Source organism: Pteronotus mesoamericanus, unplaced genomic scaffold, assembly GCF_021234165.1.
Source record: "Pteronotus mesoamericanus isolate MK-2021 breed Mesoamerican mustached bat unplaced genomic scaffold, CSHL_Meso_final scaffold_165, whole genome shotgun sequence".
Taxonomy (NCBI): domain Eukaryota; kingdom Metazoa; phylum Chordata; class Mammalia; order Chiroptera; family Mormoopidae; genus Pteronotus; species Pteronotus mesoamericanus.
In genome coordinates, this window is record NW_026555307.1 from 6,381,825 (window position 1) to 6,523,548 (window position 141,724).

The 141,724-nt window shown below is 45.5% G+C and overlaps 5 protein-coding genes across 11 annotated transcripts; 4 read left to right on the plus strand and 1 right to left on the minus strand.

Moving 5' to 3' along the window:
* Positions 1-35,918: 35,918 nt before the first annotated feature.
* On the plus strand, positions 35,919-41,716 carry FXYD3 (FXYD domain containing ion transport regulator 3). The gene is made up of 8 exons (XM_054589019.1): positions 35,919-35,970; positions 38,634-38,687; positions 39,800-39,832; positions 39,956-39,979; positions 40,832-40,906; positions 40,988-41,024; positions 41,343-41,377; positions 41,502-41,716. Exons 2-8 carry the CDS (start codon positions 38,648-38,650, stop codon positions 41,519-41,521), a joined length of 264 nt encoding a protein of 87 aa, XP_054444994.1. The 5' UTR covers positions 35,919-35,970; positions 38,634-38,647; the 3' UTR covers positions 41,522-41,716.
* A 343-nt stretch (positions 41,717-42,059) lies between these two features.
* On the minus strand, positions 42,060-50,357 carry LGI4 (leucine rich repeat LGI family member 4). Its single transcript, XM_054589017.1, has 9 exons — positions 50,179-50,357; positions 49,694-49,765; positions 49,368-49,439; positions 47,836-47,907; positions 47,636-47,707; positions 47,243-47,412; positions 44,919-45,083; positions 44,313-44,818; positions 42,060-43,456 (listed from the first exon to the last, which is right to left on the minus strand). The coding sequence occupies exons 1-9, from the start codon at positions 50,355-50,357 to the stop codon at positions 43,142-43,144; spliced, it is 1,623 nt and encodes a 540-aa protein (XP_054444992.1). The 3' UTR covers positions 42,060-43,141.
* Positions 50,358-54,551: 4,194 nt separating this feature from the next.
* FXYD1 (FXYD domain containing ion transport regulator 1) lies at positions 54,552-58,647 on the plus strand. 3 transcript variants are annotated; one of them, XM_054588847.1, is made up of 7 exons: positions 54,552-54,664; positions 55,776-55,840; positions 56,296-56,328; positions 56,825-56,899; positions 57,228-57,264; positions 58,124-58,173; positions 58,361-58,647. In XM_054588847.1, the coding sequence occupies exons 2-7, from the start codon at positions 55,780-55,782 to the stop codon at positions 58,381-58,383; spliced, it is 279 nt and encodes a 92-aa protein (XP_054444822.1). In that variant the 5' UTR covers positions 54,552-54,664; positions 55,776-55,779; the 3' UTR covers positions 58,384-58,647. The 3 variants fall into 3 exon arrangements, with proteins under 3 accessions (XP_054444822.1, XP_054444820.1, XP_054444823.1); XM_054588845.1 differs by lacking the exon at positions 54,552-54,664 and adding an exon at positions 54,993-55,134; XM_054588848.1 differs by lacking the exon at positions 54,552-54,664 and adding an exon at positions 55,236-55,386.
* A 209-nt stretch (positions 58,648-58,856) lies between these two features.
* Positions 58,857-67,274, plus strand: FXYD7 (FXYD domain containing ion transport regulator 7). 2 transcript variants are annotated; one of them, XM_054588849.1, is made up of 6 exons: positions 58,857-58,961; positions 63,191-63,220; positions 64,848-64,922; positions 65,061-65,103; positions 65,239-65,279; positions 66,880-67,274. In XM_054588849.1, the coding sequence occupies exons 1-6, from the start codon at positions 58,931-58,933 to the stop codon at positions 66,900-66,902; spliced, it is 243 nt and encodes an 80-aa protein (XP_054444824.1). In that variant the 5' UTR covers positions 58,857-58,930; the 3' UTR covers positions 66,903-67,274. The 2 variants fall into 2 exon arrangements, with proteins under 2 accessions (XP_054444824.1, XP_054444825.1); XM_054588850.1 differs by having other exon boundaries at positions 65,061-65,094.
* A 457-nt stretch (positions 67,275-67,731) lies between these two features.
* On the plus strand, positions 67,732-78,936 carry FXYD5 (FXYD domain containing ion transport regulator 5). Of its 4 annotated transcripts, none has more exons than XM_054588851.1 (10): positions 67,732-67,825; positions 68,542-68,602; positions 70,369-70,449; positions 71,210-71,254; positions 72,525-72,611; positions 75,157-75,249; positions 76,310-76,339; positions 76,418-76,492; positions 78,625-78,670; positions 78,766-78,936. In XM_054588851.1, exons 2-10 carry the CDS (start codon positions 68,542-68,544, stop codon positions 78,872-78,874), a joined length of 627 nt encoding a protein of 208 aa, XP_054444826.1. In that variant the 5' UTR covers positions 67,732-67,825; the 3' UTR covers positions 78,875-78,936. The 4 variants fall into 4 exon arrangements, with proteins under 4 accessions (XP_054444826.1, XP_054444828.1, XP_054444829.1 ...); XM_054588852.1 differs by lacking the exon at positions 67,732-67,825 and adding an exon at positions 68,193-68,258; XM_054588853.1 differs by lacking the exon at positions 72,525-72,611.
* Positions 78,937-141,724: the final 62,788 nt, after the last annotated feature.

Here is a 141,724-nt window from a genome sequence, read left to right on the forward strand (position 1 = left end):
AATGTTTAGCCCATCAGCTAAAAGCTCCGAAACCATTTCCTAAAACATAGACACAGGAAAGCACTTTTGAATAAGTTACTGTCTCAGAAAATGCTCCAAGCATCACTCCCTGCACACCAAACTGTTAGTATGGTTGATCCTTACCACTGCGTTGTCCAACCGGAGCACCCCAGTCCCAGGCCTCGCTGCAGGGCTCCGCACAGTTTTTCCAAATGTCTGCATGTGGTTGTGCTGTCCTACTCATCCTGTTAGAGATGTAATTGGAGACTTGACTCACATGGCTTTCTTAGAAACGTATTGAGTTACAGGGCTGTGAGTATAAATTTTCCTTTGTAACTGTCCGCTGAAAAGTGCACTGTACATGGGTTTTATGAAGTTCTGGGACTCAGAGAACATGGCCCACCTGCAGGGTTCTGAGCAGACAAGATCATGTCTTGGCAGAGTACGGGGCAGCTGGTCTAAGAAGAGGAGCTGCTGCTTTGTGGGGATCTGAGGGGTGCAGCCCCATTCCACGGTATCTATCTGAAGTTTGGGCATTAAAAATCAATAGGCAACCTACTGGGAAGACGTCAACCAGAGGGCGCCTGTGGGTTCTGCTGGCATCATTGCTGCCTTGGAGGGGAAAGGAGTAAGGAGGTTGCAATTCACTCAATGGTCATTCACCAATTTCCTCTGTGTGCAAGGGGTTAGTGAGCCTCATTTCTCTTCCTGTTCCCACTAGCCTTGCCACCCACCCCAGAGAAACCTCGCAGAGATTAGAAAAATGATAATAACAATTGCAGGATTGCTATGAAGTACTCCTGGAACTTTGGTCTCAGAAAAACTGAATACCAGAACTCTTACCTCTACGTCATTGCTGTGCATCCCTAGCCAGAAGTACTTGGCTGGTCTTATCTAACGTGACCACATCAGAAACAGCGCAAGGCTCTGCATTCATAGATAGGTTATAGCCAAATATTCACTTTCACATACAGAAAATCCTCCTGACTGTAATTTGGAATGGAAAGCTCTGTATGTGGTTTATAAGTTGCATTCTCCAGTCAAATTAAAGAAGAAATGTACAATTATTCTTTCAAAAACAGTTATTCTGCAAGTAAAATGGCACCATGATTAACAATGATTGCAATGGGCATTCATTTTATATTCAGAAATAATTATTGTGAACGTTCTAACAGTGGTGCAAGTAGGGAATGAATCTTAGTTTCTCCCAAAAAGTAATACTATTTAAATACTGCAGTTATTAAGTGAGCAGCTGTTCCAGTTCCATTACTTTATAACAAACCACCCCAATCTCAATGGTGTAAAATAGCAACCATTTATTAAGCTCATAGATTCTCTGGCTCAAAGTCAGACGGGACAGCTTGTCTCTGCTCTGTGATATTCAGGTCCTCAGCCAGGAGACCTAAAGGGTAGAGTGACTCAGTGATCAGAGACTGAGAGGGTGAGCTTCTTTACTCACAAGCCTGATGTCTGGGCTGGAACGGCTCAGAGACTGGGCACCTCTGAAGTTACCAGCTTGGTGTCTGTGCATGTGGCTTCAGTGTCCTGCCAGGATGGCTGCCTCAGGACATCTGGACTCAGGGCTCCAGACTCAGTGCTCCAGACACACTGCCTCTTACACCCAGCCTCCCTGCTGCTTTTTACTCTGTTGATTGAAGCAGTCACAAACCCACCCAGACCCAAGGAGAGGAGATAGAGACAGAAGCCAACCTTTGACCTGTCAAAAAAATTCTGGGCCATGTTTTAGAACTGCCACAGGAACTTATTTGCTATAAAAGCACTTAAGCAGCTGCAAGAGGAGAAATTATCCTCACGAAAGTGTTCAGCCTGATTTGCCTGCTATAATGCAGATAATAAAATTCTGACAGTAATACATGTCTAATACATTTTCTGATTTGTTTTTACGTCTCAGAAATTCATTCTTAGATCATGATATTCAGCTTTGGGTATATCTTTAACAATTAAAAAACTGTTCAATTACAGTTGACATTCAACGTTCAGGTGTACAGCACAGTACACGTAGATAACTTACAAAGTGATCCCCCTGATAAGTCCTGCACTCACCTGACACCATATGTAGTTATTACAATATTATTGACTACATTCCCCGTGCTGTACTTTACATCCCTGTGACCAGTTTGTAACTACCAACCTGTACTTCTCAATCCTTTCGCCTTCTTCACCCAGCTCCCCAACCCCCTACCATCCTGTAACCAGCAGTTTTTTCTCTGTATCTATGAACTTGTTTTGGCTCTGTTTGTTCATTTATTTTCTTTTTTTATATTCCACATATAAGTGAAATCATATAGCATTTGCCCTTTTCTGTATCACTTATTTCACTTACCATAATACCCTCTAGTTCATTCATGTGTTGCAAATGGTAAGATTTCATTCTCTTTTGTGGCTGAGTAATATTCCATTGTATGTAATTGCATATAACAGCTTCATTATCCAATCATGTTTTGATTGAGGCAGTGAATTTATTTACATTTAAAGTAATTATTGATAGGTATGTAGTTATTGCCACTTTATTGTTTTCTGATTGTTTTATAGTTCTCTGTTCCTTTCTTATTCTCTTACTCTCTTCTATTATGTGTTGATGACTTTCTGTAGCATGGTGTTTGGATTCCTTTCTCTTTATTTCTTGTACATCTCTTATAGATTTTTGTTTTGTCACTACCATGTGTTTCATACATATCAAGCTATGTTTAAGCAGTTCTGTTTTAAGTTGATGAATGCAGAAGTTTGTACACATTCTAAAATTGCTAATATTCTTATTCACACCCCCATGTCTGTTTTTGTCAGTTTTTACTTTTTTTAGTATGTGTGTGTGTTTACTTAGTTTACTGTTACATTACACATGATCTTCATACTTTTTTTACTCTTATATTATGCATGATTTTTGTACTTTTGCTTTTTAACCTTTGTGCTAGCTTTAGAGTTGGTTGATATACTGCTTTTATTATGTCTTTGCCTCTGTCAGTTAGCATTTTTTCTTTGCTATATTTTCTTATTCATATTTTTAATATTTTCCCCTTCTTTATAAAGAAATCCCTTTAACACTTCTTGTAATATTGGCTTGGTGGTGATAAACTCCTAAAGTTTTTTCTTGTCTGGGAAACTCTTTATCTCTGTCCTTCAATTCTAAATGATAGTCCTGCTGGGTAGAGTATACTTGTTTGTAGGCCATTTGAATATTTTGTGCCAATCTCTTCTACCCTGCTGCAAAATTTCTCTTGAAAAATCAGCTGATAGTGTTCTGAGAGCTCCCTTGTAGGTAACTAACAGCTTTTCTCTTGCTGGTTTTTAAATTATCTCTTTTTTGACCTTTATCTCATTTTAATTATGATGTGTCTTGGTGTGGGCCTCTTCAGGTTCACCTTGTTTGGAATTCTATGAACTTCCTAAATTTACATGTCTATTTTCTTCACCAGGTTAAGAAAGTTTTCAGCCATTATTTCTTCAAATAGGTTCTCAATCCCTAGCTCTCTCTTTACCTCCTGGTATCCCTATGATAGGGATGTTGGTACACTTGATGTTGTCCCAGAGGCCACTTAAACTATCCTCATTTAAAAAATTTTGTTCTTTCAGCCGTTCAGATTTGGTGTTTTCTACCAATTTCTCTTCCAAATTACTGACTTGTTCCTCTGCTTCATCTAATCGGTTGCTGATTCTATTTAATGCATTTTTCATTTTGGTTATTGTATTCTTTAATTCTGACTGGTTCTTTGTTATGTTTTCTATCTTCTTTTTTTAATGTTTCCTAGCTCTTTGTTGAAGTTCTCATTGAGATAATCTATTTTACACCTACGTTCATTGAGCATCCTTATAACCAGTGTTTTGAACTCTGCAACTGATAAATTGTTTGTCTCCATTTTGTGTAGCTCCTTTCCAAGAGTTTTGTCCTGTTCTTTCATTTGGGACATGTTTCCTCGTCTGCTCATTTTGGCTGCATCCCTATGTTTCTATATATTAGGTAGATCTGCTACGTCTCCCAGTCTTGGCAGGACGTCCTTATACAGTAGGTGTCCTGTGGAGCCCACTGGCACAGTCTTCCTGTTTACCTGAGCTGGGGTGTCCCCTCTGTGGGTTGTTTGTGCCCTCCTATTATAGTGGAGTTTTGATTGCTGTTGGCACACCAGTGAGTGGGACTGACCCCCAGGATGACTGGCTGTGACTACAGAGGACAAGCTGTTGTGCAGGGGCTGTCCCCACAGAGTGGAATTTGCTTCAGCAGGGCTCTGGTGCTTTCTGAGTCCACCCGTTGGGTTTGTTGCTTGTGGCACTAAATTGGGTGGTGCTCTGGAGTGGTCTGAAGCTGGACATCAGATGTGTTGGTTCAGGGGCCTCTTGGGAGGGCCTCTGGTACAGGCCAAGGTCAGCTGCTGCCAAATGTTCAATCTGGGGCCACCTGGTGGGAGCTACAAAGTGATCTGCAGTTGGTGGTAGCTGCCTGTGCTGGGCTTGAAGATGCCTGAGTGTGGTTATGTTGTCAGCCAAGGCTGGCTACACTAGTGTTAGGCTTGGGGCCACTTAGCAAGAGGTACTGGGTATGCCGAGGCCAGCCCTGCTTGTTTGGGATTTGTGAAACTTTGAGAGATTTTAGAAAAGTCCTCAGCCTGGGCCCAGGCTGGAAGCTTGTGTGGATTAGCCTCTGAAAGGTTTCAGGTAGGCACTTGAGTTGGGTGGAATGGATTTTCCCAGAAAATCACCAGGGTGGGGCAGGAGCAGTGTTAGCCAGATATGGAGAGTCAGGTTTTGGCACCTGCCTATGCCAGCAGGCTATGTTGGGGAAGGTTCTCCATGAAGGAACAATGGCACCTGACAGCACCTCTGTCCCAGAGAGAGCTGCTTCTCCAGCTCATAACCTGAAGCCAGACCATTCAGTTTCTCCCCATATGTCCCTGGAGCTTTTCCAGCTGCTGTTCCTTCTCTGGAGCTTAAGGGTGAGTGTGAGTGAGTGGGTCTGTGTTAGGACCCTTAAGAGGATATCTGGCTTTACAGCAGCCCTCCACCTCACCTGGACTGAGTCCCTGCTGATTTTCACAACCAGATGTTGTGGGGACTCCTTTTCTCAGTATGAAGCTAGCCCAGGGGTCAGCTGCTTGAGTTCAGAGGTGAGTGTGAGAGGGGAGCCTGCTGAAGTGGGGTTCGTCTGGTGAGTGGGAGGGAGAGCATGGGAGATGAGAGTGTAGGCCAGTAGGAATTACTGAGGGAGTCTGAAATCCAAGGAGTAAAGGCCTGGGGAAGAAGGAGGAGGGTTAGTAGGCCAGAAGGGTAAATGTCCAGTGAGGTCAACCAGTGCCTGGAGTTAGGGGACTCAGATGGGCACCAGAGACTGGGTTCAGCAACCAAGAAAGATAAGGAGGGTAAAGTGGAGGAGTGTGCCAAGGCCCTGGAGGGCTACACTGAGTGGCAAAGAGGCTTGTGGTGAGGACCAGGCCCAGGGAGGCTCCATTTCTCCAGTGACCATCTGTCTGCCTCAGGCGAGTCCACCACTCCATTTGCTTTCTGTCTACCATTTCCATCTGTTTACGTGAGTTCTGTCCTGCTGCCTCTTCTGTTCATTCAGTATCATTCTGTCTTCTTTCTTTTCCCACCAACCTGACACTCCCGGTCCCTCTGCCTGACCATTTTAGCTTTCTGCTCATTTGTGTGTCCATCTGCCTGATGTTCTGTCTTCTTAACCATCTCTCTGCCTGTCATTCTTTCCATCTGCCTGTTCATCTGCCATTTGATCCTCTGCCTGCCTGTCTCTGTGACAATCTCTGTAACAACCTGTTCACCTGATTGTGCCTGTCACTCCATTCCTGCTCCACCCTCTTGCTCAGCCCTCAGCCTCACTTACCAGCATGTGTTTTGTTGGGCCTTCGGATCACCAACTGCACTAGAGCCTCTGACATTGGGACTCCCCATCCCTGCTCTGCCTCCACACAGACGCCAAGAAGTAGGCCAGGACAAATTGGCAAGGCTGGAACCTCAGCTGCCATTCTGAGAGCCCAGCAGCAGGAGGGGCAGTGAGGAGACTGGCAGCAGAGGAAGGGGTATATACACATGCCCAGTGCTGACCCACATGACATCCCTCCAGCCAGGAGCATACCCGGCCTTCCTGCCCACAGTGGCACCAGTGGCTACAGGCACTGCTATTCTGGAAAGAGGCACTGAGGGTCAGGAAAAGGGCTGTAGAGAAAGTGGTGCTGAGCGGGGGTGCCTCAAGCTGGGGCACGGATCACTCGATCTGAGGATGGAATGGGTTGAGGGCCATGGTCCTGTAGGAGGAGAGGGCCGGAGCATTAGATTCCTCAACCCTGTGGGCATGGGTCTGGCAATGGGCAGGCCTGGGATAGGGCCCCAACTGCCACACTATTGTAGCCACAGACACTGGGAACCAACCACAAAGGTGTTGGTGTGGAAGGCCCAGTACCCCAAGACATCCATCTTGCCGGTGTCTGCTACACACAGGCTGTCAGAAGTCCTAGGGCCAGGGAGGGTGAAGCAGTTTTTGCTAGCCACTGTTGAAGCCTGCCTGGGGTGTGGTTGGGGACAGGGTCAGTCAGGCTATCTCCTCCCTCGCTGAGGACTTTTCAGCCTCTCCTGGTTCCCCACTTACCTGGGCCATGATGCCCCTACCAGGCCATCATGGGACTCCTGCCATTGGCCAAGCACATGGTCCACTGGATGTCCTTGTAGAGAAACAGTGCCCAGGAGGTGCCATTGGTCACCTGGAAGGCGTTTACCTGCAGTGGGGAGAGTGCAGTGGGAGCTGGTGCATCATGGGCTGGCCTAGGGGCACACCTCAACATAATAAAGGCCATATATGACAAACCCACAGATAACATCATACTCAGTGAGAAAAAGCTAAAAATATTTTCCTTAAGATCAGGAACAAGCAAGGATGTCTCTTTTCACCACTGTTATTTAACATAGTATTGGAAGTCCTAGCCATAGCAATCAGACAAGAAAGAGAAATAAAAATTCAAATAGAAAAGAAAAAAGTAAAATTGTTATTTGCAGATGACATGATACTATATATGGAAAACCCTAAAGATTCCAGCAAAGAACTATTAGAAATGGTAAATAAATTCAGTAAAGTAACAGGATACAAAATGTTCAGAAATTGATTGCATTTTTATATACCAATAAGAAATAATCAGGAAGAGAAATCAAGGAAACAATCCCATTTACAACTGCATTAAAAACATTAGGAATAAATTGAACCAGGGAGGTAAAACACCTGACAGAAAATTATAAGACATTGAAGAAAATAGAAGGAATATACCATGCTCATGGAAAGGAAGAAATATTATTGTTAAAATGTCCATACCCAAAGCAATCTATAAATTCAAGGCAATCCCTCTGAAAGTACCAATAGCATTTTTCACAGAACTAGAACAAATAATTCTAAAATTTATATGGAACCACAAAAGACCTCAAATAGCCACAGAAAACTCGAGAAAAAAAAAGAACAAAGTTATCACACTATACTACAAGGCTACAGTAATCAAAACAGCATGGAACTGACCTAAAAACAGATATGTAGATCAATGGAACAGAATAGAGATACCAGAAATAAACCCACACCTATGTGGTCAATTATCGATGACAAAAGAGGCAAGAGTATACAGTAGAGTAGAGATAGTCTCTTTAATAAACAGTGTTGTGAAAACTGAACAGATAGATGCAAAAATAAATAAAATTAGATCACTTTGTTATACCCTATACAAGAATAAACTAAAAATGGATTAAAGACTTAAATAGAGTACCCAAAACCATAAAACTCCTAGAAGAAAAATATCCAGCAAGTTCTTTAATATTGCTCTCAGTAATATTTTTTTAGTATATCTCTTCTTGGTCAAGGGAAACAAAAGAATAAAATAAACAAATGGGACTGCATCAAACTAAAAAACTTTTGCACAGCGAAGGAAACCATCAACAAAGTGAAAAGACAACCTACCAAATGGGAGAACATATTTGCAATGGTACAAAACTTATAAAGAACTCGTATATGCCCTAGCTGGTGTGGCTCAGTGGATTGACTGCTGGCCTGTGAACCAGAAGGTTGCCAGTTCAATTCCCAGTCAGGACACACGCTTGGGTTGCAGGCCAGGTCTCCAATCGGGGACATGTGATAGGCAACCACACATTGATGTTTCTCTTCCTCTCTTCCTCCCTCCCTTCCCCTCTCTCTAGAAATAAATAAATAAAATATTTTTAAAAAACGAACTCATACAACTTAACACAAAAACAAACAATCCAATTTAAAAATGGGCAGAGGCTCTGGATAGACATTTTTTCAAAGAGGATAAACAGATGGCCAACAGACATATGAAAAGATGTACAATGTCACTAACCATAAAGGGATGCAAATTAAAACCACAATGAGATATTGCCTCACACCTGTCTGAATGGTTATCATCAATAAATCAACATATAACAAGTGTTGGTGAAAATGTGGGGAAAAGGGAACTCTTGTGCACTGTTGGTGGGATTGCAAGTTGATGTAGCCACTACAGAAAACATATGGAGGTTTTTTTAAATAATTAGAAATAGAACCTTATGACCCAGCAATTCCTTTCCAGGTATTTACTGGATGAATACTAAAATACCAATTTGAAAAGATATATGCATCCCTATGTTCATTGCAGCATTATTTACAATATCCAAGATATGAAAGCAATCTAAATGCCCATCAATATCTGACTGGATAAAGAAGCAGTGGGACTACATACAATAGAATATTACTCGGCCATAAAAAGAATGAAATCTTACCATGCATGGACCTAGAACGTATTATGCTAAGTGAAATAAGTCAGATAGAGAAAGACCAGTACCATATGAATTCATAAGTAAATTTATGATTTACCATATAAATCATAAGATTTATAAGTGAAATCTAAAAAACAAAGTAAATAAACATATAAAGCAGATATAGACTCATAGATACATACAACAAACTGATAGTTGCCAGATGGGAAGTACGAACTGCCAATTACAAAGTAGTCACAAGGATGTAAAGTACAGCATAGGGAATATAGTCAATAACATTGTAATAACTATGTGTGGTGCCAGGTGGGTAGTAGACTGATGGGGGGATCACTGTGTAAGTTATATAAATGTCTAAACACTATGCTGTACACCTGAAACTAATAAAATAGTGAATGTCAACTGCAATTTAAAAAAATTAAAATTTAAAAAAGACAGAGTGCAGATAAATACATAGATTAGATAGTATGTAAGCAAAATGAGGCAGGACAAGGGCTGGGGAGTGCTGGGGAAGGGTCATCAGTATTAAATACTGGAGCCAAGGATGGCCCAGGGTGTCTGGGAGAAAAGCGAGAGAGTCACAATGATTTAGTGGGAGCATTCAAGGCAGTGGGAACCAAGAAAACGTCCCAGGAAGGGTGCAGTTACTTCTCCCTCCCCAGGACTTTGGGTGTCCAAATTAAGATGAACTTTCAGTTAAAAAACTCCCCTGTTCCACTCCAGGTTCCACTTCAGAGCATTTCTCCTTTCCTGACTTCCTTTATTAATTCTGAGACTGGGAGACACTCTCCCTCAATACACACACACACACACACACACACACACACACACACACACACACCCTTCTCAGTAATCTCTTCTCCATTATCTGTCCTTACCCTCATCTTTGAAACCCCCAAAGACTGGAGTGGGGTCTGTCTTCATGGATGGGGTCTGTCTTGACCAAGACACCACTGTGTTACCAGCAACCTGACATGAAGCCTTTAAAAGTATACATTCAATCTCATTGAAGCCCTGATTAAAACGACCAATTGTTCCCCACTGCTTTAGGAATGATAGTAGACCTTTGCACATCTTCCTAAGAGAACCTCACGTGCTACCTCTTCTTGCTCAACAGCTCCCCTCACTTCCTATATTCCCTTCCCCTCTAGCTCACTCGGCTCCAGCCACACTGACCTCTGCTGTTCCTGAACATGCCAGATCATTTGTACCTCAGGGTTTTTGCACTTGTGGTTCCCTCTCCTGGAATGCTCTTCCCCAGATGTCACATGGCTGGCTCTTTCCCATCATTCAGGTCTCAAGTTAGATGTCACCTCCGCAGAGAGGTCTTTCTGTCCACTGTACTCAAAACAGCCCTCAAGGTTTGGCCACTCAACGTTACACAATCCAGTTTCTCAATCTGAAATTCTCTTCTTTTATTTGTTATTAATTTCACTGTAAATCTGGGCCTTTTTTAGGCTTTCTGGGCCATACTTTTCCACAACTACTTGACTTTTCTGTAGTGCAAGAGCAGCCCTAAGCAATACATAAACAAATGAGCTGAGTTATATTAAAACAGTATTTTTGGACACTGAGATTTGAATTTTATACAGTTTTCATGCCTCCTAAACTGTTATTTTTGTTTTAATTTTTTTCCAATCATTTAAAAATGTAAAAAACCACTCTGCGGATTTTTTACTCACACTTTTGAAGCCAAACGTGTGGTGTCTTACCCCCAACACCAACCAGTTCTTCAACTCACCAGCACACTGGCTGGTGGCCTCCAGTTCAATTCAGTTCTGACATGACTGTCCAGAGTTACAGCATCAGACTCCACAAGTTAAAGCTCAGTCCCACAGGACAATCCTCATTTCAGATGCCAGTAACAAAGCCCACAGCCCCAAGGAAAAAGATTATTTTCTGTCCAATGTTTTCTCATTTTTACCACTATGCTATAATTATACTCACTTTTCTGTCTCTATTTGTCAGAATGCATGTTTAAAACAACAGAAATACCTCTCAAACCAGCTTAAGAAAAAAAGATATTTCTTGGTTTCCATAACAAAAAAAATCTACAGGCCACTTGGCTTCAGGCATAGCTAAATCCAAGTGCTCAAACGTGCCCAGAATTTGTCACCATTTCTGGGCTCTACTTTTCTCTGTGGTGGCTTCCTTCCCAGGCGCAGGTTGCCCCACACGGTGAAAACAAAGATGGCTGCCAACTTGGTAAATGACACTGGACAAAGAGGACCTCTTTCTGAAAAGTCTCAGGGCTGCCCCTCATTGGCCCAGCTTGAATCATTGACCATCTCTGAATTAGTCATGTGGACTAGCTGATTGGCTGGGCCTGGGTCATGTGCTGAAAGCTCCTGTGAACTACATGGCCAGAGACTGAAGGGGTGTTTTCCCAAGGAAATTCAAAGAAAGGAGCAAAGGATGCTAAACAGGATAAAACAAGAAATGTTCAGTTATAGTTCTGCCTTTGTTCCCTCATTTTAAAATATTTTACAAATATTTGAACACCTACTATGTGCTAAGCAACACTGAACCAAACCAACATGGTCCTGTTTTGAATCTTTGCTCATTAGGTAAATGAGACCACAACCCTCCTGCAAGCTCGAATGGCGCAGGCCTGTCCTGGACTGGAATGGCCCCTCCTCCAAGCTGCAGTCTGGCTTTGGCCTTTGGCTCAGTACAGAACTCACCTACAGCTTCATCCTCATCTTCCCTCAGCTTTATGAGGGTCACACTGACAGGCTCTGCGGCAATTTCAATGCAACAGTGACCCCAGGGATGATGCCGAGACCCGCATTACCTTGGAGAGGAAGAGCAAGGCTTCTGGGGATACCTGTGGGGCTGCCTGGCCAGTCTGTAGTTGGGAGGGGCAGACTGTGTCAGCCAGGAGGCAGTGCTGACTCCTGCAGGACCCCCCAGGGCCTTTGTCTCATGCCACAGGGAAAGAACCCAGACCCACATGTACCCAGCTGTGTCAAGGATTCTATCTGCTTCCTTCACTGAGTTATGCTAAGTACTTCAGAAAGTTCCTATATATAGCAGATGTATCATATATAGTTGAATGCGTGAACTTCACCCAAAATAATACCAATAACCTTGGTGGCCAGGTGTCAGTGACCTGTGTCTTGCTGGGCACAGTGACCACATCCTCTGCTTGGCCCCGCAGACATATGCCACAGTCTGCCAAGGTACATACGTCCCCAACAGGCACTAGCATAATTCTTCCTTCTGTGGGGAGTCAAGGGTAGAGCAGGATGGGAACTCATCTGCATGCTCCACAGATAAAAACACTTCTGCACTTCCGAGTGCCCTCAGTCACTTCCCACATGCCAAAGCCTGCTGTGGCAGAGACTTCCAGAATCTTCCCAGGCTTCAGCTGGATGCATGCTGATTGGTACAGAGCCTGTATTCTACAGATTGTTATATATTTTGTTACTACCCCTGTGCAGTTCCCTGCCTCCCTGTCAGGTGAACTGGGTGTCCTTTTCTGCTCTCAGAAAGCCTGATCTGAGAGGTTCAACTTTCTAATTCCCAGAGATGCTAAAATAATAATCCCAATGACTGCTAATACTTACTGAGCATTCTCACTGTCTCAGGCATGGGGCTGAAGACTCCATGCACTTGTTGCTGTTGCCTCAGAAACACTGTGTGAGTGAGAGACAAGAACTGTTTTTATCTCCATCTCACAGCTGGGAAAACTGAGGTTCTCATTTGTTCACAGCTAATAAAGGGCATTATTGAGACTTGAACCCAAGATTTCCTTTCTCCAGGGATGGAATAAGTTTTAATATGGCAACATCCTTCAATTCTTTCTTTCTTAATTTCTTTAATTCTATAATACAGAAATTTTCAAACATAAACAAAAGTAGAGAGAATGGTATAACAAATGTTCCTGTATCCATCAGGCAGCTCAACCATGGCCAAGTTGTGGCCAACCTTGTTTTACCCACCCATTTCTCACCTTATTTATTTACACTTTGTAAAGCAAATCCCAGTATCGTGTACACCTGTAAATACTTTAGCATGACTGTCTAATAAGTTAAGATCAAAAAAAGGCCATGATTTGTTCACACCTAACAAACTGAACAATTATTCCCTGATATCATGAAAAACCTAATCCATATTTGGGCCCTTCTGATTGTCCCCCAAATGTCCTGCTCTCCTTTCCTCAGCACAGTATTATTTTGGCTCCCTAGTGCTTGGAGATCAGAGGTTTGAACATTAGTGTTGCAATAGGGGCAAGGCACATTCTCTGGGGGAACACCACTCCTTTGCCCCACCAAAATGTACCAAAAGCCTCCAGGTGGCCATCCTGGCGATCAGGACACCTCTAAAACCATGCCCTGTCCTCATGATGTTAGGGCCAGTATGAATCTGACCCCCAGGCAGTAGGGAGCCCTCAAAAGCTTTGGAGTAGGGGAGTGGGGTGGGATAGTGTTCGCGGAGCTGGAAAGGTAGGCGGACTAGGGGCTGTTTCTGGAATAACAATAGGTCACGTTTAGCCTGGGTTCCTGTTGTGCCAAGCACTGTCACAACTAATTCTACTTGCTCACGTCTCAAAACAAATCTGAGGCCAGTATAAACACCCCATGTTCGAGCTGGGGGCGGGGCGCGGGGCGCGGTTCTTGCTGGGCCCTAGAGAGAGGTGAAGCAACAGGTCGGGAAGAGGGCCGGGATTTGAAGCACACGGACAGGGCGCAGGTACACCGGGCGCGCAAAATTTCGGCCTCCTTATCCCCTGAGTGTCCTTTACCCTGCTCAGTCTTGACGTACCCCTAACACAGCGGCTACTTGTTCTGCCGAACCCCGCTGTCCGTGTCTCTGCAACTGCGGCACCCGCCCAGCAGGTGCCCTGCTTGCCGGCGCCTGCGCGGTGGGCTGTGCCTGTGCCATAAATCTGTGGGTCCCAGTCGGGTGCGTGCCCGCGCAGCAGTTAGTCCTACCAAGTCAGCGGAGGGCCAGACCTTGCTCCTGTGAGGGGGCGAGGCATCTTGAGGATAAGGAACCCCCAAAATATGCCAGGGATAGGTCTCCAATCCAGGACACCCATATTCAACTGGTGTTGATGGTGGATTGGGGATTTTCAATGCACTACAATTTGCATCTATATTACTGGTGATTCCGATACTACTACTAATTTTTACTAAGCTCATTCCGTGTGCTCAGCACTGTGTGCTAAGTACTTGTTGTTGTAGTTGTTGTTAATACTGTTTTTTAGTAGCCATCATTTATTGGGTGGTAGGCCCCAGGGAACCAGCTGATAATAATAACAACAATAATAACAATAATAAAAAACAATAATCACAACAGGTAAATATTTAGCATTAATAGGTTCAAGACACTGTATGCTTTATTATTGTTGTTAGTGTTATTTTAGTGGCCAACATTTATGTCCTAACAATTTTTCAGGTCCTATACTACTATTCCTAATAATAATAAAAAGGTATTGGGTATTTACTGTGTGTCTATGCCTGGGCTTTCTGCTGAGGGAAACAAGTGTCACAATTTGCTGCCCTCTGAGCTCCACAGAGCACAAGTCATCCCCTGTTGTTGACTCTGAGCTTCACCTTCCTGCTTATCCTCACACTCAATGAGCTCATGGGCCTCTATTCTTTCCAGTCCAGCTGCCAGGCCCATACCTCTGCCTGACCCAACCTCTACCATGTGGCTAGATCGGGCCTCTGTCCTTTGGTGGGGGCCTGGTCCCAATGAACCGATGCCCCTGCTGCTACAGCTGTGACAGACCAGGCTGTCTGGGTTGCACAATAATGCAACTTGATGTGCTAGTCTTGTTCTGGCCCCAATAGCTCAGCCTGATGCGCTACAGGGGAGGTCTGTGGTGTGTAGGGTGACCAGCTGGGCTACCGGAGTCCTCCAGGCACTTGCATGGCCACTGAAAACACTCATTACTTTACCTTCAATGGGCCTATGGCTCACTTTCAAAGCACCTGCACCTACCACCTGGCCCATTCCCATCCTGGCCCATTGAACTAGTTCCCGTCACTGGAGGCTCCTTCAATAACATGGAGGCTTCTAACAGAAAATTTTACAGCCAACATGTGTCCTTCTTGTACCACTTGGAGGTGGAGCTCAGCACTGAAGACCCATGTGATTCTGGAAGGAGGGCAGCAAGTTCAGGTGAGAAGCAGAAGGATAAGCCCGACTCTCAGCCCTGTTCAGGCCAATCCCTCATCTTACATCCATCCATTTAAACCTGTGTTGCATGCATCCATCCACCCATCCATCAATTTCCACAACCATCCTTCCATTTAATTATTCATCTAACCCTCCATCCTTCAATACATTCACCCACTTTTCCATCCATTTATTGATCCATCCATTCTTCTACCCACTGTTCTTCTAATCCTCAATTGATCTACTTCTCCATCAACTCACCCCTTCATTGAAACTCCCTTGCATCAAATCATCTCCAACAGATAACATACCATTGATCCCTCCATCCTTTTATTAATTCCCCCATCTGCCCATTCATTCTTCTAACCCTTCTTCCATTCATCATCTATCCATCCATTTAGCAAAACTTTACTCAATATCAGTTTTGTGTCAGGCCTTGTTCTAGGCTCTGGGGATATAACAGAGATGAAAACATACAGGTCCCTTTTTTTCTGGAGCCCACAATGTAATAGTGGAAGAGAGACAGTAAAAAAAAAAGATACATATTAGATTATAACATGTCCCAGAAAGATAAAACATGGAAGATTGGAGGTGCATGTATGTATGGGGTGAGGTTATAATTTTAAGTGGGGCAAAGTTTCATCTGACTTTGTGTGAAAACAAACTGTTGGGGTCAAGGGGGGCAAGTAGATCGCTTCAATAGTAGTATGGGAGAAAAGTGTCAGTGGGGAATAAAGTAGTAGGGGAGAAAGAAGTAGGGGGTAGGGAAAAGTGGTGGGATTCTAAATATTTTGAAAGGATCATATATGTGGGGTGAGAGAGAGGGCAGGTTCCAGAATGACCTGGTTTTGGTCTCTACATGCTGAAAGACAGAGCTGCCTATGCCCAAGATGGAGAAGGTGGGGGGATGGGCCTCAGGCTAAGATGGGAACTTAGGTTTGGACATGTGGAGTTGTACATGCCCCTTAGTGTTCCCTTCCTCCCCACCCCCATACCTGTTGTGGAGGTCACAAAGGGATGTGTTGTGCAGATGGCATTGGACAGATGTCAGGAGGAGACAGACCCTGATCTCCTCCACCCCCAGGTGAATGGCCAGGTAGTTACCCTCTTGGTGCAGCTATGCACCGAAGCCCACATGTGGTGGGAGCAGAGCCTGGTGCTGCTGCAGGTGGGTGCCAGCTCGAGGTGTGATTCAATAGCCTCAACATGCTATTCCTGTGGGTGAGGCCTGAGTTCCTGGTCGCCTCTGTGGCTTCTGTGCAACTTCAGTGGTGACCCCAGCAATGACAACATGCTCCCCAGTGGGGCACCAGCCCCCAGTGATGGCAACTTTGGCACCCCAGGACAGCTGGCCTGGGTGAGTGGCCACACTGGGCCAGGGAGGCCTGGGTCTGGGGGAAGGCTCAGCTGGGGACACACAGCAGGCAGGCAGGCAGTGCCCAAAGGACAGACAGGCTTCAACGAACCACTAGTTGCAAACATATGGGGCTTCTTGGTACAGATGGGGAAATTGAGGTACAGAAAGATCAGTATTTGCCCCAGTTCCCACAATAGGAAATGTCAGAATGGGGGTTGGAACCCAGGCAGCCTGGCTCCAGAGCCCTTGATCTTAAACATTCCACTCTACGATCTCTCAAAGAGGAGGCAGGAAGTACTCCTCCATGACCAAAACGTAGTCTGGGGATGTTCAATGCAGCAGCCACTAACCTCATATGCTATTTAAACTTAAATTAAATATCTCATTCCTTAGTCACACTGGCTCCATTTCAAGAGCTCAGTAGCCATCAGCAGCTGGTGACTACAGTATTGGACAGCGCAGGTTTAGAGATTTGCCCAAGTAACAAAGGTAGGATTTGAAGCCAACGAGGCTGATTCCAAACCCATGCTCTAACAACTACTCTACTGAACAATAATGTGAAAGTCACTTGTTATTGTGGGTTGGTGTTTTCTTAAGTTTATAAAACAGTGCCTGGGGCTGTCAGGGGCTGGAAGGGAGAGGCTGGCCAGGAGGGGAGGCAGGATACGAGGCTTGGAGGTGGCCAGTATGAGTCCCCAGGATCCCCTGGCTGCCAGTAGGACCCCAGGGTCTCCCAGCCCTGCCAGGGCAAGCCCCTGCATCGAACAGCACCTCAGAGCTCCGTCAAACTGCTTCAGGCTCTTTGCTGAGTGCTATTGGCATGAGGTCCCCGTATGCTACACACAGGCCTGGGTCTTCGACCTCTGCCAGCATGACACAGGGGTGACGGCATGCTGTGTACCTCACTAGAGGCCTACGCCAAGCTCTGCACCTGCGCAGTGTCCACCTGCCGGAGTGACAAGCCAGCTTGGGATGCAGTAAGTGCCCATTTACCTTCTGATGAGAACTTCGCCCCTTGGCCAGCTAGGGTGCCACCTTTTCCAGCTGATTGGAACCCCGCATTCCCAGGGAGACCCTAAGCCCTGCTCTCTGAGATGGTGACCCAAACCTCACACCAGAACCAGGGCTTCTCTCAGTCCCTTGCTAATCGACCCCCACCTCCCTCCATTTGACCCAGAGTTGTTCTTATTGTTCATTATGTGCCACATTTTTTAAGTGCTCCATGGACATGATTTGATAATAACCCATATGGAGGGAAAGCATTAACCAGTCACAGTGGTGGTTTGGGAAGTTTCCTGTGGTCCATCCCTGAACTCTTCCTGCTCTGAGCCCATTCTAGGCTTTTTCTCTTTCTGACTGAGGGATCCAGGGTTTCAGGATGGTGGCACCTTCCAATCTGTTCCCTCCCCCAGGAGTGGCATGCCCAGCCAACAGCTATTAAGACTTCTGTAGACTACCTGCCCAGGTACCTGTGCCAGCCTTAACTCCTCAGCAAGCTGCACCTGCAAGTGCATGGCTGGCTGCTTCTGCCACAAGGGCTTTGCCTTGGCGGTAGGTGTCTGCATGCTGCACACTCACTGTGGCTGCTGCTGGCAGGGCCACTACAACTATCTGGGCACTAAGATGCTGCCTACAGCCACCCGTGACCAAATGTGTGGGTGCTGTGGACCTGAACACCTTTCTGAGTGCCACCCTTATGCCTTTGAGCCCAGAAAGCTGTGCTGCTAGATCAGGAGAGTTTGGGGTTGCCACCACATGTGCTAGGGGACACTGTGACTCTACAGAAACCCCCCATATGCACACTTTCAATGAAACAAACCACCAGTTTCAAGAGCCTGGCTGGGAGGTACTGGCCAGAACATGCTAGTCACTCCATACTCTCTTCATCAAATCTCATGGGCTGAGATTTGGTATCAGGAGTCCTGGGTGCCACATGGGCCCATCAGGTGTCATGAACATGGAAGTATGGTGACTCTCACGGCTGGCAGGACAGCTTGGAATGGTCCAAGTAGGAATCACCCAAGTCCAGCCCTGAGTTTCAGAGAACCCTGATGACTAATGAATAACAGAATGACTAAATGGTAGCCCAATGGTAACCCTTTGGAGAGGGAGAGGTGACCTTAGAACTTGGCAGATGATCTCTGTGCCAGCCTCTTACATCAGAGGACAGGCTCTGGCCTCCTCTGACTTGCCCCCTCCACAGGCTGCAGAGTCCAAGGACCCCTTGGGAAGTTCCTCCCAGAGCCTGCCTTCCCTCCCAACTCCCTTCTAGACCATGCTCCTAGAGCCAGAATTCCCTATATAAGAGGCTCTGAGCCCATTCCAAGGCTCTCACTGACCATCCTCATGAGATCAAACCATGTAGTCAGTGTGCACATGTCAAGGCTCCACTGCAGGAGGTGGGAGGGGCCACACTGGGCTGAGCAGCGCAGGCTGGGTGGTATGAGTACACAAGACCTCCTGCACTGTGGGCCAAAGCTAGTGCTGGGAAGAAAGGAGGCGGGTCTGGGGCAGCCTCTCCTTGGGCACCATATCCTGTCTAGGAACTGAGAAGTCAAAAACCCTAACTTCAGAGCTGGCTTCCAGGGCATTAGGAAGGTCATGTATCAATGCAGGAGTATAAAACATATGCCATTTAAGAGTTTGGCAGCTTGAAGATGTATGAGACATAAGTCTCCATTAATATTGTTCTGGCCCCAAGGTGGAGGGCAAATGGATGTGGGCCCACGAGGGTGTTAGTTAGTGCTCTAGCAGTCATTGCAGTGAAGCGTGTGGTGCTGGACCTGGAGGTGGGGGTCAAATCCACTGTGCCATTTGCTAATCATTGGCCTTGGCCTCATGTCTTTATATCTCTATGTTGTGGTTTCCCTGTCTGTAAATTGGGGGATAATGGTATTATTCTCTGCTCACACAGAATACTTCTGTGACTAGACGTGTAGGTTTTTTATACCAAACAATTCTCCAATTCTCTGTGATGCGGGCTAGGTGCCCTACAATTCAGTTCAATTCTGACTTATCTGGAGATAGCATCAGACTCTACAAGTTAAGGGCTCGGTCCCTTGAGACTGCTCCCAATTTCAGATACTAATCACAAGTAGTAGGTCCCCAAGTTACCCACACCTCTGTCTGACATGGCTACAAATTGGAGGTTCCCATGACCTCTTCAGTTTTAATAATTTGCTAAAATGGCTCACAGAACTGAGGGAAACACCTACATTTGCCAGTTTGTTATAAAGGCTGTTGCAATGGATACAGAAGGACAGCCAGATGGAGAGAAGATCCACAGGGTGAGGTTCAGAAGAGTCCCAAATGCAGGAGCTTCTGTCTCCATGGAGTTGGGCTATGTCACCCTCCCGGCACGTGGATGTGTTCACGAACCCTGAAGTGCTCCAAACCCCATACTTCAGGGTTTTTTACAGAGGCTTCATCACGTAGGCATGACCAATCATTAACTCAGTAATGCTCCTCAGCTCCCCTCCCCTCCCCAGAGGATGGGGGTGGAACTGAAAGGTCCAAGCTTCTAATCATCACTTAGTCTTTCTGGTGACCAGCCTCCATCCAGGACTCCACCAAACATTGCCTCGTTAGAACAAAAGACACTCCTATCACCCAGAAAATCCCAAGGGATTTTGTAGCTTTGCATCAGAAACTTGAGTCAAAGACCAAATAGAACAGAAGATGCTCAGAGCATCTATCACTCAGGAAATTACAAGTGTTTTAGGACCTGTGTCCCAGGAACTGAGGGCAGAGATAAAATATATACTAATTCTTAATATGTCACAGGTGCTTACTTATATGGAGATTAAGAGGTGTGAATTGCCTAGAACAAGGTATATAGTAAGGGCATAAAAGTACTTTGATAAATAAAGTGTATAACTGCAAAGTCAAACCAGTTTTCTAGCAGTGCCCCCATGGCAGGCAGAGTAAAGAGGCAACTTCTAAAACCCTAAATCTGTTCACGTAGCTTCTATCTCAAAGCCCTCCCATGGCCCCCTCTTATTCGGAGTAAAAGTATGGCATATGTGACCCCACAAAACTGGCCTCTGCCACTGTTCTGGCCTCATCTCCTCCCACTCTCCCCCTCACTCTCCAGCCACGATGACCTCTCTTGTTCCTCCAACACCACAGGCAGGCCCTCAGGTCAGGACCTTTGCAATGGCTGTTGCTTGTGCCTCTGTTCCTTGTGATGCTCACATAGCTGATGCACTTTCATCCTCGAAGTCTCATTTCAAATGTCACCTCCTCTGAGAAGCCCTCCCTGACCACCTTCAAGAAAGGAGTCACCCCTCCTAGTCTCTATTATAATCTCCCTCCCAGTCTCTACCTATTATAATCCCCCAATTTCTTTCCTTCAGAGTATTTGTCTATATGTTTTATCATCTTTTCTATTGATGTTCTTTATTTCTGGTCTGTCTTCCTCTTGACAGAATAAGAGTTCCCCAAGGGCAGGGATTTTGTTTATTTTATTGAAAAATAGACAAAAATCCTTGAGAAAGACAGTAACCAATACATGGTATTATAATTATTATAATGAGATTTAAATAAATAATAACTTGATAATAATAACATATATAACTTCTACTATGTTAGAAGCTAATACTGTTTGTTCTGGACAAAAATAAAGCAGGGAAGGAGGCAAGAGAGTGCAGTGGGGTGTTACACTTGAAGACAGGGCTGGCAGGGAATCACTGGTATGGATGAGAAAGGGCCATGTAGACACAGGAGGGAAGAGTCTCCAGGCAGATGGAACAGCCACTGTAAAGGCCCAGAAGTTGGAATGGTATCTGGCATATGGCTGGAGCAGAGTGAGCGAGGGAGAGCATGAGAGGAGAAGAGGACAGAGAGGTGACAGAGGCCAGTTTCGCCGGGCTGCACAGGCCACAGTTAGGGAGTTTGGATTTTACCTGTGCGTGCAAGAGAGCCATGGAAATGCTCTGAGCAAAGGAGGGATAGGATCTGATTTGTGATTTTAAAAGACTTATTAAATGCCATGTGGAGGGTGAATCACAGGGACAGAAGTAAGGGGTTTGAAGGGGCTGGTGTCTGGGCAGGGCTGCCCGTGTCCCAAGTGAATGGCAGCCAACTCCTGGCCCTGGCTGAAGGTGTGTTCTGGGCCTTCATGTCCTTGGCCATCACAGTCCAGGCAGCCTCTGGCCACTCTGCGGCCTTTCATGAATTCTGTAATCTCTGGTAACAGTGCCTGAGACCTTAGCTGGCACCCTGTGTGGCCTAGGCGGGGACTTTCACATGAACACTCAGGATGATTTCAGTGGCTCCAACAGCACGTAGCTCTCTGATGTTCACAGCTCAAACACAGGCCTAGGCCCTCTCTGCCCATTGGACAAGGCAGCCCTATACTGGGCCTTTTGCAGATTGCTGGGTGTCTGTGAAGGGCCCTACAGGGCCTGCAATGAGGACATGGAGCCTTGGGTCCATGTGGAGAACTGTCTATGACCTCTGTGGAACAGGGGCCTCAAGGGACACTTTGTGTGCCATGCTGGGGAGCTATGCCCAGGAATGCCAGTGACATGGTCTCCCCATGTGGCCCTGGAGGTACCTAGTGGCCTGCGGTGAGTGGGTGTTGCCAAGGGAGGGTCTTTCTCAGCCTGATATCATCAGCTGGCCCAATGACAGCTCCAGATATCCTCCTAGCCCAAAGCCACCAAAGTTGAGTCATTACACACCTTGCTGGATAACTGTCCCCCACTGTCCCCCACCCCCTGCCCTTGAGATCACCCTGCTTACAATGCTTCAGTAAGAGCCCTGGTCAGTGTGGCTCAGTTGGTTGGGCATGATTCCATAAATCAAAAGTTCACAGGTTCAATTCCCAGTCTGGGCACATGCCTGGATTGCAGGTTCGGTCCCTGGTTGGGGTGTATACAAGAGGCAAGTAATCAATGTTTCTCTCTCACATCAACATTTCTCTCTTTCTCTCTCTCTCCCTCCCTTCCCTTCTCTCTAAAATTAATAAGCATGTCCTTGGGTGAGGATAAAAAAATGCTTTAAAAGTAATAATGACAGCTGACGTTGAGTGCCATCAAGTCAGCCAGGGTAGCCTAGGTTAGCAAACTGTAGTAACAAACTAACCTGACATCACCATGGCCCAGCATGACCAAGGGTTACTCTCTCCCCTTAGAGATTCCACAGCAATTTTTAGGGCACCATCCAAGTTTATTTTCATCCTGTGATGCCACTCTGGTGACATGCACATCCCTTCTTTTCAGTCCTTCACCTTGGAAGTTATACTCATAGCTCTTAACACTTTAGCTAGAACTAGTCATGGTCCTGCCCATCTGCAAGGGGGGCTGGGAAGCACATGGACATTTAGTGGCTGAAAGTGACTCTGCCATATGCATTAGCTTATTTGATCCCCATAACAACCTGCCCAGGGAAGTGCTATTATTCTTTTCGTTTTACCAATGAGGAAACTGAAGCACTGAAAGGTACTCTAACTTGACCAAGGTCACTGAGAGAGTCAGCAGGATGAGTCTTGATTTGATTCCTGCTGCCTTTAGGGTGAAGTGCACTGGAACTTCATGAGCACTTGAACCCTCATGTGCACTGTCCTGCCCATTTTTTTGATGCCTGCCTGCTGCCCTTCATTTCTTTTTACACTTCGGGATCCTGAAGTGTGTGTAACCTCTGCACCCTCTAGGCAGTTTCTTGCTGCTCATCAGGGCTCAGAAGCCTAAATGCCAGGCAGGCCAATGGCTGATGTTGATGTGGGCAGGGGAGGCCAGCTGAGTATGCTCTGCCTTTGGGCACAGAACTTCCAAGTGGAAGTGTGGGTTTAGTGGAGCCCAATAGCCTTGTTTTGAATTGTAGTTTTGTCACTTAAGATTGAGTTGTGTGACCTCAGGCAAATCACTTAACCTCTCTGGGCCTCAGTTTCCTAATCTATAAAAGAGTTAATGAAAGTCTCTAGCACAAGGGATTGTTGTGAAGTATAAACAAGAAGGCATGTGAAAAGTAAAGTCCTGGTAACTGCTCAATTATAGGTGTTTTTTTTTTTTCAATTGATAAAACTATAATGACCTTTCACAGTTTCTAACTCTATTTTCTTCAGTGAACTCAGGAAGAAAATATTAAGAATTATAAGAAATAATACCTAGAAGAAGCATAGAGCAGAGCCTGGCATATGGTGAGTGTTCAGGAAATACTGTCTCAGATCATCCTCATCACCATGATCTTCATCATCACCGCCAGCATCACCAGCATCATCATCAACACCACGATTATCATAATCTTCATCATCACCATTACCACTACCACCATCACCATCACATTGCCTGGTGAGGCCTCCATCTTTCCCCCTATGCCCTATGACCTGCCTTTGGCCCCCTCAAGCCTCCCTCTTCTCCCTTGTTCTTCTTCTGAATGATAATGTCCCAGAGTAATAATGCTTGTCTAATTATTCAGCCCCATCTCTTTTCCTTCAAAGCTGGCCTGCCTTCTCCACGGCCAATACAAACTCTGTGCCTCCTTGTGCCCCAGCTCCTGTGCCCAGCCTGCCTTGCCCGACAGCTGCCCGACACTGTGCCAAGAGGGCTGCCAATGTGTTACAGCTTTGTGCTCAGTGACACTGCCCGCATGCCTCCTGTCCGCTATGGCTGCTCCATGCGGGGCAGGGTCTCCCGGCTGGGTAGGCCATCTGGGCTAAGAGGCACTGTGAGCTATTCCAGCACGAGACTTCCACCCAAGCTGTGCACTGCTCCCCTCCTCCTGTGGACCTGGGCAGAAGTATGAGACACTAAGTGGCATCTTTGAGTGCTATACACTCTTCCCTGGCACCTAGCAGGCATCTGGGCACTCGCATGTCACCACCTTTGATGGGAAGACTGTTGAGTTTTCAGGCAGTTGTGCTTCTGTCTCTGCCAAGTCCTGTAGCTCCTTTGGCCCTTTGGCCCTTTTCAAGGTGGAATTTGGGAGGGAGAACAGATCCATTTCAAAGACATCCATCCAGGCAAATGGGACCCAGATTGTCCACAGAGGGAGAGCCTTGACCTGAGGTAAACCTCGTTGGCCTCTAGAGACTCTTGATCTGTTTGAAGCTAAAAGAAATGCATTGGCTCAAACTAAGTAAAAATCATGTGACAGATCCCAGTAAAAGTACTGTGATTCGGAGTCCACAAAATTTCTTTGTATACCAGTTTGGCTTTTCTTAGTTTCAAATACGAGGAAACCACATTAGAACTTAAATAAGCTGTCCTGGCTGGTGTGGATCAATGGATTGAGTGCCTGCCTGAGAACCAAAGGGTGGCAGGTTCCATTCCCAGTCAGGGCACATGCCTGGGTTGTGGGCCAGGTCCCCAGATGGGGGTGCGCAAGAGGCAACCACACATTAATGTTTCTCTCTCTCTTTCTCCCTCCCTTCCCTTCTCTCTAAAAATTAATGAATAAAATCTTTTTTAAAAAGAACTTAAATAAGTCAAAATTTTTATTACATAACTGAAAATTCTATAGTGAAATCAGGTGTGGGTTGAACAGGGTGCTGACTCTGTTTCCAAGCCTTTTTCTTAGTTTGTGGTCTTCTATAATTTTAGATTTGTCCTCAGGATGACTTTTCTTGTGCTGGCAAAATACTGCAATTTCCAGGCCTCAAAATGTGCATTCCCCATCATCCAAAGCAAATCCCAATTTTTTTCTTCTCCCAATCACTAAACAAAATACACATGCTTCACTTTGATTGTACCCCACTGAATCAATCATTGTGGCCCAGAGATTGTCTTAAACTAATCCAGCCTTCACTTCAGGAGCTACAGGTGGGAGAGATCGCCTCAACCCTCACTGCTGCTCACTGCAGGGACAAGGATAAAATGAGAACCCACCCCAGTGGGCTTACATTCCCAAACCAGTATTTCTTGTTGTAGAAATCCTGAAAATTTACATTCATTTACAAAGAATGTAAATACCCAGGAAGACCTCTGAAACCTGAGGTTTTTGTCTGCAGCCCCAAGGGTGGATGTATTTTCCATGCCTGAGGTCCCCTGCCGACAAGGGTTTCATTGTTGGCTGTTGGAATACACAGAGCCATGCCCCTCCCACCTCACCCCTTCCAGGAAAGGAACTGCTTTCAGAATTAGTCATGCTGTCAGCTTCCCACACCGCAAGCCAATTGAATCCAAAGGGCAGCCTTGCAGGGTGAGTGCTATTTTTATCCCCATTGCACAGATGGGGAAACTGAGACCTGTGAAGGAGCCTTGCATACTTGAAATCACACAGTGAAAAGGAGGTGGAGTGAGGATTTGAATCTAGGCTTTCTGTCTCTGACGCCCTTACTTCTTCAACTGTGGGCCTACTGTATGCCCTCAAAGTGTGATCTACTTAAGTAGTTTGGGTACCTGATTCATCTGTTATGGGTCCTAGGATAGAGTCACTCTCACGAGTGGTGTTCATTCATTCACTCAACAAATATTTCCTGAGCACAGACTATGGGCCAGACCCTGTGCTCTCAGGGATGGGGACACAGAGGGACTGAAACAGGCAATGTCCCTTACTCACTGAGCTGACATTCCAAATCGGGAAAGAGACAATGAACATGACCAATAGTTGTATAGTTAGAGAATAAACATAACCAATAGGCGTATGTCAGGAGGATACACGTGCCAGTACTGTGAAAAAAATAAAGGACAGAACAGGGTGGCGGGGCGTGGGAGAGAGGCTGTGCACGCCAGGGGGAAGCTGTGGTTCGATAGAGTGGCCAAGGAAAGCTTCATCAAAAAGTGATGTCTGAGCAAAGCCCTGAGGAAAGGAGATGAGAGTGGGACCTGGGGGCACATCTGTGGGAAGAGTGACTTCCTAGAGGGAGGGGCAAGTGCAAGTGTCTGGAGGCTGGGAAGGTAGCTGGGATGTTGGAGGAAGAGCAGAGAGGCCTGTGTGGCTGGTGCCGAGTGAGCGAGTGAGTGAGAGGCTGAGGAGGAAGGGATGATAAGGCCACAGAGGTGACAGGCAACGAGCTGGAGGGGACTTATGGGTCAAGGTGAGGACTGTGCCTTTTTACTGGGAATGAGGTAGAGCAGTGAGGGCTCAACGAGCGGAGCGAGGGCCCTGACCTGACTCAGCAGTTCACAGGCTCCCTTTGGCTGTGTGTCAGGAGCCAACTGCAGGCGCAGAGATGGGGCAGGAGACCAGGGAGGAGCCCACAGAGGCAAACGGTGGAGGCTGGGCCAGGGTGGGGCAGTGGAGTAGGGGGAGTGGTTAGTTCTGAAAATATTCTCTGGAGTCTTATCTTCTCTTTCCACCCTCCTGTCTGTTCTTCAGAACCTCAAAGTTATGTGGGGTTTTCTTGTCCTTTATCACCACCACCCCTACACACACTATGTAGAGGCAGACAGAGTTGGCTTGGAATTCTAACTTTGGCCCCTAATTTGCTGTGTGACTGCAGCTAAGTGACTGAGCCCCTCTGTGCTACCGCTTCTTCCACCAGGAGAACAATACTTGCCCGGCAGGCAGTAAGTCCTGCAGCTGGGAACGCCAGGATTTATTTTTAAATAGCGGGGAGACTGTTAGTAATAGTAGGCAAATGATTCAGGGATGTGCAGGGATGTGCAGGGCTGTGGAGCTGGCTCTTGCTGGGCACAGCACCACCTTCTTAGACACCAAAATGCAGGGAAGGAGGATGGGAATGCTGAGATGTCAGGGGTCCTGCTGCCAGCAGGCTGCTAGGCCGGTGCCTCCCTGTGGCCACAGAGCCAAGCTCTTAGAACTGCAGACTCATCTCTGCTTCTGCAGCCAGGCAGGAGCCTGCCAGCGCTAGCACCAGCCACAGAGTCTGGGGCCCCACAGGCTGAGGCTGGGCAGCCAGGAGAAGGAAGTCACCCCCACTAGGAAGATGCATGAGGGGTCAGGGATTGGCAACTGATACAAGTGAAGGACAAGGAAGACATTATGGGAGAGCAAAAAAGAATGCAGGCTTTTATCTAAAAAGAAATATATATATATATATATAAAAAATAATTCATATGTAATACTTCTTATGTATATAAGTATCTTATTTCCTAAGTTTAATTAAATTGTTTATTTAACTTTTAAGTTACCCAGTCCTGAATTTACTTCTTTCTCTATTTTTACTGTTGTCTTTTATGTTGTGATGTATTATCTTATGTTAACTTTAATTTAAAATTTTTTATTGATTTCCCCTTTCACTTTGAATTTTTTGAACTATAGAGAAGTTATATAAACAGTGCAGTATAATGAACCCAAATACCCTTCACAGAGATTCACCAGTTCTTACTTTTTAGTCTCATTTACTTTATCTCTATCTGTACCTATGTTTGTCTTTTTCTGAGTTTCTTGCATCTCAGAAATCTCCTGCTTCTTTTTGTGTGGGTATTTCCAAAGACAGTCTTTGTTGCTTGGCCTGTCAAAGTGTTTTCCAGGAGTCACAAAACACAAGCAAGCTTTTCCTTAATTGTGCCTTTTCCCAAACCACGGGCAGACCTGGTGACTGTCCCAAGGTTGTTTCCTGCATAAACCCCACCCTGAGAGTATCTGAGGAGCCTCTGTCCAGAGTCTGTGCTGTAACAGTGGCCATGGAGTTGGAAGGTGGGTCTGAGATGGGAGATGACCAGGCCAGGCCTGAGGCCAGAGTCCCAGTGAGTCCCCCTCTTCCTTGCTCCCTCTCATGAAGCCTCAAACCAGAGAAAGATGGGGACTTGGTCACTGGGCAGATGAACCTACCACTCAAAAACTGCCCCCCAATTAGGCAAGTCTTCTAAGAGAAGCTGGAGGTACAGCTTGTTTTTTTTTTTTTTTTTTGCTTTTTTTAAATATAAATTAACCCATTTATTACCAGCTAGCAATGCTTCAAATTGTGGATCTTCTGCTGGTCTTTCCAGTCCTTCAGTCTTCTGATGGCAGACTTGACTGCGACAGCGGAAGTGGTGTTGTAGGTCCAGGCACCACCAGCGACCGTTTTCATGCAGGAGCCACAGTGCCAGATCCCCACTGCTCGTCCTTCATCTTGGTTTTGCCACAGACGGAGCATGTGTACTTGGAGTGCTGGGTTGAAATATCCCAATGTTTAAATGTTAGCAACTAAGAATTTTTGCAACACTGTGTGAACAAAAGGAAGCATACAACAGTTGGGTTTGGCCCTGGGGCCACAGGTTTGAGATCTTTGTCTTAGTGACTGAGGCAGACAGGGAGGAAGATGCAGGGTATCCCCCTTGACCCCTTCGGCCCCCATCCCAGATATGTAGCTTGCCTTCTCCTCCTTCCCTGTAATTCCCACTCATACCCAAGGCCCCAAGCCATCATCCCAAGCCCCTGCCCTTAGTGATGGGGACACTAGTCCAGGACTCTGTGAAAGTTTGCTCCTCCATGCCCACCTGCCCCTATTAGTAGCTCTGCCCTTACCACCCCTATCTCAGCTCCTGCAAGGCCTCCATTGAGGCAGGAGATAGTCAGAAGGAGGAAACTCTGGAGGTGCCCCAGGCCTAAGTCAAAGGACATCCATACAGGACAGAGACCCTGTTCTAAGACCAGTTGTTCGCACTTTCTAGAAAAGCACTGAATTATGGTGAATCATGAGTGCACCTCTGCAGAAGATGCTACATGACCCCTGCTTCATTATAATAGCATTATAATAAATTAATATTGCAGGACCCCCTACCCTGGTGGCCAATCAAGGAAAATCATGGGAGACCACATGCACAGTAGCTTTAAAGTAATATAGCTATATGTGCAATAAAAAATGCACAATAAAACCCGCCAAAATGCACATGCACAATAAAACCCTGCCATACACAATAAAAACCTGCAAAAATGCTCCAGGAAGTATTCTCCCTATAAGAATAGAATCCCTCCAGCCCCTGAAGTCAATCTCTGCCCAGAGTTGGCCTACCCCCATGTTCTGCGGAGTGTACTATCACTTAATAAATCTGCTTCCTCTTTTTCTGCTATAAACTCTCTGCGTGTTTGGTTCAATTCTTTGCCCTTGATCACCAAGAACCTGGTTCCCTGTGCCCACTTGCAACACTATGATGGTGCAGGGAGGGAAGAGAGCACTTTTATTATTTAACAACTACTTCATGAGCACCTGCTATGTGCCAGGCATTATCCTGTAATTTAGATGAAAATCCTTGAGAGTGTCATAGGTCCAAGGTTCATGTGCCTGATGCTTCAAAATGTCACAAAAAAGGGACTGGGATCAAGGCAGTCTGCCCTGGCATGGTCTGGAATGTGTGGGTTCTTGACTTTGTGCAGGAGAAAATTTCAAGACACAAGTCCAGGGATTTTGAGAGTACATTTATTAAAGCTCAGGACAGTGAAATGAAGGAAGGAGTTAGGATGGAAAAAGCAAAACCACAGCAAGGGGAGCGACTCTAGGAGGAGCTGCTTTTTGGCTCACTGAAAAGTTAGGCAACAGGAGGGCCCCTGAAGACAAGATCAAGGGCTTAGCCAGGGACAAGCTGCCATTGCCCTCTGCTCTCCTAGTTGCAAGTCTCATGGGAACTCTTAGAGTTTAGGAAAAAGAAAACAAAGATAGATGCCTGAGGAAAGAAGTTGGGGAGGCAAGCATGTCCAGGGGAGAGCATGCACTGGCATCCTTAATCTTAAGAGTTTTTTATCTGTTTTTTAAAGGCAGGAATTTTAGGGGAGGTCTTAAGGAAGAGTTTCAACAGAATATTCATCAGCCTTCCAGGTGTTTGTTTTTTTTTTCGATATGCTGATGAGTCAAAATGAGCTGTATAGAGGGATGAGACTAATCCTCTGGTCAGTTTCACCTTCAAAGAACTTCACTGGAAAGGGACCACTGGCACCAAGGCAGGTCTCCCTCTCCCCCATCCCTGTATGCTCTGGAATGTGTAAACCACTTACTCCTAAGTGTCCTTGGTTCTGGAAGTTAAGACCTTGCAATTATTTAGCTGGCTGTAAATTGCTCAGCCATTTGTCTAGCCATTTGTCTAACCATTCGTCTCAGTTGTCCTCATTCTACTTGTCAAGGAATTTTCCTTGCTTCTTACTAATCTGTCAAAAAGAAAAGCCAATATTCAATAGATCAGAGTTTGGAACAAGGAAAGGTTTATTGATCCAGAAAGTCTAGCTTGAGAAGATAGGAGAAGTGGTTCTCAAATTTATCTTAAGAGAGCCTGAACTCCAGGCATCCTTTATTAAGGGAAGGGAAAAGGGGCAAGGCAAAGGGTGGGGGCTCTTCATAGACAGGTAGACAAGTTGACAGGTAAGTGTCAAAAGAGATCCAAGGAACAGTGCAAAATTTCTCAGTCCCTTTGACACCCCCAACTCTTGGATATCCTCCCCCATGCTGTCTGAGTCCTGTTATGAAGACTCCTGTGAAGCTTTAAAAAACAGTCATTACTTTGTGCCTATTTCCCCACCCCTTTGCTGACAAGGGAGTGGCTCAGCTTCAAGCAAGAATGCCTCTGGTAAAATTACCATATCTACAGCAGGAGCCATTGGCCTGCAGGCCATCAGAGAGAGGAAGCATTTCATTCCACTCTGGAGGAGATGACGTGTTAGCAGGGGAAACCAAAAATTAATAAAGCAGAGAGGTTTCCTAGAAAATGCTTTGAAGATTGATAAGTTATACTGTTGGTGGCAACAAGAATGGCACCAGTTGTTAGACCGATGGGGTCAGCCTGGGCCTTGGTTCAACAACCTCCATTCTTGAGTTCTGGCTAAGAAGAATTTAGAGCCAAGACTGAAACTATAAGAGAAAGTTTACTTAGAAAGTCACAGAGGTAGAAGAAGCAAGTGGTAGAAGAAATGGGCTCAGGAAACAAGTTACAGAGGCAAAAAAGAAGGGCCCTTGGAGCTTAGGAGAAAGAGAGAGGCAAGGAAAACTTGCCAAGGGAAAGAAGAGGGGGAGGGGAGAGGCTCCAACATGCTCCCAGGAGGGAGCACTTGCTGGGTCCTCCATCCTAAGAGCTTTTAATGATGGGGACTTTAGGGGAGGTCCCAGAGGACGATCTCAGTAGAATATTCATCAGCTTCCTTTCAGGGTTGTGCTCTCCCCTGATTGGTTGGAGCCAAGGTGGTCAACGCAGCTGGTCCTGTTGAGACAGGATAATGAGAAGCTAGGAAAATTCCTTGGCAAGTGCAACAGGGAAACTGAGGCGGATAACCAAACACAATGACTGAGCAATTTACAGCCAGATACAAAAGGCCACCTCCCTAGAGGTAACACCTAGGCCTCACTTGTATTTCAGCTCCAGGCCCAGAAAAGCAGCAAAACCAGGTGGGCAATGCCAGGACCAGCTGCAATGATTAATGACCTCCTGTCCTGCCACTGACCAGTCAGTGGAGACCATGACCCTGAAAGAACATACCTGGAGAACTGATGCTTTCTACTGCAATATTCCCCTGAGACCACCCCTAAGCAATAAAAGAAAGAGATAAAAACCTCAAGACAAAGGACCGAAAGCATGTGCTCTCCTTCTGGGGAGCAGCCCTGGCCATTCCCTTTCCCTTCTTCTTCCCCCACTTCTTTCCCCACAGGCACGCGTCTTCTAAACTCTAAGGCAATGGGCAGCTGGCAGCTTGTCCCAGACTGATCCCCTGAAACTATCCCCAAAGCCCCCTTTTCTCTGACTTCCCAGTGAGCTAAGGCAGCCCAGCCTAGGCTCTCCTGTTGCTCCTTCTATGCTAGAGCCTTCTTTGTTTCACTGTCCCAGCTTGAACAAACATATCCTCATCGTCACCTGGACTCATGTTGTGAAATCTTTCCTACACAAAGTCAAGAACACACACACTACAAGCCTAGAACGACCCACTCAGACCAGACCCCTATCCAGTAACACAGGCATCATCCACCCAGTTTTTCTGCTTTTCCAGGCCTAGATGTTATCTCTAGGGAGGAAAGGTCAAGAGGTCTAAATAGCATGACCAGAAATACTAAAGGTTAAGGGGTCCAAATGGCAGGACCAGCACCAGCAACATGCTAGGGAAGGAAAGGTTACCCTGGGGGTGAAATCCTTGTTTTCCTGTTTGCTATGCTTTGTCCCATTGTTCTTGCTCTGCTCAGATCTGCCTAACTGCCTACCACAATAAGGGAATAGAAGGAGCAGAGGGTAGTTGTGATTTTAAATAGGGTGGCCAGGGACACCATGTGACAAGGTGGCATTTAAGCCAGGACTTGAAGAATGTAAGGGAATGAGCCCCGCTGACATGTGGGAAAAGAATTCCAGACAGAGGGAGCAGCTGTTGCAAAGGCCCAGAGGCAGCAACAGGCCCGAAGTGTTCCAGGAATAAAAAAAGGCTGGAACAGAGTGACAGTGTTGGGGGGAGGGGAGGAGGGGCGGGGCGGAGCTGAACCTCCTCCAGCTTGCCTACTGCCTAAAACAGAGGGCTCAAACCAGTAGCCCCAGGGCTTGATCCAGGGCATATTTCATTTGGTCCACAAAGTATTAAAGGAATTACCAACAATTCAAAAGTCAGTTACCAACATTTAAAAATCAGGAGGTGACATCATAAAAACCAACATTTCCAGCTTCTCTTGGTGAGTGATGACATCAAAGCAACACAGAGGGCAGACCTCAAGGGGCCTGTAGAGCATGGGCTGCCCTGTGTGGCACTTCAAGTGGCTCTTGTAAGGTCACAGCCACACCAACCCAAAGTGGCAGGACTAGGCCGCCTGCCAGCTCCCACTCTTCTTTCACAGGTGCTGAATACAGAAGCTATAGGGAGCAGTTCCAGAGCCCCAGGAGGCCATACTCATCTGCCCATGGATCTCTTTATCCTCATCTTGCCCAGGAAGTAGGAGCTTGGACTATTGCTGCAACCATACCTCCCCAACCCACCAACCTGGCTTCTCAGTCTCCACCTGGGAAGGTGGGGAACTGGCCCAACCAGGACCCTTCTCATGGGTCGGGGTGCCTCTGGCTCCCACACTCCAGCCTGGCCCATCTAGGGCCTATAAATTTACCAGAAGCTTGTGAAAACATTCACAGCTTTAAGAAGGACAATAGTCCTGGCCAGGTGGCTTAGTTGGTTGGAGCTTTGTCATCCTGTACACCAAAATGTTGTGGGTTTAATCTCCGGTCGAGGCACATAGCTAGGTTTCAGATTCAGTCCCTGTCAGGACATGTACAGGAGACAACTGATTGATGCTTTTCTCTCACATTGATACTTCTCTCTCTCTCCCATTCTCTCTTCTCTCACTCTTAAAAAAAAAATCAATAAACATATCAACATATCCTCAGGTGAGGAATTAAAAAAAATTAAAATTATTGACCCCTGAATATTAAAAACCACAATTGATAAAACTTTGAATCAGTGACTACAAAGAACCCTATGGCCTTGCTTTTGTATTTTTATTCAACATTCCTGAAAACTTTGTGTTGTTCAGAAACTATCTATAGGTTTGATTTTTCTCATTTAGTAAAGATTCCCAGGATACCAAGAAAGCATAGCCAATCACAGCTTCAACAGATTCTTTAGGGCCAAAGGATTTCAAAAACAAAATGAAAGAGATAAACTATTTCAAGTGACATTATTATATATATAATATAAGTATACATAACATATATTTATATATAAATATGTATATAAATAAACAAGTGGACACACTTTAATAAGACCAAAGTCAAATCGACCTAGAGAACTCACCTTGAAAGAGATCCAACCCCCAATATGGTGCAAGGGACTGCACTCACCCCACTATCTGAAGACCCTCCTGAAGGCCCCAGTGTGAACATCTTTACCCATACGGGGTGGGGGTGTTCTCAGGTCCTATCCCTCCCAGCCTGAGCCCAGCTTATTCTTGGTTGTGGCATATTCCTGTCCAGCCCTGGGAAGGAGCTATGGTTGTCCTGGGTTGGGTATAAGTCTCATAAACATATGGATATCTGAATGCAAAGCCACGGTGTTTAAAGATTCAGGAGCCCTGGCTGGTGTGGCTCAGTTGGTTGGAGCATCCTCCCATAAACCAAAAGGTCTCAGGTTTGATTCCTGGTCAGGGTACATGCCTGGGTTGTGGGCTAGGTCCCCAGTTGGGGCGCATAGTAGGCAACCGATCAATCTTTTGCTTTTAAGTACCTTCTACTCTCACGCCTCTTCTGCTGCAGTCATTCACAATTCCTGCCTGGACCCTTTGGAATCTGAGTTTGCAGACTCTGGCACAGGTGAAGGACAGAACATGCTTTCTTCTCAGCTACAGTGCATTCAACCCTTCTTGCTCTCCGATGCCTGTAGTTTCCAGACTTCCCGGCAGAGGGAGACACTACTCCATTCCCAAGACCACCAAAGGGGTCTTCCCAGGGACAATACAATCTTGCACTATCTGCCCAGGCACAAAGGTCTCTTAGCTGGACTAGAATCCCCCTCAGGCCTCCCTTTCCCCTGTTTCTATCTCCAACAGCCCCCCAATTTCCCATTTTGACTGAGCCCTGTCCACCCTGAGTGCCCTCTCCACTCCTTGCAGGGACTGGCCCCTTTTGAATGGGACTAGGGGGAGGCTTTATCCTAGTCTGGGGCCTGGGATTGAGAAATTGCCTGAGGGAGCCATGTAAAGAAAACCATGTAGCTGGGTGAACATCCTTGCCTTCCTGTCCCTCTCTGCTGAGAAGTGGGGGGTGGGGGTCTATTCTCCCTGCCCCCAGCAGACAGCCCCCAGCAAAGCCTTGACCTCCAAACCCCCTTTCCATGTCCTGTACTCCACCCTCCTGATAGTACCCTCTCCATGGCCTGGTCCCCACGGCTCTCCTCCCCACCCCTGTGGTGGTGTTGGGGGTCGCCTGGAGTCCATCTGGTGGCCAGCACAGAGCCACTCTTTCCTGGCCCTGCCCCTCCCCATGACCCCAATCCTCCGCCAGCCACTCAAAGGCGCCTTGTTCTACATCCAGCCCCCAAACAAAAGTCTCTCTGTCTAAAAAGGCGGAATTGGGGGGGAGGGTGCACCCCAACAGGGACCATGTGGGGGCCTGCACAGACCCCAGCCGGAAGGAATGCCATGAGGAGGAGGAGGGGCAGGAGAGGGAGGAAGGAAGGGAAAGGAGCCATGCACAGTGCAGTGGGCCTTATCCAGAGTGGGAGGCAGCCCCCCATCCCAAGGCCCACTGTGAAGTCCCAGGCCCCTAGCCCTCCTGGGAAGACCTGGGCTAGGAAGGTCTGGCCTAGTGCTCAGAAGCCAGTTCCCAGTCTCTCTAGGGCAAGATGAACATGACAGGGCAGGGGTCGTGGTCTAAGGCGTAACAGCCCCCCACCCCCCATGTTAGGACCTTGGGCAAGTCAGCATCTTCTGTTGACCCTCAAACCAAGTCCACAGCAACAAGTAGCTTTGAGGAAGACATTAGATCTCCCATAATTGCCGCCAATCCCTCCTCCAAGCACAACACACAAGCTAAGTAAAAGAAATTAGGATATTACACCTGTGTATAGCCCTCCCCCACTGGTCCACCAGACTGCCAGATGCTGGGCCTTCTTCCTCCCAGATCCTTTTCTAAGGGGCAGGAGACTGGAGGAAGCCCCCTCCTCTAATGTCAGGGATGAGGGGTGAGTTCCAGTCCATCTTATTCTACTGGACCTCACCTGAGGCTGCTGTGACCTTGGACCCCAGGGAGCTTCCTGTCACTAGTGGGGGTGGTGGCAGGAGCTATCTCTTTAAGAGTAGGAATGAGATGAGAGCCCCTGTGCTTTAGGGAGTCTGACTTGTTCTTTACCTGCCCAGCTTTGCCCAGGTTTGCTTAGGGCGTGGCAACTGCCAATAAAGGTAGGACTCAGGCGGAACCTGGAACCTCCACACAGCCTGGGGAGACACACAGGTGAGAGCTGGGGCCCCTTCCCTCCACTGCTCCCTATTAAGACCCTAGAACCTTCCCCCTTCAAGGTGCTTTTCTGGGGGGGTTGGCAGGAGATTAGTGAAAGCCCCTAATGAGATCCTCCTCCCATCATTCTCCTCTCAGGGGCTGGGTGAGCCAGCTGGGGTGAGGATAACCATGCCTCCCCAGGTGGGACTGAGGTACGTGGAGTACCAGGTGGTAAACAGAAGTAGGTTGGGGGTACCTGGGTGAATGGAAGTATCTAAGTGTACCATAGGTGGTTGAGGGTATGAGAGTAGACGGTGGGGGGGTGATTGATAGACTTTGAGTGTCTAGGGAGTGGGGTCCTGTGGATCTCAGAGAAGGTGGCTGCTAAGGGTGTATAAAATGCGGAGTTGATTTCAGGCATGGGGGAGTCACTCTGAATGACCGAAAGTCCTGGCCACCGTCATGGAGGGACAGAGGGGAGAGCAGAGGGCAGGTGGCAGAGACAGGAGCGGAAAGGGGTGGGCAGAGCCTCCTCCTGCAAGCTGCCTTCCTCTCCAAGCCTCACACCAACTGCAGTCAGTTTGGGAGTAGATCGGGCCTTTTCCAACAAGGGCCTGACAGGAAAAGAGGACGGCAGACTAGCCCTCCGCAGCCTGCCCCACGGGGAGAGCCAGGCTGGAAATGTGCAGGGGCTGGGCACAGCTGATCCAGCCATTAGTTTCCCCTGAGCTGGGGGTGCTGGGTGATGCCCCAGAGAGGGGGAGTAACAAAGGCCTCCCAGTGGGCAGTGGACTTGGAGGATCCCATGGAAAGAGGCTTAAGAGCTGCAACTGTGAGTTTCGGGTAACAGAGTATAGCGCATTAAGCTTAGTTTACAGGGGTTACTGGGTTGCAACAGCAACGTGGGCTAATCATAGTGCCAACTTCATCTGGCTGTGAAGATTATGTGCGTGAGTAAGTGCACAAAGCTGAGACCAGCGCCTGCCGTGTGTCGAACATTCAATAAGCCCAAGCTCTGTTGCTGGTACTAGTATAGTCACAGGGTGACAAAGCCTCACGAGACAGGTTTCAACAACAGCAGAGCTTCTACAGGCCTCGGCCCAGAGCCTTTGGGCTATTGGGCCCAGTCCAGATCACCCCCAAATTCCGTGGATTTCTAAACACCCTAATAATGCTCCCCCGAACTACAGGCCCTCTTCCTGAAACAGAAAGCAACTCGGGTGGGTGTTGTGCGGAAGGAACAGGAGAGAGACGTGGGGGGTGTTCTTTCCACCTGTGGACAGGAGTAGCCACAAGGACACAGAGGGGACTGTCAAATGGGCTTTATTTTTTATAGATTTTATTTATTTTTAGAAAGAGGGGAAAGGAGGGAGAAAGAAAGGAAAATATACATTGATGTGCCAGAAATACATTGATCAGCTGCCTCTCACATGCCCCCAGCCGGGGACCTGGCCCACAACCCAGGCATGCTCCCTCACGGGGAGTCCAACTGGCAACCTTTTGAGCCACAGGCCGGTGCTTGGTCCACTGAGCCACACTAGCCAGGGCTCAAATGGGCTTTTTTACCAGGGTTGGGGAAGATATATGTTTTCCCATCATTAAATGGAGTATATAACAAATGACCTCCAGGGCTGTTGGGAATTAAATGAGTGAAAACCCAGCGGGGTCATTTGGCAGTGCCCAGTGCAGGGTGGGTCAGAGTAAATATAAGCTCTTGCTATCAAGATTATGACAACATATGCTTGTGGCCATGGGGCAGGGGCAGGGAGAGGGCAGAGGAGTGAGGTGCTGAGGATCTAGGAGGATGCACAGAGACCGAGTGCTTACCCCAGGCACAGATGGTAGTGAAAAGATAGACTAAACCTAGACCAGGAGAGGACAGAGGGGTCCTCTTCACGCTGGGCAAGGCTCCCTGGGGAAGGAGGAAGAGTTTGTTGCCAGGAGGAGCTCAGCAGGAGTGGGGCTGGGCTGGGAGCAGGGCCTGGGACTGGGGTAGAAACAGAGCCGGGTACTGAGGTGGGATGGGCAGAGGTGGGGCAGAACTGTGGGTCAGGGGTCAGGGTGACACAAAAGATGGGGCTGTGACTACAGCCAGGCCAATTCTTCTCCCAAGCCTGCCCTCTCACCACCCCAGCCTGTACTCTCTCCCCCACACCCTATCCTGAGCAGCCTGATGTCTGCAAAGTCTAGGCAAGGCGGACAGGCTCCAAGCTGTCTATGGGAGACACTCCCAGGAACCGGGCCTCCTGCCACCTGGCTTCTAACACCACATTTCCCAAAACACCCCAAGGCCCTGAGAAGTCCTTCCTGAGTGAGGGACAGCTGCTGTGGAGCCAGGCCCGGTTTAAATCTTGCTTCTGGCAAGACACCTATCAGAGCCTTGGTTTCCCAATCTGTAAAATGGGGTTAACTGTAGGCAGCTTCTCCCTCTTTTGGTTGCCCGGACTTCAAACCTTAATTCCATGCCCACTGAATTATTATTGCTACTCCCTCTGAGTTCTCACCTAGTCCCCTCTATCTACACTTTTTGGCTCCTTGTCTCTCAGCATTCAGGGCCAGCCTTTCTGCCCTGTGGCAAGCTGTATACCCTGGGTGGGGGGTGGAGTAGGGGGGGATTGGGAACCAGCAGCCCTGGTGGCATCCCTGCTAAAGCTGGGCCTTCCCCTACCTCCCTCCAGGCCAGCACTCCATCATGCAGCACGTGGCCCTGAGCCTGCTCATCTTCCTGGCAGGTGAGTGCTGTCCCCTGAAATGCCTTTCCCCCGAAGCCTTCAGCTGAGTGGCAGGCAAGCCTGTGTCTCTCTTGTGTTTTCTGCCTCCCCTGTGACTTGGGGACTGTCAGGATAGCACCTCCTTGTGGGAAGAAGTGTCACACTGATGATTTCAAAAAAACACAAAGGGAGAACCTCTCAAAGCAGCAGCTAAACTGGTTAGAAAAGTCCAGTCTTGATGTCTCATTGACGACGTCAGGGAAAAGGTTCAGCCTTGTACTGTGTCTTTCACTCCTCCCTAGCACTTTATTACAAGAGGTAACCGGGAGCTTAGAGGTTATGTAACAAGTTACCAATCGTGCCTCCCTTTCCTTATCTGTAAAAATTAGGATAATAATAGCACTTACGTATAGGCTCACTGTGATGATTAAATGAGTTGGTATTTGGAAAGCACTTAGAACAGTACCGGTACTGAGTAAGCACTATGCGTTTGTCCTTTAAAAATGATTTAAAATTAATGATCTCCCTTTAACCAAGAAAGAGCAGAGCTCAGGCCCAGAGGGTCAGGCAGCCCACTGTTTCTAGACAGAATCCCAGTTCTTTTCTTTCATTGTATTTGTTTTTATCTGTTACATCAGGCAAGACTTGTATTCGATTTAGCATAGTAATAGAACAATGCATTTTCAAATAAAGCATATTAAGTTTATAATTAGTAAATTGCTTTAAAGGGCAGTGGTGAGCAAACATCAGAACAGGCAGAAGAGGGAGATGAGCTCTGAGAATGATGGGGCACTGACACCATCTGTCATGTGGACAGGAACATTGCCTTATTTCTGGAGGAGGCGTGGATTAGCCAGGTGTCTGGAACATTCAGCCAAAGGGTGGCCAAAAGCCATCCAGATTAAAACCTATTTCAGGTGTGAAAATGCTGGTGTGGCTCTCAGGAGTGGGGCTGAGGATCCACACTCCGAGATGGGACATGCTGAGGCAGCTAGTTTGGGGCTGGACCCCTGCACCCTCAGGAGGCAGGGAACTGTCCATGAGGGGACCTTATCCCTGAGGCTCCGTGGCCCAACCTGCCAGTTTCACTGAGGCCAGGACCATCATCTCTCCTTCCCCGGTTCTCCCACCAGGCCTGCCTGCCCTGGAGGCCAACGACCCAGAAGGTAAGTCAGACTGTACTCTTCTACCAGTCCCACCTCAACATTCTCCCCCTCGAACCCCTCCATCCCTGGACCCCTGGAACAGCTATTGTTCTGGATTCATGTTCTTTTTTTCTTTCCTTTCAGACAAAGACAGTCCTTTTTACTATGGTAAGAGCGGGTGCCCCTCCCTTTGCTCCTCATACCATTTTGCACCAAGGGTCCCACAGAGAGTTGGATGAGGGTCTGATGTGGGTGAAAAAGGGGCAAGGATAGGATTGGACTGGGATATTGACCAGTAAATACAGTGAACTAAGGGAACAAGATGTGCCAGCCCAGCCCTCGGGAAGATTCATGACTATCTGGCAAGGGCAGTTTACAAGAAGCAAGGAGAGTTCATAAGAAGCCATTGCTATGGTTCAAATCAAGTCTTCTGGGAGAGACACTGACTTGAGGAAACTTCCTGGAATGGCTGAGCTATTTGATCCAAATCTTTCTGTGGGCTCCAGTTTCCACATGATCTGCTCTATGTCACCCCTCTGCCCTCACTCCCCTTTCTCCGCCCCACTGCTTCTGCTTAGGCCACAATGGTCTCTCAGCTATTGTTCATACTCAGCAGACACATTCCCAGCCTCTGGACTTTCATATCTTCTGATCCCTCTGCCTGGAACACTTTCTTCCACAAGCTGTCGGGCTCCCTCCTTCACCTTCTCCTTATGTCTCTGCTCAAGTGGGGCCCCTCAGAAAGGCCTTTCCTGACCACTCTCCCTAAAAGAGTTGCCATCTGACTTTCTCTTCCTTGGCTCTGCTTGTTTGTCTTCAGACCACTTCTCTGCACCTGATCCTACATTAAATCTGTTACTTGCTTGTGTGTTAACTAAATGTGAGCAAAGGAGGGCTAAGATTTGTTACCCGAACTGCTCTGTCCCCAGCACATCATAGGTACACAATGTATCTTTGGATGAGGGCTTGAATAGGGAGGACACGGGCTGGCATTGAGGGCCCCCTCTGGGTTTCTCCTAGACTGGCACAGCCTCCGGGTCGGCGGGCTCATCTGTGCGGGGGTTCTATGCGCCATCGGCATCATCGTCCTCATGAGTGAGTGGAAGAACAGGCAGGGGAGTGGGGCAGGGCACTGCTGTGGGACCCCTCTCTTGACTGTTCCCCTTTCCTCAACAGGTGGGAAATGCAAATGCAAGTTCAACCAGAAGCCCAGGTGAGATGGGTTCCCTGTGTGTGTGTGTGCCTCATGCTGGACAGACAGCTTTCAAGGGTGAAAGAAATCTCACAGAAAGAGGCCAGGCCTCCAGGCTCTGCCCTGGAGGATTCCTGACACTAAGACTTCCTAGGTTTATTCTTTAGAGCTGAAAATCCTCACAGGGCCCCACATCTTGAAATGCTTTGGACCCCAGGGTGGTACAACCCTACAATGGAAAAATAGCCAGGAAGCTAGGCTGGGGAAAGCAGAGAATCTTCTAGTCTTGAGGGAGAGGACAAGCGGTGGATACAGATCTCACCACTTTTCTTTTCTCAGCCACCGACCAGGGGACACCTCTCTTGTCACTCCAGGTAAGATATGGACAGATGGGGCTGAGGGGAACATAGGATGTGAGGTGTATGTGTACGTATGCACATGCCCTGGGGAGAAAGAACTCCATCCATTCTCACAAGCTGACCCCATCACCTCTCCCAGGCTCTGCCCACAGCTGTTGAGGACGGCTCCGCAAAAGAGCGCAGAGGGCCTCTCTCTCCCTACATCCTGATTCTGCACAGGAACCCCACTCCAGGATGGAATTCTCCCTCCTCTCCTCAGAATGCCTTGCCGGGCCTCATTTCATTTCTCACTGGAGGGGTCTCTTTGTTCAATTTTTTAATCTAAAATGATCTTCCTCCTGCTCAAGCAGTCTTGAAACTCCTTATGCGTGCTTTGGAGTAGGATTTGGGGTGTGGGGCCGAAGATAGGCATGCACTGGAGCCTGCTACAGAAGCTGGCAGCTGAGTTTCTTTGTTAGGAAGAGCCCAACGGCCTATTCCCTCATGACCTGCTGAATGGCATGGGGTCTGTTCTCTACCTCCATGGTCATGGGAGCCACATGTTTAATTGAGAATTTCTAGTGTTCAGATAGGGGACATTCTGAGAGTGAAAGGGAGCTGTAGCCAGAAGAAATGCTAGGACATTCAGGTGGACATTGGGATCATACTACCGTGACATGAGTTACCAGGTAGCCTATGATTACAGTAGTGAGACTGCTGTAATCCTTCCACTCACTGCTGAGACCCCACTTTATTGCAGAAGGCTCTTCCTAACACCCAAATGTCCCTGTGAGACATTTAAATAATTGTCCATAATAACCCTTGTAATATATGATGACAGCCATATGATATGAGACCCTCCAATGAGCCTCAGACTCCCTTGAGACTCCCCAAAACCCAGTAAGACCTCCAAATGTCCCCAAGAGCCACTCTTTAAAATGTCTAAAACCCTTCAAAACACTCAAAAAGAGACCCCAAGAAGGGACCCACAATAAACTTGTGGCCTATCCCCTGATACTGCCCTTATATCCCTCGAACATTCCATGAGCCCCCCATAATCATGACCCACGCTCCTTAGACAACTCCGAAGGCTCACTCTTGGGACCTCGCATTCCATAACACTGCTCCTGGGACACTGCCCCCCACCCATATCATTCAGGAGACACTCTCCCAATGATCCCACAACAACCGGTGGGGTGGGTGCACAGCGCATTTATTGAGTTTAGACACTTTCTGCCTTCACCCCTGTCACCCACTGGAAAAGGGCACCCGAGGTTCCCCACAACAACTCTCGCTTTTCCTCCCATTCTCCTCTGCGAGCATGAGGACGCCAGGCTGTTTCCGCCTTAGCAGCAGGCATGCGCACAAGCAGCAGAGGAAGTTAGCAAGCCCAGCAGGAAAACCTGCCCAGCAACTGATGACGTCATGGAGGGATGCACTAAAAGCGATTGGCCAGATTGAGAAGAAAGCTATCTCCTCCTGAGTACTTGCACAGGGAGCAGGGAGGGTGTTTTGAGGGGAGGGAGCTCTGTACGTTACCCCTACCATGACTCTGGATTCTGCTTCCATGCCCCAGCCTGAGCTCCCATATCACCCTTGGTGGGGGGCATTTGCCCCCAGAAAAGATGTTGCTTTAGACTAGGAGGACAGCTCTTGCCTTGAACTTGGGCTGTGGCCAGTATTTCACAGGACCAACCATAATCCCAAGTGGGGCCAGGAGGTCAATCAAGAGCCTGTCCAGAGGCCTAAGATTTCCCATGCCAGCCCCCTCACTAACCATGTCCAGGGTCCCATCCACAGTCAGGCACTGAGGTCTAATTCGTGAAGCTGGTAGATCTGTGTGGGGCCCTTAAAGCAAGCAGCAAAGAGGAAGTGTCTGCCAGCCATGGTGATGTGGGCAAAGGCCCGGGGGGCCACCAAAGCTGGGGGCCCCAGCTCCTGCAAAGGTTCCAGGAGTCCCTTGTCAGGATCAAGGCGGAAGACCTGGCTGAAGGCAAAGTCACTGCCCAGGATAGCCAGCTGATCCCTGGCGATGAGCAGTGGCTGGAAGACATGGGCACCACGTGATGGAAGTTGCTGCAGCAGGCGAAACATGGAGCCATCCCAGCGCATGACCTGTGAAGTGTGGTGGCAAGTTAGGGCCTGGAGTCCAGGAGGTCCAGGCCTGCCAGTAGTCTTCTAGGTTTTAGGAGACTTGGAAATGCTTATAAACAGAGGCCTGTCGGTTCCCCAAACTCCTGCAGCTTTCTTATCTTAATCATTGTCTCCACCCAGCTGCTGAGACCACATTCTTGGCGCTTCTCTCTCCCACACACCCCACATAGAATCCATCAGTAATGGAAATCTGTCAGTTTTGGCTACTATGGTATATATTGTTGCCATCTCCTCTGGCTGCTCTCTGACCCAGCTACAGTCACCTCTTCCCTGGTTACCCTATTCCTGTCCTTGTGCCCAGTCTGCTTCCTACCCAGACACTCTATGGACATCTGAGTCAGATCAGTGCCTTCTAGGCTCAGACTCTCCCCTTGGCAATTCCTTACTGTGAAAAGATAGTGCTGGAGGGTGTGGGCATCAGCCCTGGGGGTTCAGAGTGCGGTGATGTGGTCAAATGGAGTGAACCAGAGTTACAGAGCCAGAGTTTAGGGGTAGAATCAGAATCTCCCGGGCCAGTGTCTATGTTGGGGGATAGGGAGTAGTTTAGGGTTAACAGTCCATGAGGGGTCACAGCCTTGAAGTCAGTGTTGGGGTGGGGTCAGATTCAAGGATCTGGTGGGGTTAGAGTTTGAAGATCAGACTGTGAGCCTGGGTCAGAGTTTAGAGGCCAGTGTGGAAGGTGGGGGTCAATGCTGAAAGACCAGCCCATATTGAATGGTCAGTGCTAAAAAGGCACCCCTTGAGTAGGAGTCAGGTGCAGGTCAGGAGTAGCTTGTGACCTCTGCTGCCCTTCCTACCTGGCTGGGTCCAGGCTTACCATGGAGTCCCCGATATAGCGTGTCAGGCACAGGAACACGTCCCCATTGGCCTGGAAGTGGCGTGTGGCATAGACGTCCTCAGCCTCAGGGATGTCTGTGCGCCTTTCAAAGCGGCCCCCAAACCAGTGGAAGAGCACCGGCCGCTGGGAGGCCGAGGCCAAGAGCAGATGAGGCCGGCCGTCCAGCTCAAGGGCCTCAGCATCTGTGTCCCGGTGCCAAGCATGGAGGCTCTGACGTGGGTAAAAGCCAAGCCCATCGCGGCACAGCAGTGTGGTGCTGCCTGCCTTGGAGGCATCGACCACCACGAAACAGGGCTGCCCATCTAGCCACAGGAGCTCGGCATCATTGGGGCGCAGCAGCCTCTTTGGGGCAAGGGCCTGAGTGGGGGCCAGGCGCAGGCCAGGGCTGGGCCGGGACCACAGCTGTGAGCCTCCCCACAGGCGAGCAGCCAGGATGAAGAGGCGCAGGCCCAACACCAGCGGCTTGCAGGATACCACTGAGGGTGCTGTCGGGGAGTCAGAGAGCAAGAAGCAGGTCAGGCCAGCTGGGCAGGGCAGGCCTGGGGGCAGGCTGCTGAGCAGGCAGGAGACAGGAATAGGGCTCACCAGACAGCTCTTCCTCTGGCCGGAAGCGCTGCAGGCCGTAGTCCCAGGTGAGGATCAAGCAGCGGCCGGCAAAGGGCTGTGCCAGGATGACGTGGGGTTCCCCCTGGTATGAGAAAGGCTCCACACCCAGCGCCGACTCTCCAACCGTCTGGAACCAGGACAGCTCTGGGGGTGGCAGGAGAGAGTCAGGCAGACCCAGGGGACCCCAAGGTCCTCATCGCTGAGCCTTGGTTTGCTCATCTCTGAAATGAGGGCCATTATGGTATTCATCTTGTAAGGACATAGAGTGGAATATTTTTAATCTATAGCTGTATTAACTCAAAACAACATGGTAACACTTTATTTTTTAAGCTTCATGGCATTATTAAATACTTGCTTAGAAACAACTTGTTCGTCAATTCATTTAACTTCACAAAATCCCTATGAGGTACATTCCGTTATTATATCCACTTTACAGCTGTGGAAACTAAAGCTAAGAGACACAGGCAGCCAGTTGTCCAGCAAAATCCATCCTTCCCATCTTCCTGAAATAGGATTGGAGCTGGGCACGAATCTGTGCAGCTAGAGGCCACATTATCCCAGCATTCCCCAGCCCCCTCCCAAAGTTAGGTGTGGCCACGTCCAGACCAAGCTCCTAATGAAACAAAAGTAGAGTGGTGGTTGTAATGCCTGCCTCAAGTGTATGAAGGTGGCTCATCCTGGACTTGGTCTCCCTCCCCTTCTCCCCAAGAACAGGCAGATGGACCTGCCACAAGTTGGTGTCAACCATGAAAACCAGGACAACACCCAGAGGCTGCTCCACCTGCCTGGAGCGCACACCTCAGACCCTCTGTCTTCTTTAACTCATGGTATTTTGAACCTCTTTGTTACAACAGCTTAACCTTTATAATAACAAGTACCCAGGACACCCAGCATAGTGGTGGTAGAGCTGAGCAGTTGGCACTAGGTCACACTCTATGTGCTGGGCCCTGTTTCTAGATGCCAGGGTTGAAGTAATGACCTAGACCACCAAGGCTGCCCACCCAAAGGGGATCTTTTAAAATGTCCTTCAAATTATCACTCCCTGCTCAGAACCCACCATGGCTTCCCACAGCCCTCAGGTAGAAATCCACTCTCCTCTCTGTTGCTCTCAATGTCCTGTACTGTGAGGCTCCTGCACCTTTGACCTCATCCATATTCTTGCCTTCGCTAAGCCCCACCCCCAAAACCAGACCTGCCTTCCTCTGATCCTCAAGCATGACAACTCTCTGCTGCCTCAGGGCCATTGCACATCAGTCCCCTTGCTCTACAACTCTCTTCCCCTATACTTCCTTTAGGTACATCCAGATCTAATGCCATCTCTTCAGAGAAGCCTTCTCAGACTCCCCATGTATGGTAGGAACCCCTTTAGTTTCCTTATCACCCCCTGTGTTTACCATGACAGGTAGCATACATTTATTTGTGCAATGTTTTATTTAATGTCTTTCTCCCCACCCCATGCCCAGGACTGTGAGGCCAAGGCCAAGAGCTATCCTGGTCACCCTTGTGTGCCCACTGCCTCTCACTGGGCTGGGCACAGAGTGGACCTTGGTGAACATCTGCTGAATATATTAATAAAGAATGATGCTTAAGTTAAATACTTTTGTTCTATGAGTCCCGTGAACCTAAAATATGTCACACTTATATGATGATGATGATAATAGTTATTATATTAATAGCCTTCAAATTTGAGCTCAAATGTCCACTCCTTCAGGAGTGTGTGGCCCTCGCTCTGGCTTTGGACTCCCACAGCCCTGCAGACTGCCCACCTCCCAGCCCTGACCACTCTGTGCCACCCCCACCCCGGCCCTGATCATTCTGAGCCATCAATCTCTGGTTTCCTCTGGACTGTGGACTCTGTGGGGGCTAGACCTAGGACTGTCTTCCTCACTGCTGTGCTCTCCACATTGTCGAGTACACATAACAGCACCAAAATACATTTATGAAAAAGTGAAATCATCATAGGACGCATTTTAGAAGTGGCTATTTTTATATTAATAACAGCAATAACAAGAGTGAGCATTTATAAAGGTCTCCCACCCCAGGCCCTGTGCCAAATGCTGTGCAGTTGTGGACAATCACTGAATTCTCACAGCAATCCTATGTCACTTTTTATTACATCCATTTTACAGATGAGGAAACTGAGGTTCAGGGACATGATGCTGTATGCTCAGACTCACAGCCAGGAAATGACAGGAAGCAAGAAGTGAGGTGAACACCTCAGCCCTTGCTGCTGTGCCCCTGATCTCCCACCTTCTTCTGGGAACCCCTGCTGTCCCCCTGACCCCACAGGGAAAGCCCCCCACCTATGGCTCTGCACTTGAACGTCTTGGGGTCGAGGTGACGGAGCTGCATGTGGGCCAGGGCGGCAGGGCTGGCACAGGCCCCAGTACCCACGCTGGCGTTCACGCTGGGCATCCACTGCAGCAGCCAGAGGACACGGCAGTCACACTGGAACGGGTTCCCTCGGAGGTCCCTGGAGCAAGAGACCGGGGAGGGGCTGCGACCTGGCTTCCACCCTTTGGAAGCCACGCTCTCCACCTGCTCCCCAGGCAAGCGTTCAGGATGGAGCCCCACAGGTGGTGTGAAAAACATGAACCAAATCAGCTGTACTCATTGTGCCCCCCAAAAGTGGTCACAGATATCCCCTCCCTTCTCAAATATTCACACCACAGCCACCCAGCCTCCTTGAGTCTCACACATGAGTCAGGGTCTCCAAGCCTCGGAACAGGAATCTGGGGAGGGTCTCAAGATGGTTATTGGCCAGGCTCCTGGTGGAAGGAGAGAAAGAGGAGGGACTGTCAGCAGCTACCAGGACATCGTGTGCCTGGGTGGTGGGGTGTGGGGTGCCTATCAGGGTGAGCTGGGGCAGGAGGAGTGAGGGTTTGGAGGCACGTACAGGTGTGTGAGTGAGCGAAGTCCTCTGAGAGCATTCTTAGAGATGGAACCAATCTCATTATCCTCGATGAAGCTGCAAATGGAAGGTGGGGGGAGGAGGAGACCCTCAGTTTCTTGCTGTGGTTCCACAGTCTTTAGGGGAACTCACTCCCTGGAAACCATATGCCACTGGAATGTGCTGAATTCTTCCCCTACACTTGGCATAATCCCAAGGGAAACCTCCCCAAAACCTTCTCACTGAGGTCTCAGCCTACAGTCCTGGGAGCCAAGAGCCCGACCCTGTGGCCATTGCCAGCCTCACACTGAGCACTGCCACCACCATAGCCACCAATGCCACTGTGCTCACCAATACCAGCACTAGCACTGGCTTCACCACCAATACCTTCACTGTTATCCACTCTGACCAATACCCATGCCTCTACCTTTGCCATCAACCCCAGTACTAATAAGCGCCATTATCACCAACACCATACTGTGCCACCACTGTCACCAACATGGCCATACTCCTCATCAACACCAACACCACCGCCTGCTCCCATCGTCAACACCAGCACCGACTCTATCGTTATCAACCCTGACATCAGCAACACTAACAGCCTCACCAACAACACAGCCCTCATGGTCATTACCAAATGACTGCCAGCATCATCATCAGCACTGCCACCATTATCACAAGCACCAGCACTAGCACCGGCATTGCCAACACCAACATCAATGTTATCCCCAATACGCTCCTCCTCGCCCACCCCTAGCACCACTACTGCCACAAGTTTTACACATACCAACACCTCCACCATCACCACCAAGCCCAGTGCCAACCACATTTTCATTACACCAACACTAATATCTTACTCACAGCCATCATCCATACCAACGCCAATACTAATACTGGAATTACCAATGTCTACAACCCTGATAATTATCCCTACCACCAACCCCTCAAACTTTATCATCAGTATCGCCAACAACACCGTCACCATTGGGTCTGCCATTTTTATCAACATCATCTCCGCTCCACTATTTTCAATAATGTCACCACTTCCTTGTGAGCAGCTGTAGCAGCAGCAGCAAGATCGTCATCATTACCATCCTCATCAGCACTAACATCAACACCATCACCAACATGGTCATACTATTGTCACCACCACCACCATCACCACCATCATTACCATCACTAACTCAGAGTTGTTTCCTGTTAATTTGAAACATTTCCCATCTCTGGCCTCTTTGCACCCTCCCTGGGCTTCCATAAGTCAGGTAGGGCCAGAAACAGTCTCGGGTTATCCAGGCTCTTTGTGGGTCTTCACGCATAGAGCGGTGAGGTGAGCAGGCTGAGATTACACAGCTGAGCGCGGGCCCTGACCCCACCCAAGAGGCTAGGCCCCTTGCCCCTCAAGGAGGGACTGACCCTGATCCAGACACTTCCTCCCCAGGACAACAAGCCCCTGCCTCCCCCTACTCTGGGAGCCACAGAGGGGCCCCTCCTTCCTCTCTCAGGTCCCCATTCTGGCCCCACCCCCTGTCCTCACTCACAGATACTGCAGGTGGGATAGGCCCGCAAATGCATCGTCCTCAATCACGGAGAAGATGTTGAATGTGAGGAGGCTGGCAAGGGAGCAAGAAAGAAAATTGTCCAGAGTTGCTGCCCTCTACCTGACATTTTAATCTGGCCCCCACCCTCAGCCCACCTGGGCATGGTCTCACACACGCACACACACATGCATGCATGCGATGTGAGTATATGTGTGTATACAAATGCTTTCACAGACATACATATATGTGTGCACAGAGCCCTACATGTATGTGCATGAACACCCGCTCCCTTGAGCTAGTTGTTAGCTCTGCTGGGCCCCACTCACAGCAGGTGCAGCGATGGCACCCTCAGGAAGCTGCCGGTCTTCAGCTGGGTGGCTCCAGTCCTAACAAGTGAGCTGGGGACATGGGCAATGGTGGGTGAGGAGGAAAACACTCCAACATTTCAGTGTCATCCCAGAGCTGCCTCCTGTCTGGGGGACCCTGGCATGCTACCCTGGCCCTGAGTGTATTTTCCCTACATCCCAGGGAGACAGACATTTGCCCTCCTCGCTTGGCAAGGATCCTGGCAGCACTCAGCCACCCCTCTGAACCCCAGCTATCCCTTCTCCTGGGCCCCTAATGCTGCTGCTGCCCTTTGGAATTTCCCTTCTGCTCTCTTTCAAATGCCAGCAGTCCCCTTTTGGAGCAACATCCTTTGCTGCCCACCTCCCAAGATCCTGACAGACCCCTTCGTGGCCTCTCTCCTTAAACCCTGGGGTCCCGGAACTCCCATCCCCACCCTCAGGCCCCCAAAGGCCCTGACACTCACAGTGACAGCAGGGTCGGGGAGAAGCTCTCAGGCAGGTCCGGGGAACCTTCACACAGGGCACTGTCTTTGGAGCAGGAGCAGCTCAGAGGACACTTTCCCTTTGGGGGTCTCCAGGCCACCCCAGCCCCTGCCTCAGTCAGCAGTAGCAGCAGCAGCAACAAAATGCCTGCCCCTCCCATGCCCCCCTCACCCCTGCTGAGACACCAGCTTCTTTCTGCCCACCCAGTTCTGCCACTACATCTCACATGCCAGGCACCCCTCCATTCTGCCAGCTGGCACACTCTGCCCTGGCTCCTGTCTTCTCTTTCTGTTCCTTCTTTCAGCCTGTCTTTCTCCCTGTATCTCTTTGGAGTCTAATTTTCTGTTTAGTTCTCTTTCCTTCTCTCTCTCTCTCTCTCCCCCCCCCCACCCCCCTCTGACTCAGTGAGTTCGTCTATTTCCCACTCTATCTCTGTTTCTATTTCTGCCTTTGTCCCTTTTTCTGTCTCTATTTCTCTGTCTGTCTCTCAGTCTGTCAGCCTCTCTGTAGTGTGTGTGTCTCCCTCTGTCTTTATTTCTCGTCTCCCAACCCCCCTTTCCAGCTCTCTGTATGTTTCTTCCCCTCCTCCCACACCCCTTCTCCCTGGAGGTTTGGGAAAGGGACTCAATGGGCACCGAGTGCGCCCAAAACGCCGGGTAAGAATGAGGAGGGGGGTCAGAGGCCATAGGAAGAGCAGCGCTGTGGAAGGGACTGGATGGCCCCATGGGAGGGGAGGAGCCACCAAGGGCTGAAGCTGCCCTGGCCACTCCCAGCTAACCCCCTACCCAGATCCCCCACTCAGGGAGTGAGGAGGATGTCACCAGGGTGGGGAACAGATGGCTCTGCAGGCAGGAAGGGGCTGGAAGGAGAGACCACTTGTGGGCTGGAGTCATCCTAGTCACTCCCAAACAGCCCCTACCCGGGCACCGGACCCTGCTTGTAGTGCTGTCAACAGGCTTGGAGGGGCCAGCTCAGGTCCAGCTGCTCCCTCTGGTGGCCACACTAGGCAGGCGCTAACCTGCTCCAAACCCACCTCTCTTGCCAGTTCAAAATTAACCCCTTGAGTGTCCACCACCCACTGGGAGTAGGGAGTCAACCCAAGAAAAAAAGTGATAACACCACCGCCTTCTACAGCACTGACTCTGGGCCATGTCCTGTCCTGAAGGGTAATCTATTAGCTCCTCTGACCCCTCCACAGCCTTCCAGGGTTGATACTATTTTATGGTTATTTTACAGAGGGACATACTGAGGACAAAAGTCAGGTAATTTGAGGTCTAGATTACCTAGAAAGGGCAGAGCTAAGACTGGAGCCCAAGCACCAGCTTCCCATTCACGCCTGCTGACAGCACCACAAGCAGGATCCTGTGCCCGGGGTAGGGGCTGTCTGGGAGCGATTAGAGTGACTCCACATGGTTTTGCATTTTTTCTTTAGAAATAAGAACACATAAATAATGGTTGTTTTTATTTGGACTAAGCTTTTAGCAATTTGGATAGATTCTCTTAATTAAATAAGAACAATAAACAAATGGCACTTTTTACCAAACCCAAAATAGTAGTAATAATACTTACTGAGCACTTACTGTGTGCCTGTCTCTATATGAATTTACTCAGTCCTCACAACAACTTCATGAGATAGGTAGAATTACTAATTCCCACTTTACAGATGGGGAAACTGAGGCACAAGGAATTTAAATAATGTTTCATGGCACTGGACACATCTTAACATAACCGCTCACCCTTGTCATTGAGCAAGAGACACAGCCTCTCTCTTCCTACTGTACACATCCAAAAAACCTGGGAAACAAAGGGCTACAAGTTCAGGCTGGGTCACACAAATCGGGGTTCCAGACCCAGTTCTGTGTGGATTTAGGCAAATCCTTCAGCCTCCCTGATCTTCAGTTTTCCCATCTGTCAAACAGGGAAATCATGGCGCCTACTTCCCAGGTGTGTAGAACACTCAGTGAGATAATGCACGCCGCGCTCCCAGCTTGAGGTGCAGTTTAGGGTGGACACCACACAGTGGTCAGTGGGCTTGGGGTGGACTCTGTACCCAAGTGTATGCCTGCATCCAAACAGCTCTGTGACTTGAGCAAGGCTCTCAGGTCTTGGTTACCTCAGCTATAAATGAGGGATGATGAATTCCTTAGAGGGTCTTTGAAAAGATAAAAAACTTAGTACTGGGGCACAGAGGGAATAGATAGGCCTAAATCCACACAGTATGCCCAGCCCGGCAAGGTTCTCACCCCAGTTTACAATGAGAAGGAGGACAAGGACGATAATAATAGTCACTTCCTGTGTGCCAGGCTTTGTTCTAAATGATTTATATGGATCATTTTAGATAATTATTGCAACCTCCCTGTAAGGTGAATACTATTATTATTTCCATTTTACAGAAGAAGAACCTGAGGCACAGAGAGGTTAAGCCATTTGCCCAACATCACACAGATAGAAAATAGCTAAACCACTGTACTCTGAAGCAGTTGGCCCTATGAGGGGAGGAAGTCGAGGATTAGCTAGAGCTGGTTAGGTGCCTCCCTCCTCACTCACCACTCCTCCCCAGTGCTGCATAAACATCAGAGTTATCATTAACCAGGGATTGCTGGCGACCTTGTGGTACAGGCCTGGGGGTGGGGACAGAGGCTGAGGGCCCAGACAGACAGGGCTGAAGGAGCCTTTCAAAGCCTCCTGAGTCCTCTGAGGCCATGTGCACTCATGTATGTGTGTGCCAGGGCGATGCCTGTGCCTGAATGTGAGCATGCGCATGGTGCCCTGCAGAACCTGAGGTCTGGTCCTGTTTCTGATCACTTTGACTGAAAGGGGGGCATTTTCTGCCCTAAGCCACCAGAAGGACCCTGGGAAAATTAGCTCCACTTTGCTCAGCCTGAGCTTGCTCTTTCCTAAAATGGAATTAATAATAAGGCAATGTCCGGTCAGAGACCTCTGAGCCTGGCCTGGGGTTACTTGTATGATCTCAGTGATTTCTCCATTTTATAGGATGGGAAACTAAGGCACAGAGACATCATATGGACTGCTCAAGTTCACACAATCAGGAGTGGCAGAGTCCAGACCTGACCCCAGATTTCTCTGTCACCCTCGCCTTGTGACATGGCCTGCTTATGAGGCTACAAACTGTGTTGTCCTCCAGGGGGCCCTAGAGGTCACATGAGCTCAGGGAAGGAGAAGTTCAGGGTTAAATACATGAACTCATGTTTGATGTAGTCAATATGCAAACAAAAGCATGTAGGACTGTATGTCTGTGATTGTGTGTCCAGCTGTGTGCTTGTTTGCCTATGCATGAGGTTGTGATCACAGGTGTGTGTGTCTGTCTTTGTGGTTGTCTGCTGTGTCTTTGACAGTGTTTCTGCTTCTCTGTGTGCCATGTAAATATATGTGTGTCAATGTACATGTGTACACAGGATTGTGGGCTTTCACATCTCTGAGACTGTATAGGAGTGCTGGCTGTGTACCTGTGTGCCTATGTCTTGAGTTTATTTATGTGTTGCATGTGTGTATTGGTGTGTTTCTGTAACACCATTTGTAAGGATGTCTTCATAAGAGTGTGTATCTTTGTGACCATTTATAAGAGGGGATCGTTGTGTGGCTGTGTCTTTAATTGTGCCCCAGTACAGGTATCCATCTGAATGAATATGAGTGTATGTTGTTTAGGCACACAAATGTGTTTGTCTTGTTTTTTTGTGACTGGTGTAAGTGGTGTTGGCTGTGTGTGTATTTGAGCTTCTCTCCGTGTTATTCTGTGTGTGTCTGACTCAGTGTGTGTGTATATATACATATATATGTATGTATTTGCATGCCTTTTTTGCCTATTTATCTGGGTCTGTGGGTTTCTGTGTGTGTGTCCACACATTCCTGGGGGACTTCACAGTCAGCAGTGGACAACACATACACACACTGAAATGTCCCCCAAACTTTCCTGTGGTGCTTGCTGACCAGGGCTCTAAAGAACACAGGGGTCAGGGGTCAGTGGGCTCCTCAACACTCAGTCTAGGTGACCTTAGGCCCTGACAGAGCCCAATTCCCAGGGAGCCCCACAGAAAATCACTGACACCTCCAAGCTCAGCTTAGAAGCTCTCTGAGGTGGGCCCAAGGCATGTGCACGCATGTGTGTGTGTATGTGCGTGCGCACACGCGTGTGTCTGCAATTCAGCCCTCTCTGCCAGCACCTCTTTTTTCCAGCTTTCCCCATGTGGCTATCTACTCTTCTTCCATCTGAGCGGAGAGAGTTAACCTAGCGGGCCAGGGCGGTCTGGGCTGGGGGCCGCCCCCTGGCCCCCCTCCAGCACCAGCTCCAGTTACAGCTGCTGGTTGGGGAGGGCATGGCTGGGGTGGGGCTGGGAGGGGAGACCGCTGGGGGCGGTGCATCCAGCTCTGGGCCAGGGGGTCCAAAGTGCTCTCCCGGTCACAGCTGGACTTGGGGGCCTGCTTCCATCAGGGGACAGCCTGATTGGGGTGAGCATCTCCCACCCCTCCCCTCCCGGCCTCACCCCTCATCTGGCTAGGCAGCCTATTTTGGGAGCAGGAGAGGCCAGCCCTGGCTTCCCAGGCAGGCCTGACCCAAGAGGAAGGGAGTATGGTTGGAACATTTGGGCTCCCCCAGGGGTAGGAGTGTGGGTGTAACCTCTTCCTTCCCTGCTGCCGCCCCTTGGCTGGGTGTGGGTTGTGGACATTCACATGTTGCGTCACTGTTTGGGGCACTGGAGGCCTAAATGAGCAGTAACTTGCGCCTGTCTGTGTCTCCACCCCATGTCCTAGTCCAACCAGAAGTGTGGGGAATGGGCGCTGTCCCCGTTTCAGCCCCAGTGTGTGTATTCGTGAGCATGTGCCCATGTGTGCATGTGTGTGTCCTTGCCCCTGGCATCTGTCTTTTATCTCATGTCACTCGCCTGGTGTTGTCCGCTTATGAAAGATGTCACCCAGAGGTGGGTGGAGAAAATATTTTTCCCTTTTCTCATTGTTTCCAGAAGAGGAGAAGGGGTGGCCTTTTCCCCGGCAGGGTTGTGCGTGACCCCGAGGAGGGGAAGGAAGGCTGTTGCCATGGTGGCCTGTGCAAGGCAAATTCCTCCAGAGTGAAGTGGGAGATATTTATACCCAGGGTCAGGCAGAGTGACTGTCAGCGGCCAGAGCAGGAGAGCTGGGATATTTCGGACACAGTGAGGCCGTGGTGTGGGCAGGTGGGCCCTTGGGCGTGTCCCACCTGTCTTGTCCTTTGCAGTATATCTGTCTGTCCATTTGGGTAGGATGAGGTCTCCTGCTCTCTGCTAGAATGGGTGTGAGGAATCTGTGGCCTTCTGTGGGGAGGCCCAGGCCTGCAGGAGATCCCTGTGGGCTATGTGTGTCTAACCCTTATCCTCGTATGGCTGCCATGTGACCCCCAATGTGTGCATTGTTTGGTGACACTGTGTCCGGTATAGCTGGAGGTGTCCCTGTTACTCAGGGTGGATGACTATGCTTTTGGAATTAAGTCTCAATTGTCTCTGACTTAACCCCTTGGGTTCAGGAAACAATCGTGGATGGGTGGGTGGACAAGGATATACATTTTCTCACCCTTGGTGTCCCCCAGGACAATGGCATCTCTCGACCACATCTTGGTTCTTTGTGTGGGTCTCCTTGCAATGACTAGCGCAGGTAAGTATGGGGAGACAGCCCATTACCCACCTCAGACCCAAGGGTGGCAAGAGTCAGGGAAACCCTGCAAGAGAACCAAGTTGGAGACTCTAGCCTAAACCGAGTCCGTTGGGACACCAAGAAATTGGGGTTTTGACATGGTGTCTAGTAACAGACTAATATTGGGGGGTGGGGGGAGGATGCCCAAGTTAAGTAAAGGGTAGAATGGTAGCTGGCTTCCCCAGAATGATGGAATCACAGGCAATGTGTAATGGTATGGGGAGCTGGAACAGTTGGGTGCCCCCTACCCAACCCAGAACAGTGCAGAGTGGGTAGCTAAGACCCAACAGAGGGTGGGTAGTCTGCTCAGGGTCCAACTGTTCTTCAGTTCTCAGCCCAGGTTGGTAGAGTCCCCAAAAGGGTCTCTTTATGATCCCAGGAAGCATCCAACCCCTGATCTCTCTTTCTCTTTCCAGAAGCTCCGAAGGAACACGACCCATTCACCTACGGTGAGGGAGGGAGGAGCATCTATCTTTGGGAATTGGGGTGGGGGGCTGGGTTTGCCTGTCTTGTCCTCATTCTCTCTCTCCCTCTCTCTCTCCCCCTCCCCCTCCCTCCCTCTTTTTGTGTGTCTCTCTGTCTCTTTATATGATCCCCCTCTGTCTCTCTGATTCTTTCTTTCTCTTTTTACCTCTCAGTATCTTATGGCCCATCCTCTGCTGCTTCCTGCTCTTTCTCCTTTCTCTGTCCCCCTCATCGTCTCCATCATCCTTTCTGCTCTCTTTTTATCTCTGTCCTCTCTGCACTGCCCACCTCCTCCCCTCCCTTCACTCTCATCTCCCTGGTCCACCTCCTCCCTCTTCCCATATATGCTCCTTCCTCTGATTGATCCTTCTCCTCCCCTCCTGCCCATCCTTCCTCCTTGCTCCCCCTCCTCCCCATCCTGCCCTTTTCCTATCCTTTCTCCTCCCCTTCGTGCCCTCACCCTCCTCCCTGCTCCCATAGACTATCAATCGCTGAGGATCGGAGGTCTTATCATCGCCGGGATTCTCTTCGTTCTGGGAATTCTTATCATCCTCAGTATGTGCCCCCACTGCCTGCAGCCCCGCTTCTGCCTGTTTTCACCCCCGCCCCGCCCCGCCCCGCCCCGCCCCGCCTCCAGCCCCGCCCTCGCCCCGCCTCCAGCCCCTCCCTGTTTCCACCCTCCGCGCGCCCAGTTCCTGCCCCGCCCAGACCCGCCCCATTCTGCCCCGCCCCTATTCCCACCCTCGACCCCCGCTCCCCCTTGGCCCGGCCCCTGTCTCCGCGGCCCCGCCCCTCACAAGCACCCGCTGGAACGAGAGCGCCCCTTGGTGACGGCCTAGAACGGACTCTTAGCCCTGTTTTCCCCTCACTACCTACTCAACAGGCAGAAGGTGCCGATGCAAATTCAACCAGCAGCAGAGGTAAGAGGCCTCCCAGCACTCATTCACCTACTGCCGCTCCTGCAGGGCTCTGAGGGTGCCGCCTGCAGTCCACCCGACCCGCAGCCAGAGCACGACCCTTCTGCAAATTTGTATTAAGCACCTACTACGTGCCAAGCCCCACGCGAGGTCCTGGGACGTAGCAATGAACTAACTGCCCTCTCTGCCCGGCTGAGCTCCCAGCCCAGTGGAGGCGGTGGCCGTAGGCTCCAACTGCTCCGCAAATAGAAAGTCACAAAGCGTGATGAGTCCTGTGAAAGAGCCGCGGCTAAATGAGATCAGCACTTGGTGGCCCAGATGAGCTCAGTCTTTTTGCTAGCTCTTTGATTCATCTTTAAATAAAAATTTAAAGCCCAGGAAAGGGATAAGTACCTCTTTCATGTTAAAACAATTATAGATGTTATCGTAAATAATAGCTAATATTTATTGGGCATGTCCCAGTTGCCAGATACCCTGAGTTAGATGCTGTTATTAACCTCATTCCACATATGAGGAAACCGAGGCACGGAGACGTAAATCACGTGCCCAAGACTGCTCCTCTAGGAGGGGAGGCCATGTCGAGGCCGCCTGCCCCTCGGGTCCGATTTGGCCGGCCTCCCCCGACGGCTCCCAGTCCCTTCCCCCGCGCTCCGGGAGGCGCGCGCGGGGGCGCGGGAGGCGCTCCTGTCACACTCTCGAAGGGCCCAGGGTTCTGACGCCCTGGCCGAGCCCGAGCGGCTCCTCGCCCACCTCGGCCTCGGGGTAACCCTTCTGTGAACCGAGCTCTGCATTAGGGGGACTTCTGGGAGTGGCTATTCCTCTCCTTTCCCAGCCCCAAGCCCCTCTACTTCTCTATTCCCAGAACTGGAGAACCTGATGAAGAGGAGGGAACTTTCCGCAGCTCCATCCGCCGTGAGTCTGGGAACATCTCGGGTGTTTCGGGGTGAGGGTTGGTTCCAAGACCCTGGTTCCTGGCCCACTCTGGGCGTGTGGAGGGCTGGATCCCAAACCGGACGGTGGAGAATTTCCCCGCCGCTCCCCCCTCCACAGGAACCGGGGTACCCGTCCTGACACCCGAACTCTCTGTGTTCCCCCTCAGGTCTGTCCACCCGCAGGCGGTAGAAACACGTGGCGCGATGGAACCCCGCCGGGCCCCGCAGCCCTGAGCAGGCTGGGGAAGGGAGGGGAGAGGAGCGGGGGTCGCGGGCTGCGGGGCTCTCCTGCTTGTCAGCCGTTTCACCCTCACAGGATTCCCGGCACCTGACGCCTCCCACCCACCACCCGCGCACCCACTGCCACCTGGACTGCCCTCTTCCCCAGCTCAGACCCCACCGGCTCCTCTCTGCCGCCCAGACTTCCAATAAAACGTGCTTTTCTCTCCTGACAGCATTTTGTGGATGTCAGTCCCTTGCCCGAAAGCCTGGGCAGGCACCCCCTTGGACCCGGCAGGGGGCGCCCCGCCCGTGGGGAAGGGGCGGGGACCGCGGCAATGGGCGGGGGCGGGGGTGGCCTGGACGGGGGCGGGCTCTCTGGGCCCCCATTGGCTACGGTCCCCCCCCCCACACCAGGGCTCCCCGATCTCCGCCAGACTTCAGTCCGTCAGGCTTCCAGCTGCTGTAGCCGCGCCTTCATCGCTTCGGCATCCGGCCGCCCCCTGCTCCAGCGCGGCATGGCGACCCCAACCCAGGCCCCCACGAAGGGTGAGCGTCGCCTGGGGAGAGGGCGCAGGGGGGCTCCGGGATCTTAGAGCTTCGGAGAGAGGATCTGGGGAGCTATCAGTAGTGGAAAGGGAGGGGAGTGGGGAAGAGGACGTCTTTTCCTCCCATGGGCGGAGGCCCCTGCAGTGCACTCCTTGGCGCCCCTCTGGGCTTCTCGTACACCCTCTCCCGGTGGTGTGGTTCCTGCGCGGGACCCGCGGTCGGAGAGCGTCAGTCCCAAGAGAAAGGATGCTCGGACCGGTAGCTATGGCAACCGGGTAGCTGGTCCTGCACAGCGATAGGAGTGGACGCGAAGAGGTGGGCTTTGAGGTTGAAGGCCAGTGAGTCTACAGCCGCAGAGGTTCTCGCCCATTCATGGTCCCTGAGGTGGGCAAGGGGAGGGGGTCCATATCCCCCGTTTTTTTTCCCAGAGCTAGCTCTTAATGGGGTGTGTTTCCTGAAATTCCTGACAGAAGGTTCAGCGGGAAAAGGGAGAAAAAGGGAAAGACAGGCAGATGGAGGGAGTGAGAGAGAGACAGAAAGAGGGAGACAGAAAGGAATATAGAAGGAGGCGGACTGAGAGCCTGAAAGAGACCAAAAAAGAGAGGAGACCCAAAAAGAAAGATAGGAGACTCAGAGATTCAGAAAGATTGAAGGGGCAAGGCAGAGAGCAATAGACAGAGATGCAGAGAAAGAGAGAAAATCAGAGACAGAGACTGAGGTAACTATGGAGAGGGAGGCATAGAGAAAGACAGAGCAGGAGAGAGACAGACTGAAAGCGCCAGAGAGGAATAGAGAGAGAGGAGGAGGGGCAGCACAGGGTGGGGCCTGAACCACTGCAGTGAGCCCCCAAGGGCAGGACTGGGTGACGGACCCTCCTTTCCAGTCCCTATTCAGGGGTGTTGTCTGGCCAGGGAGGTGCATTTGGGTGCACACAGATGCTCCTCCCCACCCGCATCCAGCCACAGCGATTTGCGTTTCACACCCATTAACCCAGTTATATGCACCCACTTAAACAGGCTCTCTCCCCGAAGAGCCTCCTTTCCTGAACCAGCTTCTTCAGAGGAGCAAGGGGGAAGATTGGTTTAATTGAGGGTAGGGGGCAGGGAAAGGGTTTCCAGCACTGAAAGCAGGGCCAGGGGATAGGCTATCAGTGCTGAGGAAACTCCACTCCACCCCAACGTTTCCCTCCCTGCCCCCTTTCCCGGCAGGCAGGGGCTGCTGCACTGAGCCATATCTGCAGAATTCGAAGCAGGGCGGGGGTGGGGGGGCTGCAGAGGCTGGAAGCCACCCTGGGGAGAGGGGGCAGGGCTGAGCCAGCAGGCCTGGCGGGAGCCCAGGACTTCTTTTTGTGGAGATGGTTAGCAGGATCAACGACAGCAGGCAGGCAGAAGTGGGAGGACAGATGCCTCAGCTCCCCACTCTCCCCACCTTTTCCCCAGTTACAGCATAAGAGGGGGCCACAGGTCTTGGGAAATCCCAAAGCAAGGAAAACATGTGGTGCCTTGTAAACTGCTTAAGGAAACTAAATAATGGATTGCTGGAGGGGGAAAGAAGGAAAAGTGAAGTCTTTTGCCAACCTGTCACAGAGCAGGAGGGAGAGTTAGGAGGCAAACAGGGAACGCAGGAGCTCCACTGGGCCTGGGTCCCTATCCCTGAGAAGGACTCTCAGCTTGGCCAGAAGCCAGCCCTGCAGGGGCAACAAAGGGAGGTAAAAAGGGAACAGAGTGAGTCAAGATTGGCCCCTGAGTTAGAAACCTGACCCCTAAGCCTCCCACAGGACCCCACCTAGCCTGGGGTACCAGAACCCTTCACCTCTCTTCACCTCTCAAGATGCCCCAGTTGCCATAGCAACCACCTCCTTCCTCGCGTCTCTGGCAACTGGCCAGGAGTTGTGCACATTCCGTCTCCTGCCTCCTGGCTCCACCCTTAGCCCAGCCTCGCCCTCAGGACCCAGATTGCTGGGGCAGCAGGGACCAGAAGAACTTCCATATGGAGCACTGAAGAGCCAGGGAGGAACCAAAGAGGATTCTGGGACAAGCCCTCACCCAGGGGGCTTCTGATGCTTTGGGTTAGGGAAGGTGTATGGAAACACAGGGTACAAAAGCAGGATAATCCAACTGCTCCACCTTGGATGCAGTCTCCTGCAGCCCAGAAGGAACCCTTCCTCCCTTTCTTCCTTTCTTTTTTCTTTCTTTCTTCCTTAAAAATTTCTTCAAGAGACTTTTATAAATTCCAGGATTAACAACAGAGATGAGTCAAACGAATGTACTCCCTCTCTTGTGGAGGAACCAAGACAGAACACAGATGACTCTAAAATATTGTTTTCTCATCTTGATGCTTTTGAGTACAACCTTCATGATTTTTGCTCTATCCAAATGTTCCCCACACTGCTATTTGTTTAATATTTTTTTATCAAAGGATTAACTTTTACAAAACTTAATTAGGTTTATGTTAAGTTACCACCACAAATGGAAAATAAGGAATTTTTTTTTTTGCCTTAAATTGAAGGCAAGTATAAAAATGTTCATAAATGGATGACTTCACTTTTCTGGGCCTTAGTGTTCCTCTTCTCTGGAACGAGGATGAAGACGGCACCTACATCAGAGAGCTACTGTGAAAGTTAAATGTGTAAATACCTGTAAAGTGCTTAGAAGAGAGCCTGGCATGGAGTCAGTGCTATCAAGTGCTGGTTAGATAATAAATAAAGGAGAAAACCAAATAATGTCAAGAAATTTTACTTAGATATTGTTGCCTACTGAAGTCTCTGAGCCTAAGGCCTGTGTTCTCTTGGGGAAAGTGGGAGATTAACAGGGTTGGAAGGTGTTAAAGACACACCAGCACCTACCTAACACTTGCTTTTTGAAGACTGGACAGAACAGAGAAGGGTGAACATACACGTTGTGTGAATCAGTGTTATTCACTGTCTTGTCTAGGTGCCACCTGTATCAGTCAGTTTAGGATGGAGCATGCTGGGGTAACATATAGTACTAAAAACCTCAGAGGCTTCTGATAACCAAGGTTTATTTCTCACTTATACTATACTCACTTATACTGTCACAGGTCAGCTGGGGGTCTCTATTTACCAAAGAAAACTGGAGCAGTTGCTATCTTGAACATTTATGTCACCATGCCAAAGTCAAAAAGGACCTCTTATACGGGCTCTTAAATGCTCCAGACTGGAAGGGATGATAACATTTCTACTTAGAATTCATTGGCCAGAATTAGTCACATGCCCCCCCCACCCCACCTCAAGGCAGCCATCTCTCCCTGAGCCTGGAGGGGGAAGAACACTAGTGACAACACCTGGCATCGCTGGTACCTCTCCCCTAGTGGTGCCTTAGAATTCTGCTCTAGACAAGGCAGACTGTACTAAGAGTTGTCGGAGGAATTCGGGAGCCATCAGGATGGGTTCTTGAATGGGAAGGATGTTCTGAGCTCTCCTGAAGGGGAATATGGTTTGTGACATGGAGATGGGAGATGGAAAAAAGTAAATCCGAATATACACATATTTAACCCATACATTAGCATTTATGAAGTGAGGGTGAGTCTTCTAATAGATGGGTGTGTTTCATGTGGTACAGTTACATATGTATTCATGCATAACACACACACTGGGGAAGCTATTACAAAATCAATTATAAATCTTAAAATTGGGAATGTCTTAGAAATAAGTAACATAAAATACATTATATATAACACAATACAGAGTATATTATAGGACAGCTCCTTGGTGCTGGACTTGGTTGCAGAAGTGGGTGGATGAGAGCAGTAGCTGCAGTGCCTGCCTTTGAGAGCTCTCAGATGACTGAGAGATTTTAGGGAGCATTCAGGGGAAGCTGATATACTCAGCAGCACCCCGGTGGTAGTGGAGTCTCTTTACCCCAGCATCATAAGCAAATTGGATTATGCCGTTTTCAGGAAATAAGTACATAACTTGCAAAAGACCTCCACAGAGGACTAGCACCGGGACTGCCATGTGTGGTTGGGTAGGTTGTGCATCGTACAAGGGAAGGTACAAACTAATGTCTTAAGTGGGGACTGGAATCCATCCTATGCTTCAAGCCTTGTGTCCTGCCATTAAGTTATAGCAGCCAGAGCAAGGGGTCTCTTTATCTTATTTCTGCACAGGAACAATTGGACCAGTGGCCACATCTGGATCCTAAAAATGTTAAGAAACGCAGTGTTGAAATATTTTTTCCCTCTCTCTCTTTCTCTGCCTTCCTTCCCAGTTCCTCAGGAACCTGACCCATTTTACTATGGTGAGTGGCAGACTCTGTGATGAGGGTACCCTGGGGCTGGATGGAGGGGTGGCTGCAGATCCCCACGGGTCACTGCTGAAGTGGCTTCAGTGGTGGCTGATATGGGCTGGGCCACTCACCATGTGACCATGTGGATACAGTTCACATCAGCTGGGCTCATGGAGGGCAGAATCACGTTGTAGGTACCTTCTCTGGGTCTGCTTCATGCTTCACAAGGACTCTGGGCTGGTGCATTGGGGTCATCAGAGTAGCAAACAGCTCTGAGACCAGGTTAATCTGAATCCTGGCTTATCCACTCACTTGCTGTGTGGCCTTGAGCAAGCTACTTTGCCTTTCTGAGCTCTTCTTTAAATAAGGGAAAGTAGTTGTTCCCACCTACGAGGATTGTGGGAAAGACTTACTTGGATGATGCCATTAAATCATTCCTACAACATAGAAGCTCAAAGAAAATACCTCCAGGTCTAGCAGACCTGGACCCAGTTTTCTCCCTAAACACCTTCCTGCCCTCTGCCTTTGCTCACTCATACTGTTCCTCTAATATGTCAAGTGCTTTCCCACCTCAGGGCCTTTGCACTTGCTCTTTCTGTGATGGAAATACTCATCCTCCAGCTCTTCACACAGCTGGCTAAGGCTACTTTTCCTTCTTCAGGTCTCAGATCAAATATTGAGTGTTCAACTAAGAGGCCCTCCCTGAATCCCAGGCAAGAGGAGCCATGCCATATCTACACATGGTCACATGACTCAATTTTTTGTTTAGTGCTTGATCACAATAACAAAGTCAACTCCCTGAGGGCAGAGGCCTGGACCATTGCTGGTACAGACAGGGTGCTCCATAAATTAATTTTTCAAAAAAATTTTACTGTGGTATAATTAGACACAAATAATTCTTATAAAGAAAGAATGAGATTAGAAAGTGTTGAGAAGAGAATGGGAAATTCTAAACAGGACAGCCAGAGGTTTCACTGACATTTGAATGAAGCCCAGAAGTTGGCAAGGAAGGGATATTTGGGGGAAGAACTTCCAGGTAGAGGGAACAACAAGTGCAAAGGCCTTCAGGTAAGACCATGCCCGATATGCTCCAGGAATAGCAGGGAGGCCAGTGTGTCTGGAATTAGGGGGTTGAAGGGAAGTATAATGGGGCAAGACCTGAGAATGCTAAATCTTACGGGGCCTTGTGGGCTGTGATGAGGACTTTGGCTTTTACCTGCAGTGCAGTAAATATGGGGAGGGGAGAGGGGCAGCTCTGAGCTGAGGAGGACCATGATCTGACTCAGGTGTTAACAAGATCTCTGTGGCTAAGGGGTGGGATGGGGGGAGATCACAGAGAAGGTTGCTCACTGCAGTAGTCCAGACATGCGATAATGGTGGACAGGACCGGGGAGGAGGCAGTAGAAGGAGGAGGTATATATATGTGTATATATATAGCCACGACACCAGAGGAGGGGGGTAAGTGAGAGAGAGGACAAAAGAGCTAGATCCATCCTCACACTAACCCACTGGAGGAGCCTCCAGCACAGCCTGCAGCATCCCTGAATTTTGGACCTCTGTCTGGCGTATTTGAAGCCAGGCTGGGGGAGGGGGACTGAGGTGCCACCCACACTTTGATGTCCCCCCTTATCTTCCCCAGACTATGACACTGTGCAGACTGTGGGCATGACTCTGGCTACCATAATGTTTTTGCTGGGCATCCTCATCATCATCAGTAAGTGTGACCCTTTCCTGGGCTCTAAAACCCCTCACGGACGACAACTTCGGGGTCAGGCACCTACAGTTCCCCTGCTGGCTTTTGACCAGACCCTTACATCCTGTCTTCTTGTTCTATTTATCTCTCTCTTAACAGGCAAGAAAGTGAAGTGCAGGAAGGCGGACTCCAGGTCTGAGAGGTCTGGCAGCAGTGGGGAGAGGAGGAGGAGGGGCGGGAGCAGTAACAGAGGGGCCTAGGGCCTGCCTTTTGTTTTCAGTAAAGCCTGCAGCTATTGAGGCTCTTTGTGCTTTTCTCTCCATCTTTGCTTCCATAGCCCAACGTGCAAGTCCTGTAAGTCAGAGCTTCCCTCCTCAGGTAAGGGTGAGAAAGTGCGTGGTTCTGGGAGGAGGACAGGTGGGAGCAGAAAGGGGAGTCGTGAGAAGGAGAATTTCATTGGATGTCCCTAAGAATGGGGCCATTAACCCAATGGATGGACAGGGGAAGTTTAGTAGAGGCCAAAACCCCGCAGATCAAAAATGTTAAACCAGGAAGAGTCAGTGGAATATGAAATGTCCTAAAGAGTCCACTAAGCATCCCAGAAACAAGTACATAAGCCTATAAAGCAAGGATGAACTAATTCCTCAGAGCAGAAAGCCATAAGTCTGGAGAGAGAGGGGCCCCACATGGGAAAAGGACTTCTGCCGTCAGAACGAAGACAGAGTTGAGCACCAGAGAAGCAGAAAGACAGAATGTTCTCTAGACTTAATTGTTCAATTTGGAAGATCCAGGATGAAATGACAGAGAAAAAGGAAGAAGGGAAAGAGGGAGGAGGGAGGAAGGGGTGAAGGAAGGAAGGGTTTCTGAATAACAAAAGGAGAGATGTATAGAATACATATTTTTAGAAATCGATGTGAGGAGTATGAGGATGAAAAGATAGAAAGTATAAGAAGGGGATAAAGAGAAAAAGAGATGGAAGGTGAGGATCAGGGGGATGGAGGTGGGAGGAGGATGGAATGTAGGAGGGGTGGGTCCCGAGGGGAAGTGGGGGTATAGAAGGGGTGGAGGTGTTGGAGGGGGAGAGTGGGTGCAGGTGGATGAAAGGTGTAAAGGAAGATGGAGAGAGGTGCAGGCTGTGGGGGAGAGACAAGCATGTAGATGAAAGGTTGTGACTCCTTGGGGGTGTTAATTTTAATTATGTAAAAATATCTCGACCTGTTTTAAGTGGAACTGCGTTCTCTCATGGGACTTAAAAAAGTCAGGTGGGAATATCTCTGCCTCTTAGAAAGTTCGTGTAACTAAAAAAATGGGCTTTGGGGTATCAATATTTGGGGGGATTTGGTGAGGGGAATTTCATGTGTTTTGTTTCATGTTCTTTCAATGAGACTTAAAAACATTAAGGGGGCACTTTGTGGATGATCGGAGGAGGTGGCCCCGACGCCTGGGTCTAAGATTATGTACAGGATTCTGACCCACTCCAGCTGGGTGATGGTCTTGCATGGGCTGGAAACAGGGGAGTTCCTGTTGTGTCCCAATCACCAGGAGGCTGGGTGTGCGTAAGGGAGGTGTAGGAGGAGTTTTGGGGGCGCCGGAAGGAGATAGAGACTCCCTCTCTGGCAGGTGGAAGCCCCATAAAAGCCCATCTCCTCACAGGTGTGTTCCCCTCTATGACAGTGTCCTATGGGGCAGGACAAAGACACACAGGTGTCCCTATATGGACCACACATTAGAGAGTAGAGATGCAACACAGCTCAAGGGTGTCAGTCCTTGGGGACTTGGATTCATTCCATGGTGGGGATGGAGGGCTCACTGGCTCTGTGGAGAGGGCTGCTTCCACCCCTCTAGTCGCTGACCCAGGCTAGTGCGCGCTCTCTCTCTCTCTCTCTCTCTCTCTCTCTGTCTCTCTCTCTGTCTCTCTCTGTCTCTCTCTCTCTCTCTCTGTCTCTCTCTCTGTCTCTCTCTCTCTCTCTCTCTCCAGCCCCTGGAGGTGGTGGCGTGTAAATCCAGCCTCCGGCACCTCCACTGCTGTCCCTGCCTGAGTGTGGGAGCCTGAGGACCGGGTGGAGGCGGTGGGGATCCCAGCCTTGCGACGCTGGGAGCGATCTCCGGAATGAACCGCCCCACCCACCCCGAGGCTGGAGCCGCTGCATCCTGCTGCCCCTCCCCAGGCCTTGGCAATGACGATCCCCCAAAGACCCCCAACTGCATCCCAGACCCAGGGACTCAGGTCTCCAGTCCCTGGAGTCCAAGAGTCCAACCCCCAACCCGCCCCCAGGGTCCCCGTGTGCTTCCCCTCTGCACCTCCTTGTCTCCTCTCCGAAGAGCCGTTCCCCTGCAACCTCGGTGTCTACGTCTTGAGCTAAATAAATGTGCATTCGGTTTTCCCCCTTGTTCTGTCTGTGTGTTCTCATCTGTGGGGACGAAATGGGGGAAGGACAAAACTGAACCTGGGGGTCTCTCGCCCAAGCCCCCGGAATTATTCCTCCTTCTTCAGTGGTTTCCTCCTCTTTCTTGAGCCCCTTGAGTTTCTCTTTCTCTCCTTCAACGACCTCTTCCCAGTTGACCCTTTCTTCTCTTCACCCGAGGCCCTACTAGACCCCTTCCTCTTCTCCCCGCCCCCCTCCCCAAAGACGCCCCACCCAACCAAGACCTGTCAGCCCCGGGCAGGGTGGGTGGAGGTCACTGCCCTGATTCTCGCCCTTGCCCCCCTCCCCATCACCCTTGGCGTCTCCCCGCCTCCTGCTCCTACCCCGGGCTCTTGAAGCCAGGAAACCCAAGAGGAAATGACTGAGCCCGTCTGGGTCCCCCGCCCACCCGCCCGCCTGCCCGCGCTCTCCTGGCCACACCCTCCGCTTGGGCGCAGCTGCGGCAGCTGCCCACTGTCCACGAGGCTGTCGGCTCAGACCCCCAGCTCGGATGAAAGTGTAAGTCTCTCCTCTGACCCTTCTCCACTCTTTCCCCTCTGCCCAGGGCCCGGGCCCAGGTGGGTAAAGACTGGTCTTAGAGGATCCTCTCTGCCCCCATTCATGCTCACTTCCCCGGCCTGCTCTGCCTTACAGCCACCGAGCGATGCCCTGCTTCTCTCCCTCCTGCCTCTCCCTCCCCAGCTCTCCTCTGTCCCTCTGCGACCATTCCTTCCCACATCTGCCCAGCATCCAGTTTTATTGTCCCTGCTCTGAGGTCCTGATACCAGTCACTTTTTCCTCTGAGATCAGGAGCACATTACTCACTCTTCCTTTTTCCGTTCCTTGCTGACTCCTCCTCTTGGGGACAGCCCCAGAGGGAGGGAGGAGGCCCCAGGATCTATTCCTGTGCCCCAGACCCCTCTTGGTGGCCATCAGTATCAATCTGGGTGGGGTGAGTGCTTCTCTGCCTCAGGGGTGTCTGTGTACAGTGCCTGCTACTGGAAGCCCAGTTTGGTCTGACGTGTCTTGTTTTCTTTGGGGACCTGAAGAGGGAAGAGGGGAATGGCGGCTGGGAACCCTCACTTCTGAGACTCTCTTGTCAGCCCTGGTAGGGGGTCCTTGAAGCCAGAGATACCTGCTCAGGTGGGGGAAGCGGCCCCACAGGATTGATGGGGGCTGCCCTGGGCCTGCCTCCCTAACATCATGGCTGACCCCAACTCCTGCTCTCCCCATAGATGTCGCCCTCTGGTTGCCTGTATCTCCTCACCATTGTTGGTCTGATTCTCCCTACCAGAGGTAAGTCCTGGCCCTTGTCTCCACCCTGCTTCAGAGCTCCCAGCTCTACCTGAGTGCACTCTCCTGTGTCCTCACCCCCGAACTGAGCTGGCACCAGGAAGTAGGGGTTCTGATGAAGGGGCCAACACTACACCCTTTTTGGATATCTCAGACCTGGGTGGCTGCTTCCAACAAGTCTGGCCAGAGCTTGTCCTGCTGAGCAGCCTCCATTTTACCTCCAAGAAGAACTGAGTTTGATTTGGCAGGAAGATTGGTGTCAGTTTTCTACTCAGCAGCCAGGAACCCTGGGCTCTTAGCAGAACAGCTCTCTGGATCCCTGGGTGATATGCAGTTAGGCAAAAGGGGTGAGCCAGGGTCAGCCCAAGAGCTGGAGATGTCTCCCCTTTGCCTGGGAAGTCCTTCCTGAAGAAAATAGCTATGGTGGCATCGGCAGGTGCTTTCTACATGGCAGTGTGAGGAAACTGGCCTAGGCTTCAACGTCACTGTATTATACATATTGTCCTGCCTCCTTTACAATGAAGAAATGGGCTCAGCTAAGGGAAGTGCCTTTGCCAGAGGTGAGTGAAGGGACTGGAATCCAATCATCCTGCTTGTCCCTGGAACCCAGAGCCTGCTCTCCCCTGACTGCCCCAGTTCTCTTAGATAAAATGATTTTCATGTATTCCTTCAGTCATTCAAAAGTATTCGTTGATCAGCTACTATGTGCCACATCTTATTTCATGCACTGTGGAAACAGCAATGTATAAAACAAGAGTTCACATTCTATTTCAGAAAGATAGAAAGTAAATAACCCATCATTAAATTATGTAGACTGCTAGAAGGTGATATGTGGTATGGAGAAAAATAGAGGAGAGGAATGAGGATTGTTTAAATAGGGCGGTCAGAGAAGACCTCACTAGGAGTTGATATGTGGGCAGGCACTTGAAGGAGATGAGGGAATGAACCTGGTGAGTGTGAGGAACAGCAGGCAGGCCAGGTGGTTTGGTTGGGGTGAACAAGGGGCAGGGTGGGCAAAGGAGAGATCAGAGAAATGACAGGAGACCAGATGGAGGGGGTACTTATAAGCAGGGTAAAGATTTTGGCTCTTACCAAGTGAAAGGTGCAGCCAGGGGCAGGCTCTCGGAGCCAGCAGAGCCGCAATCTGCCTCAGGCATTCTCAGGCTTTCTCATCTGCCATGTCTGGGGAGCAGACTGTGGGGGAAAGAATGAGAGCAGGAGACCAGGGAGGAGATGGCTGTGATCTCCAGGAGGGAGAGGACGGAGGCTGGGACAGGGCGAGGCAGTGGCTGTATCCAGCACTGACTGCATATTAAGCAGTAGAGGAGACTCTTCCCCGCTCCATCTCACTTCAGCCTCTCTACGGCCCTGAGTAGATTCAATTATCCTCACTTTGCAGTTGAGGTGACTGAGGCTCAGAGTGGGGTCTTTATTTGCTCTAGGTCACACAGCAAGGAGGGTGTTGGGAACAGAATTTGAGATCAGAATTCTGGCGACTCTAGCACCTGGGCTAAACCATCTCCCATCCCACAAGGATGGCAGGGAAAGGGGGCTGGAGGAAGGGTGCTGGGACATTAGCATTTCTTAGAACAATTCCAGGATCATGGATTGAAACCAACAGATCTGATCAATCAAAGAGCTGTCTGCTGTTCCACCAGCAGAAAGACCTCCTGAATTACCCGCCAAGGTTTCAGAAGGGAGGGCAGGGTGGGGGTTGATGAGAGGGGGACCAGAGGCTCCTCCCTGGCTTCTCATTCTTGGTTTCTTAGGACAGACATTGGAGGAGGCCACATCCAATCCTCTAGCAGACTCAACCACTGTGAACGTCCATGCCCTGATTCAAACCCCAGGTGAGGAAAGAGGGACAGGTCTGGCAAGATCCTGTCATTGCAAATAACAGTGGCAACAAAAATCTCAAGCTGGACCAAAAAGGACTTTTTGAATTTGTGTAACTGAAAGTTCAGGGATATACCTTCAGGCATGACTTGATCTAGCTTCTCAAATGATGCTATCAGGAACCTGTCCTCATCTCTCGGTTCTGTTTTCTCTGTGCTGGCTTCATTCTCAGGCAGATTCTCCTCTTATAGTGCCAAGATGGCACCTAGATACCTGGGGCTTTCATTCTACCTGCCAAAGATCCAAAGGAAGAGAATTTCCCCTTCCTCAATCCAGTAAATGTCCTAGGACTGAGTGTCATTGACCAGGCCCAGGCCATGGCCCACCAGTGAGCTTATCACTGTGGCCACAGGTACAGCTTATTAGCCACACCTGGGTCTCACGTTCAACCTCCAGCTGGGCTGGTGCCAGCCCCAATGAACTAAATAGACCAAGAGTCAGGGAAGGAAGGATGGGAACTTCCCAAAGGAAGTTTTGGGGCTCTTACCAGGGGCAGGTGGATACTGAGAAGAGGAATGGACATCTGTGGGAGGACAGGGCCTAGGGCAGGGGAGATGCTGCATTGCATTTAGGCAATGAAGAAATGGCTGAGTTAATTAAGTCATTCCCATTACATCAAAATTGAGTTGCTAGGTAAAATTCCCTTGTACTGCCCACCATTCATGGACTTTCTTCGTATCTTTTCTCTTTTCTCTCCCTGTTTCTGGACTTCAGATGCAGTTCGCCCAGAACTCCAGACTTCAACCCTGCAGGCTAGTGGTGAGTGGGACAGTGGTACAGGGGTAGGGGGGTTTGGGACAGACATTGTTTCCCCTTTTCCTCTGCCACCCTGGGTCTTTGGTTGCCCATTTCAGCCCCCCAGCTCTGAATGCCCTGGTTTAATTTGTGGTGGAACAGCCAACTCCATTCACTTAAAAAAAACCTTTTGGAGTTGTGAAAAACACCATGCATATAGAAAAGTACAAAAACCATAAATGTACAACTTAGCAAATTATTCTGAATTGAACCCCGTATAACCACCACCAGGTCAAGAAATGCAACTTTGCAAATACTCCACAAATTTCTCATGGGCCAACTCCATGTACTTCTTACTTTAATCTCTTTATTTTTCCTTTTTTAAAATTTTCAAATCATTTTTTAACTTTTTCTTGCAGTCTAACATAATTCAAAAAGTGCTTTTCAATTTTTTTCCATTAATGTTTAATGATACAGTAGTGCATAAACACATTCTCCTCATAAATAATAAATTGCGGTAGGCAAGACAAAATCTCTTTGTTCATTCCTCATCTTGTTCTCTCCCCCATCTCTGGGAGGCCCCCACTATTAGCAAGGAGTTGGGGGTTGTTCCCCAATGAGACTGTATCATGTGTGTCTGGAGAAACTATGCTGACCAGGAGGTATATTTGTATGAGCTTAAAGATATTAAATGACTGTTATTCTGCTCCCCCCACCCCGAAATAACATATGGAAGCTCTCCCCACATTCCCATACAGACAGTGATCTTTGTTTTTTTCGCTGCTGTGTTCTCCGCAGGGTGCGGTGCACAGTTAATGAAGCTATGCATGTCTTGATGAGCACCTTGGTCGCTTACACCACTTTGGTTCCAAGTATTTTACCCTTGATCATTCATGCAGTCCTCCCACAAACCCTCTGAGGCCCATTATCCTCACCTTACAGACAGAGACATGGAAGCTCAGAGTAACTCATCTAAGATGTCACAGCATGTCAGTGACATGGCTGGGATCAGGGTGCAGGAGCCTGACCCTGCTTTTGCCTACAACACTATGGGGTCAAGGACATGAATACTAAAATTTGTTTTCAAAGCCACTTGGAATTGGCTGCACCAACTTGCCCTGCCACCAGCAGTATGCAAGTCCCACGTTCTCACTCCCACAGCGCTGCTTGGCTACTGAACGTGTTTGATTTGCGCCAGTGGGATCCGGGGAGAGGGCCCCTTGCTGTTCTGTGGATGCATGTATTGTTGATTCACTTCGTTTTTATCCCCCCCCCCTTGCTCTTCTGACCTCAGTGGAAGTAACAGCAGCTCAGACGGAGACCCAGACACAGCACCTGACGGGAGTGAATATGTTTCTAACCCCAGCTCCGGGGATGGAAGGTAGAGCCTCGCAGTAGAACAGCAACATACAAGTTTTGTTTAATTCTCTATCTAGGTCAGCATTCCCCTAAGGACATTTCTCAGAGCACCCGTTTGGGGAATTGTTAATATATCTTCCAAAAAAATTTTTTTTAGTTTCCAGCCAAAGGTGCTTGGGAAACTCTGAGATAAAGTTAAACACGTTTCTTTCTGGCAGGATTTATCAGAGTCTTAATAAAGTTTATTTGCAGCAAGTGTCCCCAAGAGGGGCATCTAGTTTGCAGCATTTTCCACACCTGATAGACTCAGTACCCTCTCTTGTTCAGATCCCTTCACAGGGCTGGTGCTTAGAAAAGTGGCTTGTGGATGTTTCCGTTGTGTATGTCTTCATGTGAGAGCAGGCGCTTTTCAATCGCAAAATACAGAAAATCCAACTTAAAAAGAAAGGCTTATTGGCTGTATATGTTCTGTAAAGTCCAGAAGGACCAATTTCAGGTATGGCTAGATCAAGAAGCTCAAGTCAACATGACAGACTTGCTCCTTCTCTCTGTGGTCTTCATTCTCAAGTGACTTTTTCCCTCTTGGTGGCAAAGATGGTCCTGTAGTTCTGTTTAGCCTACAAACTCAGCAGCTAGAGCACATCTCTTTCTCATCATCTGCAGCCCAAGGTCTAGCATTGACTTTCATTGACCCAGCTGGGTTCACATACCCATGTCTGACCAATGGCAACCTGGGAAATTGACTGCTCTGATTGGTCAGACCTCAGTCTTGTTCCCCTACCCTGGGGATGGAAAACCTCTCAGCCCTGTCTGAACTTCACACACTAAGAATCAGGGAAGAGGTGGCTCTCCTTAAGAACAACGAGTAGCTAATGTTATCAGAGGTGTGGGAAAGGGGGCTGAGCCTAGATGAAGGTGGCTTCTGATGGCTGTGTGATGCTCCATATCTGAGGAGCAGCCCCTACTGGGAAATACTGTGGCTTGAGCCTCGGCTGAGATACATCCATGGTGTGCAGACTGGGCCCTGTATAGGAGCACCACCTCCGAGGTCATGCCATTCCCCTATGGCAATTTTTATAGTTGTTACAATTTTCCAGTGATTGCCGTAAAATACCTCATTCTGACAGAATCTGTCTATTAAAACAATTTTATGAGAGATGGAAACAAAGGGTCTTGGGGAGCAAGTGGGGATGGGGGTGTGACAATTCTGCCCACACTTTCCAATTGAGAAAACATCTTCACATCTCTGATTCACTTGCTCCAAGTCCTTGCTGGTCTGAGTTACTATGTGTTGTTCCATATTCCTGGTTATGTGTGACAGAAATTCAGTTCAGCTGACAGGTCATGGAGCCAAGTTGTAAAAGGCATTGCTGAGCCTCAGGGTGGCCCAGAGACTGAGTGCGAAAACCCCCAGCACCTCTCTCCCTCCATCTTTTTTTCTCTTTTGCTGGAGACTGTCTTCCACCTTGTAAGGAAATGGCTCCTGTGATCTGCTGGCTCAGAGCTTCCCATGCTTCTAACTTCCACTCAATCCCTGCTTGGAATTTGCAAGGTCCCAGGGAAAGGTTGACACTGGGTCACATGCTCCCTCTTGTGGCCTGGGTTATAGCAGCAGAAAAAGATAGACTAGGGAAGCTGGAGCAGCACCCCCCTCTCCCTGCTCCACACCAACCCAAGAAAGGGGAAGCTGTTCCCAAAAGAATCGAGGGGTGAGTGCCAAGTAGATAATAACAGCCAACATAGGCTGAGAGTTTGCTCAGTGCTGGACATTGTGCTAAGCTTTCATGTACTCACAACCACCCCATGTGGTGGGAACTGTTGTTACCTCATTTTACAGGGAAGACGCTGAGACCTGAGAGGTTCCTCTGCGGGCCCTTGGCCATAGCCCTAAAGGGCAGAACTAGAATTTCAGCCTGGGCTCTTCAGTGCCGGGGTGCCTGAGCACCACACACTGCCCAGGCTATCCTTTACATTTTCTGTAATTTCTGCCTCTGTTTCTGCTATGGATCTTGCCTACTTCTGAGCAAAGCTTTCCTGAACATGTCAGAATCCTTGGCCAAAGGTTCATGTTTTGGAGGTAAGGCACTGAGATTGGCTATCAGACAACAATAGCCACTTCACTGAGGACACTTCTCAGTGCCAGGGGGGCAGGTCTTGGGGGGAAATTTTTTTTTTAAAGAAAGGAATCATCTGGAATTTTGGCCTTGGAGTAGAGGTGATATTCAAAATGTTTTATAACAAGTGCCTCCAGCCTCTGTAACTGGGCCAGGGTCCTGGAGGCACCCAGCCTGGCTATGACAGATGTTTTCCTTTACTTCCTGGACTATGGGTCAGTCCACAGGGTCCTAGGAGAGGGGTCAGGACATTGAGTCAACTGGTTTTAACCAGGGAATGTGGGTTTATTTCAATATGTCCATTCCTTACTGATTTCAGTGGCTACAGTAGAGGACACCTGTTCCTGCTCATTGAAGGTGTAGGTGTGGGAGAGGGGTTTCTCACAAATGCAGGTGTTAACTGATGCCCCTTGTTTCCCTCTATGGCTCACTCCTGCCCTCTACCACCTCTAGCCACTCACCCTGCTGACCCCACTAAAGGCACCACACTCTCCAAGCAGCTTCCAGACCAGGACTTCACGACAGCCCCTGCCCTCAGAACAACTGGTCAGTAACTCTCCAGGTTGGAAACAAACTATTTCCTGTTCACTGTGTATTTCTAGCACCTGGAATACTGCCCAGTACGGAATAGTCCTCAGTAAACATATGTTGGGTGAATACATTAACTTCAAGGCTGGCAGAGGATGGGCACAGGGTAAGACATGCAATAAATATCTGAATAGATGAATGAGTACATAAATGAATGAATGCTACATGCAAACCACTCCAAAACTCAATAACTCAAATTGACAACCATTTGTTTAATTCTTGAGAGCTAAACTTGAGTCTATAATCTGGAAGTCTGGGCTCAGCTGGGTGGCTGTTCTCTCTTCTGGACTTAGGCATCTGAGATCATCTTGGGGGTCAGCAAGGAGCTGTTTCTAGAGACATGATTCTTCCCCTTGTGGTTCTATCTTCCACTTCCTGACCAGCCAACCCCAATGAACAGATGGAAATGATATGTCCATGTGTCACATTCATTCATTTACTTATTCATTAAATAGCTATTTATTGAGCACTTACCTATGTGCCAGGCACTGTATTAGGTACCAGGGAGGCAGCAGTGAAGGAGACAGCAAAAATCTCTGTCCTCATGGAGCAGACATTCTGGTACAGGGAGTGAAACAATAAATAATAAACATATTGATTATATGCCATGTGGTTTTGAAGTTGCTATCAAGAAAAATATAACAGTTGAGCTGAGAAAGTGACTGTTAATGTTTTTGTAAAGGGCCAGGAAGGCCTCTCTGAGAAAGAGTCGAAGGGAAAGCCATTAGGATATCTGGAGGAGGGCTCTGGGCAGAGGGGGCAGTCAGTGCCGAGGCCCTGGGGTAGAAGTGGTCTGGCAGTTCACAGGGAGGGTTGGAGCAACTGATGAGGGGAGAGTGAAGAGGTGAAGTTAGAGAGGCGATCAAACCAGATTGTGTCCCACGTGAGGACTTTGGGTTTTCTTCTAAGGGCACCAACACTGAGACACAGGTGACCCCTCTCCTTGACCCTGTCATTCACTGATTCACTCCACAGACCTTTCCTGAATTTTGACTTGCTCCCTGTCTGTCCCCTGTAGGTTCAAGTGAGGATGACCCCTTCTCCTATGGTAAGTTGCCCATGGAGGATGCAGGGGGAGGAAGGGTGAAGGTCTTCTCACCATACTCCTCCACTTTCCTCTCTGCAGATGAGGCCACTCTCCGGAAACGGGGGCTGTTGGTTGCAGCTGTGCTGTTCATCACAGGCATTGTCATCCTCACCAGTGAGAACGGGCGCTGGGTGGGAAGGGTACCAAGATTAGGAGGGAGGAGGCCTTGGTGTACACTCTGACCTGGGGTGGGGGGGTAGCTTCATGAAGGCCACCGGGCAAGATGATTTTTAAATGAGGCATATCCCTTAGTGCCATAGCATACAAACTACCACAGAATTCAGTGACTTAAAATGGCAACCATTTACCTAGCTCTCAATTCTGCAGTTCAGAAATATAGGTTGGGTTGAGCTGGGTGGTTCTTCTGGCCCCAGCTGGATTTATTCATGCATAAAGCTGAGGTCAGCTGCCAGTCAGCAGGGAGCTCTGTTTCTGTGGGCACCTTGGTCCTTTGCCTCATTGGCCTTGGGCCTGTTCACATGGTGGTGGCAAGTTAGGGGGATGGTGCAGCCCCCAGCACCAGTGGCAGTGGAGCTCTGTGATAACACCTGCCTGGAGAGGTGAGGAGAAGTAATGGCTGCGCTGGTACCTGGTAAAAGATGGAAGCGTTTGCAGCCACTGTGTCATTGTAACCCAGCCAGGAGGACGCAAAGGAGAGGGGACTGGGTAGGTAAACCTCTTTCCTCTCCTGCCCTTCCCTCTGCTGCTGGTGCCTCCTGGCCAACGCTCAGGTAGAGGGCAAGGGGCTGGCACTGTGGCCTCTCAGGTCAGCCTCCCAAGGCCCAGCAGCACATCAGGAAGGGAGAAGAGGGAGGCTAACAAGCAGAGAAACTAATTTTTGAAAAAGTGTTTAAAATGCTTCGCACTAAATAAAACACCAAGGCCATCAGTTTGCAAGCTCTCAGTTAAGCTGTATAACCTACACCAAGTTTCATTTCCTCTCTTGTCCAACTTCCCCATCAGGAAAATGGTCACAGCCACATCTTTTCAGTCTTAAGGTGGGAGGCAGAACATTGACAGTAATAAAAAGGGATTGTTAACATGTGCTTGAACCTCATTGAATAAGGGGTCAAGCAACATGTGTTTACTGATCCTGGCTTTGTCTGGCCCCATTCTCTCTCTTGTAAGAAGAGTGAGGCTCAGAGAGCTGAGGGGTTTGCCCAAGGTCACATAGCACATTAAGAATCAGGAAAGGACTGGACTCAGGTCTGCGTGAGGACAGAGCCTGAATGCTAGTTCGGGGGCCATAAATTGTTCCAAAGACAAATATTTGTGGGCACCTACTCTGTGCCCAACCTGTGCCGTGATGCTGTACAGACCCCACCCTCAGGGAGCTCACATCTCGAAGGGGCTTGGCAATAAACAGGTAAATGCACTAATGAGCAGAGTGGATACAGAGAAGGATAATAACCATGAGGAAAATAAAGCCACATGACATTTACCTCTTTGCTTCCTCCAAAGAGGTAAAATCTGAACTGATTCCTGAGGATGAGAAAGATGATTTTAAAAAAACAAACAGGAAGAGGGAGGAGCCCTAGATACAGTAATGAGCTGAGCCTGTGGCAATAACCATGGAAAGGGCCAGGAGGGACCAGGGATCTGGGAAACAAGGATGGTTTCTAGGAGACCCTTTGTCTTCTGAAATCCCCTCTCATTCACTGTGGTCCAGTCTCCTGGCCTCCCTGCCCACCTGTACCTTCCTACCCCAGGGCTTTTGCACTGCTTGTTTACTCTGTTTGGAATACCCTTCCTCCAGACATCCAGGTGACTCTGCCCTCAGCTCTTTTAGGTCTTCTGACTCCTTTCTGGCTTTTTCTTCATAGTACTCACCACCATCTGACTTATGAGTGTCTGTACACTTGACTTAGTTGTTTATCTCACTTGCTGGTCTCCCCCGCTAGAAAGTCAGCTCTATTACAGCAAGGCTTTTAGTAATTGTTGTTCTTGACTGTGTCTGCAGTACCTGGACCAGTGTCTGGCACATAGTAGGTGCACAATAAACATTTGTGGAACAAATAACACACAAGCTAGGAAGGTTTCCAAAGTGCCCCTCCGTGTGCAGGAAGATCCTCCCATGGCCTCCTCACTGGCTGTCCTCCTAGCTGCTTCTCGTCCTTTGCTCAGAGTTGCCTTGGTGCTCCCAGAGGGGTGAGGTTGATAGACCTTGTCCTCCAGCATCCAGAGCACACATACACAGAAACCAATATTGTTCCAACTCATGATGGGATCATTTCCTTCATCTACAGGTGGCAAGTGTAGGCAGTTGCCCCGATTATGCAGGAATCATAACAGGTGAGCCCATCAGAAGTGGAGGCAGATGACCTGATGGGCACTAGAGACCGAGCCGCCGCCACCTCACCAAGCCCACCTCCTCCCTTCCCTCTCAGAGCCTACAGAATACTCACTAAAGCCCGGCCTGAGAGGGAAGACACAGGTGGAGCCAAAGCCGGGACTGATGGCCTGAGCCCCCCACCTTCCCAAGCCTGCCCACCTTGAAGACTGCATAGCTCCCCAGGCACTGCCCCACCACATTGACCATTCTGCTCAGAAAATTAGTAAAGCACTGTAATCTTTGGCTCATGATCTCTGATCATTCATGGTTGAGGGTGGAAGAAAGTGGCTGGGGCTGGGGACAGGCTCCTGGAGAACTAATGTAAGAGGGTCTCACACACTCAAAAACCAAGGCAAGGGATATAGTGACTGCAGCCAGCCTGGGGTGAAGCGGGAGGGATTGGGGGAAGGGCTGCAGGGACTCTGGTCAGGGCTGGATTCTGCCCATGGCAACTTGAGGCTCCTGGCCTGGTCCATGCACAAAGCCTGGTATCCAGTGTCAGCTCACCCCTAACATGGGCAGCAAGCACAATGGAGGTCCCGGGCCTGTGGTGGACCCCTATTCTTGACACCCCGAATCCCTCCAACATGCACACGCATGAGTTTATCCACACTCACCACACCACTAACCCACTGATTAAGCTACCTCTTGATTTAAGGGAATGCTTGCTCTCCAAGAAGACCACATGGCCCTGGAGTGGGCTCAGAGCAGTTTGGGTGGGGAATCCTGGGTCCCAGGTTCCCAGAGCACAGACAAGAAGAGCACAGGCTTCAGTGGGCACTTCCTGAAGGCTCTGGGGTTTTGCAGCCTGTGAGGAGGGGCTCAACCAGAAGAGGCCAGAGCCGGCCCTCTGGGCTTAGGGCAGAGGCCTTTACCCAGGCTAAAGTGTTCATCGTGCCAAAGTAAAGAGACAAGGTCCTGTTCACAGGTGCTTGTGTAACGATATTTCACAAACTTCAGGTCACAGCCTATTCATAGATTACAAAATCAGTTTAGTGGGCTATGAGTAGCATAAAAAAACAAAGCAATAAAATACAAAAGAACATATCAGTGTTTCAAACTGTGTGTGGGTGTGTATGTGTGTGTATCACCTCTTCTCAATTTTTGCCACAATTTCATTCTACCTGTATTATTATTTACTTTCATTTTAAGAAATTCCCTATTAAATAAATTTATTTTAAAAGACACTATTGTGTATGTAAAAACAAGTACTACCTCATATAAATAAAACATACCCAGGAAGATAAATCCATTGAAAACAAACACATTTATTGTATGTGATATGTACTGTAATATGTGGAATATATTCTGTATTATGTATGTATGTGAATTATTAATAATATATGTATATTATATATATACATGATATACATTGTATGTGATATATATATATTATATACATGTAGGGGGAATACTAAAAATATTTTTGATTGGCACCCACCACCTACTAATCAGAACAGATGCCTAAACAGTCAGGAGAGAATTTCATTCATAGTATATGATAATGTATGTTACATATACACACACATATATAAGGTCAACTCCCTTTTGAACTTAAATACATTTATTTTAAAAGTTACAATCATATATGGAAAACAAGTACTGCTTGATATAAATAGAAGAGAGCACTTAAGATAAAACCAATAAAAGCAAACAAGAAAAAGGATTAACTGCATTCTAGCTGGAAACTGAGGTGTTGGCTGAGGGCTCTGAATGGGAGAACGGAGTCTGCTCTGTTGGAGGAGACCAGCAATTGTCTGCCCAAAGACAATGAAGAGTTTGGAAGGCCCAAGACCACTCTCACTTGTGACACCAACTGTGAGTTTGTCCCCAAGACCACCCACGCTTAGGTTCAATAATTCACTCAAAGGACACAGAACTCATGGAAAACCATTATACTCAGGTTACAGTTTATTACAGTGAAAGAAACCAGATTAGAATTAGCCAAGAAAAAAGACACATGGGCACAGTCCAGAGAAATTCCAAACACAAAGCTTCCAATTGTCTTTTCCCAGTGGAGCCATGAACAGTGCTATCTTCTGGCAACAATGTGTGATAACATGCACAAAGTACAGCCAACCAGGAAAGCTCCTGCGAACTTGGTGTCCAGAGCTTTTATAGAAGCTCAGTCACAAAGACACCACTGACCATCCACATGGTCACCTTAGTTTTCAGCCCCTTTGAAGGATGAGCTAGTACCTGTGGCCCAAAGACCTCACTATCAATCCCATGGTTAGAAACTATTTGCGGTGGCCCAAGTCCCCCAGGTGTACAAAGACACTGTTTAGAGACAGGACATTCCAGGGGCTTACCTTGAGGAGCTAAGGGCAAAAACTAGACCTCTTTCAGGTAAGGTTAATTTTTACTACACAGAGCCCCCCTCATATCACTTGATGGATTAAAAGATATGCAAAAGTTATATACTCTCTTATAAAGGGATTCAGTGTGAGTTAGTATCATGTGCTGCCACTGGAGCACAGCCTGGACTCGAGGAGGCACCAGCCCAGGAGAACACCTGACCACCTCCAGAGCGGAGGGAGGGCAATGCTGGCCCACTGCATGGGTCGCTGGCGGATCGGCACTCTGCGCTCGCTCAGCCCTCATTCCATCTCCCATGTGGTAGAGGTGAAAAAGCTATTCTTATATTTCCCAGATGCCCCTAAGGTGGGGTTCTGGATCTAGAATCAGCTCTGCTAGTTAGAGATCCCTCTATGAGATTTAGAAGGCCAAAAGAGAACATCGTTCTGCCTAATTGGCTATTTTCTGCTGGACAGAATGTTTATGAAGATGATGAGCTTTTTGTCCACACCATTCCAGTGTCCAGTCACTAGCTTGTGAGCATTAAGATGCAGTTATGCACATACACACTCACAAAGAATATTTAAATGGCCAGTAAACACATGAAAAGATGTTCAATATCATTAGTCATCAATGAAAAGTAAATGCAAACCAGAATGAGACTACCACACACAGAATGGCTAAAATTAAAAAGGCTAACAATACCAAGTGTGGAAGAGGATATGGAGTAAGTGGAATTTTCATTGCCATAAATTGGTACAATCACTTTAGAAAACTATCAATTTTTTTAAAAGGTAAATGTACACTTAACATATGACCCAGCAATTTAACACATAGATATCCATCCAAGAAAAAGGAAAGCAGATGTCCACACAAATCCTTGTACATGTTTGTAGCAACAATATTTATAAAAGCAAAAAAGTTGAGCTCAACCCTAAAAGTCCATCAGCATATGTGAGTGGATACCAGCTGTGGTCTATGTGTGCAGAAGACTGCTCAGCAATAACAAGGAGGAACTAGTGGTGCACACAAATACAAATGAATCTCAGAAGCTTTATCTTGAATAAAAGAGGCCAGATTTAAAAAAAGAGCTCAGACTATATAATTTCACTTGTATGAAGCTCTGAAATAAGCAAAACTAATTGCCAGTGATAGAAGGAAAAATAACAGTTGCCTCTACTATTATATTGCCTCTACTGCGGGGGTGGCGGTTGACTGAGCAGGTACATGAGGGAACATTCTTGAAAGACTGAAATGTTCTGTGTCCTGACGGTACAGATTGCAAGAATGTATATGTTGCTCAGAACTGACTGAAGTATACACTTAAGAGCTGTATACTTTGTAAATAGGCTGCAGTGAACATAGGGATGCATATATTCTTTTGAATTAACACTTTGGGTTTCTTTGGATATATTCCCAGAAGTGTCAATCCCTGGGTCATAAGGTAGTTCCCTTTTTAATTTTTTGAGGTATTATAGGACTGTATACCTGAAACCTACATAATTTTATTAACCAATTCACCCCAATAAATTTAATAAAAAGGAAAAAAAGTAACGTGTACTTTACTACATTAGGTATACCTCAATACAAAACACAACAAAACTGAAAACAAAAAGGCAGCTATATCCTGGTTGGCAAAGACTTTCTGGTCCTGGATCAGAGGCACAGCAGCAGGGATCTGAAGGCCCCATGCACGTCGGCCCCCCAGTGTGCGGTGGAGGGAGCAGCTCCCTAGATGGATCAGTATGGTCATTGTGCAATAGTAGAAAACATGTATGTTGGTTTTTGTTCCCAGTTTCTAGCATACAGCTCCTAAAGCCATCATAATTTCATGAGTGGTAAGAGCACCAGGAGCATTTTCTGTTCTAATATTTGGTCTTTGACCACAGTTCCTGATGTGGAGTTCTTAAATCCTTGAGAATTTCCTGGGTGATAGCAGGGTCTCCTGTCCTAATGAGGCAATGCTTAATGGACTCCCAGATGGGGGCCGTCACCAGAAAGTCCAGGTCACAGTTAGAAGCTTAAAACTTTCAGCCCCATTCTCTACCATCCAGTAAGGAGAAAGAGGCTGGAAACTGAGTCAATGATCAATCATGTCTACATGAGGAAGTCTCCCCCCCCATAACCCTCAATAGTATGGGGTCCAGAGAGCTTCCAGGTTGGGGAACACATCCATGTATTGGGAGGGTGGCACACCAAAACTCCAAGGGACAGGTGCTCCTCAGGAGACTGGCTGCATTACAGGAGACACTCCATTAGCTCTTGGCAAGAAATCCCTTCCCTGATGTAAGAGTAAAGAAGGAGGCCTCAGGCTGGTCACTACACAACAGAAAAAAGTGTCTTATGCCAGAAGGGGATTGGGCAGCAGATGGCAGCCTTTGGGGAGCACTGGGGGTACTACTGGAGAGTTTCTAGATGTCTTTTCCATGTCTGAGATTCAGTGTTGGTTGCTTCTGACTGTGGTGAAAAACTTGGGGAAGGGTCCTGTGCTTAGGACCCTTCCAGACCTCTTGCTGCTCATCTGTATCTTTTATCATATTTGTTATTAAATAATAAACTGGTAAATGTGTTGCCCTGATTCTGTGAGTTGTTCCAGCAAATTGTCAAATCCAAGGTCAGGTACGTCATGGGAATCCCTAATTTGTAGCCAAGTTGGACAGAAGTTGTGGGTAATCTGGGTACCTAGTAGCAATTGGCATCTGAAGTGGTGGGGTAGTCTTGTAGGACTGACTCTTTAACCCATGGGGTCTGTACTAACTCTGTGAGTGTCAGACTGAATTGTAACACACCCAGCTGGTGTCACAGAGAATATGTGGGGAAAACACCTCACACATGCACCATCAGAAATGTTGTGAGTGTGGTAGTTGTGTGTGAGAGTAAAGGAGGGATGCAGGAGGAGTGAGGTTTTACTTGCAGTCATATTCTGGAAATCATTTGCAAAGTCGTTGCCTAGAGCCCACTCAACTAAGCTTTCCAAAGAGCTTGTCAGCCCCTAAGTCCCCATATCAAGACAATCCATTTCTGCTTAAAATTGACAGTAATAAATAATCTCAAACTGTCAGTGGTTTACAACAACAAAGGTTTGTTTTCCACTCTCACTGCATATTCATCATGGGTCAGGTGGGAGCAATGTTGCAACCTAAGTTGATGGAGAAGCTGCTATCAGAAACATTTCTGCTTATCACTGAAAAAAAAAAGAAAAGAGAATGAGGTGAGACACACATTGGTGCTTGTAGCCTCTGCCAGGAAGGGACACACGACATTTCTGCTGAGATCTCATTGGCCAAAGCAAATCACGAGGCCATATTTGAGTTCAAGAGGGCAGGAAACTACAGTCTTCTGGACATTGGTGAACGGTATTGCGGCTCACCACAAAGGGAATCCGTTATCTCACATAGCAAGAACTCTAAAAGCAGAAACTACTAAACTGGAAGAGGCTCAAACCAGAAACAACAGTGGCTTAAAGAAGGTGATTTATTTTTCTCTCACGTAACAGAACCCAGGCTGGGGAAGGGGTTCCTTGATGTCATAAGGGATCAGGCTCCTTATGACTTGCTGCTCTGCCATCCTTAGCAAGTGGTTCTCATTCTCAAGACCATGAAGTGGCTGCAGGTGCCTCGGCCTTCATGTCACACTCCAGGAAAAAAAGAAAGAAGAAAATAAAAAGTGGGAGAAAGGCACCACTAGGTGACTCAGCACCTTTTAAGAGCATTTCCAGGAACCCCTCTCAAACTCTTATACTTGGTTTTGATTGGCCACCTCTGTCTGCAAAAAGAAACTGGGAAATGTAGTCTTTTATCCAAGTCCGGGGCATCCTAAATACCATCAGGGAAAACAATAGTGGAGTTTGTTGATACCTCCAGGAGACAGAACACTGAATCTCAGACATGGAAAAGACATCTAGAAACTCTCCAGTAGTACCCCCAGTGCTCCCCAAAGGCTGTCATCTGCTGCCCAATCCCCTTCTGGCATAAGACACTTTTTTCTGTTGTGTAGTGACCAGCCTGAGGCCTCCTTCTTTACTCTTACATCAGGGAAGGGATTTCTTGCCAAGAGCTAATGGAGTGTCTCCTGTAATGCAGCCAGTCTCCTGAGTACAACACTGACAAGGTTCTTATTTTGGAAGAATTAAGGCCAAATTACATTAACTGAAAGGAATCCATTTACTCATGTGAAGTTAGATTGTGCTTTTCTTTGGCTGTTGGGAGAGACAGTGCTTGCCTCAGTGAAGTGTGTTTGCTTCTAAGGTGGTTGGTGAGTTAATGTGCTTCAGCTCCTGCTGGTGGGGATTAAACAGGATTTGGAACATCCCCCAAGTTGCCTTTGTAATGTGTCCACTTGTCTAGATTAAACTACATTTTCCAGAATGCCCCTTCCTATATGTCTGTATGCTTATGGTTAGGGAGGGCCACAGAGATGTTCTCATGGGGGATTGCTGGGTAGAAGTGGGAGCAGCAGCCTCTTGTGACTTACATGCAAGGCAGCAACTAGGCCTGCAGCTGCTCCACCTCCCCCTGGATCCTCCTTCAGTTTCTCCAACGCTGGGGCCAGGTGTGCACAAAGCCCCATCATGAGGGGCCCTGGCCGCAGCAGGACACCTGTATCACCAAGGTCAAAGCCAAAAAGAATAACATGGGCTTTAATCCAGACTTGTGCTTGTGAGTTTCAGATTGTTCTCGATCTCCCCAGCCTTACACCATCTTCCCTTCCTGACTGTCTGCCCTGTGGATTTCAAGTTCCAGCATAAGCAGAATTAACAGCCTTACAGAGACAGCTTAACTAGATCCCACAATTGTGAAAGGTCAAATTCCTGTAACAAATTGAGAGAGAGTGTGTGTGTGTGTGTGTGTGTGTGTGTGTGTGTGTGTGTGTGTGTATTAGTGGTCCTGCTTTGCTGACACAGAATTTGGTCTCAGGGTGGTTCCAGGAGAATAGAACAGGATGAATTATGGGTTTTTCTGGAATTGGTTCCCTGATATAGTTGGACTTAAAGGCATTAATAACCCTGTTTCCAGTGGTAAGGGGACACTGATAGGTCACAGCCTGAAGTGGGAAAACAGTTATTCAGACCATGGCTCCCTGTATCAGGTTCCTATAGAAGGCAAGGCTCTGGATGATCAAGTATTTGCTTCCACAGAACAATTTAATGAAAATAAAGAGTGTAATGGGATTGATTGGTTGCTTCTGACTGTGGTGAAAAACTTGGGGAAAGAAAATGGTGAGCTCAGGGCTTTGAATTTCCAGCTTACGATCTGGCTAAGGGACTCAACAGCTTCTGGCACAGAGCTGAAAGAAACCCTGATTCCCTAGGGCTGCGAGGCTGAGAGTTCTGCAAACCAAACTCAAAGCCAAACCCTGGGGTTTGCATATATCAATGTATGCATATATCAAAACATTATATTGTACACCTTAATTATATATTATTTTTATTTGTCAATTATACCTCAGTAAACCTGAGGAAAAAACACACAGTCTTAGGAATATTGGAATGCTGAGTAGCTTTGTCTTTTAAGACTTACTTATTCACATATACTGGGAGGATCAAGGAGATATCAATGATATCACTATCATTAAGTATCGTATAGCTATCAGAAAGAAATTTGTGAGGGGAAGTCCTGGCATCCTTGAAGAGCTCTGTGGCGGCTCTTTTCTATAGGTCAGAAATTCTAGTGGAATTGTCTACCAAGGAACAGGGATCTCTAAGTGCAATAGGTATGACGACACCAAGGAGTGGTAGGGACGTGTGACACTTACATGCCAAAGATAAGGTAGGCATGGTTACTACAATGGCTAGTGAAGCCAAAACAGTAATAGGAATAGAGATATCACAAAGACCTTTGGCATTCACTCATTTATGGCATCCCTTAGAACTGAAATAGGTGGGGAACCTACGAAAGTACTCTGGGGTCTGCTGAGGACTGACAACTTCCAGGACAAGGACTGGATGATAAATTTTGGTTAATTTCAGTCCGCTTTGGCTCTTAGCACAGTGGTAGCTGCTCATCCTCCCAACCCAGCCCTGTGGCAGGTAGTTGTAAATGTGTTCCTAGAGCAGCTTTCATACATCCTGTTGTATCAGGTCAGGCAAAAATCATGTTGTCCTCCAAATATTAAGAACCTATGTTCTCATCACTGATTGCTTCTTCTGATCACAGGGTTGCAGGTAAAAAGGCAGGCAGTCAATGTTTTCGCACCTTCCCCCATGTTGTAAGCCGCTCTCCCTCCAGCTGAAGTGACTTATAGGAGATTTAAAGGGCTGGTGCCCTTTTTTCCCACCTTTATTTTTTCTCCCCCTGTCTCTTTTTGGGATCCAGATTGTACAGACTAGGCCATTCAAAAACAACTGTATATACAGAGGAAATTAGAGAGTGACTATGAATACCTAGGCTAAGGTGCAGGCTCAGAAAAGACCTCAGAAGGCCTTAAATTTACTCTGTGCTCCTTGGCACAGAGACAGCCTACAATTAAAAAAAAAAACAATAAACAAGAACAATAACAAAAGTAACAAAGAAACCTTAAGGATGGGGGAAATCTGATTTCCAGAGTTACCACATTTTATATTCAAATATCCAGTTTTCAACAACAACCAAAAATATCACAAGGCATAGAAATAAATAGGAAAACATGACCTATGTGTAGGAAAAAGTAAAGCAACAGAAACTGTCCCTGAACATTACCTGGTAGCATATCTAATAGACAGATGTTAAAACAGCTGTCTGAAAAATGCTCAAACAACTGTAAGTTTATGTGAAGAAAGTGAACAAAATTATGTATGAACAAAATGTAAGTGTCAATAAAGACATGAAACCCAAAAGAAGTTCTGGAACTAAAATGTATTAGCGCTGACATGAAAAATTTACTAGAGAGATTCAATGGCATTTGAGCAGATAGAAGGGAAAAAAAAATACAGGACAATGGAAATTCTTGAGTCTGAGGAACAGAAAGAAAAAAGGTTAAAAAGTGAACAGAGCCTAGGGGACCTATGGAACACCATCAAGCAGACTAACATACACATTGTAGGAGTGGCAGAAGGAGAAAAGAGAAGGTATAGAGAGAATATTTGAAGAAACAATGGCTGAAATTTTTAAAAAAGGTTTTATTAATTTATATTTAGAGAGAGGGAAAGTGAGGGAGGAAAAAGAGGGAGAGAAACATTGATGTGCAAGAGATACATGGTCACTTGCCTTGCACACACTCCCAACTGGAGACCTGGCCTGCAACCCAGGCATGTGCCCTGACTGGGAATCGAACTGGCAATCTTTTGGTTTGCAGGCCAGCACTCAATCCACTGAGCCACACCAGCCAGGGCATATTTTCCAAATTTAATGAAAGATATAAATAAAAACATCTAAAAATCTCAACAAACTCCAAGTAAGGTGAACTCCTTGGAGTCTTTCAAAAGTGAGAGAGAAATTAAGATATCCTTAGATTAAAAAAGCAAGCAAATGACCGAGGGAGTTCATGACCACCAGCTATACCCTGCAAGATGAAATGAAGACACTAGACAAGAACCGGAAACCACATGAAGAAGTGAAGATCTCAATAAAGGTAAAATACCTGCTGAAATTCTGCACCCAATTTTGACATGTGGGTATTTTCCCCCACACGAAGCAATTCTTCAACACCAGCTGGGTATCCTCCAATATAACAGTTCTGACAATTATCTACTCTGAGGTCCACAGGTTTAGGGCTCATTCCTACAAGACCTCCCCCTTCAGATGCCAATTGCAAGTCCAGGATGTGCTTCTGATCTTCTGGCTATAAATTGAAGGTTTCAGCAGTCCCATTTTTTGGTTCAACTACTTTGCTAGTGTGGTTCACAGAACTTAAAGAAACATTTTATTTACTAGGCTATTGATTTATTATAAAGTATGTAACTCAGGAACAGCAAGATGGAAGAGGTGCATAGGGCAAGGCATACGGAAAGAGTGCGGAGCTTTAATACCCTCTCCAAATGTGCCACTTTCCCCAAATCTCTGTGTGTTCACCAACTCAGGTGCTCTATGAACCCTGCTCTTTGGGATTTTTATGGAGTCTTCATTATATAGGCATGATTGATTAAATCACTGGCCTCTCTTGCATCCCAGGAAGTGGGGTATGAGACCAAAAATTACTACTCTCTAACCATATGGTTGCCTCTGCTGAAATCAGGCCCCATACTTAGGTACTTCCCAAAATTTACCTCACTAACATAACAAAAGACATTTTATTTACTGTCATCACAGAAAATTCCAAGGGTGTTAGGAGTTCAGTGCCATGATTGGGGACAGAGACCATACATATATTTCTTATTATAAATCTCAATATCACATATGGGTGATTAAAAAGCTTATACCATTTAATAATGATTTGTAACTGCACTTTCTGTATTCTATATGATCTAAGAGACTAATACATTTAAAAATTATTAGTCTAAAAGTTAGTATTACTGTAACTTTTGTTTGTAACTTTACACTTTGTTTTCTACATAATTTAAGAGACTAATGTATTTAAAATAATTACTAGTTCATGTTTTGGGGCACACAATGTATATAGTTTTCTACACAGTAATCACAAGGGTGGGAACTGAGCTGTAAAGAAACAGAGTTTTTGTATGCTACTGAAATTAAGTTGGTGTAAATTCAAATTAGAGTGTTATAATTTTAGGATATTAAATGTAATTCCCATTGTAAATGCAAAGTAAATCGCTATAGCATATACACAAAAGGAAATGAGATTTAAACATTTCCTTATTTAAAAAAATCAACTGAACACAAAATAAGACAGTAATGCAGAATATGAAAGACTAAAAAGCTATAAGACATTTGGAAATTAAAAATGAAAATTACAAAGGTTACCAGTAATTACTTTAAATGTAAATGAATTGAGTGTTCCAATCAGAAGACAGAGATTGACAGATTGGATAAAAATATATACAGCCTATAACAGATTCATTTTAGATCCAAAGACGCAAATAGATTGAAATTGAAATGATGGGAAAATATATTCCATTCATGTAGTAACCAAAAGAGAGTGGGTGGCTATACTAATATCAGACCAAATAGAATTTAAGTAAAACATGCTACAAGAGACAAAGAAATACATTATATAGTAATAAAAAATGTTCAGTAGAAGAAGATACAATAATTATAAACCTTTATAAACCTAAACAGACCATGCAAATACATGAAGCAAAAACTGACAGAACTGAAGGTAGAAATAAACAGTTCTATAACAGTGGGAGACTTCAATATCCCTCTCTCAATAATGAATAGAACAACCAGACAAAAGAGGGCTTGGATCCCTTTTCATTTTGCTGATGTTTCTTTCCATATGGGAAAATATATTCACTCATGATACATCAGATAGAGGTTTGATCTCCGAGATATATAAAGAACTCACTCGACTCCACTCCAAGAAGACAAACGATCCAATCAAAAAATGGGCAAAGGACCTGGGCAGACACTTTTCCAAGGAGGAGATATAGAGAGCCCAGAGACATTTGAAAGGATGCTCAGCATCACTAGCCATCAGAGAAATGCAGATCAAAACCACCATGAGGTACCACCTCACACCGGTCAGAATGGCCATCATAAACAGATCCACAAACAGCAGGTGCTGGCGAGGCTGTGGAGAAAAGGAAACCCTAGTACACTGCTGGTGGGAATGCACACTGGTGCAGCCACTGTGGAAAGCAGTGTGGAATTTCCTCAAAAAGCTGAAAATGGAACTGCCTTTTGATCCAGTGATTCCCCTGCTGGGACTATACCCTAAGAATACCAAAACGCCAATACAAAAGAACCTATGCACCCCAATGTTCATAGCAGCACAATTTACAATAGCCAAGTGTTGGAAGCAACCTAAATGCCCATCAGTACATGATTGGATCAAAAAAGATGGTACGTATACACAATGGAATACTACGCAGCAGAAAGAAAAAAGAACTACTACACTTCGCAACAGCATGGATGGAACTCGAGAGCATTATGCTAAGTGAAATAAGCCAGGGGGCGAAAGACAAATACTATATGATCTCACCTATAAGTGGAACATAACCAACAATACAAAGATGCAAAGAAAATAAGACCAGCAACACTGAAAGGAAAAGAAATCAACAGAGACAAGAGGGAAGGAGGGAGGGGGGGTGGGGAAAAGGAAGGGAAGGGGAAAGTCAAGGAACATATAGCAAGGACTCATGGACAAAACCAAAGGGGAAGAGCTGAGGGAGGGAAGGAGGGAGGGGGCAAGGGAAAGTGGTGGGGGGTAGGCAGAGACAAATGTATTTGAAAAAATAAATTAAAATAAAATTTTTAAAAAAAGAGGGCTTGGAATAAACTACATACAGCTAACAGACATATATAACACACTACCCTAGAATAATAGCATACACTTTCTTCTCAAGGGCACAATAGCATACACTTTCCAGGATATCATATGTAAGGTCAAAAAGTAAAACTCGATAGATGTTTTTTTTAAAAAAAAAAAAAAATCAAGTCCTGGTCATTGTAACTCAGTTGATTGAGTGTTGTCCTGCAGACTGAAAGGTCGCAGGTTCGAATTCCAGTCAGGACACATGCCTGGGTTTAAGGTTCAGTCCCAGGTCAGGGTGCATAGGAGAGGCAACCGATCGATGTTTCTCTTTTACATCAATTTTTCTCTCCTTCTCTTCCTCTCTCCCTTGCCCTCTCTCTAAAATCAGTAAAAGAAAATTTTTTTAAATAGATATTATACAAACTACCTTCTCTGACACAATGAGATGAAGTTAGAAACCAATCACAGAAGGAAAACTAAAAAATTCACAAAATTGTGAAAATAAAATAACACACACAAAAAAAACAATGATGAAAGAATGATAACAAGGAAGTTACAAAGTACTTACAGATGAATGAAAATAAAAGCACAACATACCAAAATTTATGAAATACAGTAAAAATAGTGCTAGAGGGAAAACTATAGCTGTAAATGTCTACATTAAAAGTAAGAAAGATTGCAAATCAACGACCTAACTTTATAATTTAAGGTACTATAAAGAGAAGAACAGCCCTGGCTGGTGTGGCTCGGTGGATTGAGCGCCACCCTGTGACCTGAAAGAGTGCTGGTTCAATTCCCAGTCAGGGCACATGCCTGGGTTGTAGGCCAGGTCACCAGTTGGGGACATGTAAGAGGCAACCCATTGATGTATCTCTCACACACTGATGTTTCTCTCCCCATCTTCCTCACTCCCTCCCTTCTCTCTAAAAGTAAATATTTTTTTCTTTTCTTAAAAAAAGAACAAACTAAACTCAAAGCTAGCAGAAGAAAGGAAAAATAAAGATTAAAGCAGAGATTAACAAAATAGAGAATAGAAAAACAATAGAGAAAAAGTCAGTGAAATCAAAAATTAGTTATTTGAAAAGATTAATAAAATTGCCTTTAGCTAAGAAAAAAAAGAGAAGATTCATGTTAATAATATCAAAATGAAAGCGGGGATATTATTATTACTGATTCTACAGAATTAAGAGATTATAGGGTTACTGTGAACAATTATACACAAATTGGACCACCTACATAAAATGGACAAATTCCTTGAAACACAAAATCTAACCAAACTAAATCATGAAGAAATAGAAAATCTGAATAGATCTATAATATTATGGAGATTGAATCAGTAATCAAAAATCTTCTCCCACCTCCCCAAAAGTTAGGGACCTGATGGCTTCACTGGTAAATCCTACTGTTGTCAAAGAAATTCCAAATCTAAAGAAAACGTGAAAACGTTTTTTAAGTGAAGTGTTGAGGACCAGACCCAGAAGTAAAATCTAAAAGGACTGAGAAAATGCTCTGAGAAATAGCAGTTTTGCAGTTTATTTTATACTTTGAATCAAAGAAGAAGATATAAGGAAGGTTATATGAAATCTATTGCTGATAGATTAAGAAGGCAGGAGAAAGTAAAGTGAAGAAATCTCTAGGACTGCAGAAAAAGTAAAATGGAAAAATATTTTTTTCTACATTGGTGGGAACAAGGTAGTTAACATTTAACATACATAGTTTACAGTAGGTGGTTAAAAAATAACTGAAGAGTGTGGGAGTTTTCTCATCCTGGTACCAGGGTGTTTATCCTTGGCAGTCTGGAGAAGAGACCATTCTGCCATTTTAAGATTGTTATTCTAGATGAAAAAACAAAACAAAAAGATACAGCTTGCTCAAGGTAAAGATTAATCTATCGTACAGCTTAGGATATGAGTTCCCATTATGACCTATTCAGTGAGAAATTTTTATGGTCAGAATATTGAACGGTTACTTTCAGTTATTGAACTTGTTGGGTCTGCCAGATAGTCCCCTTTTCATTCACATTACCAAATATTTTAAAAAAGATCAATCCTTCTCCATCTATACAAAAAAATTGAAGAGTAGGTAACATATCCTATCTCATTCTATGAGGTCAGCATAATCCTAATACCAAAGCCAGACAGACACTACAAGGAAAAAGAAAACCTGGAGACCAATATCCCTTATGAACATCGATGCAAAATTCTCAACAAAATACTAGCAAACCAAATTCAGTGGTATATTAAAATAATTATATATTATTACCAAGTGGAATTTATTCCTGGAATACAATGACGGCTCAACATGCAAAAACTAGTCTATGTAATGCATCACATAAACAGAATAAAGGGAAAAAAAACACCATGATTATCTCGATTGATGCAGAAAAAGCACTGACAAAATTCAACATTCTTTCATGATTTAAAAACCTACTTAATAAACTAGGGATAGTATTCCATTTTAAGTTATTTATTAAATTTGGCTATATTTTTGAATAATTTTTAGTGGTAACAGTAGGAATTTAAAATGCATACCGAACTTTTCACAGTGTATTTACAGACAAAATTTTACTACTTGAAACCTTACCACTAATATGTCCCTTTACTTCTCCCCCTTTATGTAATAGTTGCTATGTATCACATTTATATTAGTAGAAAATCCCATCGACAATGTTATTTTTTCACTTCCTAATCATTTTACTACATTTTATTATTGTAGTAAATGTACTGATACACTGATACATTGATTATGAGGTATTTATATCTATTATATCTGTGTAGTAAAAATACTGTTTTTCCTTTTTATTAATTTTTTTGTTTTTAAATCTTGTTTATTCTATTATAGTTACCTCATTTCCCCCCCTTTGCCCTCTTCCACCCGTTCCACCCCCACCCCCTTCTCCCACAGTCAGTTCCCACTCTGTTGTCCATGTCCATGAGTCATTCATACATGTTCTTTGTTTAGTCCCTTCTTCTTTCCACTATTGTCCTTCTTCCCTATCCCCTCTGGTCACACTCAGTCTGCTCCATGTTTCCTTGACTGTGGTTTATTTTGTTGAATAGATTCCACTTACAGGTGAGATCATATAGTATTTTTCTTTCACCAATTGGCTTATTTCACTTAGCATAATATTCTCAAGTTCCATCCATGTTGTTGCAAAAGGTAGGAGTTCCTTCTTTCTTTCTTTTTTTTAATGTAGATTGATTTTATTTATTTATTTTTTGTCAAAATGCATGATAAAATATTAAAAAACTTAAATCCATTATAAAGTCTCAGCAATTAAAACAACATGAGACCAGCACAGAAATAATCAAGTAGATAAATGAAATAAAATGAGCATTCCAGTACAAATGTATATATCTGTCTAACAATGTAATATATGATTAAATTGATATTTCAAATCAATGGGGAAAATAAGGCTTATTCAAAGAATAAGGTGCAAAGACCACTGTTACTTTGAAATAAAACAAATAGAGGGCCTTATTTCACACATTAAACAAACAATATTCAGGTGAGTTAAAAAATCAATAGTAAAATCTAAGGAGTTTTAGGAGAGAATACAAAATAATATTTTTCTTATCCAGAAGTAAAATATTCAGACCCAGAAGCTATAAAGTAAAATATTGACAATATGACTATATTAAACATTTAAGACTATATAGTAATATACATATAAAAAAAGTTAAAGGACAAGTAAAATAACAGGAAAGTATTTGCAACATATCTAAAAAGGGTTAATAGGTATTTATTCTTTTAGGGAAAAAATTCTACAAACATTTAATCAAAAAATGGATAAAGAATACCAACAAGTCATTGAAAGTTATTTAAAAATAATAGAAATAAGCAAGAAATATACAAAAACAGATTTAGTTTCAACAAATAATAAAATAACACATCATTGTCACAATCAGATTATGTATTAAAAATATTGGTGATATCAAGTAGTGGTGACTGTGAAAGGAACTGGGTATTCATAGATTCTTTTTCTTCATCTTCTTAAAGCAGTCCCGTTAGCATATTTTGCAATGCTGGTTTGGTGGACGTGTATTCTTTTAGCCTTCTTTTGTCTGGAAAAGTCCTTATTTCGCCTTCCATTTTAATTGAGAGCCTTGCTGGGTAGAGTAGTCTTGGTTGCAGGCCTTTGCTTTTCATTCCTTGGGATATTTCTTGCCATTCCCTTCTGGCTTTTAGCGTTTCTGTTGAGAAGTCAGCTGCTAGCCATATCAGGGCTCCCTTATATGTTACTACCTCTTTCTCCCAAGATGCCTTTAGGAGTCTCTGTTTGTCTTTGATATTTGCCATTTCAGTGATGATGTGTCTTGGAGTGGGCCTCACTGGGTTCCTCCTGAATGGGACCCTCTGTGCTTCCTGGACTTGTGTGACTTTTTTTCCCCTCAAATTAGGGAAGTTTTCCATCATTACTTTTTCGAACAGGTTCTCTATCCTTTGCTCCTCTTCTTCTCCTTCTGGTATCCCTATTATATGGATATTATTCCATTTCAGGTTGTCCTGCATTTCCCTCAAGTACTCTTCATTCCTCTTGAGTATTTTTCATTTTCTTGCTCTTTCTGGGAGCTTTTTTCTACCTTATCCTCCAGCCCACTGATTTATTCCTCTGCTTCATTTAGCCTGCTTTTGATTCCTTCTAACGTGTTCTTCAATTTAGAAACTGTATTCTACATTTCCTCTTGTCTCTTATTGATAGTTTCTATGTCCTTTTTCATGCTGATATAGTTTGCAGTAAGTTCCTTGTAGTTTCCCTGCAGTTTTTTATAATTCTCTCTGAGCTCATTGAGCTCATTGAGCTTCCTTAGAACTGTTGTTTGGAACTTAATATCTGAGAGTTTTTTTGGCTTTATTTCATTTATTTCTCTTTCTGAGGATTCCTCCTTTCCCGTCGACTGGGGGGTGTTTCTTTGTATTCCCATTATTTGAGAGACTCTTCTTTTTTGCTGCTTCTTCTTCTTCTTAAGTTGATCTGTATTGATTTCCTGACCTTGTGATGTGAAGTTCTGTGGTAGGAGACCGCTGTTTTTTCTTTCTGGATCTGCCTCTGATGATGTCAGATGTTGACCCTGTGTAACCTTAGGCAGTCTATTTGAGACTTCCAGGAATCTACTCTTTGTGGTTGTCTCCTTCAGCTGTTAATCTAGTCACTCTGCACTCAGCAGGCTGGCTTAGACACCACAGAGCAGGGTAGAGTCCCTCCTGGGGCCAGGGCTATTGTGTCCCCTCACGCTGCTGCTGCTCAGTGAAGTGGTCTGCCTGAGCAAGATGGCTGCTGCCGTATGGGAGGTGAGTCAGCACTGGGATCCCGCTGGCCAGTCTCTCAGTTCTCCCCACAAAGCTTCCTTCCCCAGTCTCTTTCCAAGCATCTCCAGCCCACTCTGCTCCACCTTTGCTGGAGACCAGGGTAAGTGACTGCAAATAAAAATGTATTTGGCCCTTTAAACAGCTCTTTGCATATGCAGCCACCTATCTCTGGCAGAGAGCAACCCTGCCATTTTTTTTGCAGCTGGCTGTTATCTGTGTACTTTTTAGGCTCTGGTGTTATAGGCTGGAGATCCCTGCTTATGGTTTAGACCCTGCTCATCTCGGGGGGATCCAGCTGGCCATTTCAATATCCTTCTGTGCTTCCACCTGTGGACACCCCACCCGCCTTCTTGAGTCTCTACCTCACTCCTTAGCAGTTAGGTTGTGCTAAAGCTTATTCTTTTGTCTGTCCAAGGTTATAAGGCTCCTCTCTTGCTATTTTTCAGGTGTTTGTTCCAGGTGATTTGCCCACAATTTAGTTGTAATTCCAGGTTGGTCCTGGGAGGAGGTCAGTGTTACTTCCACTCTCTTCTCTGCCATCTTGATTCTAACAATGTTATTTTTTTTCTTTCAACTGTCAGTCATATTTTAGAGAACCCAACAAGAGAATAGTCTATTCTATCTACCTAGATAATTATCATTTCTGTTTCTCTTCTTTATTCCTGAGGTTCCAAGCTTCCTTCTGGTATCATTTCCCTTCTGTCTGAAACATTTCCTTTAGCAATTCTTGTAGAGCAGTTCTGCTGGCTATGAATTTTCTTAGTTTCATTTAAACTGAAATGTCTTTATTGCATCTTCATTTGTGTAAGATATTTCCATTGAATATAAAATTCTGGTTGACAGCCCTTTTCTTTCAGCACTTTAAAAATATGGAACCACTTCCTTTTGGCCTCCATGATTTCTGATGAGAAACCTGCCATCACTGGGGTGTTGTTCACATGTAGGTAAGGCCCTGCTTCTCTTTGGCTTCTTTCAAGATGTTTTCTCTGTGTTTTGATTTGAGCAGTTTGACTATGATTTGTCTGTGCATGGATTTCTTTTGGTTTTAAGCTATTCTTGGATTCACTCAACTTCTTGAATCTGTAAGTTCATTGTTTTGGTTTTTTTGGGTTTTTCCCCAAAACTTAGTAAGTCTTCAGCTATTATTTCTTCATACATTAAAAAAAATTTTTTTCAGCACTATCTTCTCTCCTATCCTTCTGGAACACAAAGTTAAAACTGTTGCTGTCATCCCACAGGTTTATAAAGCTTTATTCATTTTTAAAATCTTGTTTCCCTCTATGGTACAGATTGGGCAATTTCTGATGATGTACCTTTATGTTTACTACATTTTCCTATCATGTCCATATTGAGACCATCCTGTGATTTTATTTTATTTTGGTTATATCATGTTTTTCAGTTGCAAAATTTCTCTTTATTTTTTTCTTGATATATTCTATTTCTTTGCTGATACCTTTTACTTTCTGATTTGTTGAAAAAATGTTTATAATTGCTCATTTGAACACTTTTATAATAGCTGATTTAAAGTACTTTTTCATATAATTCCAACATTTGTGCTGTTGCAATAAAATCTATTAATTGTGCGTGAGAGTTAAGGTTTGGGTAATTCCTCATCTACCGAGAAATTTTGGATTGTTTTCTGCACAGTATGAGTATTATATTATGACAATCTGAGTCTTTTTTAAATCCTATGAAGATTGCTGCTATTTTTGTTTTAGGGGCCAATTGACTCAGGTAAATTCGTACTGCAAGTTCCTACTTGTCTTCTGTAATCTGTGGTTCCAATGTCAGTTCAGTTTTTTAGCATTTGCAATGCTATTCTAATGCCTCACTGGTGGTTGTCTTGGGGTATGGGCAGAAGTCTAAGCATTAGCTCAGTTCTCAAAATCTTTTGCTATGTTAGTTAAGGCCAGAAGAGCCCACGGTGAGTATAAACAACTGTATGGGGTAACTTTCCTAAGCCCTTTTCTCTCTGATACCTTCTTGGTACTTCCTGATCCTCTGAGCTCCCCTTTTTGATCTCCAGCCATAAACTGGCTACTTCCATGACTGTATCAGGTCTAAGACCAAGAGATAAGACAACAGAGAGGGAAAAAACAAGCCATAAGATCTGGCTGTGCCCTCCCAGAGCCAGGGCTCCAGTAAATGAATGAAAGCTCCCTGTCTCTTTCACAGTCTTGGCTTCTGCCCACTGATTGCCAGGCACTGTTGCTGTCATGACTGTCACTGCGGGCTTGCCTACAAAACAAAGGGAAGAGAAAAGAAAATTTTCCCTCTCTCTCTGAGCTTTAAGAATTTCCTTTCCTGCCTGTTGAGCCAGACTTTGCCTAGATTTCTCTGCCTGCACCACAGTGCTCCCTTCTGAGTTTTAGATTGTGTTGAGTTCAGGTCAAGGGATACATGAGAAAAATAAAATGGTAAACTCACCATTGACTCAAATTTCACCAAATATCCACGACCAAACGAGGTGGTTGCTGAGGGCAAAGTGAATATGGAGTGATGTCTTAGTCTATTCAGCTGCTCTAACAAAATATCATAGACTGGGTAAACTTATAAACAACAGAAATCTATTTCTCACAGTGGTACATCGAATTCTACCTATTGCAATTTACTTTTCAGCATGTTCAAATAGCTGGGCCACACATTCTGCCCAGATTTTATCTTTTTTCTTTCTATCCAGATTTTATAGTTGCATTCAGTGGGAAAGAAAGGGTGGCATGTGCTTACTCCTTTGGATCCAGAAGTGGCACCAGGCATGAACTGTTGATATATGGTTTCAGTGCCAGCTATGTGGCAGCACCCTGACTAATATACTCACCAAATTCTTGTCACTTAAGAGCTAGACTTTCTTCACTTCAGGTTGAAAGGTGCCCTGTTATAACTGCCACCTAATCATCCTCATTCTGCCCTCTATGATCACAGGTAAATTGGTTTTATCTCTCTCATGTCAAGACCAGCAGGTGCTGAAAGCAGCTGCCTATGGCCCATGTCTTTTCTTCCCTGTCAATCCCTGGTTTCTTCCACTGCTCCTTCTGAAGTATTCTGGCTTCCCTCATTATCAATTCCAAGTATGAGCTAATCAGATACTACACTTAATCACCTCTTGACATTGCCTCAGAGTTCACCTTAGGCTAGCTAAAAGAAAAACCATATATGCTCCTTACTTTACTGTTTTGAAGTAAAATCAGTTTAACTCACTCTCCAAGAGTTCAGCAAAATGCTTTTTGCTCATTATGGTGATGTGTGACCTACCAAAGATTGAATTTGAAAATGCAAGTTTTCATCATTAATGAAAGGCATGCCAGGAAGAGATGGAAATGTCTTCTCTCCTCTATAGCTGTATACGACAATATCATAAATCTAGTTCACAGAATTTGATGGGAGAAGCTGTGAGAGTGGGCATTTACAAAAACTTCTCCCACACAGCATGGGAGCAGCCTCATGTGACTTGCTCTGGCATGAAAACCAAATGCCAACCTGCTGGCCCCCACATCTGCAGCCACTCCTCCCATCTCTCATTCTGCTCTCACTTGCTCTACTCCAGCTGCATCACTCACACTCACCGTTCTCTTTCTTGATACAGGGCACATGCTATTCCTTCTCCCTGAAATACTCTTCCCTGCACTTTTTATCTAGTTAAATAATCTCATAATTTAAGTCTCCACTCAGATTTCTTGTCCCCAGGGAAATCTTCTTGGAGCCCCGACATCAAATGCTATCATGGATTTGAATACCTTTTCTTAGTAGCATTTATCATCTTTACATTTATGTTTGTGGTTATTTCAGTAAACTATGCCTCCTCCCACCCCCTTTAGAACATAAGTTCTGTCAGGCGGCACAGGGACCAGGTCTTGGTCACTGCTGACCAGTAGTATGCTCATGAATGTTTAACAACCAGCTGCAGGGTAAGGTGGAGGTGGGAGAATTTACTCATTTACAGCATTTGCTCATTTCCATGGTGTAAATCTCCCATCATGGCTGATTTCAAGCCACAAATGTGAATTTGACCAAAATTCCTGAAGTTTTAACAATAGGTTCTTGGCCGCTCGTGTGAACTGGCTCCTGCTCATTATTGCAGCCAATACTTCAGCATCCCACAAAAATTTGCTGAACGGGTGAATGAATGATTGAAATTAGTTCCACAGAATCTGGTTCCCCTATCTGTGCCTTCCCATGGCACACTCCTTGTCTCTGTCACAGATTTTTTTTTTTTAAAGCAAACCTATGATGCTTTCATCAAGTGAAATATATTCAGTGTAAGGGAATATTTTATGGGAACAAAGCTCCTACTTTTTTCTGATATTAAAACATCCTTTTTTGTGTGTGTGTAATTAGAGCTTTGCATACTGTGTAGTGACTGATTAGTGACTCATGAGATCAATGTAGTAGGTCATGACAAGCATTTTATTTTTAATGAAACCAAATAGAAGAGAAAAAAATTTTCAGAGTATCAGAGTTTATCTCAGGTGGCAGGAAGTGTTGTTTTGGAAAACTTTTGTGATCATGTGTTCATCCTAAATTATCATGTAAGATGTCTAGGGTGATTGGTGACATGGGATATAAAAAAATTCACAACAAGGAGAAAGTGCAGAGAGTAAAGGGTTTTTATTTTACTTCCCCAAAGGAGGGAAAGGGCTGGGTGTGGAGATCAGCAGCACCCGCACCAGCACCAGCACCGAGGGGTTGGGGCTGTGAGTTTCTATCAGGTAACTGGGCGGTTGTAGAACAGGATGTTTCAGATGGGCTGTGACTTGTTTCAATGTTATCTTTGGGTGCAGGGTCCTGTGGTTGCTGTCATCAGTCATGTGCTGTTTCATGGGTTCCCAGAGCCTCTGAGCCTTCAGGGCGCTTCCAGTAATTTTCTAGTCCTGAGGATAAAGGCTCATAAAACAGTTAGGGTCAGTCATGCTTGGAGACCTAGCCAGCTCTGGGAAAGAGGGCCTGAGAAAGTGGCTTTTGTCCTATTAATGACCTCCTTGGAGTCAAGAAATTTGAAAGCCATTGTGGTTAGTAGCAATGATTTTTGTTTTTCATTAATAAATTTTAATATTTAGAACAGTTTTGTATTCATAGGAAAATTGAGTGGAAAGCACAGAGAGTTCTCATGTATTCCCTGTCTCCACACAGGCACAAATTCCCCATTATTAACATCTCCCACCAGAATGGTTCATTTATTACAATGGATGAACCTACCTGGGCACATCATTATCCCCCAAAGTACATAATTTACATTAGGGTTCACTCCTGGTGTTGTACATTCTATGGGTTTAGGCAAGTGTATAATGACATGTATCTATCACAGTAAGATTGTACAGAGTAGCTGCACTGACCTAAAAATCCTCTGTGCTGTGTCTATTCATCCCTCTCACACCTGGAAACCGCTGATCTTTTTACTGTTTCTTCAGTTTTGCCTTTTCCAGAGTGTCATATAGCTTGAATCACACAGTATGTTGCTTTTTCAGATTGGCTTCTTTCAATTAATAATATGCATTTAAATCTTTTTATGACTTGATAGCCCTTTTTTTTTAAGCGCTGCATAATAGCATATTCCATTGTTTGCATATACCACAGTTTATCAATCCATTCACCTACCAAAGGACATCTTGGTTGCTTCCAAGTTTTGGCAATTATGAATAAAGCTACTATAAACATCAGTGTGCAGGTTTTTGTGTGGATATAAGTTTATACTTCCACTGAATAGATATTAAGGAGTACAATTGCTTGACCTTATGGTAAGAGTATATTTAGCTTTGCAAGAAACTGCCAATGTGTCTTCCAATGTAGCTGTCCCATTTTGCATTGCCACCAGCAATGAATCAGAGTTCCTGTGGCTCCACATCCATGCCAGTATTTGATAATGTAGTGTTTTGGATTTTGGCCATTCTACAGGTATGTAGTGGTATCTCATTGTTGTTTTAATTTGCATTTCCTTGATGACATATGATGCAACATCATTTCAAATGCTTATTTACCATCTAGCTATCTTCTTTAGTGGGTGTCTTTTGCCCATTTTTTATTGGATAGCAATGCTTTTTTTTTGTTTAGTGATTTTGTTTTATTTTCCATGTCTTTACTTGCAAATATTTTTCAAAAGCAGGAACACCATATCAGACTTCATATTTTTGTTGCACACTTTACCAGTTTGTGAAAAAAATAACTAAACTCTAAATGTAAAAAATCAGCTTTACCAACTCCCTGTCTTGCATACCCAAGGGATCTCTAAGGTTAAGACAACTGAACTCTAAGAGATATCAAGAGAGATTTTTAAAGAGAGATAGTTGGGGAAGGCGCGGGGTGAGAGGTGTCTGGCTTGGAAAACAGGGAAATTCCTGATCCAGTCTAACCCACCCCCACCCCCAGCTTCCCTGGCTGTAAGTGCCCATTCCAGAGTTATGGGGCAGAATGGACAAGGCAGGGAGCACCAAAGGGCAAGGGACATGCAGAGGATAGCCTCTTGCTGATCCTAGATATTTCAGATTAAGGTCCGGGGAAGGTTGGAGTTAAAGCCCAACCCAAGCCATTGGTGAAGACACATATCCTGCCAAGAAATCTGTCATCGTAGGAAACACCCAAACTGACACAGAGGTCCGATTAGATCGCTGGGGAGGAGTCAGAAAGGGCCATAGGAGAAGGTTGCCTGAGGCAACAGTAAACAGTCTAGGATGGGATTGACTGAGAAGTTGAAGGCCTCTAGAGCACTTGGAATTATGGGCCAGAAAATTTAAAATAAAAAGAGGGCAGATGCTGGCTCTCCTTCCTTGAGGATGTCTGGATGATTGTACTGCAGCTGCCTGAATTTCCCAATGAATGGTATTTGGGATGGGAAGGAGCTCTGAGGGCAGCCTAGGATCAGGCTGGCCTGGCAGGGGGTGTCAGGGTTATTCTTTAGGTGTTCTAGAGGGGACAGGCTCTGAGGGGGAAGCCTGCCATTCTTCCAAAATTGTGTAGCTTTTGTATCTTATGTTGTTTTAATTTGTAAACTAGTCCTATAGAAATAAGAGAATTAAAAACTAACAGGGGGAAATGATAGAACTCAGGTGCTAAAGATTTTAGCCTTAGTTTAGAGGCTTAAGTGATTAAAGCTGTAACTAAAGAGTTACGAGTATGGCCTTCATTGATAGGCTTAAGTGATTAAAGCTGTAAGTGACCAATGTATGTGGAAAGCTGTTATTCCAAAACTGTATAATTTTTAATAAAAAAAAGAGTCTTTACTCCTTTCCTTTATGACCAAACCTTGTCTCTGGAATTTTGCTTAGAGGGTGGCGGTGGGCAGCAGGACCTCACTTGCTGTTCAGTAACAAAACCTGTAAGAATTTTTATGGCTTTATTTGTGCCAAACTGATGACAATTGCCAGGAAACAAGACCTCAATGGATTGAGAAAATTCTCTGGGAAATGGCAGTGTTGCATCTTATTTTATACATTACAATCAAAAGAGGAGGCATAGGCAGTGGGAGAAAGCAAAGCAGGGAAACATTTAGGATTGAATAAAAAGGTCAAATGATAGACGCTTCTTTTACATAGGTGAGTATTAGCGTAGTTAACAGTCAACAGTTAACATGTGAACAATAATAATAGGGGATTTGTGGTTTCTGCTCTGGTGTCATGGTTATGTCTCAGGTGTTTGGAAAAAATGGAAGTTACTGAACATTCCAAAGGTATATTATCATAGATGCAAAAAGACAATAGACAGGCTCAATTAAGGCAAAGATTGACTTTTTGTCATGTAAGATTCTAGTCTAGGACAATGACTGCCCACCATAACCTGCTTTTAGTTAGTAAGTTTTAATTTCCGACCCTACTTTGTGGTTATTCTTGGTTTCTGAGTTTGTAAGGCTATCACTTAGGCCTCCCCTGAACTTGTGAGACTTTCTATGTGGCCCCTTTTCATCCACAAACCCCTTTCTAGCTTGAAGTTAGATAAACAAATTACACCATAAATCAATTTCCATTTGTGTCCTGGAGCCCTGCACTAGGCACTTTTATCTGCATGAGCTTATTTAACCTGTACCACAGCCGTGTGTGTGCGTGTGCATATGCGTGTGTGTTTGTGTGTGTGTGTGAGAGAGAGAGAGAGAGTGTGTGTGATGGAGAGTGCGGGAGGTTGGTGGTGTTCCGGTGAGACCCATTTTACAGAGAGGGAGAGCCAAAAAACAGGGAGGTGACTTGAACAGGATCATACAGCCAGGAAGAGTCATGGATGGACTCTTGACACTGAAGATGTTACTACCAGAACCAATAAATAGAGAAAAGAAAAGAATCTTTTTGGGCACTTTATTCAGATGGCCGGTAATCTGAGAAGATGGCAGGTTATGTACCCTCAAAAACCATCTTAACATCTCCTTCCAAGCCAACCCATTTATAAGAAGAAGAAAGGGGGGGAAGGGGTTTGGGAAAAGGTTAATTGGATAGGAGTTGCAGTCCCACCGATATTCCTAGTACAGTCATACCTTAGTACTTGTTGGCTTCAGAACTTGTCAAACCCTGTAATCATTAGATTTTGATGAGAAAAAAATCTTTCAGCACTTAGCACACGCTCAGGACTTATCGTACTTGCTAGAACTTGTATGTGCTATGATGCCACCCTGCAAGAGAAAATGCTTCATCATTTGGTACTCGTTGGTTTTGGCACTTGTCACGAGTTCCAGATCAAATTAACGAAGGTACCACTTTACTTCTTTATCTGTTGATCAATAATACTTGTATCACCATGGTTCACTCCCTAGAACACATGGCTCAGATACCATCTCCATGGCTTTCAGAACCTATGGGGTACAAAGGTTGAATAGCTTGTCAGCTTCCTGGAGTCCTGTGGTCATGCATTGCAGTTCCTGGGATAACAGCTTTCCATACACATTAGTCACTTAAGCCTATAAACTAAGGCTAAAATCTCTAGCTCTTGAGTTCCCCTATCAGAGAGTCATATGCAGGTAATCACTGTGCCTGAACTTCTTCCCAAAGACTTCATAATAATCCTGAGTGGTGATAATAATTTAGTGCTGACTCTTACAGGACACTTACTGTAATCTAAGCTCCATGTGCTTCGTGTGCTTTAAAGAGGTTGTTTTTAGAAGCTGTATCTGTGGATATGCCCATTTAACAGATGAGGGAATTGAGGCACAGAGAGGTCACTATCACAATGGGACGTACAGCATAGCCAGAATTAGGTCCCTGGCACTGCAGGGCTCTGAGTTGCTGGATCTTGAACTCTCTGAGCACTTACTCCATGCCAGGGTTTGTGCTGTGCACTGAGGTGACAGCTGTGACCACAACAGGCTCACAAACATGAGAGTTTCAGAGAAAGGAAGTGAAGCAGGATGGTATGATTGGGAAGGGACTGCAGGAGCAGGGGTGCTGGGGAATTCAGTTGGGGTGGTCAGGGAGGGCTGCATTGAGGGTGAGATTCTTGGCTGAGATCTGAGAGCTAAGAAGGAGCCAGCTCTTGGGGAAGGATGTTCCAGGCAGAGGGAACAGCAAGCACAAAGGCCTTGAAGTGCAGACAAGCTTGGTATGTTTCAAGAACAGAAAAGAGGAAGTGAAAATGAGATGGGAGGGTGAGAAAGGGAAGAGAGAGGAAGCTTTGGACTGGGGCAGGGTTTCCAGGCAGCCCAGAGAGCCCAGGAAGGGAGGGATGTGAGCTAAGGTCTCCCAGGCAGGGTCTACTGTCAGCCCCTTCTCCTGGCTCTAGAGGATTCCAAACCTGCCTTCCCCTTCTCGTCTCAGGCCATGTCTGCATTCTCCACTTCTACTGCAAGGTCTGAAGTCCAACCTCAGCTCCCCAATTTCTACCGGGGCTTGTGGATTCCTTGAAGGCAGTAACATGGGACTTTCTTTACAAACTCCACTTGTAGGCATTCATTCATTCATTCATTCATTCATTCATTCATTCATTCATTCATTCCTGTAGTTATCCACTCATCTATCAAATACTGATTAACCTCAGATATTTTGCCCTTGCAGTTCCCTCTGCTTGGAACACTGTCTCTTATCCCTCAGGGTTCTGCTCCCAATGTCGACCTTTCCGAGATGCCTTTCCTGACCACCCCCAGCTAATTTAGCACCTGAGCTGCTCTTCATGATAAAACAGGATAAATTAGTGCCCCCAAGGGTCTCTTCCTCTTTATACATCTGGATTATATTAAGCTGGTGGGCATTCATTTCCCCTTCTCATTTTTCTTTGGGAACCATCCTTTTCTCTTAGTTATGAATTAAGTGGGGCTAACTCCATTTTCCAGCTCCAGAAATCAGCAGGTCATTCAAGTAAGAGACAGCCACAGGGCTTTTGCTCGAACTACTGGGAAACTGAAATTTTGTTCCGCCATGGTTACTTATCTTACAGACTATGAAGTTGTAACTGTGGGGGGAGGACAGAACCTGCCTGAAAATGAACTCTATACTGAGGAAAGCAGATATGAGAGAGGGAAAGAGACACAGTCCACAGTGTGTTTGGACACATGGCTTCAGCCATACCAGAACTCCAAACTCCACCTGGAGTTTTCCATTATAAGAACCAATAAATCCCTTTGTGCTTAAGTTAGCTTGGTTTTCAGTCACTTGCAACAGGAGGCCTGACTGATAATAAAACCTCAAAGTTATGCAGGCAGTCAAGCTTAGGTACTTTCCCCTTGAGGGATGTGGGCAGTTGCTTCCTTCCCTTCCCCCCTACCCCCAGAGACTCGGGTTCTAAGAGGCCTAAGTGGGTTTCCTTCAACCTGAGGCAGAAAAGCAGAATCCTAGTCCAGGCTGGAGCAGGATGACTACAGAAGCAGCTTTGCAACCAGCAGCAGGACTGGCAATTTGCATTATTAATAAGCAAACCCATTTCCCTTCTCTCTACTTCTTTGTGGGCAGAACCCTGATTTTATTAGCTTGTTTATTAGCTCTGTCCATATGTTCAAGAAAAGTGGTCTAAGCCAGTCATAGTGTCACCAAACAAAAGTAGTGTTCAGCTGCCCACTGCCACCCATATAGGCAAATTCCAGAGACAGGTGTGGTGAGAAAAGAAAACCTGCATAATCTGGGAGGATGGCAGGCTCCTGACTCAAAGCCCATCCTCTCTGACCCAGAGAAAAACCCCACCACCATTTGTGTGACCAGTCCCAAGCTGCACCCAGAGTTCCTTCTCCCATTCAAAATACCATCCTTTGGGAATCACAGGCAGTCACTGATTGCCCTCCAAGCAGCTCAGCTTCTCTCTCTGCCAGGCTCCCTCCTTCTCAGAGCCATGCAATTTCCAGGGCCATCCAGTTCTGCAAGCCCCTGCCTGCATGGCTGTGTGGTGGATCCAAGAGTGTGTCTCTCCCTTCCCTTGGTTTATATAAGTTAACTATGTGTGCTTGGCCAGGTGCTTAAACTCCTGTGTGCTGGCTCCCCCGCTCCACAACCAATCCTGTCTTTTCTCAAATTAGATATGCGCAAATTCAGTGCAATGACTTCCTCCTGTCACATCTTTTCAGGGGGTGAGGGGGATCTGTCCTCACATGCCATGTTAGCCTGGTTACCCAGACAACAATGTGCTTTCCCAGTAGCCCCTCCCCTCTGCTCCTACTTGCACTCCAGGCACTGGCCAGTTTACTGGTATCAATTCACCGCTTCAATGCTTTGGACACTTGTAATCTTACAAGGGCAAGTGGACAAAGGTCTCATTCTTCTGTAACTACTTCCTGAGTCCAGAGATTCTTAACAAAAAGTGGAAGGGGTGGTCTGGAATGGAGGGAAGCCTTTACATGAGGGAGAAGGATTTTGCAAAGTCCAGGTCAGTTGGCTGTCCCTGGGAAGTGGCATATTCAAAGAATGGCATTGCTCGATAAGTTGCCATCCTTGTTTTATTTTAGATTTGGCAAGAAGTTTAAAAGGCATGCACTCTATGAAAATAGAAGGAAGAACACAAAGGTTAATTCACACAACAAATCATAAACCAGTCTCTGAGTCCACAAGGTTGTCTTTTGAGAAGATGTCCAATTGCAAGGCCTTTGCTGGAATAATATTAAACAGTAATAATTTGACAAGTTCTTCTTGCTTGTAAGTTGAACATATCTGGTGATGTCATCAGGTACTGAGGTAAGACCTGTATGGCATATATAGAAACCAGCTCAGCTTCCAAGTGAAAATAAGCATTTAAAGACAGTTAGCTGCAGTAGAGTCCAATATCCACAATTGGGCATTGTGATTTTCCTTGAAACATGATCCCTCTACCTAAGATTGCCCTCATTGTCATCAAAGAGACTGCATTAAGTCCAGTTTTAATTTTGCCCGATTATTTGCATAAACACAACCCGAACAGAAATTAATCACCTAGGATCTTTAAATCTGCTTTGCTGGAACTTATACAAAGAATGTTTAATTGAGATTTAATCATCCCTCAGGGCACAGGAGCCAAGCCAAATAACCGTCATGGGGCTTTGCCTACAGTACCTATACTCCTCAAATTCTTGAGATTCCCAAAGTGTCTTAAGGTTCTTCCTTGCCACCTTTCAGTAAAGCACCTTCATTCCTCTCCTGGAAAGACTTTTGTGAGCAATGCAACCAAACAAGTTACAAGGCAATTTCTCTAGTGGGTTTTAATTAGGTTCAAAAATCAATCTTAGTTCCTCAAGGGTTTCTGGTCACGTCCAGAGTCCAGGCATGCCTCCTTCAGACGTGTCATTCCAGTCAAAGTTTTGGTTAATAAAACCACAACTGGAAACAGCTCTTACTGGGTCCATGCAAAGAAACTTTACGGCATCATTTATTCATTAAGAATGTCAAATTCTGGAATGATCAGGTAAAGAGAAAAACACAAAGCAAAATGAAAAATTCTTGTCCTTCCAATATCCTCTAGAATTGCATCGTCGTGCCTTATGACTTCTATTACTAAAACCATACTATTTCTTTCCAACTTAATTTGAACTTCTAACTTTTAGAAACCTCAATTTCCCTTCAAAACACAAACAAAAACCAAAATCTAAAGCAAAGACAAAGTTTCAAAGAAGTACTATCAAACCAATCCTCTAAAAGGAGGGACTGGGACTAGCCTTAGAATCTAATCTCCTATCAACCAGTACCACAAACAACCCTGACGAGGTCCAAATGGCACTAAGCCCAAATGGCAGAGAGAGAATATTCCTGGTGTATACAAAACAGCAAAGATCAAACCATGTCTACAAAAGATAAGAAAACAAGCAAAGAATAACTGTAACCAAGAACTCAGGTTTCTTTCTTTGTGAGTTTAAAAGTTTCAGAAAACATCACAACATTCTATAGACTTTTCTACAACTTTCACAAACATTCTATACACTGTCAGTAGCCTAACTCATTTTCAATCCTTGTCCTTTTGACAATGGAAAGGACTATACTATAACTCTGTATCAGACAGCTACAAGTCCTTAAATTTGCAAACACATTCCCTAACTTCATGAAATACAGGTTCTTTGTTCCTATTCCTTGCTAAATCCTTATTGTAGAATAAGGCTTTGGGTGGCACCTCCACTTCACCTCAGAAGAATAAGTTTGCTGAGGAAGGTACCATATGGGAAATGAAAAAAAGAAAGAAAAGACTTAGCTTTGGGAGCTGCTGTCTCTTCCCAAAAGGGGAATTTTAAATCTCCTTCAGGAGTGCATGTCCAGCTTTCCCTTTCAGCATCAACCACAGCATCAATGTCTGAATCCTCCTCAGGTGGCACCTGTTTTATCCATGTGTGGTGAGCTTCAGGGAAGAGTGTGTTGTGAACAGGACACCATAGAGACTGGTCCATTGCTCGACTAATTGCTGAGTCCTCCAGGTCTTTAGTAAGACTCAGTCTCCCAGCTGGAACAGGTGTAAGGAGCTCATCTGATGGATAGATGGCCTGCAATGAGCAAACTTGTGCAAAATTGTTAGTGTTTGTCCTAAATGTTGTACATATTGTTTGATTTTTGTTTCACACTCCAAATCTAAAGGAGCTGTTCCTAAAACAGAGATTTGGAAGGATCTCCCATACACTCTTTCAAAAAAGCTCAATATAAGCCCACTTCTGGATGATACCCTCATTCAGAGAAAGTCAATACAGAGTGCTTGGTCCCATTCCAAATGGATTTCCTGGCATATTTTTACCAGAGTATTTTTTATTGTATGGTTCATTTTCTTGATCTTCCCCATAGAATGGGGTTTCTAAGATGTCTGTAGTTTCCAATGAATCTGTAGTGTCCACTCTTCTGGGTGATCTGTGAAGTGAATGATGGTCCATTGTCACCTTGAATGCTGTGAGGAAATCCAGATCCAACTTGTCATTGTCCATTTTCCATGAAGTTGTTCCTATCTGTATATAACTCCCAGTCCGGTGCTGTCAGTGGCTGGGTCTAAGCAATCATGCTGGAGGACTGAGTCTCCCTCTGAGTCCAGGAGCAAGGTGGTCAGTTTCAAGGTAGTGGTAGTCTTTAAGGTAACATTTGGGTTGTCTAACAAAGTGGAAGGGTTGAGCACCATAGGATGAATGTCCTGGACACTGTCATTTATGGCTACTGGTTAAATGTCTTCTAAAGCTTTCCTTTTAAGGCAGTATTGTTTCTTTCATGGGATCCACACTCTTCTTTAGGTTGGATGTTAACTGCTATACCTGGGGTTTCATTGGATCAAACAGGTTGATTGACCTGCTCATAGATCTCAGGTGAGAAGAATTTACCTCCGGATCCTTCTGGGCAAGTCAGAAGTGCCTGGAGCTGGATAGCGTGTTCCAGTGGGACTTCTACACATAATTGCTGCTTTCTTTTCAGGAGAAAAAGTTACTTGTGTATGCAGTTTACAAAGGAAAACTCAACCCAGCAATGGAATGGGGCAGTCTGACCTGTAGAGAAAACTATATATAAGCTTTTGATCCCAAGCTGGCATTCTTGGGGTTGAAGGAACACCTGTTTTTGTAATTGTCCAGCTACTCCAGTAACCATTACTGCAGTTGAACTTTTCTTGATTAATTTTGTATTTAGCCCTGAGTATGTAGCTCCCATATCTGTAAGGAAATTAATTAGCTTGTTTCCTACCATCAATTGTACCTGGGGCTCCTCTGGGGAAATATAATATTTTGGGAAATGTCTAGGGGAGTCCTTGGGCCTCCACGTTCATCATCAAATTCCCCTTTCCTTTCTAGCATTTCTCTGTGAAGGTTTTTGTCGTCTTTATTTCTCCTTTCAAATTTCAGGCATTCCCTTCTCTAATGATCCTCCTCCTTGCAATGGGTACGTTTACTGGCACCTAACAGGTCTTTCCCTTTTCCTTTCAGGTTCCATTTCTTCTTCTGGTTTCCCAACACTGTTTCTAAGGAAATGGTGGCCGGCCTTAATTTTCTTGTTTCCTGGGTATTATAAACTTTAAAGACTATGTCCACCAACTGGGAAGGATTCATTCTTAATGTCCCATCTAAACATTGGAGTTTCCTTCTGATATCTGGGACACTTTGACCAATAAAAGTCACGTTTACCATCAGATGTTTTCTGGTGCCTGTGGGTCAGCATCAACATGCTTTCAATAGGCCTGATAGATCCTTTTAAAAATTCAGAAGGACCCATTTTTAGTTTTTTGAGGAAATTCCAAACTGTTTTCCACAGTGGCTGCACCAGACTGCATTCCCACCAGCAATCTACTAGAGTTCCCTTTTCTCCACAACCTTGCCAGCATGTGTTGTTGGTTGCTTTGCTTATGATAGCCATTCTGACTGGTGTGAAGTGATACCTCATTGTGGTTTTAATTTGCATCTCTCCAAAAAAAATTCAGAAGGACCTTCATTTGGTTTTTGTTGAATGGCCTGTATCATATTTGGGCTCTTTTGTTTAGGTACTCCTTTCTTAAGCCCTTCCAATATGCACATTTTGTAATGTTCTAGGAAGGCTAGGTCCCCACTATGGTTCCAGTTGGGCTCTGTCAAGGGAATTTGCCCAGCTGGGTTGGTAATCCCATTGGAATTCTCTTGGTGGAGGTGTTGAGCCTCTTCATCAGCCTTATTTATAACTAGCTGCTTTTCACCCACCATTAATTAGCAGGATGTTAAGTAGAGTCTGTACATCGGCCCAGCTTTGATGAGTGGCAAAAATGGACATGATAAGACCTGTCATTTTCTGAGGATATTCTCTGGAAACCCCTGAGGAAAACTCACCACCCTCTGCAGGACCAGTCCAAAGGTGCACCCAGAGTTCCTTCTCCATTCAAAATACTGTTCTTTGGGAATTACAGGTAGCTGCTGAGTCATCCTCCAAGTAGCTCAGCTTCTCTGCCCACCTCTGTCAGGCCTCAGGCTCCCACCTTTTCAGAGCCACCATTGGCCATGTGGTTTCCATGGCCAGTCAGTCCCACAAGCCCTGGCCCTCATGTCCATGCAGTGGGTCCAGGAGAGAGCATCTTCCCCTGCCATTGGTTTATATAAGCTATCACTGTGGGCTGGGTCAGGTGCTCAAACTTCTCTTCTACACACTTCAGGAGCATCTGCCTCCCTTAACCATTCTGTCTTTTCCCAGGCTAGTCTGACAGGTCTTCACTAGACCAGAAGGGAGTAGGAGGGCTTTTCCCTTGGCCAATTACCCTTGCTAGTCTTGTGCATGCTTAGTGTAGTGACTTCCCCCATCATGTCTTGCCTGGGGGTGGGGGGATTTTTTTCTCACATACAATGCTAGCTGGTTACCCAGGCAACAAGGGACTTCCCCTGTGGCCCCTCCCCTCTGCTTCCCGCTGGCCATCTGGGCACTGTCCAGGCTGCCAGCACTGGCCAGGCTATCAGTATCAATAGTTCTCTAGTCTCTTTGTAATGATTGCTTCTAGAAAGGGCTGTAACATGCTCTTGGCCAAGAAGGTATGAGGGGAAGTTTTTGGGGAATGTTTAATGGGAGGCTTCTGAAGTAAAATGTTTTTTCCTTTAAAAAGCACAGTAGTCCCCCTTTATCTGCAAGTTTGGTTACCATGGTTTCAGTTACCGACCTCCCAAAAATATTAAATGGAAAATTCCAGAAAAAAACAATTTTTAAGGTTTCAATTGCTCACCATTCTGAGTAACATGATGAAATCTCATGCTGTCCCACCCTATCCTGCCTGAGACATAATTCATCCCTTTGTCTAGAGTGTCCAGGCTGTATATGCTCCCCATCCATTATCACTTAGTAGCCATCTTGGTTATCAGATAGACTGTGTAGTCTCACAGTGCTTGTGTTCAAGTCACCCTTATATTACTTAACAGTGGTCCCAAAGCATAAGATGGGTGATATTGGCACTTCAGGCATGCCAGAGAGAAGCTACCAAGTGCTTGTTATGTATAGTCAGAATGTCAGTTGTAGCTAAGTTACAATACCTGTCATTCACCTCACTTCATCTTATCATGTAGAAATTTTATCATCTCACATCACAAGAAGAAAGGTGAGTACATTACAGTAAGATACTGTTAGAGAGACTGCATTCACCTTTCCTCACAGTACATTGTTAAAATTGTTCTATTTTATTATTAGTTATTGTTAATCTCTTACTCTGCTATGATATAAATTTTATCATAGGTGTATATGTATAGGAAAAAAACATAGTATATATAGGGTTTGGTACTATCTGTGGCTTCAGGCATCCACTGGGGGTTTTAGAATGTATCCCCATAGATAAGGGGAGGCTAGTATAATGCAGAGAAATGAATCTTCCTTTTTCTGCCTCCCACAGAAAGTGTAGCAGTGTGTAGAGGCATTCATTGACATGGAGTTTGACTCTCAAACTCTTTGTCTAAAGCAGAATCTCAACACTGATTGTATTTTATTTTCCCCTCCATCCATGTGGGAGAAGAGAGAGTGGTGACAATATTCTTCTGATTTAACAAAGAAAAATCTCACAAGTATTTATCCTTTTCAGAATCTACATGCCAAATTAGGTATTAGTCTCAGAGTAATAAATTATTAAGTAAGACAACAAATCAGAATTACAGATTTGAAAGGTTCAAGTTTTCTTTCACAAAAGTACCAATCATCTCTGAAGTCCCTGTGGCCTATGAAGAATATTTGTGCTATGCAACTCAAGGGGTTTGCCACTTGGGGTGCTCTGTTCAAAAACAATGTGTGGTTGTTGCAAGGTGGTTTTATTTACTTGCAGCAAGAAAAGGAGAGGAGATTCACATCCAAAGCTCTGTCTCCCAAAAGAGAGGGTTAGCCATCACTTGTATACACTTTGGTCAATTAGATGTTTGATTTCTTCTTTGCAGTTGGCTACTTTTATTCCTTTGAGTTTGGATTTTGTTCTTCTCTTACTTACAGCCAACAACATTCTATGTGATACACCCAGGGTGAGTAATGCACAAAAGATGGCACAGAAACTCAAGCAGTAGGGCCCATTAAGTGCTCAGACCACTTCCCTCACCAGTCATGGTCCTGGCTGTCAGCAGACCCTTATCTTCTCCAGGCCCGGCCAATGTTGGCATCATAGTGTTGATTATGGTCCCCATATTATGTAGAGGGGAACAATGAATATTTTTTCAATTCCAGCCACCAACCCACAAAATTTAATTAAGGTCACTCCAAGAACATATATGTCAACAATCCTGATAATTTAGCAGTAAATGTATAAAAATATCAGAACAATTACTGCTTTTGGGGGTGGAGATAACACAGGAAGGGATAAAAGAGAATTTATAGAATGATGGCAAAGTTCTTCATCTTAATAAGGGTTTGTACTGCATAGCATATGCACTAGTCAAAACTCAGCAAACACATCAAGATGTGTGCATTACATTTTATGCAAATTTTATTCAATAAAGAACTATAAACACTGAACTTAATAAGTTCATAAATGCTGAAATGTTTAGGGGTTAAAAACACTGATGTTCACTTTAAAATACTTCATTTCAGCTTATTTAAAAATCCATCAAATAAATCATATGGATTGATGAATAACTAGAAGATAGACTGAAAGGTACATGATAAAGCAAATACAGAAAATCATTAACAATTTTAGAATCTAGATGATAGGCATGTGGATATTATGGTAATATTCACTCAACTTTTCAGTAGGTGTGAAATTTTTCATAATTAAATATTGGAAAAGAAATAAAGTCTATGTATTGTTAGGAAATTGGGTTCACTGCTTTGAAAGATATACAAAATAATGGTGGCTCCAACCAGGCAGAAACCTGGATCTTTCTCTGTGAGAGTGAGCCCAGCTGTCCTTCCTCTCCTGCTCCCATCCTGTTGAAGGAGTTGTCCTCAGTAGCTCACAGACACCATGCTCACATTTCAGGCCAAGGGAGGGAAGGCAAGAACAAGAAATGAAGATCTGCCTGTGGTTGAAAGGTACAAAGATAACTAATACAAAAACCAAAAATGATGATGATAATTACAACAATAATAGCCAACATATCACCCTTACTTATGGACAAGGCCCCATTCTAAGGGCTTCACAGGAATGAATTTATTTAGTTCTTACAACAACTTTATGAGGTGGGTACTGTTATGATTCTCATTTACAGATGTGGAAAACTGAGACCCAGTTAGGCTGGATGGTCTCATTACCTCAGAAGGGGCATGGTATAAATTGTATCCTCACCTTCCGTGGCAGGAAGTCAACAGTGAGTGGCTTTGTGGGTAACAGTGGTGAATCAAAAACCAGAGGCATAAAGATCTTGTGAAGAGATGTGGAAATTGTGCCAGAAGAGTAACAGCAGAAGCCCTGACTACTACTTCTGTCTGTTGGGAGGAAGCGGTAGAGGAGGGTGAGGAGGGGTACCAAGACACGTTGCAACATCAGTATGTTGGCCATCAGGAAATGAGGTCTGAAGTCATGAATTTAAGAAGCTGGCAGCCTCCCCCCGCTAAAATCCCAAGTATCTGCACATCTCATTCATGTGAATGTCCATACCCTACTGATGATATCTTGGAAGAGTGGGTTACAAAATCACAGCTGGTGATTGAGGTTTAGAGGCTGCAATTGGAGCCTGGGCAACCGGCCTGCAGGCAAAGTCCAGCATGAAAGCAAGAGGAAAGGAGTGGTCCATGTGGGCACACCCACAAGGGCTTTGCCCAGTGTCCTACCTAGCTCTCCAAAGTAACAGTTGATTAGCAACAGCACGAGCTACCACAGCAAGCATGTTCTCTGGTCCAGGCAGTGTTCTAAGCACTACACATGTATCAACTCATTTGATCCTCCCCAACAATAAGAATGAGGGGGGATATTAAGGCACAGGGCTGTGACTCTGTGAAAGGCCATAAAATTGGGGACTCTTCTGTGAACCTCCTGCCATAAATGATCACCACAGGGTAAGAATAAATCAAACATCAGATTCCCTTAAAGGTGGGCACTTTCTTGAATCATCTCTGTTTTCCACTTGAATTTCAGCCACAGCGACCACATCAGTCAGGAGAGTGCTGAGAGAACACCAGTGGTTAGAGCAATGCAAATTCCGAAAGCACTAGGGAGTCACCTTGGCATTCTAACTGAAGTGGATGTGTTACTCGCCTAGGTCTGTAAGTTGGGATAATAATGGCATGTACTAGAGAATCAGCTGAGGCTGGGTAAGTTACGTAGACCCTCTCTAATACTAGCATTGTTAGTGTTATGATTATGGCCTCAATTAAAAAGAACACATGAAAAAAGGAGAAAAAGAAGAAAGGAAGGGGGTAGAACTGAAGAAAAGAAACAGGAAAACATTTTTTTTATCAATAAGGAAGGGAGTGAGGAGGAAAGGCAGAGTGGGGGATGAAAGTTTTCCAAAGATCCCTACAAACAACTGAAAATAAAATTTTGTCTTAAAGTTTCTGGCCATGCAGCCGAGGCAGTTTGCTGGGTGGGTTGAGTCCATCTGCATTGCAGCTCCAGCCCTGCTACACCTGGCTGTCTGAGCCATTTCCCCGATACTTACAGGTTGCCATGAGAACTTGAGGAGCCATGTGGCTGGTGGCACTTGCTGTCTGTGTTAGGGGGCAGGTGGCATTGCCTGGATTCTGCGTTTGCGATGCCATTACATTTACCCAGTTCTCGCTTAGCTGACAAATCCAAAAGCTATAAATAGCTATGACTTGGTTTCTCATTGATAAATGAAGTATGACTTGGCATGTTGCCCAGGCTTCCTATTGGGGTGGAGGGACTGTTTTGCAGAGGTCTAGCAAGTGTCACAGTTGTTGGCTCAAAATGAACCCCAGCTATCTGTGGCACCAGGTGTCATCCCTACCCCATTCCCTCCTTGACACAGGCTCACACATACCACACTGGGTCCGGGCAAGCCCCGCCTTGTGTCATAGGCCCGGCCTCTGCCTGTTTTCCTCAACTTGGCTGCAGGGCCCAGACAGTGTTAGGTAAGTTCAGCCACAAGTGGGCCCTGGAAGGCCGTGTCAGGCAGCACGGTGGGGAGAGGAGGGAGCGTGGACACACGGCCTATGAGAGTGCTGGTTGTGCTGGGCCTTCATCCTTCTCACTTCATGAAGTTCTCAGAAGCTGACCTCACCCCTGCCTCAGGACTGGGACCCTGGGTGCAATAGATGCAGATTCTAGAGGCCCTACTGTTTGGATTAAAGTCCCAGCTGCCCTACACATAAATTTAGACTTATCTACTCTCTCAGTGCCTCAGTTTTCTCATCTGTAAAATGGAGATAATAAAAATGCCTACCCTATAGGGTTGCTGGAAGGATTAAATGGATATGATTTTATTATTGTTGTTATTACACTCTAATGCTGTGAACAGTACCAGGCACAGAGTATCTTCTCTGAATATAATTTTGCTATTATTACTACTTTTCTGTTCAAACTAGTTAAATAGTTAAGAGCAAGGACTCTGGAGCTAGCCTGGTTGTGTTCAACTCCCAGCCACACCACTTCTTACCTATGTAACCTTAGACATAGATCTTAAACTTTGTGGGCCTCAGCTCCCTCATCTGCAAAATGGGGATGGTCATTACTTATAGAGTATTGCGAGAACTAAACAAGTTAACACCTGCTAAATGCTTAGAACAGTGCCTGGAACACAGCGAGCTCTCTTGTTGCTGTTATTGTTATCATAGGGGTGCTCCCTTTCCACCAAGGTTGCTAAACTGCTGTGATATAATCCTTGGACAGCTCTCATCTCCTGCTTGTGGATTAAGACAATGCACACACACATACATACACACAAAAGTGAAGTAGAAAAATGAAGAAAGACAACTCAGAGGATATTCTATGAGCACCTGGATTTAACTGTGCCTGAAGCAGAACTTACTCTAAGATTTCTCAATTCCAGGAGCTAATAAATTCCTTCTTAGGTTAAACCACTCTGCCTGGATTTCTGCTACTTGCAGCCAAATGTATTCTGACTAATACAGAAGACTAGTGGGAGGTCCAAATAGTAGGGAAGACATGTAAGGAGGTGTGAAATCCAAGGAAAGGAACAGAAGTGATAAAACTTGGTAAGAGTTGGCTATGTGGGGGCAGTGTGCCTCCTGGGCTAGAATCCCAGCTCTGTTACTTATTTCATTCGGTAAAGTGATTACAGAATGGATGGAATCCTTTACTTCCCCCTGTATAAATTCTTACAATGTGATTTTGCCACTATCTCCATCGAGAGATGGAGTCTGTTTCCCCACCCCTTGAATCTGGGCTAAACTTATAACTTGTTTTGGCCAATAGAATATTGTGAAAGTGATGCTATGCTAGGTTCAAGCTTAAGCTTCAAGAAGCCTTGCAGCTTCTGCTTGCTCTCTTGGACCTTTGCCTTGACCCTGTGGACATGTCTGAGTTAACTTGGAGGATAAAATACTGGAGGCTTCCCAGCCAACGGCCCAGCCTCCTGAAGCAGAGCCATCTAGCCAACAGAGCTGACTATAGAGTCATGAGTTAGGCCAGTCAAAATCTGAAGAACTACTCGCCTGAGCCCAGACTATATTCCCAACCTACAGGATTGAGAGAAATATAAATAATTGTTGCATTAAGTCCCTGAGTTTGTGGCTGTTTCTTATGAAGCATTAGATAACTGATACATCTTGATTTAATCCAACTTAACCATAGGCTTTCCCAAACATGACCTTCAGGTCACACACAAGACAAGCCCTCCCTGTCCTTGTCTCCGGCCATGTGCTAGTTCTGAGCCTGGGCCACAAGAGGCCTTACAGCTTCCATTCATTTTCTTGGACCCCTACTACCACCTTTTAGGTAAGCCTGGCTTGACCATGTAGAGGAGAGCCCAATTGTCCCAGCTGATGACACCTGGTCCAGCCTACAGAGAGACAACTCCTAAACATGTGAGAGAGCTCAACCAAGACCAGCAGAGCCAACTCCAGGCCACTGTTGATCAGAGAAACATGAATGATTTCAGAGGAGACCAGAACTACCCAACTTATAAGTCTACAAACTTATAAGCAATAAATTCTTACTATTTTATTTATTTATTTTAAAAGATTTTGTTTATTTTTAGAGAGAGGGAAGGGAGGGAGAAAGAGGGAGAAAGAGAGGGAGAAAAACATGAATGTGTGAGAGAAACATCGGTTGCTTCTTGCACATGCCCAGCCAGGGACCAGGCCCACAAACCAGGCATGTGCCCTGACTGGGAATCAAACCAGCAACCTTTTGGTTTGCAGGATGACAACGCACTAAGCCACATCAATCAAGGCAATGCTTACTATTTTAAATCTCTGATTTGTGGTGTGTTTTGTTTTATATCTATAATTGATACACTAATTTTGTATCCATGGGCCAGTGAACTCTCCTCTCTGGTCCTCAGGAATCATTTGAGATGGTAATAAAGATGCTGTGGGTTCATGATCCTAAAGTTTTTGTCATAGTGTCTGGCAGAGAATGAGCACTCAATTAATGGAAGTTGTTTAAAAAGAGGTAAAATGAAGGACAAAGATATCTGACTAACACCCCTTCGACTCTGAATCTCCTTGCTTTGTCTAGCCAGCTGTGGATCATTCATTCCTGAGTTGATGTCCAATGGATTCCCAAGCCCTTTAGCCTTTAGTGTCACCAACACAGAGATAGTCTCCGATGGAAGAGCTGAAGGCCCTTTGGAAAAGGTGCACCCAGTGTCCCAAGGCCTTCCTGTTTAGGAAAGGTAGCTGCAAACTAGTTACTACAAGTTCTGGACTCAGTTAGATCTAGGTTCTGATCTAGTCTCCGTCATTTACTTGCCATGCAACACTGAGCAACCAATGAAATAATTCTGAGCTTCCTTTTCATTCCTTTAAAATAGGGAAAATTGTACCTACCACCAAGGATTATTGCTCATTCATTTCTTCCTTCAATCAGTTGATACATTTATCAAGCTCTTATTATGTTCCAGCTCTTTCAGAAGCTGGGGATACAGTGGGAAAAGCAACAAAAACATCCCTGACGTCATGGAGCTCTCAGCTCAGTAGGTTAAAAAAAATTAATCCAATAGTGACAGAATACATCAAAATATGCAAAAGTCAGCCCTGGCTGGTGTGGCTCAGTGGATTGAGTGCCAGTCTGCGAACCAAACGGTCGCTGGTTCAATTCCTGGTCTAGGGCACATGCCTGGGTTGCTGGCCAGATCCCCGGCAGGGGGTACACAAGAGACAACCATACATTGATGTTTCTCTCCCTTACCCTCTAAAAATAAATAAATACAATATTTTTAAAAAATACAAAAGTCACAAGTGTTTTGGAAGGAGTGTGTCAGTATGAACTGGGTAATGCTGGAGTTATAAACATCCCACACACCTATGGTTTATAAAAACTAAGCTTATTTCTTACTTATCTGCCATGTCTATTGTAGGTCAGCTGGAGCTCTGCTCACTCCTTGACCCAGGCTGGCAGAGCAGCCTCCCTCTCAAGTAATGTGAGTTCTGCACAGAAGAAAGAGGACTCTAGAGTATCTTGCTCTGGCCATTAGCTGCTCTCACCTGGAAGTGACTCAGAATACGACTGTTCTCACCTCATTGGCCAACATTACTTTCATGGGCCCACCCAACTATAAGGAGTCCCAGAAGCATCATATTACCCTGTTCCTGTAAGATGGAGACCCAGGGAGATTTGGTGAGCAGCACGAATGGTCATTCTGAAAATTTATATGTGGTAAGAAGACTTCCATGAAGCAGTGATGCTTCAGCTGAGGCCTGAATGATATGAGAAATCAGCTAAGAGGAGGGGACCCGAAAAAACATTGCTGGGGTTTTAGGCAGATATAGAATTCTCTTGGATTTGCTTGAGAATTCAGGGAGAGCGTGGGCTGGAACCCACATGAAAACGACCAGGGTATGTGCCAAGCTGTTGCTGAGGGATGTGGACCCTCTGAAACTTTTTTGTCTAATAAGATTGGCCAATTCAAAGCTATTTTTATCTGTGTGGGAAAAGTGATAGGTGCCAAAGATGGAGGTGCAGGCAGACATGGCTTGCATCTTTGCACAACCCCATCAAAATTGCAACTAAAATATAGAACAACCATCACTCCGAACTGTCAGAAATCAAGTTGAATGGAAGTCTGACAACTACAGAATTGAAGAAATCGCATCCATCCAGACCAGTAAGAGGGGCACAGATGTGAAATGGGCTGGTCCCTCACCCATGTGTGGTGGATAAAAATTCAGAATGCTATCTTGGGAGCAAGGAGTCCTAGCCACACACCAGGCCCCCAGCCCAGGGTTCCAGTGCCATGAAGATAAGTCCCTAAACCTTCTGGATGCAAAAATCAGCAGCAGGGATTGAGCTGGTGGAAGAAATGTCTGAAGCCCCAAGCAATTCCTCTTAAAGAACCCATACAAAGACTCACCTACTCAGACTCACTCCCTCTGAGCTCCAGGATCAAGGTAGCAGCTTGAAAGGCACTAACCAGAAAAGCCAGTGTTCATGCTGTCTGTCACCTACCAAACCCAATAAACAAAGACATGGACTGAATCTTTATGGGCACTTTATTCAGATGGTTGTTGATCTGAGAAGATGGTGAGTTTCTACCCTAACAGACTGTCTTAAATTTCATTGTAAACTGACCCTTTTTATAAGGAGAAGAAAAATGTAGATAAGGGGATTGGAATTCATGGAAAAAGTTAATCACATAAAAAAGCTGTAGCATTTTTTCATCTGTGTCCTGGGGGGTGGTCTTTATCCTGGGTGGTGGGCATCTCACCCTGGGGTACAATGTCTCAGATACAATCTTGATTGTTCGCAGTCCTCCTGAGGCACGAAGGTGGAACTGCTTATGGTCTCCTGGAGTCAAGGTGGGTCATACCTACAGTTCCTGAAACAACAGCTTTTTACATACATTGATTACTAAGTTTATTAGCTATTAACTGAAACTAAAAATTTTCAAACATTTGAGTCCCCCCGTCAGAACGAGTGGTATACAGAAAAAAAATGAAGAGTCTGGCATCAAGTTAAGCAGAGGCCATTGTCCCTTTTCTAAACCCTCCTCCACAGAGCCAGCAAGCTGGTGCCATAGCTGAGGTTCCATCAACATGACTAACACTGATCCACCTTGGAGACCCCAAGAGACTCTGTTCCATCCAACTTATGCCCCCCGAAGCTGCTTTTCAGTATGAATGGCTGGTCTTGGCTCATGCGTCACAGCTTTCTAAATCCTATCAAACAAGCAACAGCTGGACTCAGTGAGCTCCATGCCCCATACTAGCAGCAGCCAGCTTAAATTCTCAGTTTGGGTTTGCCTGGGCATCTTCAAGCCAAGCACAGGTAGCAGCCATCTCAGATTGTTTTATAGCTCATACAGGGTGGTTCCAGGCAAAACACAGGTGGGGGCTGACCTTGGCCTGCACCACCAGGAAAACCTCAGGACCAGCACAACCAATGGACAACTACAGACCATGTCAGAACACCACCATCCTAGCCCTGCACAGCTGATCCTCCCTGGAGGGCAGAGGTTGTTGGTAAGTGGTTACAGCCAATCCATGAAGCTGACTGGCCAGGGTAAATTCCTCCCATTGATCTACCAACAGCAACCAAGGCTCAACGACAAGAGGAGGGTGTACTCAGCCCATACAAAGAGCGCACCTCAAGTACCCAGCTTGAGTGATAGGGGAGGCAGTGCCACTGGACCCTACAGGATACCTGCTACATTAGGCTGCACTACCAAGGCACAGAGTCAAAGTAGCTTTACCTAATACATAGAAACAAATACAGGGAGGCTGCCAAAATGAGGAGACAAAAAAACATGGCCCAAATGAAAGAACAGATCAAAGCTCCACAAAAAAAAAAAAAAAAAGAAAGAAAAAGAGTTAAACAAAATGGAGATAAGCACTCTATCAGATGTAGATCCCAAAACCCTGGTTATAAGGATGCTCAAGGAACTTAGTACAGACCTCAACAGAATAAAAAAGATCAGTCAGAAACAAAGAATGTACTAATTGAAAAAAAGAACAGTTTATATGGAAACAATAGTAGAGTGGATGAAGCTGAGAATCAAATCAATGATTTGGAACATAAGGAAACAAAAAATAACCAATCAGAAAAACAAGAAAAAAGAATCCAAACAAATGAGGGTAGTATAAGCAGCCTTTGGGACAACTTCAAGAGGTCCAACATTTGCCTCATAGTCATGCCAGAAGGAGAACAGAAAGAGCAAGAAATTGGAAATCTATTTGAAAAAAACAGTGAAAGAAAATTTCCCTAATTTGCTAAAGAAAATAGACATGCAAGTCCAGGAAGCACAGAGTCCCAAACAAGATGGATGCAAAGAGGTCCATTCCAAGACACATCATAATTAAAATGCTAAAGGTTAAAGATAAAGAGAGAATCTAAAAAACAGCAAGAGAACAGACATTAGTTACTTATGGGGGAGTTCCCATAAGACTGTCAGCTGATTTCTCAAAAGAAACTTTGCAGGCCAGAAGGGATTGGCAAGAAATATTCAAAGTCATGAAAAGCAGGGACTTACAGCCAAGACTGATCTACCCAGCAAAGCTATCATTTAGAATCGAAGGGCAGATAAAGAGTTTCCCAGACAAGAAAAAAACTAAAAAAGTTCGTCATCACCAAACCATTATTATATGAAATGTTAAAGGGAATTATTTAAGAAAAAGGAGATCTAAACTGTGAAAAATAAAATGGCAAAAATTACAAATCTATCAACAATTGAATCTGAAAAACAAACTTAGCAAGCAAGAAGAACAGAGACAGAATCATGGATACAGAGAGCATTTTGATGGTTGCCAGATGGGAGAGGGGTGTAAGGGAATGGGTGACGAGGTGAAGGAATTAAGAAGTACAAGTATGTAGTTACAGAATAGCCATGGTGATGTAAAGTACAGTATAGAAAGTGGAGTAGATGAAGAATTTATACACATGACCCATGGACATGAACAATGGTGTGGGGATTGCCTGAGGGAGTGGGGGGTGCTGGATGGAGGGGGTTGAAGTGGGAAAAATTAGCACAACTGTAATAGTATAGTAAATAAAACATAATTTAAAAAAGAGATAGGTGTCAATGATCCTCTTATGTCTGAACAAAAAAATTATGTATTTATTTATTTTTAGACAGGGGAAGAGGAGGAGAAAGAGGCAGAGAAACATCAATGTGTGGTTGCCTCTCACACGTCCCCTACCTGGGGCCTGGCCCACAACCCAGGCATGTGCCCTGACTGGGAATCAAACCAGCAACCCTTTGGTTCTCAGGACAGTACTCAATCCACTGAGCCACACCATCCAGGGCTGAACAGAGAACTGATGGCTATATGTAAGTTTTAGGGATTCAGAGGTATCAATTTAAATGTTACTCTGCGACTGACAAACTAGTACAAGGAATAAGAATTACAGATTTTTTTAAGGGTTAAAATTACATCAGAGGACATGGCCACAATCTCTGGAGCCTGGACTATGGCAGTAATTCACCAGGTTTCCAATAATTTATCTTCTCTTTCTGGGCACATTTCCAAACTTCCTTTGCAGTTATGTGACTGTGTTCTGGCCAATGGGATGTGGACAAAACCAATGACATTTCTAAGCCAAGCCCTAACCGCCATACCTGGTTCTATGTTCTCTCTCTGTTTTGTGATGACCTTGGAAACATACTTCAGATGACAGCCTATACCTCTGAGTCACTGCTTGGAAGAAAGCCCTGAGCTGCATCTGATTATGATGTGAGAAGGAAATAAATCTTTATGTTTGTTTTGTGCTTTATTTGTTACAGTAGCAGAGTTTATCTTATCCTGACCAATATAGAATGACTTATAAGACTCCTCCAATATGCAAGGACAATTGCAAGAATGTTTGCAAGATAATTTCATGATGCAGAAAGTGTCTATATTCAGGATTAGCATGTAGAGTTGTGCAGGTTGAGCACTATGCAAATTGGCCAGCCAAGGGACAAGAGGAGATCTACTCCATGCCCTATTCACAAAATTGTACCCTGGTATTTGGCTATGGAAGCCTTTTAAAAATTGGCACTAAAACATATAGGCTAGTGGTAGCCTTGTCCGCATTTCTACAACATCAGAAAAAAAAAAAGGAAATATTCCCTCTTTATTCTCATTTCTTTCTCTAACAGATAGAAGAGCCTATAGCAGGCCAAGTGCTAAAATTGGATTTCTTAGCAGTTATAGCTTTAAAAAGTCGGCCTAAAAAGTTAAAAAATTACAATATGAGACATCTCACCAAAGAATGCATACAGATGGCAAATATGCACATGAAAAGATGCTCTGCATCATATGTCATCAGGGAAATGCAAATTAAAACAACAATGACATAACATTACACTCCTACCAGAATGGCCAAAATCAGGAACACTAACAAAACCAAATGCTGACAATGATGTGAAGCCACAGGAACTCCCATTTATTGTCGATAGGAATGCAAAATGGCATGGCTGTTTAGGAAGACAGTTTACCAGTTCCTTTCAAAGCTGCCAAAATGAAGAGACAAAAAAACATGACCCAAATGAAAGAACAGATCAAAGCTCCACAAAAAGATAAAGCTCTCTTATCATACAATCCAACAATCACACTCCTTGGTATTTATGCAAAGGAGATGAAAATGTGTATTTGTACAAAAACCTGCACAAAGATGTTCATAGCAGATTTGTTCATAATTGCCAAAAGTTGGAAGTAACCAAAATGTTCTTCAGTGGTGAATGGATAAACTGTGATACATCAAGACATAGAATATTAAGACATCAAGACATCAATACTAGAATATTAATCAGTGCTACAAAGAAATGAGCTAGCAAGACATGAAAAGACATGAGGGAAACTTAAATGCATATTGCTAAGTGAAAGCAAAGTCTGAAAAGGTGACATACTGTGTATGATTCCAATTAGTCATGCACTGCATAATGATGTTTCAGTGAACAACAGACCGCATATACAATGGTGGTTCCATAAGATTATAATGAAGCTGAAAAATTCCTGTCAGTTAGTGAGACTGTAGCTGCCTTAAGGTGGTAATGCAATGCATTGCTGATGTGTTGTGATGTTAGTGTAAATAAACCTACTGCACTGCCAGTTGTATAAAAATACAGCAATACAGTATACACAGTACATAATACTTAATAATGATAATAAACAACTATACTACTGGTTTATGTATTTATGTACTATACTTCTAATTATTATTTTAGGGTGTACTCATTATACTTATAAAATTGCTGTGAAATAGTTGTCAGCAGCAGCCTCATACATCTCATGTTTATAGTCTCTCAGTTGCATCATTTTCTCTAGTGCTTGATTTAATCTCTTGTTTTATACAGTGACATATACAAGCCTTATACAGGCTTGTAGCTTAGGAGTAAAAGGCAAAACCATATAGCCTAGGTGTGTATTTAGTAAGCTATACCATCTAGGGTTTGTGTAAGTGCACTCCATGATATTCATGCAATGACAAAATCACCTAACGTCATATATCTCATAAAGTATTCCTGTTAATTGCACATGACTGAATATGACATTCTGAAAAAAGGCAAACTATGGAGGCAATAAAACAATTGGTGGCGGCTAAGGGTTAGTTGGAGAGAGAAAAATGGCAAATCACAGAGGATTTCTAGGACATTACAGGTACACAACCAAGAGTGAACCCTAATGTAAACCACAGATAATAATGATGTGTCAGTGTAGCTTTGTCAATTATAACAAAAGTACCTGGTGGGGATGTTGATATAGGAGAAAGCTGTGCACGTATAGGCACAGAGGGTATATGAGAAATCTCAATACCTTCTCTCAGTTTGCTGTGAACATAAAATTGCCCTAAAAAAGTCTTCAAAAAATACAATATGGAAAGGAAAAGAGCAGAACAGGATGGTTCAAAATGAAATATGGGGCATTCTGTGTTACACTGCATTCTGATAACACTTCAGCTAGATGATGAAAGCTTCTCATTGTCCAGCTGACCACATGTCAAGTGGCTGCTACTCCCTGCTCCAGCCTGAGGGCTTCCCCATGCCTACCTGTAAGGAACTCTTCCTTGTCAGAATTACCTGTTTAAATGGACATCAGCTCACATCCATCCATTGCTCAAAAGCTTCTCATGGCTCCCAACTCACTACAAATAAAGTCCAAAGCCCTTATCTAGAATCTTACATGACCTGGCCCCTGGCTACCTCCTTGATGTCCTCCCTGCTCCAGTCAGTTCCATCCAACAAACACTCATCTAGCTGACACCGATTTCCAGAGCCTTTACAAACACTGCCTCTTCCTTGACCACTTGTGGTAGGCTGAATTATGGTCCCCCAAAGAGCTCTGTTCCTAATCCCCAGCTGAAAGAGGCTTTGCAGTGTGATTAAGATGAGGATCTTGAGATGGGGAAATTATTTTGGATTATTGGGTGGGCCCAATGTAATCACAGGGGTTTTTATGAGAGGGAAGCAGGCAAACCAGAGTCAGAGAAGGAGCTGTGATCCTGGCAGCATAGGTTGGAGAGTCAGAGAGACAGATCTCAAAATGTTCTGCCACTCACTTTGAAGAGAAGGAAGAGTTGGAGAAGGCAAGGAAATGGATTGTTTGCCTCGAGCCTCCAGAGGATCCAATCCTGCCAATGCCTTGATTTTAAACCCATTTTTTCCCAAGTCTCTGGTTCATGGAAATAAAGAACAAACTGACAGTAACCAGAGTAGGGGGAGGGGATTAAGGAGGGAAGAAGGGAAAGGGTCATCAAGGAACATGTATAAAAGACCCATGGACAAGGACAACGGGGGAGGGGAGAATTGAATGTGGGAGGTGAGGGTGGGTAGGGAGGGGGAGTGTGATGGAGGGGAAATGGGGAAAACTGTACTTGAACACCAATAAAAAACCAAAAACAAACAAAAAATAAATAAACCCATTTTAAATTGCTTATGCTATTATAGTTGTCCCAAAGTTTTTCCCTTTACCCCCTCCTCCCAGGCAGCACTCCATTCCCACAGTCAGTCCCCATACCATTGTTCATGTCCAGGGGTCATGCAAATATGAGGTCTGTCCAGAAAATATCCATCCATGCACTAAGAAAAATGGAGACAAATATTGAAGAAGATACAAGAAACATTGTACACAGGACAATGATGCCTCAGTCCCCTTCAAAGTAGGCATCTTGGGACCTCATTCACTTCTCCCAATCATCATCAGCTGTTCTGTTGTATTTTCCTGAATCTCATCGGTGCTCTGAAATCTTTTCCCTTTCAAAGGTGATTTTAGTTTTGGGAAAAGCCAGAAGTCACAGGGCACCAAATCTGGGCTCTAGGGGGCTGAGTCACCTGGGTTATTTAATATTTCACAGAAAAACTCTGCACGAGACATGATGCTTGAGAGAGTGTGCTGTTATATGAAGCTACCAATCACCAATTGCCCATAGCTGTGGCCTTCTGAATAATCTGAATAGTTTCTACAGAGGAATGTTTACGCTTAATGCAAAATTGGAGGCAGACTGATTGCTCTGCTTGCTCAGTCATTTTGAATGTGACAGCCGCACAGCACACGTGCTCACTCAACGCGTCTACCACTCCCACTGACTAGTACAATGAAGTTGTCATTGTTCAAGCATATACATTCCAGTCCACTCTCCTTCGCTGCCAGGTTACATTGATGTCGCAAATCATTCTCATTATATTAACAGTGGCTGGGTCTTTTCCTCACAAGCTTCATATGTTTTTTCTCAAAACCCTTCACCTTCTTTCAGCCAGTCGCCACCCCCCGCCCCCCTCTTACACCTGTCAGCCTGTTCCATGTTTCTGTGCCTCTGATTCTATTTTGCTCATTTATTTTATTAGATTCCAGTTATAAGTGAGATCATATGGTATTTGCCTTTCATTAATTGGCTTATTTCACTTAGCACAATAATCTCCAGTTATATACATGCTGTTGCTAAAGATAAGAATTTCTTTTTTTTACTGCTGTGTAATATTCCAACATCCCACAGCTTTTTTATCCACTCGTCCACTCTTGGCCACTTAGGCTGTTTCCAAGTCTTGGTTATTGTAAATAATGCTGGCTATGAACATAGGGGTCCATATATTCTTTTGAACTGGTGTTTCAGGATTCTTTGGATATATTCCCAGAAGTGGAATTGCTGGATCAAAAGGCAGTTTCATTTTTAATTATGTGAGAAAACTCCCTACTGTTTTCCAGAGTGGTTGTACCAGTCTGCATCCCCATCAACAGTGCATTAAGGTTCTGTTTTCTTCATATTCTTAAAAGTTCTTCTTGTTGATTTATTGATAGCCGTTTTGGCAGTTGTGAGGTGATAGCTCATTGTGCTTTTAATTTGCATCTTTCTGATGACTAGTGATGTTGAGCATTTTTCATATGTCTGTGGGCCATCTGTATGTCCTTCTTGGAGAAATGTCTATTCATGCCCTTTACCCATTTTTTAAATTGGATTGTTTGTCTTCCTGGTGTTGAATCACAGGTGTTCTCTACATATTTTGGAGAGTAAATCCTTGTCATATATATCATTGGCAAATACGTTCTTCCATACAGTGGGTCCCCTTTCTATTTTGTGATGGTTTCTTGAGCTGTGCAGAAACTTTCTAATTTGAAGCCCTATTTGTTAATTTTCTCCTTTGTTTCCAGTGTGTAAGAGATATATTGGCAAAAAAATTGCTACAGGAGATATCTGAAAACTTTCTGCCTATGTTTTCCTCAGGATTCTCATGGCATTGTTACTTATATTTAACTATTTTATCCATTTTTGCATTTATTCTAGCATATGGTGTAAGTTGGTCAATTTTTTGCAAGTACTATTCCAATTCTCCAAACACCATTTATTGAAGATACTGTCTTTACTCCATTTTATTCTCTAGCTTCCTTTGTCAAATATTAATTGACATAAAGGCATTGGTTTATTTCTGGGCTCTCTATTCTGTTCCATTGACCTATGTGTCTATTCTTTTTTACTTTATTTATATTTTTATTTTTTAATTTATAAATCATGCTTATTCTATTACAGTTGTCTCAAATTTTCCCCCTTTACCCCCGTCCACCCATCCCACCCCACCCCCCACTCCCACAGTCAATTCCCACTCTGTTGTCCATGTCCATGGGTCATTCATACATGTTCCTTGTCTAGTCCCTTCCCCTTCTTTCCACCATTGCCCTCTTTCCCCCTCCCCTCTGGTCACTTTCAGTCTGCTCCATGTTTCCATGCCTGTGGTTTATTTTGTTCGTTAGTTTATTTTGTTGAATAGAGTCCACTTATAGGTGAGATCATATGGTATTTGTCTTTCATCAACTGGCTTATTTCACTTAACTTAATATTCTCCAGTTTCATCCATGTTGTCACAAAAGGTAGGAGTTCCATCTCTCAATGTGTCTATTCTTATTCCAGTACCAGACTGTTTTTATTACAGTGACCTTATAGTTTTACATCAGGTATTGTGATTCCTCCAACTTTGTTTTTCTTTCTTAGGATTGCTGAGGGTATTTGGGGATTTTTTTCATCCATAAAACTCTTTGGAATATTTGTTTTAGATATATTGATTATGCTATTACAGTTGTTTCATTTTTTTCTCCCCTTTATTCCCCTCTGTCCTGCAACCCTCCTGCCACCAGCATCGACCCCTTGGTTCATGTCCTTGGGTCGTACCTGTAAGTTCTTTGGCTTCTCCATCTCCTATACTATTCTTAAACTCCTCCTATTTATTTTGTACCTACCATTTATGCTTCTTATTCCCTGTATCTTTTCCCCCACTCTCTCCCCCCTCTTCCCCACTGATCTTTTCTGTGATTCTGTTCCTCTTCCAGTTGTTTGCTTAGTATGTTTTTGTTTGTTTTAGGTTCAGCTATTGATAGTTGTGAGTTTGTTGTCATTTTATTGTTCATAGTTTTTTTATCTTCTTTTTCTTAGGTAAGTCCCTTTAAGATTTCATATAATAAGGGTTTGGTGATGATGAACTCCCTCAACTTGACCTTAGCTGGGAAGCAGTTTATCTGCCCTTCCATTCTAAATGATAGCTTTGTTGGATAGAGTAATCTTGGATGTAGGTCCTTGCTTTTCATGACTTTGAATACTTCTTGCCAGCCCCTTCTTGCCTGTAAGGTTTCTTTTGAGAAATTAGCTGAAAGTCTTATGGAAACTCCGTTGTAAGTAACTTTCTCCTTTTCTCTCCCTACTTTTATGATTCTCTCCTTATCTTTAATCTTGAGTCATGTAATTATGATGTGCCTTGGTGTGTGCTTCCTTGAGTCCAACTTCTTTGGGGCTCTCTGAGCTTCCTGGACTTCCTAGAGTCTATTTCCTTTGCCAGATTGGGGAAGTTCTCCTTCATTATTTTTCCAAATAAGTTTTCAATTTCTTGCTTTTCATCTCCTCCTTCTGGCACTCTAATGATTCAGAAATTGGAACATTTAAAGTTGTCCCAGAGGTTCCTAGGCCTTTCCTCATTTTTTTTTTTTTTTGAATTCTTGTTTCTTCATTCTGTTCTGGCTGATTGTTTCTCTCTCTCTTCCTTCTACCCCAAATTGTTGATTTGAGTCCTGGTTTCCTTCCCTTCACTGTTGGTTCCCTGTGTATTTTTCTTTATTTCACTTTGCATAGTCTTCACTTTTCCCTCCATTTTGCAACCACATTCAGCCATTTCTGTGAGCATCCTGATTGCCAGTGTTTTGAACTGCGCATCTGATAGGCTCACTGTCTCTTCATCACTTAGTTCTATTTTTGGAGCTTTGATCTGTTCTTTCATTTGGGCCATATTTCTTTGTCTCAACATGCCTTTACATTGGAAGGGGCAGAGCCTTAGGTATTTGCCAGGGTGGGGCAACCCAGGTCGCTGTGTTGTGATACTGTATGTTGGGGAGAGGTCCAAGAGGGAACAATGCTGTTTGCTTGGCTCTCAGCAGGCTTTCAGTTCCTTCTCCCACCTGCAAGTCAATTGGGCTCTTCTAGTGCTGATTCCTGGGTAGGTGGGTTTGTGTACATTCTAGGACCCTGTGGGTCTCTCCAACAAACTGTCCTGTGAGGCTGGGAGTTTCTCCCACTGCCACACCCCCAACAGGTTTTTACAGCCAGAAGTTTTGAGGCTTTCTTTTCCTGCACTGGAACCCTGGATTGCGTGGTCTGTCTCACTCCCCAGCTGTTCCTCCTGGTTTATCCACATACAAATGTGGGAGCACCCTGTCCACCAGCCACTGCCTCACCCGCCTGCTCCTCTAATCACAACCTTGCCATGTATCCTCTCCACCCCGGCTGCCCGTATCTGCCCCTACTATCAGTCTGGATGAATGTTTCTTCTTTAACTCCTTGGTTGTCAGACTTCCATGCAGTTCAATTTTCTGGCAGTTCTGGTTATTTTTTATTTTTAAATTTGTTGTTGTCCTCCTTTTGGTTGTGCGAGGAGGCAAGGTGTATCTACCTATGCCTCCATCTTCTAAAATACTTATTCCTCCTTTTCAATTTGGTTGCCTTTTATTTCTTCTTCTTGTCTGATGGCTGTGGCTAGGACTTCCAGCATTATGTTGAATAAGAGTAGTGAAAGCGGACACCCCTGTTTTGTATCTGATCTTAGAGGAAATGCTCTTAGTTTTTACCAACTGAGTATGATATTGGCCTGTAGGTTTGTCATACATGGTCTTTATTATGTGTGGTGTCTTCCCTCTATTCCCACTTTGCTTAGAGTTTTTTAAATCAAGAATGGGTACTGGATTTTATCAAGTGCTTTTTCTGCATCTACTTATATAATCATGTGATGTTTATCTTTCATTTTGTTTCTGTGATGTATCACATTTATTGATTTGTGAATATTGTACCAACCTTGCATCCCCAGGATGAATCCCATTTGATCATGGTGTATGATCTTTTTCAATGTATTGCTGGATATGGTTTTCTAGTATTTTGTTGAGGATTTTAGTATCAATGTTCAGCAGGGATATTGACCTATAGTTTTCTTTCCTTTTTGTTTCTTTACCTGGTTTGGGAATTAGGATAATAGTGGCCTCACACAAAGAGCTTTCACCTGTGAAACCATCTGATCCAGGGATTTTGCTTGCTGGAAGTTTTTTGATTACTGCTTTAATTTCACTAGTTATGAGCATATTCAGGTGTTCTGCTTCTTCATGACTCAGTTTTGAGAGACTGTATGATTCTAGAAATTTATCCATTTCACCCAGGTTTTCCAGCTTCTTGGCATATAGTTGTCCATAGTATATTCTTACAACCCTCTGTATTTCCCTGGTATCTATTGGCATTTCCCCTTTCATTTATGATTTTTTTCATTTGGATCCTCTCACTTTTTTTCTCAATGAATCTGTTAAATGTTATCAATTTTATTTATCTTTTCAAAGAACCAGCCACTGGATTCATTGATCTTTTTATTATTTTTATTATTTTTATTTTTATTTTTATATTTTTGGTCTCTGTGTGATTCAGTTCTGCTCTGATCTTGATTATTTCCTTTTACTCCTTTTGGGCTTTGCTTGTTGTTGTCTTACTAGTTCTTTGAGGTGTAGGGTTAGATTGTTTATTTGAGATTTTCTATCTTCTTTAGATAGGCCTGTAATGCTAAGAACTGCCCTCTCAGGACTGCTTTCACTGTGCCCCATAGGTTTTGGATTGTGTGTACATTTTTATTTGTTTCCAGGTGCTTTTTGATTTCTTTAACTCATTGATGACCTATTCATTATTTAATAACATATTATTTAACCTCCATGTATTTGAATGATTTTGACTTTTTTTAAGTGAGGTTGATTTCTAGTTTCATTCTGTTGTGACCCAAAAAAATGCTTGATATGATTTCAATTTTCTTAATGTGTTAAGACTTATTTTGTGTCCTAGCATGCAGTCTATCTTTGAGAATTATTCATGTGCACTTGAGAAGAATGTATATTCTTCTTCTTTGAGTTGACATGTTCTATAATTATCAATTAAATCCATTCGGTCTAGTGAGTCATTTAAGGTAGCTCTTTCCTTGTTGATTTTTGTCTGGAAGATCCATCCAATGGTGACAGTGGGGTGTTAAAATCCCCTACATTGACTGTATTGCTGTTGACCTCTTCCTTAAAGTCCATCAATATTTTCTTTATATATTTAGGTGCTCCTATATTGGGTGCATATATGTTTAAAAAATTATATCCTCTTGTTGGATCAATCCCTTTAGTATTATGTAGTGACCTTTGTCTCTTTTTATGGCCTGTGTTTTGAAGTCTATTTTGTCAGATATAAGTATTACTACCCCAGCTTTTTTGTCTCCATTTGCATGGAATATTTTTTCTATCCTTTCACTTTCATCCTGTCTGAAACTTTTGTTCTGACCTAGGCTCTTGTAGGCAGCATTTACGGGTTACATTTTCTTACTCATTCAGCTACCTTATGTCTTTTGATTGCGGCATTTAATCCATTTACATTTAAGATTATTATTGATACGCACTTGTTCATTGCCATTTTGTTCCTTTATACCTATGTTCCTCTGTCTCTGTCTTGCTCTTCCTTCTTCTTAAAGCAGCTCCTTTAACATCTCTTGCAATGCTGGTTTAGTGTTAATGAACTCTTTTAGCCTTTTTTTTTTTTTTTTTTGCCTGGGAAACTATTTTGCCTTCAATTCTAAATAATAGGGTTGCTGAATAGAGTAGTCTTGGTTGCAGGTCCTTGTTTTTCATTATTTTGAATACTTCATGCCAATCCTTTCTGGCCTGAAGTGATTCTGTTGAGAAATCAGCTGACAGTTTTATTGGAACTCTCTTGTAGGTAACTGACTGTTTCTCTCTTGTTTCCTTTAAGATTCCCTCTTTGTCTTTAAACTTTGCCATTTTAATTATGATGTGTCTTGGTGCGGGTCTCTTTGGGCTCATCTTGATTGGGATTCTCCATGCTTCCTGAACTTTCGTGACTTTTTTCTTCACCAGGTTAGAGAGGTTTTCTGTCATTATTTCTTCAAACAGGTTTTCTATTTTGTCCTCTCTTCTTCTTCTGGTATCCCTATGACGTGGATTTGTTACATTTCATGTTGTCCTAAAGTTTTCTTAAACCACCCTCACTCTTTTTATATCTCCTTTTTTGTTCTTCTGATTGGGTGTTTTTTTCCTATCTTGTCTTCCAAATTGCTGATTCGGTCCTCTGCTTCATCTAACCTGCTTTTAATTCCTTCTAGTGTATTCTTCATTTTAGTTATTGCATTCTTCATTTCCAATTGGTTCTTATTCAGGGTTTCTATGTCCTTTTTCATGATGATGAAGTTCCCACTAAGTTCCTTGTAGTTCTTACTAAGTTTCTCAAGCATCCTTATAACCGTTACTTTGAATTCTATATCTGACAAATTGTTTGCTTAGATTTCATTTAGCTCTTTTTCTGGGGATTCCTTTTTTCTTTCATTTGGGAGCTGTTTCTTTGTATCCCCATTTTGGCTGGCTCTTTTTGTTTGTTTCTACATATTACATAGATTTTCTTTGACTTTCTCTCTTTGTAGGGTGGCCCTATGTGGTAGGAGTCCTGTAAGTCTCAGTCCTGCCATCCCCTTGATCTTCCAAGCTGAATGCTCTAGGACTGCCCCTTGTGCAGTCTATGTGGGCTCTCCTGTTGTATTTGGGTCTTGATTGTTGTTGGCCCATTCATCAGTGTATTCTCGCCTCCAGCTGGCTGACTAAGAGGCTCAAAATCCATCATGTCTTGTAAGCTGTTGTACGGGTGCTGACAGAACAAAACAAGACAACACAGAAAACAAAACACACACAAGTACAACAGAATAACAACAGAAAAAGAATCAATGAAAGAGCAAAGAATAATAAAAGTGGAAAGGGAGTATTAGAAGAGAAAAAGGAATATGAAAAGATCAAAGGAAAGAGAAATAATTATGGGAGGGTAGAGGGAGGAGAAACCATAAGAATAAGGAACAGAAACAGGGAATTGCCACAGAAGAACAAAGAAAGGAAAAAATAAAATTTCAAATAATAAGAAAAGGAAGAAATAAGGCAAAATAGAGTAAAAATGGGAAGGGTAAAATATGAGATTTGAAAGAAAAATAGAGAAAAAACTGAAGATAAAGGAAATATGATAAAAACTATGTGTAAGAAAAATAACAAAAATAATGAAAGAGAACAAAGTGGAATTTGCTTCATCAGAGTTTAGTGCTTTCCAGCTGGGTTCTCCCTCTAGCTGCAACTCTGATGTTGTCTGAAGCTGGTGTAAGCCAATACTAGATGCTGTCCACGTCTAGCTCTAGGCAGCCTGTTTGAAGCTAGAAGCAATCCACAGTTTGTGGTTGTTTCCTTCAGGCTTGGCTGCATTCAGGCCTGCTCTGCAAGACTGGCTTTTTATCAGCACAGGACCCAGGTATAGAACAACTAACAACCAAAGACACTGCAGGATCCACCTCCACCTGCCTCTGCCTGTGGTCCTGCCATTAGTCTTAGTTTAACCACTGACCTGTTTGTTTCTGAGAAAACTCCTGATAGAATCTGGAGGATGGGACCCCTGGATCTCCTGTGGGTGGTGCTGTTCAGACTTCCTGGAAGATGGTGGGTGTGTTCCCCATCCCCGCACCACATGTCTGAGTCTATACCAAATTATTTCCCTGAAGTTTGCAGGGCAAAGCCCATAGTATGAAAGTGAGTGGGGCCTCCAGCACCCAGAGTTTGGATCTCCTGGAAACTGGGAGGACATTTCAAATCTCTCCCATGAGGGAGGAGTGCCAGTCTGGTTCCCAGGGAAGTGTGTGGAATGACCATGTCCTAAAGCCAGTCTCTAACACCCCTGAGTCTGCCTATGTTGCTGTCTCCTTGGCAGGGGATAAGATGCAGATTGGGGGAAAGTTAGAAAGAAAAATAAAGGATGCAGCATAGGGTGATCAGGATACAGAGGGTGGGGTGGGCAGGGCAGTATTCCAGAGGATGAGGCTAGGAGGATACGAGAGGGTAGAGCAAGCGGCTTCCTACAGCATAGGGTAATTGTTTTTCACCTGGGTGGGGCTTGCTCTTCTCAAGAAAAAGTGGCTGCTGTGGTATGGAGGTATGTCCTAGCACTGGGAACCCAGCAGCCATTCTCCCTTGCTTTTCCTCCAAGCCCCAGACTCCAGACTCCAGACTCTCACTTGACTCTAGACTGTACTGCCCACCCTTCACCCAAGCCTGAGGTAAGTGGCTGTGCACACAAATCCTGTGCATTGGCTCCTGAAGAAAAAAAAATGGCTTTGTCTCTCTCTGGTAGGCGAAAACCCTGTGGCCTTTCACTGCTGGATGCTGCATGGGCAGGTGATCCCAGCACTGATGCTCTGTGATTGGGAGCCCGGTCTCCTCTCAGGGTGAAATTCCCACAGCTCTGCTACAAACTCAACCTGCTGCCCATAAAATTGGTGCCAGTCCCTTTTGCATCCCTGCCCTTCTACCAGTCTCGCGGTACTTACTCCCTATCCTTGGTTAAGTGTCACCTCTTCAGATAATCTTCAGTTGTTTATTTTGGGTGTACGTCTCCCTCTTTATTTTTGTTTTCAGTTTAGTTGTGGGAGGCAGTGAAAGACAAATCCTCCTACTTTGCTGTCCTCTTGCCCCCACCCCTTAAACCCATTTATGACTCAAGTAAGACTCATTTTGGACTTCTTATCTCCAGAACAGTAAGATTATAAATTTGTTTTGTTTTAAGACATTAAGTTTGCCTTAAAAATTACAATAGCCACAGCAAACTAATACACTCTTCCTCCATATTTTAACTTGTCTACATCTTTCAGCCTCCTCTGAAATGTCATTTCTCCAAAGAAGTTGTCTGTTCCTGGCTATTCCAGCTCAATATATATTTATTGACTGAATAATTGAAATGTAAATGTGCACTTGATCCCCATAAAAGTTGAAGCAAGAGCTCACAAATACCCATGGGCTAAATTCATCTTACAAGTATGTTTTATTTGGTTGGCATTGTGTTTGAAAACTCTTTTAAGCCAATATTCATAAATTGGAGCATTCTACTCAAACATCTCAATTTCCAGAATCGTGTGAGATTTTCCGAGGAATCAGATCTGCATTCACGCATGGTGCTAATCAGCAAGAACCATGGCTTAGATCCACAGTCCCTCCCCATCACCCCCATGTAAGAATGCCTACATTGCAGCAGCTCTCCAAGGCCTTTCCCCTTATTTTTGTTTTCTACTTGGCTCATGGAGTCCATTGAGTTAGCAACCCTGGTGTCTCCATTAGGTTCTCCTAAAAACAAATACTAAAATAGAAAGTGTCAACAACAAGATAGAAGGTATAAGAAAAACCAGTTGGAAATTTTAGAACTAAACCCTACACTAACCAAAGTAAAAGGCTCAGTGGATGGACTAAATAGCAGGATGGAAATGACAGAGGGAATCAGTGAACTTGAAGATAGATTGATAGACATTCTCTAACCTGAACAACAGAGAAAACTGGAGGAAAATGATCAAAATCTCAGGGACCCATGCAACAACAACATGTCTAACGTGTATGCCTTCTGAGTCCCAGGAGACAGAGAGGGTATGTGGGGCTAAAAAATATTTGAAGAATATAATTTCAGGAATCCAAAGTGAGGGAGAACAAGGCAGGGAGGTGGGGTAAGCGGACAACGGTGCTTTAGTGAGCTGGTTGCCGCCTTACCCACCTGGAGCTCAGTGTTGCTGGGATCCTCTGAGATCATGTGCAGAATAAGCCAGAGTTGCACCATCCAGGGCTGGGGAAGCTGGATATCTATACCTGCACTCCCATCCCTTGTGGGTAAGAATTGCTCCTCATGGCATAAACTGCCCAGCTGCCAGACAACACACCCCTCCCCCCTGCAATACTTGGCCCAGCAGGCTCCTGAGGGGAATTTGGAAGCCATTGGTACTCAAAGGAACCACCCATGTAACTGCTGAAGCCACAGGGGCTTCAGGGTGGGCTGAAGGATATGGGTAGGTGTATGAGTTGCCTATCACTGCATAACAAATTGCCACACATTTAAAAGCTTAAAACAACTCACATTCATAACTCCCAAGTTTCCATGTGTTAGGAGTCCAGACATGGCTTGACCGGGTCCTCTGTTCAGGGTCTCCTGAGGCGGTGGCCAAGGTGTGGTCAGAGGTCAGACTGTATTCTCCTCTGGGGACCACCTGGGGACCATCTGCTTCTGATCTCATTCAGGTTGTCTGCAGAGTTCATTTTCTTGTCGCTGTGTGACTGAGGTTCTGGATTTTTGCTGTCACCCTCAGGTTCTAGAGGCCATGTGCAGCTCCTAGTCTCCCTGCCAAGTGGGCTTCCTCAACATGTTGCTTACTCATCAAGCCAGCCAGAGACTTATATAGTGTAATCCAATCAATGGACTGACATCTCAATACCTTCACCATATTCTATTGGTTAGAAATGAGTCACAGATGTCATCCACACTGAAGGGAAGGGAATCACAAAAAGGCAGGGACTCTAGGCTGGAAGTCACTAGGGCCACCTTAGGATTTGTGTCCCACAGTGGGGCATCCACAGCTTTGGGTGTGGATTATGTGATTTTCAGTCATAGACCTGGGTATCAGGCCCAGGCTTGCCTCTGGCTGTTCTACCTCCAGCCACTATGTGCTAGGGGCTGCTGTGGGTACAGGGCCCCAGGGGTTTCCTGGCAGCAGGTGCAGTGAGGGCTCAGATGTTCTTTCACTCTCCCATTGCTGGCCCCTTCCCAAATTCACTGTGTAATCTCAGGCAGCTTGCCTGCGCCCTCTGGGCCTAAATGTTCTCAGCCTCATGGGTGGCTGGGGGGACATAATGTTTGTGAAGGGTGTGAGTTCTGACCATGCTAGGAGGTCCACAAATATTGCAATTATTATCATTGTTATCCTCTGCTTCTACTTCCCAACAAACCCCCTTTAGGTCTCCATGAACACTCCCTGATTTGTTTATTTAAAAAACCTTGATCTGTTTTATTTATTCTATGATCTAGCAAGTGGCTTCATCATAACCTAAACCAAAATTTAGGTAAATATTAATATTGTTTTATACTTTGTTTTTTTCTTTTTATAAAGTATATTTTGTTATTACAGTTGCCCCAATTTTTCTCTGTTTGCCCCCCTCTGCCTGGAACTCCCCTTCCCTCCAGCAATTCCCCACCTTTAGTTCAGGTCCATAGGTCATGTATATAAATTCTTTGGCTTCTCCATTTCCTTTACTATTCTTAACATCCCCATCTATTTTGTACCTACTGATTATGCTTCTTAATCCCTGCATCTTTTCCTCCACTCTTCCTCTTACCCCTCCCAGCTGATAACCCTCCAAATGATCTCCATACCTATGATTCTGTTCCTGTTCTGATTGTTTACTTGTTTTTTTAAATTCATTTGTTGATAGTTGTGAATTTGTTGCCTTTTTAATGTTCATAGTTTCTATCTTCTTTTTCTTAAGTCCCTTTAATATTTCATATAATAATGGCTTGGTGATGATGAACTCCTTTAGCTTTACCTTGCCTGGGAAGCGCTTTATCTGCCTTTCCATTCTAAATGATAGCTTTGCTGGAGAGAGTAATCTTGAATGTAGGCCCTTGTTTTTCATCACTTTGAATACTTCTTGCCAGTCCTTTCTTGCCTGCAAAAGTTTCTTTTGAGAACTCAGCTGATAGTCTTATGGCTTATGGGAACTCCTTTGTAGATAACTATCTGCTGTTCTCTTACTGCTGTTAGGATTCTCTATCTTTAATCTTTGGCATTCTAATTACGAGGTGTCTTGGTGAGGTCTTTTCTGGATCCAATTTATTTGGGACTCTGTACTTCCTAGACTTGTATGTCTAATTCTTTAGCCAAATGAGGAAAGTTTTCTTTATTTTTCCAAATAAGTTTTCAATTTCTTGCTCTTCCTCTTCTCTTTCTGGCAGCCCTATGATTTGGATATTGGCACATTTGGAGATGTCTGAGTCTTCTTATACGGTCCTTTTTTTTT

Bases quoted from the DNA above. Each gene is read 5' to 3' on its own strand.
- FXYD7 (XM_054588849.1), top strand. From the start codon at position 58,931: ATGGCGACCCCAACCCAGGCCCCCACGAAGG. The intron at 58,962-63,190 runs GTGAGCGTCGCC...CTTCCTTCCCAG, and splicing joins AACCCAGGCCCCCACGAAGG to TTCCTCAGGAACCTGACCCA. The intron at 64,923-65,060 runs GTAAGTGTGACC...CTCTCTTAACAG, and splicing joins GGGCATCCTCATCATCATCA to GCAAGAAAGTGAAGTGCAGG.
- LGI4 (XM_054589017.1), bottom strand. From the start codon at position 50,357: ATGGGAGGGGCAGGCATTTTGTTGCTGCTGCTGCTACTGCTGACTGAG. The intron at 47,908-49,367 runs GTGAGTGAGGAC...TTCCATTTGCAG, and splicing joins CTATCCCACCTGCAGTATCT to CTTCATCGAGGATAATGAGA. The intron at 45,084-47,242 runs GTGGGGGGCTTT...TGCCACCCCCAG, and splicing joins GTTCAAGTGCAGAGCCATAG to AGCTGTCCTGGTTCCAGACG.
- FXYD1 (XM_054588845.1), top strand. From the start codon at position 55,049: ATGTGTGTGTCCTTGCCCCTGGCATCTGTCTTTTATCTCATGTCACTC. The intron at 57,265-58,123 runs GTAAGAGGCCTC...CTCTATTCCCAG, and splicing joins AAATTCAACCAGCAGCAGAG to AACTGGAGAACCTGATGAAG. The intron at 58,174-58,360 runs GTGAGTCTGGGA...GTTCCCCCTCAG, and splicing joins TTTCCGCAGCTCCATCCGCC to GTCTGTCCACCCGCAGGCGG.
- FXYD5 (XM_054588851.1), top strand. From the start codon at position 68,542: ATGTCGCCCTCTGGTTGCCTGTATCTCCTCACCATTGTTGGTCTGATT. The intron at 68,603-70,368 runs GTAAGTCCTGGC...TTGGTTTCTTAG, and splicing joins TCTGATTCTCCCTACCAGAG to GACAGACATTGGAGGAGGCC. The intron at 75,250-76,309 runs GTCAGTAACTCT...TGTCCCCTGTAG, and splicing joins CCCTGCCCTCAGAACAACTG to GTTCAAGTGAGGATGACCCC.
- FXYD3 (XM_054589019.1), top strand. From the start codon at position 38,648: ATGCAGCACGTGGCCCTGAGCCTGCTCATCTTCCTGGCAG. The intron at 40,907-40,987 runs GTGAGTGGAAGA...TTTCCTCAACAG, and splicing joins CGGCATCATCGTCCTCATGA to GTGGGAAATGCAAATGCAAG. The intron at 41,025-41,342 runs GTGAGATGGGTT...TTCTTTTCTCAG, and splicing joins AAGTTCAACCAGAAGCCCAG to CCACCGACCAGGGGACACCT.